This window comes from Nuphar pumila, chromosome 6, assembly GCF_984573655.1.
Source record: "Nuphar pumila chromosome 6, dmNupPumi1.hap1.1, whole genome shotgun sequence".
Taxonomy (NCBI): domain Eukaryota; kingdom Viridiplantae; phylum Streptophyta; class Magnoliopsida; order Nymphaeales; family Nymphaeaceae; genus Nuphar; species Nuphar pumila.
In genome coordinates, this window is record NC_143254.1 from 114682062 (window position 1) to 114826240 (window position 144179).

Here is a 144179-nt window from a genome sequence, read left to right on the forward strand (position 1 = left end):
CTCACGTGATATTTTCACTTCAATTTTTCACTCAAATCAATTTGAGAGATAGTGAATTCGTGAGTAGAGTGTTTCAACAACCTCAATAGTCAATTGCATCTCATTTGCATTCAAAAGGAAGGCTCATAGGTTGTATTGTAAGTTGTTATTTCTTTTGTGTAAAAAGAAGGACTCCTTGGTGTAAAGGAGTTGTTTGCTTTCAGTAGGATTGTTACTGAAAGTGGGACCGGTTATGGTCTGTATGATCTTGTAGTTTACAAGGTTGATAGTGGAAAATCTCAAGCGGGTTTTGCTTGGGGACTAGATGTAGGTCGGGTTTGACCGAACCAGGATAAAATCTTGTGTTCTTTGTGTGTTTGCTTTGAGATTTGCAAAATCATTCAATATTCCGCAGAAATTTTTAAAAGCACTATTCACTCCCCCTCTAGTGCTCGTTGCCTCTATCCTAGTGCACTTTCATAGGTAGCGTTAATATTTTCATGCCCAAAGTTACAGGGACGGTGTTGAAGCATTTCACATCTTGTTCAAGCTCATTGTTTCTAAGATCGTCTACAAATAATTTATACTATTCCATGAAGCGAAACATTGTTAAACATAAATACAAGGCTTTTTTCAATGTGGCATGCATAGATTCAGCTCTTTGTGTGCTTATCATACCTGCATAAAAGTATTGTCTTACATATGCTAATGCTCACTTCTCTTTGTCTGCATATAAATTTTGTAACTGCACACAGTCTTCAAGGTCGTACATCTGAATCATTTGCTCCCAATCAGACAGAAAAGTGACCTCATCCATGCTCTCAAGTGCACACTTTCTAAACATTTTATCAAACCTTGTCTTTTGATTAAAAATGTGTCTTATATTCTTTGCTACATTTTGAAAGATATGCCACAAACATAGGCGATGATGTGCATATAGTCATACATGAGACACTGTAGCCATAATTGCATGATCATCATCTGTAAGTACAGCTCCAGGATGCGTCTCATTCATTGTTTGTGTAAATACTCTGAACAACCACTCAAAGGTTTTCTTGGTCTGGTCATATAAAAAAGTGTCGCATAATACGCAACTCCATGTGTAATGGTTCATTTTGACAAACTGCGCAAATGACCACTATTCTGTATTAATCTTCACTGACGTATAAAAAACAAGCACAACATTGAAGCATTCATAATCTACTCTTGACTTTGAATCTGCCTAAAACATATTCACAGCATACCCATCTTCATCCAATTGCATTGCACTAAAGAAACCAGGGTCATTGCTTAAATTCTTTTGTAGATAATCAACCAAAGAACATATTCCTCCATTCTTCATGTTGTCTAACCTCTTCCTTCTCAAATGGTTTCTTAGATTCATAGGTTTGAATGGTACATTCTCGCGACCACCATCTATGTGCGCACACAAATTATATGTCTTTTTTGGTGTAATGTCAGCGCTATCAGCAATTGCAGCATGCACTTCAGTTACTTTACGATATGACCTTAACATAGGAGTCATAAATGAAGAGGCTAATTCATGGTTATGATCATTGATTAAAGTACGAACTATATATTTCTCATTCAGAAGTCTTCTTAACATCATTCTCGTTGAACAACCACATCTTGAATCTGGCTTGCTCCTTATTGGATTTTCACTTGACTTCTTTCAACCTTGCTTAGAACAAACATATGCCTTTCTCACCACGACACCCTGTGCATTTTTTACCCAAGAATACCTTTTAACACTGAATTCAAGTTTTAAGGCATAATCATTATAAAATTTGTATGCAACTTCCTCATTATTAAACTGTATTCCCTCTACGGGAACAGAGTCAAGTGTACTATCATATAGACTTGAGGTGCTTGCACCTTTGTCAAGTGCACTGTCATGATCGTCTACCTCATTATCGAATTGCATTTTGTCTGATGGAATATTATTATTGAATTGCATTTCATCTGCTGGAATATTCAAGTCAAGAGTGAATTCAATGCATGCACCCTTCTTATCATGTGCATCATTAGTGCACATATTCACTTCTTAAGGTGCATCGATAGTACGAATGTTCATTGCTCATGACTTTCCAATGATTGAGACACATCATCTTCACTGCAACTAGTTGATACGCTCAACACTGTCATGAGAAAAATATCAATTTGTGTTAGCCAGCGCATACGTTTACTACGATTTATTCAATATGCATATAACAACGGCTACCGATTAGTTAAGCAAGTCAAAGAAACAATTGAATGAATCACAGTATCAAAGCAACAACATAATAGCTTACAATTAGATAATAACAAACAAAACCATATCTCACAAATCGACACTAGAAAATACATAATATCTTACAAATCGATATACGCCAATTTAACATAATATATTATAAATCAGTATACAGCAATTCAACACAATATCCTATAAATCGATATACGAGAATTTAGCATAATATATTACGAATCGATATTAACAACTGTTTGCCATATCTCACAAATCGACACTAGAAAACACATAATATCTTACAAATCGATATACGGCAATTCAACATAATATATTACAAATCGATATTAGCAAACAAAATAATATCTTATAAATCGACACTAGAAAATAAATACCATCTTATAAATCGATATATGGAAATTTAACATAATATATTACAAATCGAGATTAACAACCAAAACAATATCTTATGAATCGACACTAGAAAATACATAATATCATACAAATTTATATACGACAATTCAACAAAATATATTTTAAATCAATATTAACAAACAAAATAATATATCACAAATTGACACTAGAAAATACATAATATCTTATAAATCGATATACAGCAATTCAGCATAATATATTACAAATCGATATTAACAAACAAAACAATATCTCATAAATCGATACTAGAAAATACATAATATCTTAGAGATCAATATACGGCAATTCAACATAATATATTACAAATCGATATTAACAAACAAAATAATATCTCACAAATCGACACTGGAAAACACATAACATCTTACAAATCGATATACGGAAATTCAACATAATATATTACAAATTGAGATTAACAACTGAAACAATATCTCATAAATCGACACTAGAAAATACATAATATCTTACAAATCGATATACGACAATTCAGCATAATATATTACAAATCGATATTAACAAACAAAATAATATCTTACAAATCGACACTAAAAAACACATAATATCTTCCAAATCGATATATGACAATTCAGCATAATATATTACAAATCGATATTAACAATCAAAATAATATCTCATAAATTTATACTAGAAAACACATAATATCTTACAAATCGATATACGATAATTCGCCATAATATATTACAAATCGATATTAAAAAACAAAATAGTATCTTATAAATCGACACTAGAAAACACATAATATCTTACAGAATGATATACGGTAATTCAGTATAATATATTACAAATCGATATTAACAAACAAAACAATATCTCAAAAATCGATATATGTGTTACTACAATCGCAATTTTCGTTACATTATATATATTGAGTGAATGGATGATACCGGATGGGGTAGAAGCCCTTGCTCGCATCTGTAACCAAGCATTCTTGTCAATAGATCCCAGCGTCTTACAAATATCTTCAAGTTTTCAACCGTTGAAATGATAAAATCTACCTGCAACAATAACAAAACAACGCCTTAATGACACTCACGACGACATACGTTCTTCAACAATATCATGATGACATGAAAAAGTACTCACCATGCTTTAATGGCACTTGTTGGAATGTTTGTGTGTCATTGCTTTTTTCCATACTACTTTACAAAAACGAAGAAGAAGAGATGACTGTAAAAAGAGATGGCCGACAAATCCCTCTATGACGCCCACCAATGATCGAACCAGTCGTTCGATTTATAGTTATCTCGATGAGGTAGGAACGAACCCGAGAATGTTTTCTATCTAACACAAGGCAGGAATGAGAAGGCAGTCATGTGTTGTAACACAAGCTAAAAACAAAGGTGGAACATGCAAATCTATATACGGGGAGCGGGAGGACATTTTCGTCCAATGCATATCTATCTTATTGAAGGACATTTCCGTCAAAAGCATATCTACCTTTTTTATATGTTATTTTATTATAAAGTCATCGTGGGCAATATTGGCATATGAATTATCGTGGGTCCCAAGATATTCCTCCATGCACACCAGAACACGCGAAATTGTGTTCCGGGGAGAACACAACACCCTCTCCGAAGAAAAGGAAGTGAGAAGCAAAAGTCAGAAGGGTAAATATGTTAGAAGTATATATGGCAGTTCTGAAGAAGGAGATCTTGAGTCGTACAGCTTATAAACTCTATGCTCGAAGAGAATTCTCTCTGCCTACTTTTAGGATTTTTACAAAAAATAGAGTTTCTTTTGTGCAAAGATTTTTCAAGTCGTTTAAAGTTTTCATCTTTGTGGCTGCTCGTTCGTTGTTTCATAACTGTTGCCCAACTTCCAAGCTGAGCTGAGTCTAGGCGAGAAAGTTTGGGATATGGTTTTGTTGCTTCTAAGTTGGCATAAGTACAGCTCTGTGGCACAATCAGTCCCTGGGTACTAGGGCAGAACACATTGCTCGTGGAGCTATGCCGGATGGGCAGCATGTGTCAATTTGCTGCCCTGCTCAACACACTCTCCAATGTTTACGTCTGTTGAGAGGCTATTGTTGTAAACTATGATGGCAAGCATGCAATCGATCTCATCGCTGCTACAGGGTTGCGCCTTTGGGTGACTATCAGGATGCACTAACAACAAGGGACCGACCGCAGCCAATTGGCAACAGTTGCGCCCTTTGCAGTGGCCCCACTGGTCCATCGCCTCAGGTGGGAACTCTTTCCCATCATTGGCCCAATTTTTCTGTTTTGGCCTGACGATGATTTTCTGCACTATAGATCGAGGAGGGTCTGCAACCACTTCCCTCGTGCCATCCACTTCGATTTGTTGCATCTCAGATTATGCAGTGTGTGACCCAGTTTGGGTTTCCTCCACATCACTGGCCTGACTGGAGGTCAATTCAGCAAGCACAGGACATGGAGTGATGCACTGAATTTCTTATGGGCCCAAGCTCGCATTCTGACATATTTTGGCTTGAGCACTCATGACTCGGACTACAGTCATTTTCGTTAAATAATTAGTTGTGTTTGATTGTTGGTCAGGCTGAGCCATGGGTGGTTCAATTTGAGGATCCAACACACCTGGGTGCACACCTATTTTACCAGGCTAACAGGTCTAATCCCCTACTCTGCACAAGGGTATTTTCCTGCCGCCCATGCTTTCTGCAGGTTGAGGCTTCTAGTTCCCTGTTGTGCACTGGGGCGCGTCCCTGTGCATGGTGTGGTTGACACCATTACTACTATCACCACGGCTATAGCAGGATACTGCGAGCTGGTTGAGCTGCCAACCTAGCTGGACATGCTCAAAGCCCGTACGTTGTTGTGGCTCCCCATGGGAGGAATCATTGTCGGTGGCAAATCTGTCGATGGGGTATTTAACTCCGTTAAACTACTATGCATGGGTGGGGGGCTCCAAAGGCCGCTGCTGCAAGTGGCCTGCGGTTGTGTCGTGCTCACGGACAGGGTGTTTTCTCTTTTTCTGTATGTGAGTTGAGCACGAACTCCTTGTGTGCTTGGTTGCCATAACTGGGGTAGTTGGGCTATCAACGTGCATCGCTTGCTCCAATCTTCTTGGAGTCTTGCATGCATTCCCTATGGTATTCAGTCTTTCAGTTGAAAAAACATCACTCACGGGTGATCGATATTCTTCAATCATCCTTCTCTGTTCAGAATTACTTTGTTCAAATAGACGTAGTAAGGATTCGAAGTGCATTACGGGCACCCTATTGTGGAGTGTCCACAATAAGTTTTTTAGAGAAAGATCTATGCTTCACACATGTATTCCTTCTGTCAAATCAACTTTGCCCGCAATATAGTCTTCTATATAGTGTTTGAGCTTCTCAACTGTTTTAAGCAATGCATATCTCATCCTTTTATTTGGACCGAAATCCATATTATACATATGTTTCACGATTGTGATTATATCTACATGTAATCATTTGAAGCAAGTTGGAGAGTTCGTACATGCCCTTTATCTGAGTCTCGCGGCTTGACGAGAACCATGATCTATGTCACTCAAATTCTATCATGACACTGTAGAGAGGCTGTGAACGCAGGTTTGGGGACACTTGGCTAGGTTCACACGAGTTTAAGGGGTCATATGTGGAAACTGATCATGTCTAAGTTTTGGCCATCGGACAGATCTTGGAAAATTGTAAGGTTTTTAAGAAAACACATCATTTTACCATACAATACGGTTATTTGTTGTTTCTGCTGTATAAGTCGGGATGAGACTAGCTGCTCAGGGCTCACCTTGTATTTGGCTGGTAAAGAACTCATTTGAACTCGTGAAATATGCTCTTCAAGCTGAACTGGCTGAGCACGGCTCATATAGGCCTGTTAATTACTCATAAATAGTATTTTATATACATTTTATATCATAGTGTATAGATGGTTGAACTGTTTAGCTTGCAAGCAATAGGTTTAGAGTTCAAATCCTATTGTTTTCAGCTTTGAAACAATGTTTTTATTTTGTAAAGAGCCAGTTTGAGCTTCGCTCAGCCGGTTTGGAGTCCAAATTCTATTATTTTCAATTTTCAAAAATATATTTAATTTTCTGTAAATGAGTCAACTCAAGCTGGGCTCATTTAACTCAGGTTCACCATGAGCTCAAGCTCGGCTCAGCTCGCTACAAGAACAAGTTGTGCTTGAACAGCCTCCCTTAGGTTCCATCGATTACATTATGTTAAGTTGTTAACATGTAGGACCTGTTCTGGACCCTGGTCCCACTTTGGTGTGTTAATATGGGCATGGGTTCATGTCCAATGGAATCTGCCTTGCGACACCAAATCCAGGTCTGATTACAGGTTAATTAAACCAGACGCAATCAAATCTCAATTTTTTTATATATATTTTACATTAGAAAGTAATGGATCTTAATCCCGAGCATGGACTACATTTAAAAAAAAGGGTAGGTCCCATGAAAGTGTTGGTCAACACCGTCAAAGGGGCGTCCCTGAGCTTATCCGATCTATGAAGTGGACCCATATCAGGGCTGAGAGGGACATATATTACGCCAGATACATGTGTACCCGTACCACACATTCATAGATCTGCACTAAACCCAGGTCTGACTTTGAAGTGTTAGTACCGGGCTCAATCCAAGTCTATCTGATTACAGGTAGCATCAACAATCTTAATTTATTTTTCTATAGATTTTACATTGAAAAATAATGGATGCTAACCGCGATTGGACCACATTGAAAGAAAAAAATGTGGGGTCCCTTCCAAGTGACGGTCAAAGGGGCACCCCTGATCTGATCCGGACCCATATGAGTGCTGAAAGGGACATATATTATTAACACTTCCATCATGTTTAAAATGAAAGTTTCCAACTATAATTTTGCATTAATCTTGTCCTTAATTTAATTATTACTTCACATCATTAACTACCAAAAAGTCCAAGGCATGGACAGTTAAAAGCTTTCAATTGCTCATATTTATCATGTGTAAAATTCAAATTCAAATTCAGGTTAACAGCTTAAGGTCGTAGCATGTCGTTAATTTTTAATTTAATTATTTCTTATTTCAGATCAATCATAGAGAAAAAGAGTTTAAAGGCCAAAACAATGAGAAGGGATCACGTCATCTGAGCACTTCTGGATGCCATTGATCTCAGGATAGATGTCATCCAAAACCTATACCAATGAGATGGCCATCACTTGGATGTGTCTCACTCTTTTGTGTTTGGGATGGACGGCATCGGAATGGCTTAAAATGAACGGATGACGATAAGCCTGTTCACTGTTTTGATGGGTGTCGTTCATTTTTAAGATGAACGACATCTAAGGGGACTATAACAGTGTTACAATCACGTGATCCTCTCTCCAAAGCAATCACATGATCCTAATCATAGCTTTGAAGTCCAAAAGGCAAAATAATCACTATGAATATGACGTTCCACGGACGCATACAAAAAGAAAGGCATTCTTTGACCTGCATGCTTGTCATTCCTGACGCTAATACCATCAAGTGTCCAACGGATCCGGTAATCAACGGATTATGGCAAATATTAGGATTATGGCATCCAAACTATCATGGGTGGGATGTCTTTCATAGTAACAAATATTGTTGCGATTTTTAATATCTCTCGAAAAAAAAAACACTAAAGATTAAGTTCACGTCTCTTTCTCGTTTTACGCACGACATTTTAAAAAATCTCGCTTGTTTTTAATTTCTCGCATTTATTTTGCGTCTCTTTAAATAAAGCTTAAAACACACACTTCACTACAGAGGGGCAAACCTGGAAACCAAGTATCTGACTCTTTAACCTGCGGGATACGTAGCAAAGTGCTCCTTTGAGGCTTGTTTTATTTTGGTGTTTGTGCAAGAATTTCGTGCACAGGAAATCTGATTTTATCAAATATGTTTGTACACGGATTCTGTGCACAGGAAGTCCGAACTTATCAATATGTTCGTAAAGGGATTTTGTGCATAGAAAATATGATTTTAGCAATGTGTTTGTGATGGGTTTTTACCAATGTGTTTGTGATGAGTTTTTGCTATGATGTTATGATGTGTAGCATGATATAATATGCAGCATAATGAGATGTGCATCATAGTGATAATGTGCAGCAAGATTATATATGCAGTATAATGATATGTGCATCATAATGATATGTTCAGCATAGTGATAACGTGCAGCATGATGACACATGCAGCATGAGAACAATATGCAACATAATGATAATGTGATATGACATGTGATTTCAATAATAATAAGAGTATGTTTGTCAGTGTGATTTTGCATAAGATTATAAAAATCGTATATATGTATATGCATGCTCATAAGTACATGCTTGAGCAACGACTCAAAAAAGGAACCACAAACATACTCAATTGAATGGGTTATCTATATGAATATATTATATAACTGCCAGGAATGAGCATTTGTTGCTCTTGCCAAGAGAACCAAATGTTGGAGAGTTACCCTAGAAGGGGGTACTTGGGCTATATGGCCATGAAGGGCTGATTGGCAAATGACATATGAAAAAAAAAATGCTTTGACCTATTACCTTTAATAAAGATAACCCCAATTTATAGATTCTAGATTTACCTTATAAGGGTACCTATTACCGGCTTCTTGGTCTATCTTGGAGATGGTAGGTAGTACAACACTCTGAGGGACAATGATGTTTTTTTAAGAACGAGGTCTCACTTGGTCCATAGTTCTCGTTGTTAGGGGGCAGGACTACCGCATGGCCTATGTAGTATGTCCCTGACTCTGCAAAGTAATATGATCTCTCCTAGTTTTTTGTGCCGCCATTGGAGGAGTTTCTCTCGATCGTGGATCGCCCTCAATGGGACCCAATTCAATAAGTCACTCAGAAAATTAAAATACATGGCATATTAAACCCCTGAGTAGTCTCCTCTATTTTGATGTCATATCCTGCAAGTACTAGACAGGATTGGTAAGCAAGAGAAATAATACTTACAATTGTGTGTAGCATGACACTAATGAAAAATATGAAATTATTGAGAAAGGCATATGTTAGATTGTAGATTTTTAGTTAAAAGTTGTCACAGTATGCATCTATGTAGAACTTATGTGTTGAAAGCATGTAACTGATGATTTGTATGCTCAATCACGGATATGTATTTATTTTGCAAACTGATGCATTATGATTATTATGTTAAGATGCATATGTTCTTAATGAATATAGGATTATGTGTATTCTTAGTTTTGTAAAAGCATGCAATGTTATTGTATTCCTACTAAGACTTGTGAAGACCCATGTATATAATAAACATTTAGGAAATGAGTGAACGAGTTGTAGTGGTGGTAGGATGCTATGGGTGGTGCCAAGAACTAAATCTTTAAGTCTAGGATTAGTCTTAAATGGCAAGACTCGTTAAATGGTTTTGGACAATTGTTTACAAGCAATTTTATTACTTGATGAATGTTTAAATTTATTCATAAATTATTGTGTATCTTTTATATTTCAAATTCCTAGTTTGAAACTGATTTATATGTTAGACCTGGACCCAAGTCCAATACAGGAATTAGATCTGGTCACATGTTGGATTTAAATACCTATAACTCACTCTAAATTTTTAACCAAAACAAAAAATGAATGTTTTCATTGTATTTTTGTTTTCTTGATAATGGGTTCTTGTATTTCGTTGTCTCATTCTCGAACTTAATTCTAGTGAGCTATTAAATGCTAGCACTTGCACACAAACGGACCTCTTAGAGCTTAGTCTGGTTGGAGAAATGTCATCGATAATGTTTTGCATCAAAATAAAATAAATGAGATGTAATTTTGGGGCATTACATTTTTTTCTGACTCAAAACAGGAATGTTATAGGCCTATGTCTCAGCTTTTCAACAACTGTAAAAATGTAGGTTTTTAACATCGGATCATAGAGATACAAATTTGAGAATAAAGAATGTTATACAAAAAATATAAGAATTTTCTCCTAAATATATGCAAATTTCCTCCTAATATATGTGAATCTTCTCCTAAATTCACATATTTAAGAAAAAATTTGCATATTTAAAAGAAAAATTGCATGTTTAGAAGAAAATTCATATATATTTAGGAGTAAATTTACATGTTTAGGAGGAAATTCTCATATTTAGGAAAAAAAATCATTAGTAGGAAGTATGATATTTATGAGAAAATATGTGAATATACGAATTTCCTCCTAAACATGCAAATTTTTTCCTAAATATATGCAAATTTTCTCTTAAATTTGCTTATGTGGGAGAAAAATCTCATATTTAGGAAAAAATTCACATATATTTAGTAGGAAATTTGCATGTTTAGAAAAAAATCACATATATTTATAAGGAAATTTGTATATTCACATATTTTTTGTAGAACAATCTTTGTTCTCATATATGTATCTCTGACATCGAAAACCTACATTTTTGTAGTCATTGGAAAGTTGAGACATAAGCATGTAACTTTCTTGTTAAAACACCTTTAGGTCACATTTTTTAGTTCCAAAACCGGAATAAAAACATGTTCTGCATGTTGTAACAATCGAACAAAATATCTTTCAAATAATTTTTCTTCTCAACCTATAATCAAATCAAGGTGATCATGATAGCGTTGGAAGCTAACACTCTAATTTGTCACTATCCTTTTTAGTATTTTTTTCATATTTTTGGCACAGGTAGTCAAAAAATATCACATAATAACCAGGATTGTCATAACCATGACGGTTTTTCTTCTATTTTTAAGAATATTGTTGGGATTGTATCTTATCGCATGTTCATCATTTTTTAGCAAATAAAGTATCATTGGTAAAGTATTTCTATGTAGTTTTTTTAGAATCCTTCATTTTATGGGTTGAAAATCAATAACAAAGTCTGTCATGTATCTTGAATGCAATATTTGGGCACATATTTGGGCAGAATTTTGCATATCTAGAGTAAATTCACTATGTAAAGATTAAAATGGTTATTTTAATACCAAACATTTACGGATTTAGATACCGAGTATATTTTAAAAAAGTACAAGGTTTTCAAGAAACACATCATTTTTGTGTTATTTTTCGTTTATAAAAAGTCACTTTTATGCTTTTGATAGACAAAATTTCATTTTCAAGATGAACTACATCCAAGGCACCCATGGTAATGTCTTCTCTCTCTCTCTCTCTCTCTCTCTCTCTCTCTCTCTATATATATATATATATATATATATATATATATATATATATATATATATATGGGGAGGGTGTTGTGTGTTCTCCCTTGAAGATGCATTGTTTGCTACAGTGCGTGTTTGAGGGGTCCAAATGAGCGCCACGTATATAAGCATGTGAGGGCTTGTATCCCCATGTGTGTCGGCATCACTTAGCATCAGAGTCCGGTGCGGTTGCAAAGACTTAAGTACTCTTTCCCGCCATTCTCACCATGAAACGATGGTTCAAGAAAAGGACAAAATGTCCGCTATCCAAAAAAGGGAAACGACGGTTTGAGAAAAGGACAAAAATATCCTCAATCCAGAAAGTCAAGGATGATGTTAACTCTTCAAAGTCCAAGCATTTTGTTTGCACCATCTGTTGTAACAGGATCTCCCTTTGACGACGCACTCTTTATTGTCGTCTGCTGTCGTCGAAGCACCCTTTGTCGTCATCTCGAGTCTAGGTTCTCGCCTTGGTTTTCAGCTTGTGTTACAACACATTGCCACCTTCTCGTTCCTGCCTTGTGTTACAAAACATTCCTGGGTTTGTTTCTACCTCATGGAGATAACTATAAATTGATCGACTGGTTCGATCATTGGTGGGCATTATAGGGGCATTTTTCGGCCATCTCTTTTTACAGTCTTCTCTTCTTCTTCATTTTCGTTAGGCAGTATGAAAAAAAGCAAGGACGCACAAACATTCCAACAAGTGCCAATAAGGCATCGTGAGTACCTTTTCATATCATCATGATATTGTTGAAGAACGTATGTCATCATGAGTGTCATTAAGGCATTGTTTTGTTATTGCAGGTGGATCTTGTCTTTTCGACGGTTTAAAAATTAAAGATATTTGTAAGATGCTCAGATCTGTTGACAAGAATGCTTGTTTACAGATGTGAAGAAGGGTCTCTACCCCATACGGTATCGTCCATTCACTCAGTATATGCAATGTATCACAAATGGCGGTTGTAGTAACATGCTACTGATTTGTGAGAAATTATTTTGTTTGTTAACATCAATTTGTAAGCTATTATGGTGAATTTTTGTATCGATTTGTAATATATTTTGTCATATGTATATCGATTTGTAAGATATTATGTGTTTTGTAGTGTCGATTTATAAGCTATTATGCTTAATTGTTGTATCAATTTGTAATATATTATGCGATATGTATATCGATTTGTAAAATATTGTGTGTTTTCTAGTATCGATTTATAAGATATTTGTAGTATGATTTTAAAATGTGTGTGTGCGGAAATACATTGTTGCGTGCTTGCGATGACAAGTTGTGTATTCAAATCGTTGCTCATTTAGTGATTTCTATTGAAATGGCTTCACAACATCGTAGATATAATTAAATCAGTCACGTGAATCGCTATCGTCAATACACATATACAATAAATCATTTCTTTTATTGGCATGGTAAATAACAACTCGATGCATAGTATAAGCAAATAACAAATCATTGTTGTTTTTATATTGTGATTCATTCAATCGTTTCTTTAACTTGCTTAACTAATCGGTATTTGTTGCTATATGCATCTTGAATAAATCATAGTAAACGTATGCGCTGACTAACACAAATTGATATCTTGCTTATGCAGTGGTGAGCTTATCATCTGGTTGCAGTGAAGATGGTGTATCTCAATCATTGGAAAGTTATAGAGAAGTGAACATATGTACTAATGATGCAACTGAAAAAGTGAACATGTGCACTAATGATGCACATGATAAGAAGGGTGTAGGAATTGGATTCACTCTTGACTTGAATGTTGTAGCAGAAGAAATGCAATTTGATATTGAGGTTGATGATCATGACAGTACACTTGATAAAGGTGCAGGCATTGGGAATCTACATGATAGTACACTTTACTATGTTCCTGTAGAAGGAATGCAGTTTAATAATGAAGTTGCATATAAATTTTACAATGATTATGCCTTAAAACTTAGCTTCAGTGTTAGAAGGTATTCTTGGTCAAAAAATGCATAGGGTGTCATGGTGAGAAAGACATATGTTTGTTCTAAGGAAGGTTGGAAGAAGTCAAGTGAAAATCCAACAAGGAGCAAGCCAGATTCAAGATGTGGATGTCCAGCAAGAATGGTGTTAATAAGACTTTTGAATGAGAAATATGTAGTTCGTACTTTAATCAATGATCATAACCATGATTTAGCAGCTTCATTTATGACTCCTATGTTAAGGTCACATCGTAAAGTAACTGAAGTGCATGTTGCAATTGCTGAAATAGCTGATAGTGTCGGAATTGCACCAAGGAAGACATACAATTTATGCGCGCACATAGATGGTGGTCGCAAGAATGTGTCATTCACACCTATGGATCTAAGAAACCACTTGAGAAGGAAGATGACCGATAACATGAAGAACGGAGAAATATGTTCTTTGGTTGATTACTTATAGAAGAAATCAAACATTGACCCTGGTTTCTTTAGTGCAATGCAACTCAATGAAGATGGATATGCTGTGAATATGATTTGGACAGATTCAAAATCAAAAATTGATTATGAATGCTTCAATGATGTGTTTGTTTTTATACAACAGTGAAGATTAATACTGAACAGTGGCCATTTGCGTAGTTTGTCGGAGTGAACCATCACTCACAGAGTTGTATATTAGGCGGTGCTTTTTTGTATGACCAGACCAAGGAAAGCTTTGAGTGGTTGTTCAGAGTATTTACACAGGCAATGAATGGGAAGCAACCTGGCGCTATACTTATAGATGGTGATCACGCAATTACGGCTGCAGTGTCTCATGTATGGCCAGATGAACAACATTGCCTATGTTTGTGGCATATCTTTCAAAATGCAACAAAGAACATAGGACACATATTCAATAAGAAGACAAGGTTTGACAAAAAGTTTATAAAGTATATACTTGAGAGCATAGACGAGATCACATTTATGTCTGATTGGGAGAAAATGATTCAGATATACGACCTTGAAGACTGTATATGGTTGCAAAATTTATATGCAGAAAAAGAGAAGTGGGCATTGGCATATGGAAGATAATACTTTTGTGCATGTATGATATGCACACAAAAAAATGAATCTATGCATGCCACACTGAAGAAAACCTTATATTCATGTTTAACAATGTTTCGCTTCATGGAACAATATAAATTATTTATAGACGGTTTTAGACAGAATGAGCTTGAACAAGATGTGAAATGCTTCAATACAAGCCCTGTAACTTTAGGCATGCAAATATTGATGTGATCTGTAGATCTATATACACTAACTGTATTTAAATTGATTAAAAAAAAGGTTATACAAGTCATAAATTGCAACATAGAAGGATGTGTGCAAACCGAGAATATGCAAAAATATCATATTATATGGGTGGACAAAGAGCATCTGAAAAGGCAAGAAGCATATGTTACGTACAATATTGACAACAAAACAGTTGAATGTACTTGCAAATGTATGAATTCAAAGGTATTTTATGTCGTCATGCATTAAAGGCACTTAATCAAGAGAATATATAAGAAATACCTTAGTCATATTTAATGTGAAGATGAACGAGACAAGCAAAGATTGAACTGCTGGATGCAGATAATGTCAGTCAATCTGGTGTTGATGAGAAGTGCCACATAGCCTCTCGTTACCAACAACTATGTAGGTCACTTATGCATGTTGCAGATTTGACATCGAAATACCTTAGTCTTTTTGTGAGCGGTGTTCGCTCCTTATCGTGTGTTGCAACTGAGAAAATTATTATTGTAGCTGGAGGTACATGATGGACGTGTTTTCTATGCTGGGAGACGACCTGATGGGAGACAAAAGGGACGCATGGGTTCTCAACATTTTCACGTTGCTTATTCCCAATCTCCATATTTTGACGCATGGGTTCCTAATATTTTTTGAAATAGTTGGGGTCATATTGTCATTCTTTATAATCATACACTATGGCACAAACATCTCCTTTGTTCTAGCTATTCAATTGTTCTTTGAAGCGATCGTGCCAAATCACGTTCCTAACCCCGCCACTTTTCATCTTCCTTCTCACTTCCACAGGCTGCTTTGGGGTAGACTGTCCCAAGATAGCTTGTAGGAGAACTTGACTACCATATTGTAACTCGGCTTCATAATTGCTAAATAGTCAAATATCGCAGTCAGACAGTCTCGCAGCCTCAGCAACAACCTCTTGGTCCTTATCCTCTTCATCTCCATACTGTCTCCACACAACCTGTACATTGGAGATTATGGTTTAGGTATAAACATAATTATTCATGCTAATAAATGCTAAATATTAAAATGATTTATAATAACGAGTGCTAAATATATTACAATGACTATTACTAATGGGAGATTTGTATTAAAATGATTTACACTAATGAATGCTACATATTACAACAATTTACAATAACGAATGCTAAATCCTAAAACGATAACGCTTTGTACTAACGAAGAAAAAATCCCGCAACGATCATTACTTAAGAAAGCTAACAATTACAATGATTTACAATAACGATTTATACTAAGGAATACAAAATCCTGCAACGATCGTTACTTAAGAATGCTAACGATTACAATGATTTACACTAATGAAAGTTAAATGTTAAAGCGATAACGATTTGTACTAAGGAATATAAAATCTTGCAATGATGATTACTTAAAAATGTTAAACATTAGAATATTTTGTACTAAGGAATACAAAATCATGTAATGATCATTACTTAAGAATGCTAATAATTATGATGATTTACACTAATGAAAGTTAAATGCTAAAGCGATAACGATTTGTACTAAGGAATACAAAATTTTGCAATGATCATTACTTAAGAATGTTAAACATTAAAACGATTCTAACAAAGACAAAATCCTGCAGCGATGATTACTTAATAATGTTAAACATAATAAACGATTTATACTATTGAATGATAAATGCTGAAACGGTTGTAAACGATTTTAAACCATTTACCTCATTTAATTACAGACCATCTAAAATAAACTTAGCATCATCTTGCTTTATATTTATTCTAGCCCATCGACCGATCTTTAAAAAACCATAAATCGCAGAGCCACACTGAGAACGCAAGGCGGCAATACGCTCCCACAACCAAGCCTACAAAATTAATATATTAGTAAGACTATAACCTTTAATGATCTTAGTCTACAACTATAAAATATGTAATAAACAATTACCTGGATAAATGGCCAAAACCCTGCGGCGTTTTTTGTACCATTACTCACACGGTAAAGTTGATTGTATAAGTGTGCGAGCATAGTAGCACCCCATGCATAGTTGTCGACTTCATCTAAGTCTTCCAAGAATTGCAGTCACAGGTAACTTATCCTTGAACCAGACAAATCAGAAAATAAAGTAAAACCAAAAAAATAAAGAAGTCGCGCAACTCTTGGTCAGCTCTTTCAGATGCACATATAGCGAACCGGCCTTCCTATTTATTACAGAAAGAATAAACTTTTATCGATGTGGAATTGCTTTCACCATAAATACATTGCCTCTAGTCCTTCATCGACATTCTTAGAAGGGTCGTGCACTTGTCCCTTGCGGTATAGTTTGAATCCCGTAATAGGACATCACTTTCATGGCACTTAAGACCCATAATCTGTGCCACATCTTCTAAGGTCATGGTGATCTCAAAAGAATCAAGTTGGAATATGTTTGTCTTATTATTCCACTTATTTACCAAATGGGTCATGGTGTTTCAGCACGTTTCAAAAGAATGTTGGTCCAGAAGGCCGCTGAAGTACATATTTCATAATTGATTTTTCTGATATTCACTCAGTTGTCCATTCCACGACAGAACTATAGGTCACTGACACCACCCCTTGAGCTTTTCACCTGATGCTTTACTTCTCTTGTGACTTTCATGTAATACAAAATAACATATTATTCATATCAAATCAAAATTAGTTACATTTATACTTCTACATGTCATTGTACACAGTAATCGCTATAAATAATAATAATTGCACACTTGTTATACATGATAATCACTATCACAGTAATCGTTATACATAATCATACATATAACAATAAATCATTCACAATAATCGCTATCACAGTAAATCGTTCACAATAATCGTTTTCACAATATTCGTTATACATAGTAATCGCTATCACATTAATCGCTATACATAGTAATAACTATCACAGTAAATCATGACAGACATGATCAATTTATGTACCTTGGTCACACTTTTCTCCTCTTTATCCTCTTCCTCCATCCTCTTCCTTTCTTTTCTCCTTTGGCTTCCTCCTCTGCTTTTCAATTTCTTCCTTCTTTTCCATTTTCTTTTTTTTCTCCTCTTGTTTTTTTCTTCCCATTTCCTTATCTTTCTCCTCTTGTTTTTTCCTTTCCCTTTTCTTCTCTTCCTCCTCCCGCTTCTTCCTTTCTCTTTCCTTATCTTCCTCGTCCTCCTTTTCCTTCATTTATCTTTCATTCTCTTCCTCGTCCTCCTTCTCCTTCCTTTTCATTTCCTTCTCTTCCTTATCCTCCTCCTTCTCCTCATTCGCTTTTCCTTCTCTTCCTCATTCTGATGCTTCTTCCTTTGCCTTTCCTCTTTCATCTTCTTCAATTGCCTTTCCTTCTCTTTCTCCTTCTTCTTCAATTGTCTTTCCTTCTCTTCCTCCTTCTGCTTATTCTTTCTTTGCCTTTCCTTCTCCTCCCCCTCCTCATTCTTCATTTGCCTTTGTTTTTCATTCTCTAGCTCCTTCTTCATTTGTCTTTCTCTCTCCTCCTCCTTCTTTCTTTGCTTTTCCCTCTCCTCCTCCTCCTCTTTCTTCTTTTGCCTTTCTCTCTTCTCCTCCTTCTTCCTTTGTCTTTCCCTCTTCTCCTCCTCCTCCTTTTTCATTTACCTTTTCTTCTTTTTCTTTTCATTCTCCTTCTCCTTCATTTACTTTTCTTTCTCTTCGTTATCCTTCTTCTTCTTTTTCATCTTTAGTTCTTCCCCATACTTTCTTTGCTCTCCAGCCTCAATATCTGATGGATAATGCTCTGCATAATATAATTTCAACACTTTGTCCATTTCTTTATCATTCTCAATCTTCATTATATTTTGGTACCTTTCATAACGCTCATATAGATGGGACTGGCGGATCATTTCAAAAATAGTCATGAAATTGAATGGCGAGAGATTTCTTATCTGACGAGCTTTAGACATTGCTAACCTCCACAACACATAAATTTAACCTCGTCATTATATGTTACAACCACCCCCCTAAGTATATATTATTACAAATTATCTCATTCGTTAAACAATCACCAACATTACAAATCATCACAATATTTGGCTTCATAAGTAAACATCGTTGTAAGATTTAGCAAACTTAAGTGCAAATCGAGATAACTTCATAAATACACATTGCTACTGCTTTAAATGTATAAATTGTTGTTGCTTCAAACTTACAAATCATTGTAGAAATCGCAACCTTCATAAGTACATATTGTTGTAACGTTTGGGCTTCATACGTAAACATTGTTGTATGATTTATCAAACTTAAGTATAAATCATGGTAATTTCATTAAATCGTTACTGCTTTAAACGTATAAATCATTGTTGCTTTATAAGAACAAATCGTGCTAACTATTTTTTGATGCCTAGAAGGTGGATAGGTATAAATTGATTTGTTTCAGTGTGAAAATAGGTGTTATTTAGCATGAATAGTATAACCAGATGTAAGATTTAGCATTTAGATTTACAAATTGATTTGTTTGCATAACGAAACGTTACACAAAACTCACCAAAACGATACGAGTTTTGGTAATCCGACAGTGGATGAGAAACACCAAGAAGGTAGACATAGCCAATGGTGGCAACGATCTTGTCACTGCGCAGATGACGGCAAAGGGTGCTCCGGTGACAACAGACGACGACGACGACAAAGAGTGTTCCGACTATAGCAGACGATGGCAAATGGTGCTCCGATGGAAGCAGACGACGGCAAAGGAGGGTCTGGTGGCAGCAGACGTCGGCAAAAGGTGCATCATCAAAGGGAGCTCATGTTCCAGCAGATGGTGCAAAAGTTTACTGCTTAAGGAAAAAATGGAACGTTTGGACTTTGAAGAGTTAACATCCTCGACTTTATGGATGGAAATCATTTTTGTCTTTTTCTTGAACCGTTGTTTCGCTTTTCTAGATAGAAGACATTTTTATCCTTTTCTCGAACCGTCGTTTCATGGCGAGAATGGTAAAGGGTAGTTAAGTCTTTGTAACCATACCAGACTCCGATGCTAAGTGATGCAGACATGCACGGGGATACGAGCCCCACATGCTTATATAGTGACGTTCATTCAGACCCCCAAACATGCTCGGACCCCCAAACACGCACTGTAGCAACCGGTGCATCTTCGGGGGGGGGAGAACATATAACCTATATAACCTGCTTGGATATATATGGAGAGGGGAGAGGGCAGGTAATTGTCATGTCCAAACTTCATCAATTGCAGAATCAGTAGGGCCCATTATAAATGTCATCTGAGTCATGTCATCAGCCCTAGACCGCTGATTATTGCGATGGATGGTGGTGATGCCTTGTCATCGGTCGGTGGTGATAAGTTTATTATTTAATCCATCTTTTTACCGACATTTGTGTATGTGCGTGCGCGTCCGTGCATGCATAAGTGTGTGACTGCATGCCGGCGTGGACTGGTAATAGGATAAGCTCTCCTAATTGAGAGCAAATGCACCCAAGTAGGACCCACTGCGTGTCCTACTTATCCAAATCCCATGACTCCATGTGGACATCCACTGAGTGGAGCAATCCAAAATAAAGGAGGATAGACCGTTGAACATTAACAAGTCGCCATCTTCAAGTCACTGTCGATTGGCTGCAGTTGGCACTGTCCCATGGTGTTTCCTTTGAACCTTATGAATTAGTCAACTCCTCCAAAGCCGTTCACCTATCCTATTTCTTTAAAGAAAAGGGACCAGGTGATCTTGGTGATCAATCCCGATCACATATTCAAGTTTGGCCGTTTAATTTGAACATGGCACCGGCAACATCACCTAGGTAGTAGATGTTGACACGTAGGACGCCCCTGCACTAGCCCCACCATGTGTATCGAGTGCAGTACAAACATTTCCCACCAAAATTGGATGCAAGCAGTGTGGTAAAAAGATCAGGTGCAATTGCACAAATATTTGTGTGCCCAAGGCCTGAAGGACAGAAACCAGGTGTTTAATGCACAAATTTTGTGCCGTGTGATTGCACCCGGTCCAGACTAGTGTAAGACATCGAGACCGTGCAAACTCTTTCCTTTAGGACACTCGCACTAGGAAAACTGTGCTCCATCCACCCGTCCAACGTGCAGAGTCCTAACCAGAGAAGGGCGATTGCTAAGCAATACCTGTCCCGACTTTAACCGTCTCGGTGAACCATATAATCCATGCACATGGATTTATTGTGACCATTAGAAGTCTAATTTGGAGAACAGCATTGCATGGAGCAATTAATGATACGCAATGCTATCAAAATCGAAACCAATTCAGTAGAATCAGCCTGATTCAAGCAGAATCCGGCTTAAATTGGCCTCCTTTTTCCATTCTTTTGCATTTTTATTTTTTATGTTTTATTTATTTATTTTAAAAAGATAAAATTGACTGAGTTAGCATGATTGAATGAACCATTTTAAAAATCTAAACTTTCATAAATCAATTCTGGCAACATTGCCCCCAAGGGGGGTTGGGTAGTGGGATGGGGCCTTGGCTGTTAGACGGGCAATGCAACGACCTCAACTCATACCCCTTGAAAAAATGCAAGAAAATTTTTTTTTTAACCATTGCGGAAAACTTTCAAGAGACTCGGGGTCCTCATAGTTCCAATTCTAATTAGATAGTCAAACACCACAAAGAGACTTACATTTATCATCCACAAGAACCAAAGCAAACCTCTTTATTTATGAATCAAAATTTAACTCCAGAAACAATGTTCTACTCAACTGAAAATAAAGTAACAACTAACTGAAACAACAAAACTAAAGGAGCGAAAAGAAGAGTCACTATGTCATCAAGTGAAGCCATCAAAAACCAAATGTGACTCTTGTGCCCTCCTAAAAGCTGTCAACTTCACTGATCATCTGTCCCTGCGAAAAATGAATAAAGTAGGGTATCAAAATCGAAATCCTGAGCACAACTACTTCTTTGTGAAATATGTGAGACAAAAGGTTAAGATAAATTATCATGCAATAATTTCAGAGAAATGAAAATATAACAATTTATAGCATTTAAAGAATTTTTCCTGCAACAATTATAAGTGCTAAACATGTAGAAATATTAAAGCAGTAGCAAGTAACAAACCTTCAACATGCAATAGGAAGTAAACATCAAACACTCACCATCATGTAATGATTGAGGAAACAATTAAAACATGCATGATCTAATGCATGGCAGAAAAATGCATGACGTATGTGCAATACACAAATCATTTTATTATCTTTCATTTAAGTTTCTCTTTTTCATATGCATGCCCTATTAAATGCATACAACTTTAAGTTCCTCTTTTTAATTATCATTATCCGCGGATACACCAAACAGGTACAATCTCTGAGGTTAAATTAGGTTTTCAGGGTAGCTTAGCATACAAGTTTTATTTTATTTATTGGGTTTCAAACTCAGCCCTCGACCGAATCACCTTCAGAACATTAAACCTCCACAGCTAATGTCAGGAACACAGGGGACACCCCACGCCTACAAGTGTTATTTTCTTGGTATAACAAAATAACAATTGTGTCAAACACACCACCTCCAGGTCAAGTGACAAACTCTCCCTAAAACCGTGACCAGAAGAAGACACATCAATATCGGGTTCAGGGGACAAAAATAAAACCCACAGAGTTTTTGTATTCTCACAGTCTCCCCAAGACCGGATCTCTAAGAACGTCATTATTCATATGGGAGATCCAAGAACGTATATTACACTGTTCTTAATTATTATCTTTTATTAACAGTCATTTATTGACATTTGCAATACCAGATGCATAAGTACCACCAAGTGTGATTCAAGTGATGCAATTAAGTATATAAGAAAAATCAACTCAGCCCATGGCTCTCCAGGACGGTGACAGTTCATTTAGGCCATCGATGCATCACATCTCAAAAGCCAAAGTAATGTGTTATTTATAACACCAAACTCATGTGCCCCAATTGCACATGGACTCATGCAAAACAAGGCTATTCATAAGCATGAAATTTTTTAAATCATATGCATCCTTGTCATGCGTATTTCTTGCATAAATATATGTGTCTCTGTGCCAATGCATACTATCTTGACTGCGGATGCACCTGAATATACATAAACCCACCAAATGTGCATGTTCATGTTACATAAGACATTAATAATCTGGCAAATGCATGATAACACAATTTCATATGTATTATTGCATAACCACAAGAATGCGCATTATAATAAAAGTCTGCATATATTAAAATTCACATTTCCTACTGTCAAAACACACAATTAAACATATGTCTCGACTGCTAGTCAAGTATGTTAACCCGGGACCGAACATCCTCCAGGTTGATCCGATGAAACAGTCCAGTCGACCTTGTCGGCTGGCTTTATCAACACATACACAAGCGTAGTTATATATGTACACAAACAACCAACACTTGCAAAAATTCTGGTTTGCATAGTTGTATACAAGCTACCATTTTTTTTGTATTAACTATTTCATAGGCCAGCACCCAGCCGACTGGGTCGGCTGGGCCTGCCTCGGCCCTGCTAAAACTCTCCCAACACCCAGCCGACCCTGTCGGCTGGGCCTACTGTGGCCCTGCCAACGGCTGGCCAGCACCGAGCCGATTGAGTCGGCTGGGCCTGCTATGGCCCTGCCAGCTACTAGGTATTCAATGGGGTAATTACCCCTTGTTTCTTCCACATGCCAGAGATGCAATTAATTACCAGTAGTGCTCACCCCTAAGATCAGTTTTATATCTCCAATAAGATAAAACAAATGCATAAGCTAAATCTGGATGAGTCTACAATGTCAAATATGTAATAGTGCCCATCATAGCTAACAACTTGGTGCCCTTACCCATACAAGCAAATGATTCAACCATCCTAACATCTATCAAAGTTGTTGTATGTAACATTCTTGAGAAAGATTAACTTTCTGTAATTTCAAATCTTGTTAACTGAGTGTAACACTTAGCCACCTGATTTTAAACATTGTGATACGGTACAAACTGGATTTATCAACCAACTGAAATCTTCCAGACATGCCCAGTTGATCGCTCGACTAGGCCTACTATCATGGGTACGGCCTAACAGGCCGTCACCCACATAATCTCGATGGTCATATATAAATTGTTTTTCTTGAGAAACAATGAAAAACATCGAAAATACATATATGCAATAATAGAAATCGTGGATCCACTATTCCATCATGGATTTCCATAAAAAAGATGCATGGAATCCATCTCCACCCTATTCCTCAACTGATTCACAAAGAGGTACCCGTACCTTAGAACTGACGCTTAAAGGGAAAAGCTCAAGGATGCTGATGGCGAGGAACGACTCAATCAGGCATTGTCTTAGTGTTTGTCGAACATAGAAAAGAGGTCACAACAAGGAAAAGATTTGACGAAAGGAACAAGGGAGAACAACTTTCCAGAACGCAGACTTATGTCCATTGACCGGTGCCTAAAGTCGATGTCTTCACAGCGTACGCAGGCTTATCCCCTAGCTCCAAGGCATCCCCACACTTCGGTCTAAGGGGTGCCCATGAGATTTGAACCTAGATTGTCTGCCTAGGAGCGTAAATTCCATCCCACTATGCCAAGTCCCTTTGGGCCTATGCTACACATTGGCTTGCGCAGAGGAGCGGCACCCATGGGGATTGAGCATTGACTGCTCTGCCTAGTAGCCAAGGCCCAACCCCACTACGCCAACCCTTTCTTTGGGTTTTGAACCTGCAACATCCCACTACAAGGAGACTTGCACTGCCAGCTCTTATCAACCACGCAGAGCCCCGTTGGTCTCCCCGAAAAGAGGGATCAGGCAGGGGCATCATCCTTGCTTGTTGGCCAAAACAAAAAAGAAAGGGGCGGCAAGGGCCTCTGCCTCCCTGCCAACCCTCGGTAGAGCCCCACGATAGAAGTGGCAAGGGCAGCAGAGGCACCGCCAGCCACCTGTCTATTCCCTGACGGGCACAAGGGGGGGGGGGGGCAATGGCGGCAAGGGTGCCACAGGCCACCTGTTGTCTCTCGACAAGCCTCAAAAAGGGGAAAGCAAATGGGGGAGACACGGTAGGGGCCTCCTGTCGTCCTCCCGACGAACACAAAGACAGAGAAGGGGAGAGAAGCGAGGGAGAAGAACGAAGGCATACCTGGATCGGGCCACTGCGTCGACCGACGTTGTTGGTTGCCGTAACCAGGGAGGAAAAATGAGAGAGGGGAAAGAGAGGCTGCATGTGGGGGCCTCCCCTCCCTCGGCGTTGCTTTAAAGGGTGAAAATAGGGGAGATGATTATGTGTTTCCCCTTTTTGTTTATTTTAAAAAGAAACCCCTATCAGGTTACGGATCCGGGTCGAGTTTGACCCGGGTCCGAGTGTTAAAAAAAAAGTCTTTTTCTTTAAAAAAAATACGGGTTTTACATCTTACCTCTCCTAAAAGAATTTCGTCCACGAAATTAGAACGTATCAAACAAGTGTAGGTAGTGTTGACGCATATCTGCTTCAGGTTCCCAAGTGCACTCATCCAGCCCATGATGCTACCAACGCACCTTCACTAACGAAATCGTCCTACTGTGTAGCACCTTTTCCTGGCATTCCACAATCTCTATTGGCATTTCTTCAGTAGTTAAGTCAGGTTGTACCTCAATCGCCTCATAGTGAATCGCATGTGAAGGGTCAGGTACATTCTTTCTCAATATCGAGATATGGAACACATCATGGATTTGTGAAAACTAGGGAGGGAGTGCTACTCGATAAGCACTTTCTCTAATGTGTTCAAGAACCTCGAAGGGTCCAACATACCGAGGACTCAGCTTTCCCTTCTTTCCAAACCGGTAAACACTCTTTGTAGGCGAGATTCGAACAAACAAGCAGTCACCTACCTCAAAATTGAGCTCCCTACGTCGTTGATCGACATAGCTTTTCTGCCTACTTTATGTTGTAATCAACCTCTGTCGAACCAAACACACCTGGTCTGCATAATGCTGGATGATCTCTAAACACTCAACTGCTCTCACTCCAACCTCATCCCAGCACACTGGGGATCTACATGGTCGGCCATACAATGCTTCATACAGAACCATACCAATACTGGCATGAAAGCTATTGTTATATAAAAAATTTGCAAGCTTCACATGCTTGTCCCAATCACTTGCCAAATCCAACGCACATGCTCTCAACATATCCTTGAGTGTTTGGATCGTACGTTCTGACTATTCGTCCGTTTGTGAATGGAAAGCAGTGTTGAACTTCAATGTAGTGCCCAAGGCCATCTGCAACTGGCACCAAAATTAAGACATAAAACACGAATCTCGATCTGACACTATCGAACGTGGCATCCCATGAAGTCTAACGATCTCATCCATATAGAGATCAGCTAGGCTCTCCAAACTCTGATTGATCCTCATTGGAAGAAAATGGGCACTCTTCGTCAAACGATCCACTATTACTCAAATGGCATCTCGTTATCGTCGGGTCTTAGGCAACCCTACTATGAAATCCATCGAGATGTCATCACACTTCCACTCTAGAATCTCGAGTGGCTACAGGAGTCCACCAGATCTCTAGTGTTTAATCTTCACCTGCTGACAGATGAGACACCGAGACATGAACTTCGCGATATCCCGCTTCATCCCATTCCACCAGTAAGTCCTCTAAAGATCTTTAAACGTCTTGGTGGAACCAGGGTGAACGGAATATCTAGACCTATGAGCTTCACTTATCAACTATTCTCGCAACGCCTTCAAAAATCACCATCTGTCTCCGAACATGATGGTTCCATCCTTAGAAAAACTGCGCTTCTGGCTTCTGGGCACTTTCGCATAACTTTTCAAAATTCAGATCTTCTTACTGAAGTCCCTCAATTCGGTCTATGATCTCGTGTCGTGCCTGCATCCCGGCACAAAGGATGCATCCGGAGTCGTCCGAAAAAGGCTACCATTTGACAAACTCCTTGACCAGATCTCAACTGCACCCAACCAAGCTAGCTGTTGTGATTGTCGCCTTTCTGCTCAGTGCATCCGCCACCACATTTGCCTTACCCGAATGGTAAGCGATAGAGAAGTCATAGTCCTTCAAGAACTCCAACCACCTACGCTGCCTTGAATTCAAGTCTCGCTGAGTGAAGATATACTTGAGGCTCTTATGATTGGACATGACCTAAAATTGTTCTCCATAAAGGTAGTGGCACCAAATATTCAGCACGAAAACTATTGCTCCTAATTCCAAGTCATGCATGGGATAATTCTTCTCATGCACCTTGAGTTGTTGGGAAGAATACGCTATGACCTTTTCGTGCTACATAAGAACACAACCTAGTCCAGTTCCCGACGCATCACTATATACCACAAAACCACCTATCCCGGAAGGCAATGTCAAAACTGGTGTCGTGGTCAACCTCTTCTTTAGCTCTTGAAAACTATCTTTGCATCGAGAAGACCACTCGAACTTCACTCTTTTGTGCAACGACCGAGTCATCGAGGCTGCTATACGAGAGAAGTCCTAGATAAATCAGTGGTAATATCCCACCAATCCCAAGAAGCTTCTAATGTTTGTCACTGTCTTCGGTTATTCCCATGACAGAATGACCTCCGCCTTGGCTGGATCAACCTCAACACCTCTCTCGAATATTATGTGACCAAGAAACATCACCCTATCAATCCAAAACTCGCACTTTGAGAACTTAGTGTAAGGCTAATGTTCTCTCAGTGTCTGCAGCACAATCCGCAGATGCTCTTAGTGATCTTCCACACTCTCTGAGTATATCAAAATGTCATCTATGAACACGATGAAAAAAGAATCCAGCCACAACTTGAAAACTCGATTCATCAGGTCCATAAATGTCGCAGGGGCATTGGTAAGTCCAAAGGATATTACCAAAAACTCATAATGCCCATATCTAGACCTGAAAGTTGTCTTAAGAATATCCTCAGTTTTAATCCTCAGCTAATGATACCCCGAACGAAGGTCGATTTTTGAGAATACATCTGCCTCCCTCAACTGATCGAACAAATCATCAATCCTAGGCAAAGGGTATTTGTTCTTTACCGTCACTTGATTTAACATACGGTAGTCAATACACAACCGCATCGATCTATCATTCTTCTTAATAAAGAGGACCGATGCACCCCAGGGGGATACACTCGGTCTGATAAAACTTTTGTCAAGAAGCTTCTGCAACTACTTTTTCAGCTCTACGATCTCAATAGGTGCCATGCAATACGGATCTCGAGAGACTGGTGTCGTACCAGACACTAGCTCAATTGAGAACTCAATTTCTCGATGTGGTGGCAAACTCGACAAATTATCGGGAAAGACATCGAGGAATTCACAAACGATGTCTAACTTCTCCAAGGGTGTCACCTGGCTATCCTGAGCGGACACACTGGCCAAGAACACCACACAACTCTGCTTGTGGTACTTGGAGATATTTAAAGCTGGGATGATTTTTACCCCACTTATCGAATGATATAACAATGCAGACAAGTCGGGACGCTCCAAGATAACTTTCTTGCCCTGACACTGGAGGATAGCATTATGTCTAGACAACCAGTCCATACCCAGAATGACATCATAAAATGTCATATCTAGTATGATCAAGCTGACAGACAACTCATGTCTCTCGATCACAATGCAAATTGCTGGGAGATACTTCCCGTAGGAAGAGAATGCACTCATAAGTGACATCACATCAAGAGCCCTTTCGAGGCTAGATGAAACCAAATCGAGCAACTTTGCAAATGAAGAAGAAATAAAGTTGTGGGTTGCAACTGAGTCAAACATCACACGTGCAAAGTGTTCAGTAACTAAGAAGATACCTTCGATCAGATCAGTCTGCTTGCTCTAAGAAGTTGTTATCACTGCGTAAACCCGCCCATTGGTCTTGCGCTGACCCTATTGTTGTTGAGGCCTTTGTTGTTGTTGTTGTTGTTGTTGTTGTTGTTGTCCTCCCAGAGCCGCATGCTTGTTCGAACAGAAGGGAGCAATGTGCCCTGGTTGCTGGCACTTTTAGCAGCCCCCCTTGAATGATGGGCAAAAACCTAGTGGATGGTTCTTTTCGCACATGCGACATGCCGGTTGGGCCTTCCCCTGTTGTCTCTGCGGCTGAGGTCAACTCTGTTGTGCCCCCTGCTGCCGCCCATCACAGGTTCGCTTTTTTTTTCACTTTACACCTTCCTTTCTGCCGGTGGTTTCTTCCTCGTCTCACCCGAAGAATTCCCTTTGTTGCCGCCTCCCTTCTTGAAACCGCCCCTAGATCTCTCCCAATCCTCGGTCAGAATGGTAGCAGACTTGATTGCATCGGCCAAAGTAGTAGGATGACTCATTAGGACGTGAGTCTGCAACCTGTTTTTCAATCCATGCATGAACTTGGCCGCCCTTGCCTTCTCACTGGTGAATAAGTTCAGGCAATATCTTTCCAGACTCCTGAACTTTGTGGCATAATCCACCAACCTCATGCTCCCCTGAGCAAGATCCAAGAATCGTTGTTGCATCTGCTCCTATACATAAGAAGGGAAGTAGGTGTCTAGGAACTCCTCTCTAAACACATCCCAAGGAACCATCTTCATATTTGCATACTTCACCCTCCGCAGGGTGTCCCACCACTTCTTGGCATCGCCCTTCAGTCAGTACGTGCCAAACGAAGTCTTCCTGTCCTTGGGGACAGGTAGGACTTCGAACGCCCTCTCAATCTCCTTGACCCAGCTCTCGGCAACCTCTGGGTTGGCCTTGCCTGTGAAAGTCGACGTGTCCATCTTTAGGAATCTCTCAAAAGTCACTCCCCCAGAGTTCAGAACCATCTCAACCTGAGATTCTTGGGCTGCTGCCTGCGCAGCCTGTGCCTCCTGTAAGACCTGGGCCACATGCATCGCCTGCATCGTCTGCTCTGCCTGCGCCGTCATAGCCTCAGTCGGGGTGTGGATAACACCCATCTTGAAGTCCCTTTGCTCCTGCCAATTCGCAGAAGCATTGGCGGAAGACAAAGCACCACGATGTGCATACATCTACAACATACAAAATTTACGCAAAATTTAGCCTTTTTTTATTTTTCGATCCTACCCCCTTGGGGTTGATCCCATACAAATACTTTTAGAAGATCACATAAGATTACTAGTGTATTCTATAATAAAGTTTACCCATGGATACAGGCAAGCATACAAAATGTTAATGCTTAAATGAAAGTATTTAAATAACCTTACTAGTGAAGAAGACTGCTCTGGAGGACAAGGCACGACTTGTTGACGCTTCAGGAAAGGGCTCACATACCAAAAATAAAATTTAGCACTAAAAGATGATAAAGAAGTAAGTTTTTGTGGTGACTTTGATACCAAACCTATAACGACCCCAACTCATACCCCTTGAGTAATGCAGATTTTTTTTAACCATAACGAAAAACTTTCAAGAGACTTGGGGTCCTCATAGTTTCAATTCTAATTGGATAACCAAACACCACAAAGAGACTTACATTTATCATCTAAAAGAACCAAAGCAAACCTCTTTATTTATGAATCAAAATCCAACTCTAGAGACAATGTTCTACTCAATAGAAAATAAAGTAGCAACTAACTGAAACAAAAGAACTGAAAGAAACAACAAAATTAAAAGAACGAAAAGAAGAGTCACTCTGTCCGCAAGTGAAGTCATCAAAAACCAAGTGTGACTATCGTGCCCTCCCAGGAGCTGCCAACTTCACTGATCACCTGTCTCTGCGAAAAATCAATAAAGTAGGGTGTCAGAATCAAAATCCTGAGCATAGCTACTTTTTTGTGAAACATGTGAGACAAAGAGTTAAGATAAGATATCATGCAATAATTTGAAGGAAATAGAAATATGACAATTTATAGCATTTAAGGAATTTTCCCTGCAACAATTATAAGTGCTAAGTATGTAGAAACATTAAAGTAGTAGCGAGTAACAAACCTTCAACATGCAATAGGAAGTAAACATCACACACTCACCATCATGTAATGATTGAGGGAACAATTAAAATATGCATAATCTAATGCATAACAGGAAAATGCATGACGTATGTGCAATGCACAAATCCTTTTATTATCTTTCATTTAAGTTTTTCTTTTTCATATGCATGTCCTATTAAATGCATACAACTTTAAGTTCCTCTTTTTAATTATCATTGTCCGCGGATACACCAAACATGTATAATCTCCAAGGTTAAGTTAGGTTATCAGGGTAGCTTAGTACACAAGTTGTATTTTATTTACTGGATTCTAAACTCAACCCTCGATCAAATTACCTTCAGATTATTAGACCTCCACAGTTAATGTCAGAGACACAAGGGACACCCCACGCCCACAAATGCCACTTTCTTGGTATACCAAAACAACAACTGTATCAAACACACCACCCCCAGGTCAAGTGGAGAACTCTCCCTAAAACCGTGGCAAGAAAAATGAACATCAATATCGAATTCAGGGAGCAAAAATAAAGCCCATGAAGTTTTTGTATCCTCACAGTCTCCTCAAGACCGAATCTTTAAGAACCCCATTCTCCATATGGGAGATCTCAAAACGTATATTACACTGTTTTTAATTATTATATTTTATTAACAGTCATTTATTGACATTTGCAATACCAGATGCATAAGTAAAGGCAAGAGCTCGCATCCACCCCTACGATGACCCTTACGGGACTCCGACCCATGAGGAAAACAAGAACAATGTAGTAGAGTGCAGTACCATTAAGTGTGATTCAAGTGATACAATTAAGTATATAAGAAAAAGCAACCCAGCCCACGGCTCTCCAGGCCGGTGATGGTCCATTTAGGCCATCAATGCATCACATCTCAAAAGCCAAAGTAACATGTTATTTACAACACCAAACTCATGCGCCCTAAATGCACATGCACTCATGCAAAACAAGGCTATTTATAAGCATGAAATTTTCCAAATCATATGCATCATTGTCATGTGTATTTCTTGCATAAATATATGTGTCTCCGTGCCAATGCATACTCCCTTGGGTGTGGGTGCGCGTGAATATACATAAACCCACCAAATGCGCATGTTCATGTTACATAAGACATTAATAATCTGGCAAATGCATGACAATGCAATTTCACATATATTATTGCATAACCACAAGAATGCTCATTACAATAAAAGTCTGCATATATTAAAATTCACATTTCCTACTGTCAAAACACACAATTAAACATATGTCTGGGTTGCTAGTTGGGTTTGTCAACCTCGAACTGAACAACCTGCGGTTCAATCCGATGAAACAGTCCAACCAACCTTGTCAGCTGGCCCTATCAACACATACACAATCGTAGTTATATGTGTACACAAACAACCAACACTTGCAAAAATTCTGGTTTGCATAGTTGTATACAAGCTGCCATTTTTTTTTGTATTAACTATTTCACAGGCCAACACCCAGCTGACTGGGTCGGCTGGGCCTGCATCGGCCCTGCTAAAACTCTCCCAACACCCAGCCAACCCTATCGGCTGGGCCTGCTGTGGCCCTACCAATGGTTGGCCAACACCTAGCCGACTAAGTCGGCTGGGCCTGCTATGGCCCTGCCAGCCACTGGGTATTCAATAGGGTAATTACCCATTGTTTCTTCCATATGCCAGGGATGCAATTAATTACTATTAGTGCTCACCCCTAAGATCAGTTTTATATTTTCAATCAGATAAAACAAATGCACAAGCTAAGTCTGGATGAGTCTACAATGTTAGATACTTAATAACGCTCATTGTAGCTAACAAATTGGTGCCCTTACCCATACAAGCAAATGATTCAACCATCCTAACATCTATCAAAGTTGTTGTATGTAACATTCTTGAGAAAGATTAATGTTCTGTAACTTCAAATCTTGCTAACAGAGTGTAACGCTTAGCCACCTGATTTTAAACATTGTGATACAGTACAAACTGGATTTACCAACCAACCGAAATCTTCCAAACATGCCCAGTCGATCGCTCGGTTGGGCCTACTGTCATGGGTACGGCCTAACAGGCCAACTGAACTGGGTTCAGTTGGGCTGTCATCCGTCACCCACATAATCTCGATGGTCATATATAAATTATTTTTCTTGAGAAACAATGAAAAACACCAAAAATACATATATGCAATAGTAGAAATCGTGGATCCACTATTCCACCATGGATTTCCATAAAAAAGATGCATGAAATCCATTTCCACCTTATTCCTCAACTGATTCACAGAGAGGTACCTGTACCTTAGAACCGACACTTGAAGGGAAAAGCTCAGAGATGCCGATGGCGTGGAACGACTCAATCATGCATCATCTTAGTGTCTGCCGAACACAGGAAAGAGGTCACATCATGGAAAATATTTAACGAAAGGAACAAGGGAGAACAACTTCCCAGAACACAGACTTATGTCCATTGCCCGATGCCTAAAGTCGTTGTCTTCACAGCGTACGCAGGCTTATCCCCTAGCCCCAAGGCATCCCCACACTTCGGTCTAAGGGATGCCCATGAGATTTGAACCTAGATTGCCTGCCTAGGAGCGTAAACCCCATCCCACTACGCCAAGTCCCTTTGGGCCTATGCTACACATCGGCTTGCGTAGAGGGGCCACCCCCATGGTGATTGAGCATTGACCGCCCTCCTAGTAGCCAAGGCCCAACCCCACTACGCCAACCCTTTCTTTGGGTTTTGAACCTGCAACATTCCACTACAAGGAGACTTGCACTGCCAGCTCTTACCAACCACGCAGAGCCCCATTGGTCTCCCCGAAAAGAGGGATCAGGCAGGGGCATCACCCCTGCCTGTTGGCCAGAACAAAGGAGAAAGAGGCGGCAGGGGCCTCCGCCCCCTGTCGACCCTCGGTAGAGCCCCACGATAGAGGTGGCAAGGGCTACAGAGGCACTGCCAGCCACCTGCCTATTCCCTGACGGGTACAGGGTGGGGGGGGGGGGGCAAGGGCGGCACAGACCACCTGTCGTCCCTCGGCAAGCCCCAAAAAGGGGAAAGAAAAAAGGGGGAGGCACGGTAGGGGCCTCCTGCCGTCTTCCCGACGAACACAAAGATAGAGAAGGGGAGAGAAGCGAGGAGAAGAACGAAGGCATACCTGGATCGGCTGGCGGCGTCGACCAACATTGTTGGTTGCCGCAACCAGGGAGGAAAAATGAGAGAGGGGAAAGAGAGGCTGCATGTGAGGGCCTCCCCTCCCTCGGCGTTGCTTTTAAGGGTGAAAATGGGAGAGACAGTTACACATTTTCTCCTTTTGTTTATTTTAAAAAGAAAATCTTATCAGGTTACAGATCCGGGTCGAGTTCGAACCGGGTCCGAATATAAAAAAAAAAACTCTTTTTCTTTAAAAAAAAACAAGGGTTTTACAATCAAGGTTCGATTCTCATGGGCGTCCCCCTCTCTTATGTCAATGCATAGCATAGGCTCCAGGGGTAGGGGTAGGTGTCCTAGCCTTGAAGTTTTACGCTGCCAGCACGACGATCGTAGGTATGACAGGCTGAGCCAGTGCAACCCGAACAATCAGGTCTTCATGCTGGGTGCAGTTTCTTCAGGTTATAAATTGAAAATAAATTATGGCAACATTGACGAGATGTCCTCGAGTTGCACCTAAGGATGCAAACCATCAGAGCTGACAGTATACCATCAGAGCGCTTTGACCTGATCCCAACTCAATGTAAGGATGCAAACGTTTAGGATTAGGATAGGATAAGGCCAATACCACATTCGATTAATTGAATGTTGGCTAAACGGATTCAAATTCAAATTTAGACGGTCAAAAGCTTGTCAGATCGACCTTTATACTTATTAACAAATATTTGTTGGATTCAACAACAAAAAATCAAAACCCTATTAGCATCTCAATGTAGGGATGCAAACGGTTAGGATCCTCCCGATCGGATGAGGCCAATACCATATTCGACTAATTGCATGTTGGCTTCAAATTTAGATTCAGATTCAGACGGTGAAAAACTGGTCAGATCAACTTTTTAAAATGAAAACATATATTTGTTGGATTCAACAACAAAAAATCAAAACCATTTTCACATCTGATTATAATCGGATATGGTTTGGGCTTACCAAGTGCAAGATATCAGATAAAATCCGATTTATTGACATCCCTAAATGAAAGGTTATGACCCACCTCAGAATGAGTATCCCCAGCACCCTAGATCACGGGACCACCACCACTTTAAAGAATTCAAAGGGATAAGGTTTTAAATTGGTGGTGTCCGGTTGCTCAACCTCATCCTCCTCACCTGCCATCGCGGCGCCTATTCGCCACCAAAATCCCTCACCCATTGACCCGCTCTTTAAAGGTTGCAACTTGCAAATGGATCGGGATTGGGCAGAATCGCTAACTTGAATCCGACGCTTTATTTCTGAATGCAGATTCTTAAAGAAATATCCAAAAAGTGCTTGGGTCGGATCATCAAAGTTCTAATTTTGACCTAATCCAATCAGCTCACTGCACATTTTACATGTAAATCTAGACCTTGTTTTCAGTCTTATTTTACCGGATCCTGGTCAGAAAATTAGAAGCGAGCTAAAGATGAGTTGGTCCAGAAAGAACCTATCGGCTCCGGACCCGACCCAGATCCGTAGAACAGCCTTTATGGTCACAAAGTCAAATGCCAACATGGGCGTGGATCGTGCGCTGGCAGAGTTACTGCTATCAACGAAGAGAGAAAAGATCAAATTAAACACACCTGTCTTATTCTATTCTATTAGTTTTTTTTTTCTCTTTGGTTCTTATAATATCTGTATTGAAGAAAGAAAAGTTGAAGAGACTGAATGAAGCATATGCTAACGCTGATCCTTGAGCTGTTTTACCAAATTGGAAAAGCACGTCATGCACAAGAAACAGCAAGCGCGCGGTTCGTCTCAACCAACACCTCTATGTGCGGGGCGGTTGGTTTTCCAAGTGGTTGCCCCGGTGCTACAGCCTCCCTCCATTGACCAAAGATAACGATATCAAAGTAAAATTTTCATCACCACCGTCCATCTTTAGAGAGAGAGTTGATCAAGGATGTGCGGTATCATAGCTTTGGCGTGTCTAAGGACAAGGAGGAAATAGAAGCAAAATGCTGTCAAATTTTCAACCTTGCTAAGCTAGCTAGTTTGTTATGTTTTTATGGGAAGTCAGAACCAGTGAAGTGATGGGCCGGTAGTTTGCTACTCCATTTGGTTGTGTTGTGCCACTATTTTAGAGTCTAATCCCTCCAAACAAACGCTTGCATATTTTTTACATTTCCTACGTCTTCAACGAGAGAGAGAGAGAAAGAAGTGGGTGCCCGCACTCGTACAATTATTACGCTGCACGCGCGAGAATAAGCGCACTTATCGTACAGTGGTGCTCCGAAAACTCACATCACCAACTGTACTGGCCAAAAAAATTCACATCACCAACTGTACTGGATAGCAATCCGACAACGAGAAATACCACAAAGAGAAACGTGATATTTTCAAAATGTCAAAATATTAATATTTAAACAAAAAACATATTTGATTTTTTATCGTGATATTTGCCTTTGCATATCATAACATCGTTAAAAAATCATGTTTTTTTTTTTTTGTTCTTTGCTGACAAAAATACGAGAGACAGCAAACAATTTAAAACACCGCGCGTAATATGTCATTCAGAGACCCCTTAATTTTCTGTTTGAAAAGTTTCTCACTATGTTGGTTAGTTGGTGCTGCGCCGGAGAACTGAGAGGGTAAGCCAAAGGCAACGACTTTTTCCTCACTTTCGTGACACGGTGATCCCGTTGGAGGACTTAGCCATGCTTGGCTCTCAACTCCTCTTGGTTTCTCCGGACAACACCCACATGCAACTTTAAAAAAAAATGGAATGGATAAGGTTTTAAAATCCATTCGTCCCCCCTTCTTTAGCGGACAACGCGCGGCGCCCCATTAGCCTCTTTTAAAGTAGCCTCACCTGTTTGACCCTTCTCTCTCAAAAAGACTTCATCCCCAAGTGGGATCCCCACTCCTCTACCACGTGGAGGCCCCAACTTGGCATCCCCTTCTCATGTTTCCCACGTGTTCATCCACATCTAAGACATTATGCCTGCCTCTTACGCTCTCCGGTCAGACACTTGTGCAGCAGGCGTGGCGCTTTGGCTGCTAGACGGAGCATCACCTCTCTGCGCAAGCCAATGTGTACCATAGGCCCTGAGGGTAGGTGTTCGAATTTCAGAGTTTTATACTGCCAGCACGACAGTCGTAAGTATGGCAAGCTGAGCCAGTGCGATCAGGTCTTTGTGCCGAGTGTGGTTTCATCGGGTTATAAATTAAAAAAACAAGCATAGTGGGTCGGTAGTCAGTAGACCAAGTACTAACCCCAGCTAATATTCCCACTGACATGCGCATCTCCTCCTGCTGTATTGCCTGCTCGGTTTAGCGATGGCGCCCATTGGATGAACCTGGCTGTGGGACCCATGGAAATACAATACCCCCGTTCTAATGTGGCTATCACGAAGATTTCACCACTTGTTTTTGGGGAAACTAATTTTCTAATCTGTCTTAAAGATTTCTCCACGTGAAAAAAATTCATCAGACTGAGATTTGATATTAAAGTACAAATATAAGATTTCAACTGCCTAACTTAGCGAGATTATCTTCACATAATCAAATTATTTTGGGTGGGCAACAAATGTGTGTAATGGGTGGTGATTACATAGCTCGACCAATTGCGAATTCAACTCAAACAAAAATATGTATCCATAAATCCCACGATTACCGAAAAACATATAAATCAAAATTCGATCAAAAGTTAGTATGTTTCATGTGAGAGAAATAGTAATCAAAATTTTAAGTTCTACGGCTTTTTGGGAATAAATATATAAAAATAAAATAATATATATATATATATATATATATATATAATATTTATACCCAAAAGATTTATGAGTCCGGTGCTGGGATACGATCCTTAGCTTTTGAGCCAACTTGCTCAACCCAAAGAAGCCCAACCCAGCCCAGCCCAGCGGTATAGGAGGAACTACAATAACCAAAGCAGAGTATCAGCTAGGGATGGCATTGAATCGGGAGAAAATGGGGCTCTACTCTGCCTAGCTCCGTTTAAACAGGGGATGAAAAACATGAAACAGAGAATGAACGGGGACAGAGGTTAAAATAAAAACCCGTGCAAGGATTGAGGCGGACGAGATGGACATACTCTTGCCCTTGTTACTGTCTCCTATCTCCTTTAAAAAAATTATTATTATATCTTTATATATATATATATATATTCTTAATACTAATATAAAACCCTCTCTCTAATCTTTACTCTCTCTCTAACTAGCTGAATGAGCTCTCATTTATCTCTTTCTTCTAAGGGTGGAAGGCAAGAACGACAAAAAAAAATCGGCGAAATAGGCTTCACCTAGCCTCGTCCCATTTGAACCGAAATGAAAGATATGAAACGGAAAATGAACTGGGGAAGAAGGTTAAAATCAAAACCCGTGCAAGAATGAAGGCAGGGATGAACAGCAAAATTTTGAAATGAGATGCGGGTTGAGACCTTGTCCCCGCCTCCGCCCTGGTCCACTTCATGTTTTCATCAACCATCAACATTGGGATTGGACCACATGTCCACGATCACCAAGCTCTTCAAGTTTTGACGGTCCAGATGAAGGACATGTTCAAGTAAAGACGAGCACGGGGCCCATGTAATCAGCCCTCGTCAACTAAAATGCCTTGGGCAACAAGAAAAGAGAGGCTTTCCATTTCTATTCAAAACATTTTCAAAGAGTGGCCGCTTATAATAACAACAATAATAGGCAGCCAGGTAAACTTTTTATTTAGGGCGTGCCACAGCCATGGGCCCACAATCATAGATATCGCGTTTAAACAATAATGTTGTTATCTTGGCTCACATGGGCCATCCAGACCGAACCCGATTATAACAGGGCTAAGCTTTTGTGGGCCTGGGTTCGGTCAGGTTTGCTGGACTCCTATAGGCTTGTAATCAATTCCTTCGCGGTCTTACAAACTAAATTGGAGTTTTATCTCCTAAATAATAAGAAAAAATTATGGTTCACGATAGAGGAAGGCGTATTTTTTATTTATGACAAATTGTATCAGTATAAAAAGGTAAAATACAGGTAGTTATACGTACACGAAGCAAGTATATACGGTGATGATGATGATGATGATGATGATGATGATGATGATAATGAGAAGGACTGGGTGTTACTTGAAAAGGGGTTGAATCCACGCAAACCAGAACGATAATCGAATCCACATCGGCTGGCACACCGTTGCACATAATTGCGCCACACGGAGAGGGAAGGTGGACACCCCTCCTGCTTATATTTATCTGAAAGACACGGAGCAAGATAAAGAAAACGAGAAAAAAAGAAGCAGAAAGAGACAGAAGGAAAGCTGGGCAGAAGACACCTCAGGCTTGGCTTCCTCATTTCTCCTTTTTCCCGTTTACGCCAACTTCACGTGAAGTTCGAGATGAAGGAAGACGATGGCGCGTGACCACCGATCGCCCTACCTCAGCTTCTAGAGAGAGAGAGAGAGAGAGAGAGAGAGAGAGATTCTTTGGCGCTTCGTTTGTTGTTTGTTGGGAAGAATCGTGTCAAATGGCAATGGAGGACACGGAGAGTTGCAGCAGCAGGGCCGTGGACTCGTCGCCGACTCACCCGAGGCAGCAGCGGCACAAGCTCGAGGTCTACACCGAGGTTATCCGGCGACTCAAGGAGTCCGGCAACGACGCCGCCAATCTCCCCGGCTTCGAAGACGAGCTCTGGAACCATTTCAATCGCCTCCCTCCCCGGTAATTCCCCGATCTCTCTTCCTTCCCTTTTTATTTCCGCGTTTTCTTCCGAATCATTACTACGTTTCGCGTATCGGAATCGTCTTCATCGTTGATCGCTGCTTATCATCGTTGTCGTCGGCTACGGTTTATATGATTTAGGCTTCCTTCGGTTAACTTTTTGTTTGGAGGATCAGAGGAGGGTTAGGGTTTGGGTTTGGATTTTGAATTTAATATAGAAGATCAAATGTTTTCTATTGCTCTTGCTTTTCTTTTCCATGGACAATCGGATCGCCCTTTCGTGTTTGATTTCATGCTCATTTTGGTGTTTGGATCGCCAGCTACAGAGATTTGTTGTAAAGGAGCCTGCTTTTCTTAGTCTTTTATGTAAAGGATCGTTTACCTTTTTTAGTCGGTCTTGTTTCTGTGCAGCATTCAATGAGATTCTTGCTTTTCCCTCTCTCAGAAGTTTCCGTTATTGGATTGCCTGATTAGTGTGCGAAACTTTTCTGCGTGGGAATCATATATTCATATGCGTCTTGATTGCATGTGAACTTGAAGCCGAAACTTATGGGATCACTCTCGTGTGCGGTCGCAGGTACGCATTGGATGTCAACGTGGAGAGGGCGGAAGATGTTCTTAACCACAAGAAGTTGCTCCATTTGGCAAGGGATCCTTCTAGGAGGCCGGTATTCGATGTTCGCCTCGTTCAGGTAAATCCATCTCGAAGCTTTGTGGGGTCTGGTTCACGCATAGCTGCGCTGTGAGCATCGTTGATTGCTGTTGGGTACTCTGTGCGTGCTTTTATAATTTGTTAAACATCGTAGTGGTTTTAAGTTTATTGCGGAGCGTCCAACTTACTACCCGTGCTGCTCTAATTTTTTACTTGCAGAGCTGCCTGCCAGCACTCTTTATTAATGGGTTCTATCCGTTTTAGCTGAAAGTAGTTCTAACATCTTAGTGAAGTTGACCCGGACGGACAGGAATTTTGATTTCTCCTTCATGTCTAAACTAGCATAAAAAATAGAGAAATACAAGTTGTCTGGCTCAGTTCTTCTGGATAATGGCGATCTCTCTTTATATCATTTCATCATTTCAATGAATGCTTTCAGAAATGAATAAAATTTGCAAGTTATAGTTAAATGCGTTCTGGAAATTCTACCTATTTTGATTGTCTAATGATGCAACATTTCTGTGGCAACTTCCCGTTTCTATGTTGATCATCTGAACTTGTGGAACTGTCTGCTTTCACGAGGTTTACAAGAGAGTCGGGTTACATCTCTTTTGTGTTCTTAAGATAGTTCTCTGTTGCGTATGACAACAGGTACACTTATAGGCGATACAAAAAGTTACCCTGTTGGAACCTATAAATGTGCAAACAGAAACCAATGCCTAAAAATTTCATTTTTTCTGTTCATATGGACGACAGACTGGAATAGTATTTTGAGAACAATGTAACAAAAAACAAAAAATGGACACCTTTAGATTATATTTAAACAAGCTCTGTTAGAACAATTCATCCTTTGTTTTACGTGGATCATATTGGAAGAAGGAAATGCTTATGGATGCGAAGGATGTAGAAGTTGCTTGGTGCAGTTAGCCAAAGAGTTCTCCACATCTATGCAAAATAAAATCAGGCGTTGTGAAAGAATGGTCCTTGTTAGAATTTTCTTTTTGGGGAAAGAGAAAAAAGTCCTCATAAAACTACCACCCTTCTTTCTCATAGACATAACAATATGGGACCCAGAAAAGTTGCTTAACACTAGGTTTACTGTGTTCTAAGTTACTAATTTACTGTGAGTTCTTTGTATATTTGATTGTTTAAGCACAAAACAGTAATATGTGTTCAGCAAACAAATATCAGTCATAGATTGGATGTGTTTTATATTGATGTACAAAAAGTATGACCATGAATAGGTGTTTGCGTATGCCACTGATCATCCTCTGGTTTCTAACAAGAATTAGGAGAGGGAAGAGCCAGTTTCCTTCTCATACACTGTAACTAGTCTACAGATGAGCTCGATAACATAATAGTTGGTTTAAGGTGCTCTGCTTCATTTTCCCATAACTATTACATAAGGAAAAGGTGGAAGATGAAACAAAAACTCTAATTGTTATATAGTGTCATCAGATATCACTCAAGACATCCTCTTTTTTTTTTCTTTTGAGAAAAGGCCAGGACATATTTTTCAGACCTATAACAGGATCAAAATATCATTTGTACTGGTAGTATATGATATCCTTGGAAGTCAATTTGACTTGTCAATGTATGTGAAGGAATGTATCAATGTAATTACTAATTAGTGTAGTGGGTTTGTAGTTCATTGAAAACTGTTATTGGTTTCATGATTTCATCATTTAATTTTGCTCTTGGGTTTGTACATCCAACTTATCACTTAGTAAGTTGGATTTGGTCTCAATATACGCTTGAGGAAATCATTTTAGGGGAAGTTCCCTGCATGTGTAGGAACAATTAAGTTTTAAGAGTTCACCATCTATTCTCTTAAGTCATTCTCTTAGCTATCCTAATGTTGGTCATGATGATGGTGTTAAATTATGTAAATCAAACTTGTAATTTCGTATATATATTTTATATATATAAGGTAATACATATACATATACATAATATATGTATATGTATTTACCTATTATATATATATATAAATATATATATATATATATATATATTCCTATCTTTAGTCTTAGGGGTAGTTTAGGCATTTTACACATTCTTTTTCGAGAATATGTTTTGTATTTTCCTTTTTTCTTTATTTCTTTTCTTTTAATTAAATGCATTGTACCCACCTTGGGAGGGGCCCAACACACTAGTCGTTGGACCCCTCCAACGGTCACATTTGTGACCGTTGGAGGGGTCCAACGACTATGTGGAGCCCCTTCCAAGGTCTCCTAATGCCCCATAAATTGGGGCACTCCCTCTTGTATTCTCTCAAGGGTGTTGGGGATTATTGCCCAACCTTTTTATTGTTTATGAATCTTATGAGTGCATTTGCACATTTGTCATTTCGTGTTTTGTGCTTTTGTGCACAAGTGTTCTTGGTGTGTGTATTTTCATACATTTATATCGTTCCATCGATTATAGTATCTTGCTTAAGATACTTTTACGTTGTATGTTACATGTAATAAAATATGCGAAAATACAAAATGACGGCCTATAAGGCCTTACAAGGTCATAAACACAAAGCGCACATGCATATACATAAATCCAACTAAGGGACAATACAAGAGTACAAGGCACAACACAAGCACTAAGTGCATTCAGGACATTAAAGAACTAAAGAGAAGAACACAAAACATAAAAAAATATTCATCTTATTGAGCATGAATGCTTAAGAGAAGCATTAAGAAATGAAAGGGGATAAAAGTGTTAACGTAAACATATATGTTTACATATGTTTTTTTTGTACATATGTTAGTTAGGGTTATTTTAGTCTTTTTACATGTAAATCTGAAAATAGTGTATTTTTTACTTTCTTTATTTTTATTTTTTTATTTCAAATAATTAAATATTCTCAGCTACATAGGCTTTTTGGGAATTAAGGATAGAGTCGTTGGGACCCTATACGACGGCTAGATTTCTAGCCATTGGGTAGGTCCCAAGGACTCTAAAGCCTCTCTCTTTTGTATATAAAGAGGTGAGACCCCTCTCTCTTGTTATGTATTCTCAAAGGGATTATTCCTCAATAATATCAATTATTTTTATGTGTGTTCTTAGCTCTTAGCAGCTCATTCTTGTGTTTTCATGTATTGACCCATAAGAGGTCATATTCTCTAAGTGTTCTCTAGCCCATAACTGGCACACAAGGCATATACTTCAGTTTGTGACAAAAAGGCCTTATTTATACACATATAAGAGAGAAGGAGACTTCAATAGAGTTGTTGGACTGTTTCAAAAACACTATTGACTAGTCAAAAAAGAACTCAACCACTTTATTTGGTATTTGACCAAATAGTCCTTATAAAAAGAAAATAAATAAATAAAGTAAAAGTACTAATGTGCCCCTAATGGACACAACCTATTATAAGGACTCATAATAACCAAAATACCCCTAATGGGTATTTACCTATTACATCATTATATATATATATATATATATATATATATATATATATATATATATATATATATATATATATATATATATATACAACTTAACACTCTCCCTCAAACTTACGGTGATATACCGAAAGTTTGAAAATACAAAAAGAATCAACGGGAAGGATCAAAGTCTTCAAGTGTTTTTATTGGAAGCCTCCATCTTTATGTCACATCAGAAAATTTTGCAAATACAAGTCTTCGAATGTCTTCATTGGTGATCGTCCCCAAATGCGTTCTTCAAATATCTCCATCTTCACGATATGATGCATCAAAGATATTCCTTTCTCAATTCATCACATCTTTAAGAACCTACAAAGCGAACAAAAAAAAAAGGTTTCAACTACACAAAGGAAAATATCCTAGCCGAATAGTTATAAAGTTTTTAAAACAAATATATTTTTGAACAAGAGAAACATTATATAATTATTAAGAAAGATGAAGAGGAGCATGCCTCAATAATAAATTTCTATGAAATCAAATCATAAACCTAAAATCAATATATTTTTTTTTTCAAGAAAAACATAAATATTGATCATAAGAGAATTTGATCACTAAAGGACATAAATTATCTAGAAGAGATAAACAATTATGCATAAATAATATCCCAAGGATTTTTAGGAAAGCATTTCAAATGAAATAACAAATCATCACCGACAATAAGCATATAAAATATAACAATTCAAAAGTGTCCTCAAGAAAAGAGGAGATAATTAAATTCATGCATACAACAATGTGAACAAGATAATTAATATGAAACACACACACACATATATATAAATATCCAACATGCAATTAAAGCATATTTACTGCACATAATAACGAAAGAGAGCAATCTCACAAATCACAGCCCATTAGGATTCATTCACACAACGTAGAATGGGCTTAAACATAAATGACCAAATATCAATCTTAATATATATATATATATATTATTAATGAAATGCACATAAGATGCATAAATTTTTATCAATAAACATTTTTCCATTCAAGTATAAAAAGTTTAAAAATTTTATGGAGAGATTTTAAAATCCCACACAACAAAAGGAATGATATTTGCAAATCTCAATAATAGTTCGACCACCACAAGCAATCACCTCACTAGACTTCCAAACCTCAAAAATCAAGTGTATCTCTTACTAGAACAAGAGCATAATCACAATGCCACTAATAGGCTAAAAAATACACAAAAAGTCTGAATAACCAACATCTCTTGTTTACATAAAATGACACTTAAACACGTCTATCAATTACTAGAACAAGAGCATAATCACAATGCTACTAATGGGCTAAAAAACGCAAAAAAAGTGTGAATAACCAACATCTCTTGTTTACATAAAATGACACTTAAACACGTGTATCAACTACTAGAACAAGAATATAATCACAATGCCACGTATGGGCAAAACAAACACACAAAAAGTATGAATAACCAATGGGTGCACTTAACTCACCACATTTGAAAAACATCTCATGTCTACATAAAATGACACTTAAATAAAAGTTATAATAGGAGGAAACACATGAGGTAAGAGAGCTTGTAATGAAAACAAACTAATGCCACCAAGAAGGTAAGAAAAAAGATTTACAAATCAAGGCAGAAATATTAAATTTCATAACCTTTCGAAACACCATGGTTTAAAAAATAGATAGCCATCACAAATAAATATAATTATAAGTATCTATAATATAAATGGCAAAATATCCAAATGAGCGATATAATACATTCATAGAACCATATATCAAACAAACGTCAATTAGAGCCAAACTATAAGCCGATAATCTAAATTGACAAAACCGAGGTCTCGTCCAGTAGAGAGAAGAGAATAGAGAAAAAATCACGTACCGTGATAAGATTTTAGGTCTTACTTGATGTAGGAAACTTCCAAAATATTGAAGAAAGAGAAGCCCCCCACTCCAATCACCAAGAAGTCAAAAGCACGTTTTTTGAGGCACCCGAAAAATGAAGAAACACACGATCTTCAACTTTGACCAAGCTTTGATACCATGTAAAAATGTCTACGAAGAGACAATACGCATACAAGCACTAGTACTTTACAAAAGATGTGCACAAAGGCACTCAAAGCACACTTGAACAAATATGCAAAAAGCGTAAAATAAGGCAAACATGCACAAATGCATGTAAAATGAATATATTGAAAAAAGAGAAGCTTGAGACTCTCAAGCCATAGAGAAAATACAAGGGGGAACACCCCTATAAATACACCTCAAAAGGGAGCCACCTTGGGGGCTCCCAAACGAGTCGTTGGGAGCCCCCAACGACTCTTTTGGGGAGCCTCCCAATGTGGCACGAAAACCACAAAATGAAAAAATAAAAAATAAAAAATGAAAAGATAAAAAAAGAAAAAGAATTACAATCATATTCCTAAATGGAATATGCGTAAAATGGGTAATTACAAAAATACTGTTTTCGGGTATTAAGACAAAAATACATAAATACATATATTAGTATATATATAGATACATATACATATAAATATATAATATATGTATACGTATCTCTATATATATACTAATATATACTTACAAAAGGTTTACATTTTTAACAATATATATATATAATTTTTTATATTTTTGCCGCACCCCCGCACCCAAGTTTTTTGAAAGTGCCGCACCCGCACCCATGTGACATAGATTTGAAGTTCTTTAATGGAGATAGATATGGACTGCTATCTTCTCTTTGATGATTGTGTTGCTGTTTTGCATGAGAAGAAGCTCAATGCATGGAGATTGAATCTCATACCTTCCTTTCGAACTATGAGGAAGGTTTATTTTAGGGAGGTACTAATGCAATTGGTTTAGTATCTGGACCAAAAAAAATCAACATTGCTACTTTATGGGGATGATGATTTTACCTAGCTATCACCAAGACATCTACACATAAGAGAATCTAATTCTGGATAACTAACTGGCTTTTATGGGATAATTTCTTTTATGAAGCATGTGCTGTCTAGTATTCCTATATATTGCCTTTATTCAATGCTTTTGAGAGCAATTGGATATTGGATTTGGACAAAAGTGAAATTCGTTTGTTTGGAAGGGCTCTAGGGATTTCTAATGTCTTTCACTTGGTGAACCAGTGGCTGGTTACAATGGCTGCTCAAGTTGGCCTACTAAGATCTTATCATGAAATGCTAGTGATTGTCAATGCAAGGGATGATCACTGCTGGTGGACTCTGGTCTCAAAAGCAAAATATGAGCTTCTGGATCAACCTTGTGAATACTCTGCTAAATGGAAATCATACTCTAATGCATGGAAAAGGTGGGTAAAGGACTGGCTCTTCTCCTTGAGCATATTGTGACCAAAATAAGGAGGGTGATGCTATTATAGTTCGAAAATTACATTGACATCTTGTCTCAGTTGCATGTTCTATTTCAGCAGCTAGATTGACTGCTCTCAAAATATACATGGGTCGTTGCCCATAAGGTCCAGGAGGACATTGAAGGATGATGAGGTTCAAAGAGCCACTAGTGCTTAGGAGTGTTCCACATAACTTTTTGAGTGTGGTATGACTTGATATGTGGAGCTGTTGGAAGGGGGATTTGTCAAAGTCAAATCCTTCTTTAACCTTACTGGTGCACCTGCTTTTTTGATATGTGATTTAGGTGGTGGGCCTCTTTATTTATTTATTTCCAAACACTGATAGAGAAAAAAAAAAAACAAAGTGTTGCTATTGGAATTTTCTACGAAGAGGGCTTATGCATATGCAACTTGCCTCTGCTTACTGGATCCATTCTGTAGATTGCGTGAGAGTCTAAATCTTTGTTTAGAGCACACCCATATGAAGTGCCTATGCATTTTTGGAATGAATCCAGCTAAATTATCATTTTTTATTGTGTGTTTGATGAAACAATGGCGTATGCATGCATGCATTGATGCAGTCGAGTCAGAAATCCTTCAGTGCTTTTCTCTTGTATTACTGTAGACATTTAATGCTGATTTCTTTGCTTACATCTCTTTTGAGTTAATAAGGGTTGCTTTTCATTTGATAGAACAGTATTTGTTATTAAAAACTTTACTATCCATGTGTTAACTATCATGTTGAATGCTTAAACGTGTATCTATAATTTTAAATTATTCTTTTTTATTGTTCTTCCATGCTCATGTGAGGCGAACAATTTTTGTTCAAATATCAAGGAAGCCATCCAAGTATCTCCCAGATATTTGGGAAGAATGCATAAAAGGATATGCGGATGGCCTTGTTTTCTGGGCCAAGTCTTATGTCCCACTGAGTTCTGTGTGATTCAAATTTTACACCTCTCCCTTCTTTTGCTTCTCCTTCATTCCTCTAACAAACAAGACCTATCCCTGCAAATAAGCCTGTTACTTTTCCTCCTATACTTCTATAAGGTATTTGGTCAGTGTATTTATAGTTTTGTACTGCATTTTTTTGTCATGAAATATTGTCAGGGTCGTTCCAAAACTTATGCTGCACTTTATACTTGATGGTATTACCTTTTTCTTGTGTTAAAAGTTTTCTCAATGGGATCACACATTCATTTTGAACTGTGTGATAGACAGTTTGAAAAAACTTTAACTGGGTTCTTTCCTGGAAAGGTTCCATTGGAAATGCCAGTTATTACTGCTTCTTTACTCCCTAGTCAATTTCCATTCAGTTGTTTAGGCTAAAAAATCATCTAAACTCTCTGATACAGGTTCCACCTGTGAATGATGGAAGAGCTGGTTCATTATCACCAAGCTCTGAAGGGAAAGAAGATGGTCAAGGTTCCTCAAGTTATACGAGTAGACAGAGGTGCAGTAAGTTTCCACGTATTTTTGTTTTTAATCTCTTATGGTCTTCTGCTTGATGCTTGTTGGTGTTAGGTTTTATAGAAAACGTCAGAGTGTATTTGGTAGTGAACATTTTAGTTGGAGTTTTCATTCTCTTCCACTTTGCGTCTTTAGATTTTTTTTTTTTTTGAGTTCCTGATTTCTCTTTTCCTCCAGTACAGCTTTGGTGTTTTTGTTTCTCACTTGTTTGCCATGTCTTGGTCAATGCTTATGTGCATTTGTTTGTTTCTGGATATTCTCTTCAGCGTCCATCCACCACCTGCCTTTGGCTCATCACCTAACCTTGAGGCCCTTGCTCTTGAAGGCAACAAATCCACCAAGGGGGATTCTGATAGTACTGTGAACGGAAACTGTCTTTATTTTAGGTATTTTCTTTTTTTTTTGCTCTTTTGTGTTGGAAGTTCATAATTCCACAAAGTGTAGGGCTTTTGGGTATTACTTCATGCTCATACTTTGCTATGGATTAGTGTTATTGTTATCAACTAACTATGTAACATGGACACTTCTAAAAGGGCAACACATCCATGTTGGTGTGGGTGCGATGCTTGGCCACAACTTTTGCAATGTAAGATGCAATCAAATGCACCAGGGTCCATCTCTGTCTAACATATATGTGTATATATATATTAATGAGCTCGTTCTTCCCCGTTAGGCCCATTCAAAAATCGTAGTTTTTTGTATTTTTTCTCACATCTAACACCATAGATGTGATCTATAGGTTTTGTTTAGTGGGAACCGGATTTTGGATCACCGGAATCTGACCTGTATACAGTTTTTTCCGGTGATCTAAAATCAATGGCTATGAAGACGTCAATTTTTCCCGGCTCATAAAAATACATTTTTTCGTCTAAAAAACATGATCCAAGAGTTGATTCCCACTAAATCGGGCATGCTAAACACATCTAACGGTTCAGATTTATCATAAAACACTTCAAACTATGGGGCCTAACGGGGCAGGAGAAAAGAGGGCCTAATATGTTCCGTTTTCTCTCTCTCTCTCTCTCTCTCTCTATATATATATATATATATATACACCCCTGCCCCCAAGTTTTTTGAAATTGCGCTGTTGCACCCTTCTCACCTGCACCTATGTGACATAGTTTACTAATATCCTCAATGCCATGTATCTTTTTCGTGTCCTGGCCTACATGGTTTGTTCTCCTTGTACCTACTTCTCTGTATTTTAACTTCTATGATAATTTTTTCTGACTGGCATGAAAAATTGTGCATCTAATTGGTAATTTCAGAGATACAGTTGCTTTGGAGCTCTATTCAGTTGGAGAGCTTGATGTTTTCAAGTAAAGTGAACCTGTTGATTGGGATTTTCTAGTAGCTCTTTTCTTATTGAAATGTCAGTACTACTGATCATTGTTATTATTCTAAAACTCTTGTAATTGTACTTGAACGCTGGAGTTTGGTGGGGGCAAACCTTACGGACCATTCACCAAGTTTTGGCTAAGACCAGTCTTTGGGATCTCTAATTCTTGTTGAAGTTTTAGATGTTCCAAAACCTATAGAGGAGAAAACAGTTCATTAATTGATTTGCAGCCCTCCTGAATCCGACAAAGATACCAGTTGCAGACTAGAACATAATAAATTCTAGATATTGAATTCCAACATGTTTTTCACCATAGACCCCTTGGACAAGCTGGTTGAGTTCTATATGCAAGAATGCGAATAACAAAACGAAGAAAAAAAATTACACTTGCACATGGTAATAGAATCCAGACTTGCTTTTGGAAGGATATTTGGTTGAGACTCCTGTTATGGAAGAATTCAGTATAGAAGACTGCAGTCACTAGATTCTCTTAGTTTTGTAATTTATGTCTGTTCTTCTATGCATTTTTTGTGACCTCCTTATCCAGAATGACAACCTAGATGCTTTAGGTGGCTCCACCTTTTTTTGGGCTGGTTGCCTACACCCTCATCTTCAAGACTTCAAGTTATAGGGGGTAGTTAGGTGGGAATTTCTATTTCTCCCTATGTCAGATGGATGTGGGTATGTGCATGGCACAGCAAGTATGGCTGTTGTGTCTTCCTAGTTCCCAACTGTTCTCATGCTTTCCGTAGGTTTTCTTCAAAATTCTTTTCAGTAAAAAAATTTCATATGAAGACAATGATATGAGAAAACAAGTATCAATGGTAAAATAGTGGGCCTCATAACACATAAGATAAAAGAAAAATAGCATACAAATTGATAAAAAGTAATTAAACAAGAACATGAATCTGAACAGGTAAGAAAAATTTTCCACTAGGAGGCAGGAATGCAAAAACTTTTTCTCTTAATACTGATGGTCAATGAGAAAACTTTTCTCATTGAGAAAAGTATGTGAAAATCATGTGATCTTTATGCTCATATTTGCCTGTGAAAACTATTTTCATGATCTTGCTGAGATTCTGCCACATGTTTTGATTAAGAACAATTCCTCCGAAGCAACCAACCCTGCCGTCCATGCCCTCCCCACCCTCGGCCCCACCTCAAGACCCAACATCCAAATGAATTTTGTGCTTCTCCCCTGGTGTTAGAGTTTGGAGTCCTCTACTGATACATGAAAGTTGTCCCTTTTTATGGGGATTTCCCCATCACAGAGATGCACAGAAGAGCAGAACGAACTTCATATATCTCTTTTCCACTCAATCCAGAAACAAGATCAGATGCTATTCTGGTTTGTCTCCATTTTCGTGAAACTATTCCTCAAGCAAGCCAGCCGATAAGTCATTGAAGGGTTTGTGTGAATAATGGAATGGTAATCTTTGTTTTAAAGTTTACCACGGTGACAAAATCTCTTTTCAATCAAATGACACAGAAACAAGGGGGGAAAAAATAAGGAGATATTTATATATCGAACATAAACAGAATGGTTCTGCCTACTCAAAACAAAGAGGGGGTGCCGCCTCCTACTAAAATCCCGGTGCAACAAACTTGTGAAATTTTCCGGTGATTGTGTTCTTAGCTACAGTGGAATTGTCTCATGAGATATTCAATAGCTGCTTGTATGAAGTTGTATGGGCATATGTTAATTAGCTTATTTGTTTGAATGGCCATATTTCTTGCCTTTCTTTCTTTTGTTTTTTCTTTTTTTCGTAGATATTGTTAAAAAAATGTAAGGCGTTGATCACTCCAGATTGTTGATTCAGTTTCTAAAATCTGTCATCTTGTTGGCTATCCATCTGTGAGTTCACTTGTTTTCAGTGCTGAGTTTAGTCTTCTTCTGTTTCTCCATTAATTTTGTTAGCAAAAAAAAATTTCTATTGATTTAAATGCCTGAAAATTTGTAAGTATTAGATGCACTTCTTGTGCCATTAAGTGATACTGTAATTTTATTTTATTTGTTGTCCTCTAATGCTTTATGGCTTCTTTGCTGAATTCAAATTAGGTTACTGTTCCATATTTTTTTTCTTTGTGTCTCACTTTTTCACAAGAAAGAAAGCTGCAGGTTGTACTGTTTTGAAATTTGAATGTTACTCAGTAGGATACCATGTAGCAGAAGTTTTTGTTTTAGTTTTTCCTAACAATCATTGACCTTTATACTGATACTCTTGTAGGCCAATGCATGAGCTTACATTTTCAACGGATGACAAGCCAAAGCTACTTAGTCAGGTAGTTCAAGGATGCGTGATCCTGAAAATTTTCTTTGCTGTCATTAATTAGGCCATTCTTCTTTTCAATTTTTTTCTCTCATGAGTTGGATAACCAGATTTTTTTGAGTGTTTTTATCTGAATTAGAACTACATTTTCTTATTGGTAGAGGTTGCTTCTGGTAGACTAACTGTGGTGGATATTGATTAGGACCACATGGAAGGTCTGCTTGAGTCTTTTAGAAACTCATTTACAGTTATGGTTGAGGAACAAAAAACTGAAAATTTGTAGTGATTGGTGGATACCTAATATTTATGTTTCTAGCCATATTATATGGATAAAAATGCGAGAATGGGACATGATGCACATATGCTTTCTACAATACGATAGTTGTAAAAAATTAGGACAATCTGACATGGCCGTACATGCACACCGATATATGTACATATATATATATATATGTGTGTGTGTGTGTGTGTATGTATGTGTATGTATATGTATGTATATACGGTCTTAAGTTTTAACATAAAATAATAAAACATGAATATCATCTCAAGTGTAGACCAGAGTTACCAGTCGAGGAAGCGGGAGCGGGAGCGGGAAGCGATACGGGACGCGGGAGCGGGAAGCGAGGCACTTTCAAAAATTTAGGAAGCGGGGAAGCGTGGGACTACTTAGAAGAAAATTCCGAACCGTCTCGGAAGCGACCTAGAAAGCGAACCGGAAGCGAGGGGGAAGCGAAAAATAGAAAAAATGGGGAAGTGTGGGGGAAGCGCGCTTCCCATAAAAGGGAAGCGCTCTTCCCCAAAAAAGGGGACGCTTCCCCTCACGTTTCGGAAGCGCGACATTTCGCGCTTTCGAAGCGCGCTTCCCCTTTTACCTAGGTGCTTCCAGTAACTTTGGTATAGACTCTTGAATAGGGGTGTCAATGGGTCGGGTTTGACCTGGACCCGACCCGTACCAAACCCTATAGTTAAGGTTTAGTAATAAATGAGAAGGTCTGATTAGAATCCGGGTCGGACCCGGGTCCGATTAATATATGGATCCAGGTATGGTTTGTGAAATTTCATACCAGATATGGTTTCAACTAAGGTCTGCAATTTTTCAATGTAAAAAAGATAAAAAAATATTATTTTACCAGGTATGGTTCGGGTTTGGTTCATGTAATCCTTTTGGTTCTGGGTATGGTTTCTCTTATGGTGGGTCCGATTGGACCCGGGTCCAGACCCAATACCATAATCTCAAATCAGGCCTGGGTCTGGTTCCACCTGGGTCCGAACCAAACCTGACACAGGAACACCCCTACTCTTGAACAACAATTTTGGATCACTATAATTGAAAAGAATAGAAATAACTAAGTTGAAAGTGAAATATAATGTAATTGATGACAAATTAAAAGAAAAAAGGAATGCAAGTGAATACAAAAAGTAATCAAGATCATAGAAAGAAATAGATAAACTTTAGTGACGCAATGATGATCGTGTCTGACACTAGTTTTGGCTGTGTCCATGAAGTGTCTTGGTGTGTCTGAGTGTCATGTCATGTCATGTCATGTCATGTCCACAGGGGTTACACATGCTAAGCGCAGTGTCCTTGTGATGTAGGTTTCTAGGCTATAGATATGGGAAGAGAAATGAGGTTATAAAGCTTTAAATTTCCAAATAATGATGCGTGAAGATATGGACACACTGCCCCAGCCCCCGCCTCCCCTGTTCTACATGCATGTTTTCGTGCACAGACGGGCATGGGGAGATCATATCCATCGCTTCCATTGAAAGAAGTTCAAAAATTCTACCCTGATAGATTTTGAATTTCCATGGTGCTTTTATTAATTACTAGTATCAGCCATTTCAGTGTAAAAAAAACCCTTTAAAAATTTAGCGTGTTCTTTATGCATTTAGGTTGTGATGACAACTAAGCTAAAGTTTCATCATCTCCAAATTTTTCTAGGGGAAGAAGGGAATTCGGTGAATATACGTCCACAGATGCATGCACTAATGTGTACTAATAAGGTGAACAGTTTGATAGTGGTGACTTCTTAGGGTAGTAAGACTCAAGGAAAGGCCACTTCCATCTTAAGAAAGCTGAAAACTCAACAGGTTTCCATCCAGAAGTGTACAGATAAGATCTAATGGTGTGTGTATTTGTGTGTTGTGCCCATGTATCTAATTCTGTAAGTCTCTCTGCATCTAATGCTCTATAACCATGTCTGACGTAGACAACTATCAGTATTAAGGTAAACTATTCTAAAAGTCAAGCAAAATATGGTGGTAGCACAATGCCCACATTGTTAGAAGGGACTTAACTAAGAGTTTGTTAAGGAAAACCTTTGACACTTTCAGACATGGAAGCAGGAGAATATCCTAACCTTTTTTCAAACATGACATTCCAGTAGCCTCTCTATGAGATACATGCAAGTGTGTGTGTGTTGCTTGGTTGCTGGCTGTCAAGATCTCTTTGATGAAGCAACCATGCATCATGCAGGTGATTAATCCATGTCCATCTGGGCATATACGGCACCCTTTGTTTGAAGGGCAGAATCACCTGAAAAAGTTGTACAAACATGGAAAAACCAGAAAATGGTGAACAGGATCATAGAGATCCATGGATTAGAGGTAAGTTTTTTATATAGGTAAGAATTTTTTTATATATTTTCTATCATAATCAATGTTGAGTAAGGATATCATCAAAGTTGACTCCCTCCCCCTCCGTCTGTATATTTTTTGTGTGGAAAGGAAGAATGAGTTAAAGCAACAAACCAACAACTTTGTTAGGCTGTTCAGGAGAGGTAATGGAATGTGTAAAATTTTGAAGTCAAAGTGGAAAGAAAAATATTCATACCTAATGATTTTCCACAAAATGGTGACGAATGTATAACTTTAATTATATATGGAGATGCTTTACAGATTGTTAATATGATTCAATTGGAGTAGAAATTAGTTGAAGAGAATTTATTGATACTTTAATCTGATTAAGCATATTTGATTTGTTTTTCTTGCTACTACTACTACGTGGAAAAGCAATGGCAATGAGATATAAATTGAAATGCTTTTATAAGTTAAAATCGTGCTCATAAAAATGTTACCCTTTGTCTTCCCTTTATTTTTTTGATATTTCAGGCATGTTAACCATTTTAAATGCAAAAGATGAAAAAGAAGACTAAATTGACATGCAAATGACACAATCTATTTAGTGCAATGCAATAATTAGACTGCTCACATTGCACAGTCCTTCCAGATGGAAGATGTAAATGATGAATACATATTGTTCTTCATGTATTGCAATATACTTGGAAGTCTTTTGTTGCAAGGATGCTCTCTCGTGGAAGAATAAATAATAGAAGAGAGTCTGATACTCTTTTTTAGTGATGTCCGACTGAAGTGGATTTTAAATCTTTTTTTTTGCATTAAATTATATGGTGCTTTGTTTGTATTAGAGTTGTCAGTCGAGGAAGCAGAAGCGGGAAGCGAGGTACTTTTAAAATTTTAGGAAGCGGAAAGTGCATGAAGCGAACTGGGAATCGTCTCGAAAGCGAGAAGGAAAGTGAACCGGAAGAAACTTAGGAAGTGAACTGGAAGCGAAGAGGGAAACGACCTAGGATTCAAGTGGGAAGTGAATAGGAATCGGGTTTTCCCAATATTGGGCAAAAAAAATTTGTTAAAGTTTCTAAGCCCCCATAAAAAAGAAAATTCACTTCCCGATATTGGGAAGCGAGTGGGAAGCAAAATGGGAAGTGCACTTCCCCATAATAGAAAGCGTGCTTCCCATTTAAAAGGGTCACTTCCCCGTGTGTTTTGGAAGTGACACATTTCGAGGAAGCGTGTTTCTCCGGGTCCTATAGTGTTTCTGGTAACCTTGGTCTGTATCCTCTTTCCTCCTTGTACATGATAATCTAAATGTAGGTGCATGAACACAAGTTAGGTTGGTCTTTAAGATTTAGAGTATTCATTTGGATAGTGAGATCACATTTGGATGTTATTGTTTGAATGGTGAATCTGTTAAATTATATTGATCTTATATATATATATATATATATATATATATATATATATAGAGAGAGAGAGAGAGAGAGAGAGAGAGAGAGAGAGAGAGAGAGAGAGAGAGAGAGAGAGAGAGAGAGAGACATATATATTTTATATATATGTCTGTGTCTATCTATATATATATATATATTTTGTAATAGCCACTAGGGGTAAAATAGTCTTTTCATATATATATATATATATACACACACGCATATCCATTATAGATATGCTTTTTTACTTTTTTTATTTTCTTTTTTCTTTATTTTTCCTTTTATAAAGAGGGATCCACCATAGAGTCGTTGGACCCCTCCAAAGGTCATAAATTTGACCATTGGAGGGGCTCTCAACGACTCTATGGGAGCCCTTCTTTGGTTCCTTTTTTGTGTATAAATAAAGGGCTTTGCCCCACCATATTGAAGCTTGTTAAAGCTTTTCTCAATAAGAGTTTACATATTTTTTAGCTCTCTCTCTCATATTGTGAGTGTTAATTACCACTTTGTGGCGTATTGTATTTTTACCCATTAGTGGCTTATTGCTTGTATGCTTGTGCATGTTTTAGTCACTTAGAGACATTATCTCTTTTCATTAGTAGTTCGTTACATGGTATCAAATCTTGGTTGTGAAAGCATCATTGGGGTACTCTTACGTGTGAGAAGCTTTAAGTATCATACAATTGTTCTCCTTCAACTCCTTCCATGATGGCCGACAAAGATACAAAGATCGATCTTTCATTCAAATTGAATAGAACCAATTATAGAATACGGGCGGCCGCCATGGAAAACAACCTCAAAGGTAAAAGATTTTGGGGATAAGTATGTGGAACCATTTCGGAATCACAATTGAAGCTTACCAAAATAGAGGGAAATGAAGAAAAAGCCTTGAATGAAGAAGAAAATGTCAAAGCTATTCAAGAATACCAATCTAAAGTTGAAGATTGGGAAAGTGAGCATGCCAAAATATTGGCATGGTTCATGAATAATGTGGAGCTTAAAATTTGCGTCAATCTTGCCAAATTAAAGAAAGCGAATGAAGCATGATTCTTTATGAAAGGTATGTACACTAAAAAAGACCTTCCTAGACATTTCTTTTTGCAAGAAAAAATAAGAGGAACCAAGCAAGGGGATATGAGCATTAGAGACTACTATAGTACTCTATCTCCGTTGTGGGATGAACTTGCTCTTTTCGAACTACAATGGGAAGGAAGTGTTATTGCCATGAGGCATGAGCAAATGGAGAGAGAGAGAGAGGTTTTTTCAATTTATTCATGGGCTTCATCCCGAATTTGAACAACTAAGAGGTTCCCTTCTTCTTAGGGCTTCTACCCCTCTTAGTGAAATTTTAACCGATTTATGTCAAAAAGAAACTCGCTTGGCCCTTAAGAAAAATATTGATGAGGTCCATGCGGTATCTAGACCGGGAAACAACATGAGGACATATAAACCTCCTCATTTTTTAAAAAATCACAATGGTAGAGAAAGAAAAATTATTTGTCACCATTGTAATGAACCAGGTCATCTTCGATCGAATTATCCAAAGCTCAAAAGAAAGGTGGATTCTGTTGGAGATTGTCCAAGCAATTCAAGTGAAGATTCAAAGAGAGATGGAGACATACAAAACTCCATTGCCCAACTTACCGAAACTCTCAAAAAATTTATAAGGATCAATTCTTCCACATCTTCTACCTCCGATAGCTCGATCTCATCCACTCTCAGTATGTTTTCTTCGATCCTTGATTCGGGTGCCTCTTTCCACATGACTTTGAATGCATCTCTTTTATCCAAACCAAGTCTCAATTCTTTTAAATCATTCATTTACACGACCGATGGAACATCATTAGATGTTGAAGGAATGAGAAGTTTTTAAAAAGTTTTTGGTCAAAACAAAGAATTTCATGTTCCAAAAATTAGAATCATTCTAAAACTTAATTTAAATATTTTGTCCGTCTCTCAAGTTACCGATTTTGGATGTATCATCTCTTTTTCACCAACCAATTGTTATATGCAGGATCTGCGGTCCGAGAAGCAGATTAGGCAAGGCCATAGACGAAGAGACCTATATTACATGAATTTTTTATATTTACCATCTAAATCTTTTTGTAATCACGTTCAATCTAAAGATCTTGAGACTTGGCACAAAAGGCTTGGTCACCCTAGTATTTCCAAATTGTATTTTTTTTCTTTTTTGGAATTTTTTATAATGAAAAAACATTTACTTGCAATGATTGTATCCTTAGAAAAATACATTCTCTTTCGTATCTACATAGTAATTTTATTTTCAAAAGACCATTTAAACTAGTGCATTCAGATGTATGGGGACCGACACCCGTTATGTTTAAAGGAGGATATTCATATTTTGTTGTCTTTATTGATGATTTTACTAGATACACATGAGTTTACTTTATCAAAAACAAATCCGATGTCTTTTCCATCTTTAAAGAATTTCATGTTCTTATTCAAAATCAATTTCAACACAACATAGCCATTTTTAGATCTGATTCCGTAAGAGAATACATGTCAAAAGAATTTCAAAACTATCTTAAACTAAATGGCATTATACATCAAAGATCTTGCCCAAAAGCTCCCCAACAAAATGGTCTTGCCGAGAGAAAACATAGGCATCTCATTGAAACAACAAAGACTCTTCTTGTTTCTAAAAATGTTTCAAAGAACTTTTGGGCCGAAGCCACTCTTATCGTAACTTATCTCATAAATCGAATGCCTTTCTTTTCCTTAAAAAATGTTTCTCCCTTTGAAAAATTGTTCAAAATATCTCTGGATTTTAAAAGATTGAGGATTTTTTTTGTAAGTGCTTTGTTCTTTTTCAAGGACAAGATAAACTTTCACCAAAAGCTCTTGAATGTGTTTTTATTGGATGCGGTGAAAATAAAAAAGGTTATAGATGTTATGATATTCAAAATAACAAACTTTATGTTTCAAGAAATATAACCTTTCTTGGAGAGCAAAATGGTTTTGAAATTCAAATATCTAAAGAAGAAATTGATTATTCTTTCCTTTTTGACTTATTACCTATAAATAAGTCTAAAAGTGATTTAATTTGTAATAATATTTGTGATAACAATTCTTATCAAAACGATGCTTTGTTACATCAAAATGATGATTCTCGCAATGTGAATCCTAATAATATGCATGTGTATACTCGGCGTGATCCTAATTATAAAGTACTTTGTTACATCAAAGTACTTTCGATATATACTCTCAAAACATCTCTTTAAAAGATCAAGTTGAAGAAACCCATCCTAGGTGATCTTCTAGGAATAATAGACCTCTTCAAAAATTTGTGTCGTATGATTCCTTTTCTCCAAATTATAGAACTTGTCTAACGATGATACATTCTTATCATGATCCTTCCAATTTTAAAGAAGCTAAGCAACATCCACGTTGGGTTGATGCTATGAGACTTGAACTAGAAGCACTCAACAAGGCTAACACTTGGACCATTGTAAGTCAACTATTAGAAAAAAAAGCTATTGAACGTAGATGGGTTTATAAAGTCAAAACAAAGAGTGTGTAAAAGTATCTTCAACAAAATACTAGGATCAAGATAACAATATTCTTGATAATGAACATGTGCGCACACGCACAATCAAGAACACTTGAAACACTTGTGCATAAAGGCACAGTACAAAACTCACAAATGCACAAAGGCATACAAATGAATCATAAACATTAATAAAAACTAGCTTGGGCTTAGACCCAAAGCAATGCATTTTACAAAGGGGAGAGCCCCTATTTATACACATCAAGAGGCCTTGGAGGGGCCAACATGTAGACGTTGGAGCCCCTCCAACGGTTGTGACCGTTGGAAGGGCCCAACGTCTATATGGTTGACCCCCAAGGTTGGTCAAAAAGTCAAAAAGAAAATGAAAGGAAAAAGGAAAAAATAAAAAGAATAAAAGTGTAAAAATTACATGCATATTCGTAATGTGAATATGCCCAAAAATACAGGAAATACCTAAACTACCCCTATAACTAATAATGAGGAAATACATATTTTATATATATAAAAAGTATATACATATATATAATATATGTATATGTAGTACCTTTTATATATATAAAATATTTATCGGATTACAAGATTGAGATACATATTTTAACACCCCCTCTCAAACTTAGGGCAGGATGACCGAAAGTTTGCCAAGAAGAAAGTTGAAGCATGGAGCACACAATGCTTTGGTGAAGAAATCTGCCAACTGATATTTTGAAGTTACATATAGAATATCTATGACTCCTTTTAGATAAGCTTCTCGAACATAGTGACAGTCCATCTCAATGTGCTTGGTCCGCTTTTGTTATCACAACATAACTTGGTGGGCCCTTCTATGACAATTCCCATATCTTCCATCAAGCCTTAGGAGCTTGTTTTAAACTATAAAGTGCTTTTCTAAGATGAAGCACTTTCCCTTTGGGAGTCTCCATTCCAGGTGGAGCATCCATATATACCTCTTCATTTAAATCACCATTCAGGAAGGCATTCTTAACATCCATTTGATAGATGTTCCATTTGTTGATTGATGCAACAATGATGAGACATCGGACAATGACCATTTGGGCCACAGGCGCAAAAATTTCTTCATAGTCAATCCCATATTCTTGACTATATCCCTTTGGCAACTAATCAAGCCTTATATTTCTCAAGAGATCTATCGCTCTTAGTTTTTACCTTAAACACTCATCTACACGCTATTGTTTTCTTACCCTTAGGAAGGTCTTGAAATTCCCACGTCTTGGCTCTTTTCAGAGCATCGAGTTCATTTTTCATCGCAACAATCCATTCAAGACATTTTCTTGCTTCCTCAAAGTTTCTAGGTTCTACGTAAGAATGGATGACACTAAGAGAGACTCTATATTTGGGTGAAAAAGAGTCATATGAGATGAACCTAGAGGGAGCTTTCCTATGTCTTTCGGTCCTACAAAGGTTCTCCTCACTTTGAGTAACAGTCTGACTAGCATCATCATATCTTTCAAGAGCACTTCTGAAGGTGTTTCTATCTCTATGAACATAGGTGATAGGGTCTCTAGATGGTCCCTCATCGATATGTTGATGAGAAGAGGAGAGCAGAGGAATGGTTTCCTCAAATTCATTATCACTTGAGTCATTCTGATTTGACTCATCGTCACTAGTATCATCATCTTTGGCTAATAGTTCAAATAGAAAATAATAGTCTACATTCTCATTATGTGATTATGGGTTTTCAAAACCACTAAGATTTTCTAAAAAACTCACATTTCCGGAGACATACAATTTGTCATTTTTAATATCATAACATCGAAAACCCTTTTGGGTTTCTGAATAACCAAGAAAGGCACAATGAATGGTCTTTGGGGAAAGTTTATCATTTTTATCTGTAAGGACAAAACATTTACATCCAAAAACCCTTAACCTGCTATAATTAGGTTGTTTTTCGTATAACTTTTCAAAGAAAGAAATTTTATTCAAATTTTTTAATGGAAGTCTATTTATGAGATAGACTGAAGTAAGAGCTGCTTCAGCACAAAGTTTCTTTGGAATGTTTTGCGAAATGAGCAAGGTTCTAGTTGTTTCAATAATATGCCTATGCTTTCGTTCTGCTAACCCATTCTGTTGTGGGGGTTTTTGGACAAGATTTTTAATGGAGAATACCATAACTTTCAAGATAACTTTTGAATTCATTTGAAAGGTATTCACTTCCAGAGTCAGATCTAAGAATTTTTAAACTTCCGTTGAATTGATTTAAAATCATCATATGAAACATTTTAAATGTTGAAAAAATTTCATGTTTATGTTTAAGAAAGCATATCCAACAAAATCTAGTATAATCATCCACGAAAATCACATAATATGAAAATCCTCCTTTAGATATCACAGGAGCTAGACCCCATACATCTTAATGAACAATTTCAAAAGGTTTTGTCGAAAACATGGATCTTTGAGAAAAAGGTAGACTTTTCATCTTCCCAAGGATGCATTCATTACATATAAAATCTCCTTTATAAAGATGTTTAATAAAAGGCAGATAAGAGATTTTAACAATGTTGGGATGTCCCAGTCTCTTATGCCATACATGAATATCTTTGTTTTGAACAACATTACAAAATTGATTCTTGGGAACTTGGAGAAAATCAACGTAGTAGAGGTCTCCATTCCTAGAGTCTTCCCCTATCAACCTCCCGGACCGGCGATCCTATATCCAACATTTATTAGAAGAGAATTTTATATCGCAACCATGGTCCGAGAGTTGAGAGATCGAAAGTAAATTTAGATTTAGTTTTGGTATAAGACAAATTTTTGGAATAAAAAAATCGTCTTTCAAAATTGCCTATTTCTTTAATTTCAAGAGGTGTTTCATTTGCCGTTGAGACAAAAGATGGAAGAGAGTTTTCAGAAAATTCGGAAAGGGAACAAGCACTTGGGGTCATATGAAAAGATGCGCCGGAATCTAAAAGCCAAGATGTGTTACCTGGAGGAGAAGAAGTTGACATAGCGGCTTCGGAAATGCCTCCTTTGAGAAGAGGTTGTAAAACTTCTAAGATTTGTTGAAGAGAAAGAGACCCATTTGATGAAGATGGTCGTTCCTCCGGTTGAGATGTCATAGCCATTGCAAGTAATTTCTTTTATTTTGGGTAGATGGGCTTGATATGCCTCGGTTCCTTACAAAAATGACAATTTAACTTGCTATAGTCTCTTTTTTCATATCGATCATTTCCTCCTTGACCTTGATTCTTAAAATGTGGAGGCTTGTAGGTCTTCACATTATTCCCCGGTCTTGACACGACATTCACCCCTTCACAATCTTCTTGAGTAGAAGAGGTAGCAAGTACGCTAGGATTACTCTTACTAATTCCCGTACGAGTTTCCTCCCTACTTAGTTAAGTAATAACATCTTCAATTGAGGGAGACATGAAAGCGGAGAGAAGAGAGGACCAAATTTGTTCAAATTCGGGTCTAAGCCCATTTAGGAAATTGAAGAAACGATCTTCCTCCAGTTGTTTATGTCTTAATTCAATCGCTTCACCACTCTACTTTGGTTCAAGCATAGCTAGCTCGTTCCAAATGGAAGATAATTCGGCAAAGTATTCCCGAATAGTCATCTCATTTTGTTGGAGGGTCAATGCCCGCTTTTGGAGATAATATTTGTGTGACAAATCTCTTTAAGTATACATTTTTTCAAGATATGCCCAAGCTTCGAAAGCTTTTTTTAACTTGATAATGTTGGCGTTGATCTTGGTTTCAACGGATGAAAAAATCTAAGATAAGATCTTGAAATTTCTCATCTCCCATTCGTCATGCTTTCTTGAATAATCTTCAAGAGCTTTTTGTCTTTCTTTCCCTTCAAGAATCTTAATATCCCCCTTTTCAATGATTGTAATTTTTGGTTTGGGTTCCGGTATCGAACCTTGAACATACCCCAAAATCTCCTTTCCTTTAATATGGGCTTCCATATTACCGGCCCAAACATGATAGTTTGAACCATTGAGTTTAAATCCAAGGGAGAAGTGGGAGTCCTTTTCTCCCATTAGAGAGGATTGAAGTTGAAAAATGACATGTACCTCAAAGGATTTTCAACTCATTCTTGACAAAGGAGATTTCTAAAATATTGGCCCAAAGAAGATGATCCACTACAAAATCCGCTAGCTTGAAGGCATGTTTTTTGAGGCACTAAAAAAAGTGAAGAAACACACAGTCCTCCTTCAACGAGGCTTTGATATCATGTAAAAGTATCTTCAACAAGATACTAGGATCAAGATAACAATATTCTTGATAATGAACACGTGCGCACACGCACAATCAATAACACTTGAAACACTTATGCACAAAAGCACAATACAAAACTCACAAACGCACAAAGGCATACAAATGAATCATAAACATTAATAAAAACTAGCTTGGGCTTAGACCCAAAGCAATGCATTTTACAAAGGGGAGAGCCCCTATTTATACACATCAAGAGGCTTTGGAGGGGCCAACATGTAGACGTTGGAGCCCCTCCAACGGTCACATTTGTGACCGTTGGAAGGGCCCAACGTCTATATGGTTGGGCCCCCAAGGTTGGTCAAAAAGTAAAAAAGAAAACGAAAGGAAAAAGGAAAACATAAAAAGAATAAAAGTGTAAAAATTACATGCATATTCGTAATGTGAATATGCGCAAAAATACAGGAAATACCTAAACTACCCCTACGACTAATAATGAGGAAATACATATTTTATATATATAAAAAGTATATACATATATATAATATATGTATATGTAGTACCTTTTGTATATATAAAATATGTATCGGATTACAAGATTGAGATACATATTTTAACAAAGTGATGAGACATTAGAAAGATACAAAGTTAGGTTAGTTGATAAAGGATATACACAAGAATATGGAATAGATTATGAGAAAACCTTTGTCTCAGTTACTAGGATGACCATCGTAAGAATCGTAATAGCTTTAGCATCTATTTAATACTGGCCTATCTATCAATTAGATGTTAAAAATGTGTTTTTAAATAAAAATCTTTGTGAAAAAGTATTTATGGATCCTCCACCGGGTCTTGAGATTAATAAAAAAAAATTCTTAAACTTAACAAAGCTCTTTATGGCCTCAAACAAGCTCCAAAAGCTTGGTATGATCTTTTTAGTAAAGTTGTTCTTGCTAATGGTTTTACCTCTTGTTATTACTGATACTGCTCTATTTGTTAAATCTGCAGGAAATCACATAACTATCTTTTTATTATATGTTGAAGACATGATCATCACTGGGAATGCTAAAAAGGGCATTGAGCTTATTAAAAATATTCTTAAAAATAATTTCAATATGTCTGACCTTGGTTTTCTAAGGTATTTTTTAGGGATCGAAGTTGCATATTCTCCTCGGGGGTATGTTCTATCTCAAATGAAGCTTGCATCAGACATTATTGCTAAGTCTGGATTAACTAACGAAAAGAAAGTGAAAACTCCAAAAGTAATCAACGCCAAGATGAGAGCATAGAACTCCTTTAGAAGATCTCACTTTTTATCGTCAACTAATTGGATCACTAACATATTTGTCTATTACCAGGTCAGATATTACTCATGTTGTTCACAGTGCAAGCCAATTTCAGAATGCTCCTACTTCTATTCACATGGCTACTGTCACGAGAATTATCAGATATTTAAAGGAAACTATAACCAAAGGACTATTCTTATCTTCCTCTTCATCTCCTACTTTAATTGCTTATATTGACTCTGATTGGGGGGTAACCTCAATGATCGTATTTCTACAAAGGGATATTGTGTTTTTCTTGGAGAATCATTAATCTCTTGGAGAAACAACAAGTGTCTCTTTTCTCCGCAGAGGCTGAGTATCGGGTGATGGCCTGAACTTGTTTGGTTGAGAAGTCTACTCAAAGATATGAGCGTCTTTCTTATTAGAATGTGGAATATGGATTGGATATGGATCCGATAAAGGATCCATATCCATTCACGAGTTTTACTTTAGTTGTATTATAATGTAACATGTGTTACTAACAAGGGGCACTTTTGTCCTTGTAAAAAGATCATTGTAACCCTATTAAGACTAATGAAACACTAGTGCAGCAATAAGATAGATTGACTGCCGATTTTTGAAACCTCTTCTCTTCCCTTCCTTTTCTCACACTTTCTGCAGATCACGTCAGTTTATTAGCAGATTTATCATGGTATCAAAGCAGGGTTAATCCTGTGGGTGATGAATACATAAAGCTCGTGCCTGGTCAGCGTGAAAAAGTTGGCAGTTCGCAGATCTGAAAGCAGGCAGATCACGTGCCTGGTCAGCGTGAACAACTCCCTGACAGATCTGAAAATCGCAGATCTGAAACCTCCTCTCTTCTATTTCACAGAGCCCTTTTTCAGCGTGAACAGTCTTCCAAATCACGTGCCTGCCTGGTCATTCCTTTTAGCGTGAAAGTTGGTAGGTCACGCAACCTTGGTTTTCCTCCTTTTTTTTTCTCTGTTATTTACATTTCTTTAAATGTCAATCTGTTTCTTTTCTTCCATTGTCTTGCAAATCCGAAATACTTTCAGAAAATATCCCTTTTAGCGTGAAAGTTGGTAGGTCACGCAACCTTTATTTTTCCTCCTTTTCTCTATGTTATTTATATTTCTTGAAATGTCAATCTGTTTCTTTTCTTCCATTACCTTGTAAATCTGAAATACTTTCAGATTTATAATCTTTGCTTGTCCTTCTTTTCTCACTGCCACAAATCTGAAAGTGGCGACAGATCTGTCATCAGTTCTTTTCCTATTTCTAAAGATCATTGTCTGATTTAAACCTCTTCTATTCCTCGCAGATCTGAAATCCCTTCAGATCTGCTATTCTATCTTTGTCCTTCGGCACTTTCAGCCCCATAAAGTCAAGTTCAATACTGCTGCCATTCTCAAATCCATTTGCTTCGATCTACTTATTTTCATTTATCTTAATTCTTTGTTAGCCTTTTATTCTATCAATGGATTCTTCAGGGAATTCAGGTCTCTCTTCCAGTTTCTTAGGGCAGTTAGTGTCAGAAAAGTTAACTACCAACAACTATTTGACTTGGAAGAGACAAATTGTCCCTTTCATTCGGAGTCTAGATCTTTCAAGTCACTTGGATGGATCAACTCCAATGCCTCCAGAATTTATCACAATCGAAGCCAAAGAGGATGGAGGATTGCCAAATATTACTCGCAACCCTGCTTTTGTTGCTTGGATGAAGCTTGATCAGGCACTTGTCGCATACATCACCTCCACATTGTCACAAGAAGTCTAGATTTCCATTCCTGATGATTGCACCTCTAAGGTTTTGTGGGATGCTTTAGCTCAGACCTACTCTCAAATATCAGAGGCTAAAGTGTTGTTTCTTAAACGTGAATTTCAAATGTTAAAAAAGGGTGCAATGAGCATTATTGAATTCTTAAATCAAGTCAAAAGCATCACAGATCAATTAGCTATGGTTGGATATCCAGTCTCAGATAAAGAAAATGTGCAACAAACACTGAATGCCCTAGGATCAGAATATCATGTTCTTGTTACATCCTTATTATGCTTGCCTACGTTGCTCTCCTTTGAGGAATTACGCGTCAAACTTTTTCAGTATGAGATGACACTGAAAAGCATGTCAGAAGCTTCAACAGGACAACCATCTACGCATGAGGTTCTTGCCACAGGGGTGATAGTTGATCGTGCACGAGGAGGACGTGGCAGAGGCAAGGGAAATCCAATCCAGGGTGGACGTGGGATTCTACCTACACCAAATTCTAATGTCAATTTTTCAAAGAATGTTCCCACATGCTTTCAGTGCAACAAGCGAGGTCATATCAAGGCCAACTGCTGGTTCAACCCACAAAATCGGAATAGAATGCAAAACGCGAGAAATGTTGGTATATCAAAAACTGCAGGTACATTTCGAGTCAGTGAAGATGCTAAGGATCTCCTTCTCTCTGCTATGGCCAATTTGAATCTGAAGCAAAATGATGATGGAATATGGTATGTTGACTCTGCGGCAGCAACCCATGTCACTGGTAATGCAGGTAAGTTCCTTACTCTGACTCCCTATTTTGGAAAATCTAATATTGTAACCGGAGATGGGACTCACCACCCTATTTCAAACATAGGCAATGTCGTCATTCCTTTGTCTAAGTCATCTATTCCTTTATCTGATGTTGTTCATGCACCAAATATAAAGAAAAATATTGTATCTGTTTCCAAGCTTGTTGATTCTACCAATTCTTCTGTGGAATTTACTCCTACTTCTGTCTTTGTCAAGGATCTTCAAACGAAGGAGATGTTCGCTAAAGAAAAGCGACGTGGAGACATGTATGTCTTTAATGAAGATCCTGCCTCCAGTGTCCTGAAGCCCCAGTCTGATCTAGTCTCCAAAAGTGTCCTAAGTACATCCAAATGTAATAAGTCAGATCTCTGGCATTCTCGTCTTGGTCATTGTAGTCAAGTCTTTGTTGAAAAGTTAGTGTCCAATGGTCTTCTTTCGGAGTCTATTTCACCTTCATTGAGGAATAAAATATGTCCCAGTTGTCAGGTCTGCAAAAGTCATGTACTTCCTTTTCATCAAATAAATAAAAGAGCTTCTATACCCTTTGAGATAATATGTTCAGATGTTTGGGGCCCAACTCCTAATCCTTCCTCTTCTGGAAGTAAATATTATGTATCCTTTATTGACAGTTTCTCTCGTTTTACCTGGATATTCTTTATGAAACACAAATCAGAGGTCTTTTCCATTTTCCGTCACTTTCATGCCTATGTTAAAAATCAATTTTCTCAAAATATCCAAATTCTCCAATGTGATGGAGGTGGTGAGTATTCCTCCAAAGAATTTTTAGATTTTCTCCAAGATAATGGGATGCATCGTAGAGTTTCTTGCCCGTACACTCCACAACAAAATGGAATTGCTGAACGTAAACACAGACATATTGTGGAAAGTGCAATGAGTATGATGCATGGGAGTAACTTACCCATTAGTCTTTGGACTGAAGCTTTTCATACTACCACTCATGTGATAAACCGTCTTCCTATGCCTATTCTTGAAAATCAATCTCCCTATTATGTTCTCTTTGGTGCACATCCCGATTATAATAAGTTACGAGTTTTTTGATGCACATGTTATGTTCATATTGACAAATCCATGAGGACTAAATTCCAGGACAAAGCCTCTATATGCCAATTTGTAGGTTATGCAGATGAACACAAGGGTTACAAATGCTATGATCCTGCCAGTAAGAAGATTAGAATTTCCAGAAATGTTGTTTTTGATGAAAATAATTTTCTGAGAAAAGAAGCGGAGGTCAATCGTGAACCTACTGGTGCAATTGATAATTGGTATGATCCATGGCTTAGCGCTGAACTTATTTCACATGCTGTCGAGCATACTATTCTGTCTCCTGAAAGCATATATGGTGAGACAGTTTCAGATGATACATCACAAGCAGAGTGTCTGAGATACAAAGGAAATGTGTATACCAGGAGATCTAGAGAGCAAACGAATGTACCTGCTGAAGAACACATTGCATTGTCTAATGACAGAGAAACACCAAGAAGATCAGGCAGGATAAGGCATCCTATTGAAAAATGGGTTACAACTTTTCTATGGACTTTCAAATTTTTCTATTTCAGATTGAAAAACATGATGAACCACTTGGTTTTCATCAAGCTATCCAATCCAACAAATGGATTGAAGCGATGAATGAGGAGATCGAAGCACTTCATGAGTGTCGAACATGGGAGATAGTTGGCCGTCCTCCAGACAAAAATGTTGTTGGTTCCAAATGGGTTTATAAAATTAAATATAAACCGAATGGTAGCATTGAACGGTACAATGCGCGTCTTGTGGCCAAGGGTTTCACTCAAGAATATGGTCAGGATTATGATAAGACATTCAGCCCAGTGGTGAAAATGGGAACTATTCGCATTATACTTGGCCTGGCAATTGAACATGGGTGGATCCTCAGTCAGCATGATGTTAAGAATGCATTCCTTCATGGGGACTTAAAGGAAGAGGTCTATATGGAGCAACCTCAAGGTTATGCAGAGGGAAGCCCAAAAGAATATGTATGCAAGTTAACTAGAGCTTTGTATGGATTGAAGCAAGCTTCTAGGTCATGGTTTGAAAGTTTTTCCTTAGAAATCCATAAACATGGTTTCTTTCGTTCCCAACTTGACCATTCTCTGTTTATATATAGGAACGGTACCACTATGGTTTTCTTACTCATATATGTTGATGATATTGTTATCACTGGTAATGCTCCAGACCACATTCAGCAAATTAAAGTTCTATTGAGTATGCAGTTCAAAATGAAAGACCTTGGGGAGCTGAGATATTTTCTTGGAGTAGAGGTAGACAGACAAGGTGATAAAATGTCATTAACTCAACATAAATACACTCTTGATCTTCTGGCTAAAGCAGAAATGACAGATTGTAAACCAAACACCCAGTGTTGTTAACCAAAGGCTCAGTATTTGTGATGGTGAGTTATATCCTGATGCAGTCAAGTATCAGAGTTTAGTAGGTATGCTACAATACCTTACCTTCACTAGACCAGGCATTGTGTATTCTGTCAATCAAGTATCTCAATTCATGCATGAACCAAAGACTGGTCACATGGATGCTGTCAAACACATCCTTCGCTATCTAAAAGGAACGGTGGGTGATGGACTCACATATACTCAATGTTCATGGAAATCACCAAAACATGACATACTGGCCTATACAGATGCAGACTGGGCAAGGGATCCAAATGAGAGGAGGTCTATTTCAGGATACTGTGTTTTCATTGGGGGAAATCTTGTCTCATGGAGTAGCAGAAAACAGAAGACTGTGGCAAGATCTAGTACAGAGGCAGAGTATAGATCTATGGCAGCTACCACAACAGAAGTGACCTGGATTAGGCATCTTCTTACAGAGATGGGAGAAGATATCTCAAATTCGACACTTATGTGTGATAATAGAAGTGCTATACAAATTGCATTCAATCCTGTTCATCACAGTCGGACTAAACATATTGAAATCTATGTCACACGGACTCGGCTAAGGAGGTGCCGCACCCGAGTCGACACGCCCCGACACGGGTGCGGACTCGGGTGCGGCTTCGGACTCGGCCCGGACTCGGTCAACGCCGAGTCGGACTCGGTCAACGAGTCCAGGCCGAGTCCGTCCACATTTTGGACTCGGTCAACTTTGACCGAGTCAAAAAATGTCCCTAAAAACCATTTTTTATATTTTTATTTATATATATATATATATAAAGAGGCACAATGCTGTGACAGTGCTGCAGTCACAGACTGTGACTGTGCACAGTCTGTGATTGTGTGACTGTGCACAGTGCACAGTCACAGACTGTGCACAGTCACACAGACTATGCTGTGGCATTTTAAAAATAAAATAAAATTATATATATATTTTGCCGAGTCCCCGTGTCCAAAAATTTTAAAATTGTGCCGCACCCATGTCGCACCCGCACCCGCACCCGCACCCATATGACATAGATTGAAATCGATCAACATTTCATCAGACAAAAGATAGCCGACAAAGAGATTGAACCAGTTTATGTGCCTTCAAAAGACCAAGTTGCCGATATGTTTACAAAAGGTCTTACAAGTCACCGCTTCTGGTATCTGAAGAACAAGTTGCACATGGTTCAACCCCATGCATAACTTTTGGGAGGGTATTAGAATGTGGAATATGGATTGGATATGGATCCGATAAAGGATCCATATCCATTCACGAGTTTTGCTTTGGTTGTATTATAATGTAACATGTGTTACTAACAAGGGGCACTTTTGTCCTTGTAAAAAGATCATTGTAACCCTATTAAGACTAATGAAACACTAGTGCAGCAATAAGATAGATTGACTGCCGATTTCTGAAACCTCTTCTCTTCCCTTCCTTTTCTCACACTTTCTGCAGATCACGTCAGTTTATTAGCAGATTTATCATTTCTCTCTGCTCCTTCGAAGTTATGTTGCGACAATAAGAGTGCTATCTACATTGCTAGCAACCACACCTTCTATGAACGAACAACGCATATAGAGATGGATTGCCGCTATGTTCGAGATGAATTTTTATGAGGGACCATTCAACTACCTTATGTTACTTCAGAGTATCAGCTAGCGGACTTCTTCACCAAAGCCTTGCCATCGCCTCATTTCTACTTGCTCTTCAGCAAACTCTTAGTGATCTCACCGTGTGTTTGAGCGGGGGTGTTAAATTATATTGACCTTATATATATATATATTGAGACATATATACATATATATTTTATATATATGTCTATGTCTCTCTCTCTCTATATATATATATTATAATACCCGTTAGGGGTAAAATAGTCTTTTCACATGTATACACACATATCCATTATGGATATGCTTTTTTACTTTCTTTATTTTTTTTTCTTTTTTTTTTTCCTTTTATAAAGAGGGATCCACCGTAGAGTCGTTGGATCCCTCCAACGGTCATAAATTTGACCATTGGAGGGGCTTCCAACGACTCTATGGGAGCCCCTCTTTGGTTCTTTTTTTGTGTATAAATAAAGGGCTTTGCCCCACCATATTGTAAGCTTGTTAAAGCTTTTCTCAATAAGAGTTTACATATTTTTTAGCTCTCTCTCTCTTTCTCATATTGTGGGTGTTTGTCAATTGCCACTTTGTGGCCTATTGTATTTTTGCCCATTAGTAGCCTATTGCATGTATGCTTGTGCATCTCTTGGTCACTTAAAGACATTATCTCTTTTCATTAGTATTTCGTTACAGAATCATCCTAAGGTGTTGTCCGATGACCTGAATTTTCTTCATAGATTAATACTAATGACATGCTATACTTTGAATATTGATTTGCAGATATAAATATAAATATATCATAACCACAGGCTTTAGATGCTCCTTACCTGATATACATCTTTAGATACCCTGTTCTCAATAGATGTATACATGTGTTTATAAATGTTATTTTCATCTAAATAATTGATGCAATTTTGATTGCTGCATATTTAGTAGAGAGTTTTAAGTTGATACACATTTGAGTATTTGGGTCTATTTCCTTTGTTGAATGATTCAGCTCCATGAGAATGATTCCATAGAACTGTAAATGTTCTTGTCTGGATTTTGTTAACACTTATGCTTCGGTTTTGCCTCAGTTAACTGCATTGCTTGCTGAACTTGGATTGAACATACAAGAGGCACATGTTTTCTCTACTACAGATGGCTACTCTCTGGATGTTTTTGTTGTGGATGGGTGGTCGTATGAGGTGTGCGTTTCAGTCTGCAATTTCTGTTTTTTCTAGTGGTTATATACTGGGTTAATGTCAATTTTTGATATTTTTGCGTCTCCAATCAACATTGAGATATGATTTTGAGCTCCTTGGCAATCTACATTTTACTATACTTTTCGTCTGTCTTATTTCCTTATTCCTTGTTGGCACTGCAGTTCGATACTTAGCTTTAATTGGCTAATCGAGGCTTGAAATAGGACTGTGGAGAGATGCTTAAAATTTTTCATTCTCTCAAGATGTGATGTTATTTAAGTCAATTATTTATGGTTATGGGAAAGTTCCCATTTTCGTTTGTCAAGCTTGCCATCTTTTATCTTCCCTTTTTGTTGTGTAGCTGTCTACCTTGTTTGTTGGTTAGTGTTGTTTTGTGTTGTCTTGATTAGAAGCATAACAAATTATAACGTTGCTTGTGTCTTTTGTCAGTTTTACAACATACTTTAAATTGTTTTTCTTGGTCATAAATATTCCATATTGTGTGCACAAGTGTGAGAGCTAATACTGACTAATTGATTTTGGACTAGTTTCTGATTGCTTTTTTTTACGTAAGAAGTTTCACTACCGCTCATAATCAACTGCTTTCTGTACAGACTTTGTTATTGAATCTCTGCCATTGGCAGGATGACTGGAAGTAGTTTTTTTTTGTGTGTGCTGTTTTTGCATAACCGGCCACAGTAATTTTTCCTTGCTTTTCACTACCCGTCGCATTTCATGATGATAAGTAGTGACCGGCATGAATTTATACTGCCCTTTAAGTCATATTGAAAGATACCTAGTTTTATGGAAGTAGTGGCTATTTAACATCAAGATAGAACAACAGAGTTTGGAATCAGAGTGCTAATTTTTGTGAGGTAAAGTAGTTTATGTAAACCATATTGGGATACAAAACAAAAGGAAAAATAAAAGTTCAACCTGGTATACATAAATGGTGTTTTCTTATATAATAATTTCATTTATTGTTTTTTTAACATAATATTTTTATAAAGATCCTTTTTAATGGGTTTTGTTCAGTAGAGTTGTTAGTAACTGATCAATTACGAAGAAAGCAACATGCTTGAAAATCATGTCTGTTGATGTGATAATTTTGAAGCATAGGAGTACAAGTTTTTTGCATGTATACTTTACATGACCTGAGGGCTGGTCATGAAACATAATAGGCTTAATACAACATATGTTGAGAGGAAATGAGAAGGAGCTTGACAAGAGTGGAGGAAAGAAGAATTGTTTAAAGATTGCACTTAAGCTTTCTGGACCTTGTCATAGACTTTATCAGTTTGTTGGCTCACTGCACTTTTTGAGAACCTCGATTCATCTAGTTGACAGTGGAAATGTTCATCCGGGTTCTTAAAAACGTGTGGTAAGAAAACCAGCTAAGTCTTTCCTACAGGTTGTCTCACTACATTTTAACCTGGTCTTTTGGTCTTTGCTACATAAACTAATTCATGGATGTGTTGGATAGGATTCTAGGGGAAACACCATTTGGCCCTTGTTGAAAATAATTAGGGTTTTGCGCAGTTCAGAGAGAGAGAGAGAGAGAGTGAGAGAGAGAGAGAGAGAGAGAGAGAGAGTCATTGTTTCATATTAGCGTTAATCTCTTCTTAAATAGAGATTAACCATGAGCACCAAATTACAGAAAGACCCATACCAAATAGAAATTAATACGAAAGCCCACAAGACCCTTATAAACACGTCTCAACACTCCCCCTCAAGCTGGAGCATAGATATCAATCATGCTCAGCTTGTCACAACAATGAGAGAAAGTAGGCCTCGCGAGAGCCTTGGTGAAGACATCAGCTGCTTGATCTTCGGAAGATACATGATCTCCGCAAATATAACTAGACCGAACCAAGTCACGTACGTAGTGACAATCAACTTCAATATGTTTAGTCCTTTCATGAAAAACTGGGTTGTTGGCAATATATGTAGCAGCCCTATTGTCACACACCATCAACATAGGTAGGGATACTTTCACCTGAAGGTCCGTCAAAACTGATTTTGCCCACATAATCTCAGCTGCGGTCTGAGCCATAGCTCGGTATTCCGATTCAGCACTCGACCTGGCTACAACAGTTTGTTTCTTACTCCTTCAGGCAACGAGATTTCCTCCCACAAAAACACATAATCCAGTTGTTGACTTTCTATCTTCAATAGACCTGCATAATCTGCGTCAGTGTAAGCAACAACGTCCAAGGAGGAATTTTGTTTAAACAACAGTCCTTTACCACGAGATGACTTTAAGTACCTGAGAACCATCATAGCTGCATCCCAGTGAATTTTGGTAGGCTTATCCATGAATTGATTGATTTTACTCACGGCTAATGAAATATCAGGTCTAGTAACAATCACATATAACAACTTACCCACCAAGGATCTAAAACTAGCACTATTTATATATTCGGACTTCTCATCAAACATATGAGTTTTGGGATCCATCGGAATGTTAGTTGGCTTCGATCCTAGCATTCCAGTCTCTTTTAATAAATCCAACACATACATTCTTTGTGACAAAACTAAGCCCTCTTTGTTTCTTGCAACCTCGATACCCAGAAAATATCGGAGGGAACCAAGATCTTTAGTAACAAAATGTTTTTGAAGATGATCCTTTGTTGCAAAAATATCTTGAGCACTACTCCCTGTCAATATGATGTCATCGACATATACCACCATAACAACAATTCCAGCACTAATTTTCTTAATAAACAAGGAATGGTCTGAAGTTGACTTGACAAATCCAAAACCCGACATTACCTCAAATAATTTGTGAAACCATGCCCGAGGGCTCTGCTTCAGGCCATAAATAGCCTTCTTCAACTTGCTGTTAAAAATAAAATTGTATCCAAATACCCGATAAGGGTATTTTTGTCTTTTATCATATAGTACAGTCCACTAGGGACTGAAATGTAATTTAACATTATAATAAATAAAATGTACAACTTAGGCACAACAGTAAAAAATATGACTGTTGTGCACAACAGTCATAATAATGACGGTTGGAAGGGCCTCACTCCCTTGTTATTCCTCAATGCTTTTAGAAGCATTTGAGGGTTTTCTCTAGAGTTTTTTTCCCATCTTATAGGCTTGTATGCCTCTTGTGCTGTTTGGTATTTTTATCTCTTTTGAGATTGTATTTGGTCTATTAGTGACCAACTTTAAGTGAGTTTATTAAAGCCCTTTGTTGGCATTGTGTTTGTTTTCCTATTGTTCAATTGTACCTTGTTTCATTACATGGTATCAGAGCGAGGTTCATGAAAGAAGGAGAATCTCGTGAAGGAAGTGTTCTTCGATCATTGATCATTCCCTATCTCCTCTAGTCTAAACTCAAGTATTCATTATGGGAGAAAGAGAGTTCGCCACCGTCATCACCTACAAACTCAATGAAAACAACTACTTGATGTGGGCGACGGCTATGGAGAATCATATCAAAGGAAAAAAATTGTGGGATTTTGTTAGTGGTTCTACTAGTGAACCATAACTCAAATTGACTAGAAGAGAAGAAGATCAAGTCAAAGCCTTGTCCGAAGAAGAAAAAGAAAAAGCCTTAGAAGAATTCCAAAATAAATTGAAAGATTGGGAGGCAAGCAATGCACAAATACTCTCATGGTTTATGAATACCATGGAGTTCAAGATCGCCACCAATATCATCAAATTCAAGAAGGCATGTGACGCATGGAGCTTTCTAAGAAGTACTTTTATCCAAAAGGATATGGCTAGACTTTATTATCTCCAAGATAAGGTACGTAATTCAAAACAAGGAGATAAAAGTGTAAGAGATTTTTATGGTATTTTATCTCCTATTTGGGATGAATTAGCCATGTTGGAACCAAAATGGAAAGGTTCGGCTATTGATATGAGAAGGACCCAAATCGAAAGAGAATCTTTTCTCCTTTTTTTATGGTCTTCGACCGGAATTTGAGCAAGTAAGATCTTCCTTACTTTATAGGACCACTTCTCCTTCTATAAATGAGGCCCTTGCTCAAATTTGTCAAGAAGAGACAAGACTTGGAATGCACAAGTCTAATGATGAGGTCCTTGCCATGGCAAGGCCCGGAAATTTTGTGAAAACATATAAACCACCTCACTTTGAGAAGAAGTTCAATGGAGAAGGACACAATGGAGGAGGATACAAAGGAAAAATTATTTGTCATCATTGTAAGGAACCCGGACATATAAGACCGGAATGTCCCAAATTTAAAAAGGTGGCCGCCTTAAGTGAAGAACCTCAAGAATCAAGAAAAGGGGGGCAGCTTCAATGAATTAAATCTTGCTCAAATAGCAGAAGCCGTCTCATAACTTCTTAAGGCTGCACCTTCTACATCCGGAGCTGCCATCTCTTCCTCGTCTCCTCCAGGTAAGACCTCTTTGATTCTAGACTCAGGTGCTTCTTTCCACATGACTCATAATGAGTCTATTATCTGATTGCACTAAATCATATTTTTCATGTGTGTCAACTGCCGATGGTACCTCTTTAAAAGTCAAAAGCTTAGGAAACCTTGATGATATTTCAAAAAAATTCTTTGTTCCAAAAGTGAGAGTCATTCCCATACTGGATTTGAATCTTTTTTCGGTCTCTCAAATTGTTGACTATGGTTGTAAAGTATTCTTCTCATCTAAGGCGTGTTGGGTGCAGGATCTCCAGTCAGAGAAGCTGATTGGGCAAGGCCATAGACGAGGAGACCTTTACTATATGGATTTCTTGTGTTTACCAAAATACTCGTTTTGTAATCATGTCAAAAACATTAATATAGATCTTTGGCATAAAAGATTAGGACACCCAAGTATATCCAAATGATCTCTTTTTCCATTTTTGGAAAAATTTTGTAAAGATAAAAATTTTGTATGTGAAGATTGTATACTTGGAAAAATGCAAATGATACCTTTTGGGTCTAGAACCTCTGTGACACATAAAATTTTTGAATTAGTGCATTCGGATGTGTGGGGTCCCACCCCTGTTATGTCAAAAGGTGGTTATTCGTACTATGTTACATTTATAGATGATTTTAGTAGACATACTTGAATTTACTTTCTAAAACTCAAATCCGAAGTCTTTTCATGTTTTAAAAACTTTCATAATTTAGTTAAAAATCAATTTAAAACAAATATTAAAGTCTTCCGCTCCGACTCTGGGGGAGAGTTTCTTTCAAATGAATTTCAATTATATCTAAAAAATCATGGAATTGTGCATCAAAAATCATACCCTAGGACACCTCAACAAAATGGGATTTCTGAAAGAAAACATCGTCATATCATTGAAACTACTAGAACCCTACTTATTTCAAAAGAAATTCCAAAGCAATTTTGGGCTGAAGCTGCCCTAACCGCAGTCTATCTGATAAATAGAATGCCTTCTCAAACTTTGGAAAACAAGTCTCCTATTGAAAAACTCTTTAAAATTTCTCCTGATTTAAAAAGGCTAAGGGTATTTGGTTGTAAATGCTTCGTGCTTCTTGAAAAATATAGCAAACTCTCTCCTAAAGCCATAAAATGTGTCTTTCTTAGTTATGCTGATAATAAAAAAGGATATCGATGTTATGATAAAACAAATGATGAACTCTATGTTTCTAGAAATGTTACCTTTCTAGAAAATGACAGTGGATTTGATTTTGAAGTTCCTAAGAAAGAATCCAAGTATGCTTTCTTATTTGATTTGTTACCCAATAAAGGTATTAGTAATGATATTGAAACCTTCGAGTCTATTAATGACTCAAGTAGTGAACCATCTCAAGATCTTCTTCAATACTCTAGACGAAATACTGGAGAGCATCCATGTGCCCTTGACAGATATAATCAATTAACAAATACTGAAGAAACTAGTGTTAGAAGGTCAGAACGAACACATAGGCCTCCGAGTAGGTTTGTCTCATATGAATCCTTCTTACCAAACTACAAGGCATGTCTTCTAGCCATTCATTCCTATCATGAACCATACTTTTGCAGCTCGTACGACGGACCCTGCTCGCGCTTCGCGACCTGAGCCGCCAATCGCGTAGATCCGCGGACGACAGCAAGTTTGCAACTCTCAAAGGTAGGGGAAGATTGCACAGAAGACTTGGACAATTGAATTGAGTTCAATTAACTAAAAAAGCTAATTAAATAAATATATATTTATATGAGTATGCATTTAACTCAAGGATGCGGTTTCGCGATCCTTGTCCTTTACTTTGCCGTCGTGCATTACGCAAAGGTTCTGCGTTGCACTCCTGCTTACGGTCTTTACTTTGCCGTTGCGCGTTGTGCCGAGGGTTTGTGTTGCACTTCTGCTTACTGCCTTTACTTTGCCGTCGCGCTTTGCGCCTAGGCTCTTGCCTTTGCACATTGTTGGTATTGCCTTGCTATTGCAGATGACGTGCATGTTCTTGATCTTTGCGTATGCCTTAAAGGCATCTTCGTGGAGGATGCAAGGGGCATTTACCCCTCTCCCTCTTGCGACAAGAGTTTAGTCGGGAGCGAGCGGCACATCCTCGTCTAAGGAGGGATACCTCGCAAGGATCCTGGCTCTTCGTGTGTGCAGTCCTGCAGAGTCAACTTGAGATTTCAGGGAGCTGCGCAAAAGCATCGAAGACTGCTCCAAATCGAAGCATTTGGAAGGATGTGACTGGTTGTTTCTGCTCGCCTTTTTGGCATATCTCGGGTGATCCCGAATTGGGGGTTCGAGCGAACTTCTTAGCGGGTGTTTTGTTGAGAAACTCGTGTCTCGTCTATCGAGGCCGGTATCGAGTCATGCGAGACATGTAGATACCCCGATAGCGGATGTGATTCGAGATAATCACATGCATAATGTTGGCACAAGGTACTGCTGTTTCAAAAGATAGAGTAAAGTTGATAAACTTTACATCTTTGTGAAACACTCCTGTTGAGGCTTCTATTGACGAGCTATACCCCCTTCATCCTAGAGTACTTGTAGTCGTGCACGACATGTTTAGTACTGCGATGATCGGATGAGACGGTCGTGCGACCTCGAACAACGCTAAATGCAAAATGTTGTAATCACATAAATGGCCTCACATTCGCCTTCACAGGGAAGATGCTCGAGTGGTTTAAATACCACAACATAGAATGGGTCGTTAGTTAAGCAACCTCTAACGTACCTATTCGCTTCTTTATGTCTGTCAAGGGAGAGGACAGAGCAGTACAAACTCCAATGGACAGGTTGTTAACAACCACCCTACGGGCAACGATCCGGCCTCCCCAGTCATTGGAGTTAGGGGAAAAAGGCTACATTAGTTAGCTCAACACTTCTGCAGAAGTTAGATGCGTCCGTGGCACGGCCTCCTTTGGGGAATCCTCTCTCGGCTAAAGCCGTCCCTTTGGAGCGAACTCAACTAGCTATTCGGGTTATTGAAAATACATAGAATAACAGACGCCCGAACTAGTCTTAGTTGGTTCTACGTTTTGCCTGCGCGTACCCGCAGGTTCGTAATTATCGAAACATAAGGTCTCTTTACACTGGTCGTTGAGTCGTGAGCTTCGCTTGCACTACTGCTTTGCTTGCACTACGGATTCGCTTGCACTACTGATTCACTTGCACTACTGCTTCGCTTGCACTACTGATTCACTTGCACTACTGCTTCGCTTGCACTACTAATTCGCTTGCTTGCTCGATAGTTCAGTATGCTACTCGTTGAACTGTGCACGTCTGTTAAGGCGTTACTCTAGTTGGTTAAACTGCTTACGCAGTTCTTTGCAGAGTAATAAGAAGTTTCTCATACTAGTTAAATGCTTATAATAATAGCATTATACCAGTTGCTACATGTTAGCATGTGACTTGCTTTATCCCTTGGTCGAACTGTTTGGTGCTTATTGTAGCGTAGCACTTATTGGCTTGCATCTCTTATGATTTATGTGATTGCATACAGCTCGTAATCTACGAACTGGTGGCAACTAGGATTGATGTGGCTGCTTGTCTTATAAGCTGCTTACATATTGTGATATAACTGTTGCCGTATGATTGCTTATGAATGGCTTGTGATGTAATGGTTTATGCCTTACGATTAATTTAATTACTTGTTGATGGACTGTGCCATTTTATGGTAATTATATGTTTTACGAGCATTGTTATGAGTGCTTGTCTTATTCAGTTGTTTTGTTTGGCTGACGGGTAGAGTTAGTTACCCTTCGCCCATAGAATCAACTGAATTGCCATATTTGCGCGTTCTCATGTGTCGTTTACACATGCTTTGAGGGCCTATTTGAGGATTGCAGTATTCGTTGCGTAGGATTATATGCTTTTAGATGAAGTGATACGATGCATATTGTGATATGCATGCTTGTGCCCATATTGTGGCTACCGACCCCGAGGCGGTCAACTGTTCAGAGCAGTCAATTATTGATGCATGTATCACTAAGTGGGGTGTCTGTCGAGCACGTGATCTCCAAAGGATTATCTGCAAGGGCGTGTATGATCAAGACCAGGTACCCGACTAGAGTGGTAGATTTCCTGTGAGGATATACACTGTCCACGAACGGGTAGCCGCGAAGACGGTGAACTCCTGTGAGGAAGTGTATGGTCCAAGACCAGGTATACTAGGGCGGAATTCCTTGTGAGGTTATACATTTCCAAGACCAGGTGATCCAGCGTTGATCTTGTTGTTTGTATTAGTGACTATCGACCCTGAGAGCGGTCATTTGTGTTGATGCGTGTATCGCAATGATTTTCATTGGATATGGCATTTGTTGGGGACCGACTTCCCAAAGGTTTCGCTGTGGGGGTATGTATGATCAATAATTGGGTGACCCGGCTAGAGTGGGAGATCTCTGTGAGGATGTACACTGTCCACGAACGGGTAGCTGCAAAGACGGTGAACTCCTGTGAGGAAGTGTAGGGTCCAAGATCAGGTATACCCTCTAAGGTGGTAATTCCTTGTCCGGTCGTATATCTCTCGTACCGAACGATCCGACGTGGATCTTGTGGTTTTGCTTACCATAAAAAGTTATGGTGAGCTGTGACGATCTTTTGAGATTGTTTGTGATAGCTAACTATGAATTTATAGTTTCGGCTTTCTGTTTTAGCATGATTACATGCATGACTCAGATGTGAGAATCAGATCGTTAACAATTTGAGTTAGTGATCATGTTTTGGACCTTCTACGGAAGGGTGAGCTTTTCTGAGAAGGTATGACGCCTTAGTGCGTCATAACCGGTGACGGTTAGCCGCGTAAGACTTTGAGAGATGAGGATAGATTAAGGTCGTTCAGGACAAAGCGTTGGTTAGAAGTAGTGAGTGACAAACTATGTCCTGGTAGTGATTAAATGCAGAGACCTCGTTCTAGGAACAAGGACAAGCTTGTTGCGTAGTAGTTCACAGCTTACGATCAAATGGATCGTATGCTGCGTTGGTCAGTTGCACTGCTTATTTGCTTTGAACTGCTTACTGTCTGCACTACTTACGCATTTGCACTGCTTACGCGCTTGCATGCTGACTCGCTTGCACTACTTACTCGCTCGCACTGCTGATTCGCTTGTACTACTTACGTGTTTGCACTATTCACCTGCTTGCATTGCTTACCTGTTTAACTACCTATCTGCTTTAAATTGCGTAGCCTACTGAATTAAATGTACTTAATTCAGTTTCCTGTTAGTCTCTCTTGTGCACCTACTAGTTTTTCGCGAAACTAACCCATTCTATGGGTACATGTGATGATTAGGTACACTATGGGCGATGGCGCGATTGCAAGATGACTTCAAGACTTCTTCTTCCTGCTCTTAGCTCGCGTCCTGGACGCTATGGGTTTGTATCAGATTTTCCTTGGGATATCCGAATCTTACGAGTTTTGGTTCTTTTAGCTAACGTGCCCAAAGTTGTGAGCTTGCCTTCTGATTTATCAAAGAAAAATCTTCCGCTGATTTCATAAACAAACTCTGAAGGAAAGAGATATTTCTAGTCTCTTGCCTGTTTTTCTGAAAAGGTTCGCAAGTTTGAAATTTGGGGCGTTACACGTCTACCTGGATACAACCATGGCATTATCCTCAGATGAAAAAGATCCAAAAGACTTTATCTTAGTCTCTTCCGCAATCAACTGAGCAATGACTTGGGTCACGGATGGTAAGTGAGAACGATGCAAGATGGCACTCCTTGTCTCATCAAATTTGAGTCTAAGAGCCATGAGAAACTCATTGACCTTGTATGTCTCCCTGTGCTGATGAAGAAGCCCCAAACAAGTTTGACATGAATTGCAAGACACATATTTTGTACACTTCTCATATTTCTTCTGTCCCTCCATCAGTGCAAGAGCATCCTAGATCCTTTGCATATCAGAATAAAATTCTTCTATTGACTCGCTTCTTTGGCAGATACTTTTCAACTCTTAAGAGAGTTGATAATGCCTTGCCCAGTTCTCTTGCTTATAGACTTGCCTGAGATAAGTCCAAGCTTCTTTTGTCTTATGAAATTTTGAAATGTTCATGGCAATTCTCGGTTCCACGGACCCAAGAATCCAAGGCTTGACTCTTGCATTGTTCATGACTCATTCCTCTATAGACTTGTCAAAACCCTCTTCGGAGACTTTGGATTTTGTTTTTAAACCATCAAAATAGCTCCTCAATCCTTTTGCAACAACCATCACTTCCAAAAAATCAGCCCAATATGCATAGTTTGTCCCATTTAACTTGATCGGGATAATTTGAATCCCTTCCATATTCATGATACTACCCACAATGAATATCACAAAAAAAAATAGAGGGGATTAAGCTTACCAAAATCCAACAAGAGTCACTTCAAGAGTCAAGTGGAAGGCACAAGGCACAAATGAGAACCACAAAATACTTTTTATACCTATGAAATGTTGAATCCACACAAGGCACAACCCAAACACACCAACTAAGAGTAGTCGACACTTCAAAAATGTTGAAAATGGCTTATCGCAAGCTGTGTATGCCCCAACCTTTGTTCAAAACAACTGACCCAACCTCTTTTTCTAAGCTTCTATGTCAAAAACGACCTGAATAGAGTTGATTTGAGCTTCCAAAAACCGAAAATTGAGCCCGGTTTAGTGTTTTTCTCAAATCTGGACTGAAACTTTCAAGAAATCCAGAGAATCTTGGAAAAATCACAAAAACTCAAAAAAAAAAAACAAATCCAATGGGGTTTGATTTGTAGAACTCCTAAAATCAAACCCTAGCAAGTGGAGAAACCAAACTAACCAAAGCTAGTCTGAACAGACTAGTCGTTCCTCCAAGAATGACGTTAGTTGACGTCAGACAGTACCAACCTCTCCTCTTTCCCGATTCAAAGCTTCCTCTCCCGTGCGCATTCTAGCTCTAATACCATGTTATAAATCCAAGGAAATAGGAGCAAGAGGGGTTAGGGTTAGAGGAGATTTAACAAAAATTATAGAGCACAAGTTAAACTCTTTAAAATATCGTGAATGAGGAACATTACACACTAAAGGGTCGACCTGCTTGAGTACATAAAAAAAGAAAAGGCTGAAAAGACTAGTATACCCCCTTCTTTATAGGGTATGTACATAATAGTCAAATAAGGCTATTTTACACAACTCTATCCTATACTATATTACATAGACTTTCAATAATTTCTACCTTGATATAAATCCTTAATTTTCATGGATCCAACTTTGCGGTAAGTTGGCAAGGGATTGCAGGGGAGCAACACTCCCTGAGGTGAATTGTTTTTGTAGGATAGTTTTATAATTTTATTCATAATATATATTTTTACCTTAATCCACTTACTTGAGTGGAAAAGTGGTAGAAATGCACTCTTACTTTAGCAAACTGCAAAAGTCTTCTCCCTTGTCCACGGATCGGGCCCTAAATTGCTCTCACGACTCCTAGGGCACGCAGATACCCCTCTAATGGCGTCTACATAAATGAGGGAGTCGGCTTCAAGAGGTCTTTAAAACCTAAAAAGGCAAAATGAACATTCAACCCTTTTTTAAGTGTGTTGATATTGTATTGTACGATACACACCATATCCTATGATATGGCTCTGTATCATACAATACAGATACAATATGCACTCTTATTGCAATACGAGTGTGTATCGTATCGATAATCTTCATAGTAACAATACGCATCGTACCGTATCATACGATACGATATGATACGATATGTACAACATTGATTTCTAGAGACAAAGTTTATCATTTTTCAAGTCATAACACCGATATCCTTTTTGGTTATCAACATATCTAAAAAATGCACATTCAATGGTTTTGGGGGAGAGTTTATCATGTTTTTCAAGAAGAACAAAGCACTTGCATTAAAAAACCCTTAATCTTTTCAAATTTAGACTAATCTTGAAAAGTTTTTTATTGGAGACTTGTTTTCTTCTATTTAAATAAACCGTTGTGAGAGCGGCTTCGGCCCAAAAACTTTTTGGAACTTCTTTTTAAATAAGTAATGCCCTAGTGGTCTCAACAATATGGCAATGCTTTATTTTGCCAACTCCATTTTGTTGGGGAGTTTTATGACAAGATTTTTGGTGTACAATACTATGGGTTTTTAGATAAGTTTGAAATTCATTTGAAGGAAATTCTCCCCCCTAAATCGAAGCGGAAGATACTTAATATTTGTCTTAAATTGTTTTTTCACAAGATTATGAAAATCTCTAAAACATGCAAACACATCATCTTTGAATCTAAGGAAGTAGATCTATGCATACTAAAATCATCTATAAATATAACATAATATAAGAATCCACCTTTTGATATAACGGGAGTGGGACCCCATACATCCGAATGCACCAATTCAAAAGGTTTATTAGGCCAAAGGTTCTAGATCCAAAAGGTAGCATTTTCATTTTTTCAAGTATACAATTATTAAAAACAAAGTCTCTTTTTTATAATATTTTTTAAAAACTGGAAAAAAAGATAATTTAGATATACTTAGGTGCCCTAATCTTCTCTGCCAAAGATCAAAGTAAATATATTGGGGATAGTTACAAAATGATTCTTTAGGAAGGCACACAAAATCCATATAATAGATGTTTCATTTTCTATGTCTTTGCCCAATCAGTTTCCTTGAAGATCTTGCACCCCACAAGCCTTAGATAAGAACAATACCTTACACCCATAATAAAAAATTTGAGAAACTGAAAAAAGGTTTAAGTTGAGGTTTAGAATGACTAACTTTTGGAACCATTTTTTTTTTGAATCTTTTGAAAAGTTTTTCAAATTTTCTACACTTCACATTTAGAGAAGTTTCATTGGCGGTTGACACATGAAAAATATGAATTGGTGCAATAGGAAAGTAAGGACTCGTTAAGTCACATATGAAATGAAGTTCCCGAATCTAAAATCCAAGAGGACTTACCTGGAGGGGAAGAGGTAGACACAGCTGCACCTCATGTAGATGGGGTGGCTTTTAGATATTGTGAAACGGCTCCCGCTAGTTAAGCGATTGTCAAGTCATTGATGTTGCTTCTTTTGCTTGTTTTTTTCTCGTTTGGGAGCCGCTTTACTCACCGCATCCACTTTTCTTTTGAGTTTTGGGGTTTTATGTGACTCAGTTCATTATAAAAATGAGAAATTATCTTTCTTCCTCCATTGTATTTTTTATCAAAGTGAGGAAGCTTATATGTTCTCACATGGTTTTCGGGTTTTAATACGACAAGAACCTCATCACTAGTCTTGTGCATCCCAAGCCTAGTTTTCTCTTGTCAAATTTCGACAAGAGTCTTACTTATAAGAGGTGCAGAAGTTCTTTTATCTCTCAACTTGTTTTTGCCTCATTTTTATTGTCGGACCTTTCCACTTAGGTTCTAGCATAACTAATTCATCCTATATAGGTGATAAAAGACCATAATAGTCTCTAACACTTCTATCTCCTTGTTTGGTATTACATACAATTTTTTTGGAGATAGTATAAACGAGCCATGTCTCTTTGAATAAACGTGTTTTTTAGGAATACCCATGCATCACATGCCTTATTGAATCTATGATATTGGTGGCAATCTTGAACTCCATGGTATTCATAAACCATAAGAGTATTTGGGCATTGATCACCTCCAAATCCTCTAACTTGTCTTGATATTCCTTTAGAGCTTGTTCTTTCTTTTCATCTGAGAGGGATTTCACTTGATCTTCTTTCCTTATTAGTTTTAATTGCAGTTCGGTAGTGGTTCCACTAACAAAACCCCATAATTTTTTTCCTTTGATATGTTTTTTCATAGTGGTTGATCACATCAAGTAGTTCTCATTGTGCTTGAAGGAGATGATAGAAACAGATTCCTTCTCGACCATGATAGTGATGAAAGTGAAGAGGATGACTTGAAGTTGATAATCACCAAAAAGAGTGCTCAATCAAGATAATTCTTGAATTACAAGAGCATGTGGCTCTGGTACCATGAAATGAAGTGACAACAAAAACAATAGAATGCCACCAAGGGCTACAAGAGAATACGATCTCACAATGGAGACAATCACCACATACAACTCACACAAGAAACACAATGTAAAACTAGAAACTTTATATAATCACAAATATGCTTGTTAAAAGCGTACATTACAACATAGAGGATGGTCCTTTATATAGAGCCAAGAGAGCAAAGGGAGGCAGTACCAGTACCATGAAATGAAGTGACAACAAAAACAATAGAATGCCACCAAAGGGCTACAAGAGAATACAATCTCACAATTAAGACAATCACAACATACAAATCACACAAGAAGCACAATGTAAAAATATAAACTTTATAGAATCACAAATATGCTTGTTAAAAGCGTACATTACAACATAGAGGATGGCCTTTTATATAGAGCCAACAATCATAAATATGATCGTTGGGAGCAATCCAGCCCAAGGATGCCAAACTAGGAAGTGGAAGCAGGAAACGATACGGGAAGCAAAAGTGAGAAGCGAGGCATTTTAAAATTTATAGGAAGCGAGAAGCGAAGTATCAATTTAAAAGAGAAATATTAAAAAAAATGAAGCAATATGGTAATTGAATAGGAATCGAACAAGAAACAAATAAAAACTAAAATAAAATTGATCATTCTTATATTTCATGATTTTTCAGTAAAATAGTTAAATTTTTGTTAAAATCTAGCAATAATGGTTACTAATTTAAAGAAAGTACATGGAAAGTGAGTGAAAGCGTGAAAGAAAATACATGAAAAACATGAAAAGAAACATGAGAAAAGCATATAGGAAGCATAGACCATGTGTGTGGAAAACATAGAAGCGTCGGGGAATCGAGATTCCCATGAAGTTTCGGAAGTGAGAAGTATCGCGCTTCCGAAGCAAATTTCTGGGAAGCGAGCTTCCCACCTACCTAAGAAGCTTCCGGTAACTCTGATCCAGCCTCTAACAATCATATATATGATCGTTGGGTGCAGTCCAACGACTAGTTGGACTGCCCCAACAGTCATATTGACTGAAACAGTAAAAAATAAAATAAGAACAGAAAATAAAATAAGAACAAAAATAAAAAAACAGCCTCTACTAGGCTGTCCCTATTACAACAGGGGAAATGACCAAAATACTCTTGATATATATACACATAATCATATTTGAACAGAAAGAGGGTGCATTAGAATGAGTGTGTGTTGGGAAAGAGGGCAAGAGAGAGAGAGAGAGAGAGAGAGAGAGAGAGAGAGAGAGAGAGAGGATTTTTTTAATGGTTAGAACATGAGGTTTCTTACTGGTTTATAAAAGGGGGTTTCCTCGCTGAAGCATATTCATGGATCAGCACACCTCACTTTACTGAGCATAAGCGAAGTCCAAGGTTCAAACTTTTTTTTATTAAGAGTAAGCAAGCTGCCTTCATTCAACAGATGGTTGAGTCAATAACATGTTGTAGGTCGGGGATCATATATATATGGGTCAATATTTGGTGCTATTGAAGGCACAGGACTATTGAGCTGGAAATCATAAGTTCAAGCGTTATCAGCATAATCTGACCACATAGATGTGGCTTGTTTGCTAAGGATCAAAACTTGGATCGTGTTATTTCAATCTAAAAATTGATTTTTTTTTGTCATGAAATTTAGTGCATTGTGGGCCATTGATTTTTGAAGCCCTTAAAAAACCCGCTTATATATCATAATCACATGATTCAAAACTCATTTTCTACTAGACAAACCTTGTAGATCACATCCATAAAGTATAGTATGAAAAAATTCTAAATGATATGAAAGAAGGTGATTTATACTCATATAGTTCCGTGCCTTCAATAACACCAAATACTAACCCTATATATATATATATATATATATATATATATATATATATATATATATATATATAGCATGTGAGGTATATGTTTAATCCCTATGTTCCTAACTAAAAAGCTCCACCTCAAGTTCTATCCTCCATGATCCATATGACCCGAGGAAATTATTATCACACCCAGTGTTTTAAGAAGATTTTTCAGAGACCAAGAAATCACTTCTCAATTAGGAGGCTTTGGGTTTGAAAAGTGGAAACTTCTGAAAGGGAAATTTTGCATTGGGACTGTCAGTTTCTCCAACTCTACCTTTTTGTTGCTTCTTACACTGTTCTTCGTTATGCTTGGTTGGTTTGCATGATTTCATATTTATATTATCTCGTGAAGTAAATAAATAAAAGTATCCAAGGAAAGCCACCGTTGTACTTTGTTGAGGAGAAAGAATAGTGGTTGGAAATGTAGAGGATAGAGAAATAGAAGACAGGAGAGTAATAACTTTGATCTCAACCATCTGATATTTTCTTTATGCTTATTTTGTTTGTCTATTAAATGACCATATCACATCCTTGAAAGGCAGAAATTTACAAATATGTTTGAAGTAGTTGGCAATGCATAGTTATGTGGCAGATATTTATGATGATAAAGTTTAAAGGGTTTCTCTTTAACTTTAGTGCTGCTCAGTTCAATTTCAGCAGATTATCACAGTAATGGTCTCCTAAGAAGCAAATTTTGTATCATTATGTTATATTCCTCAATTTTGTCACAGTTCTTGCCTTTTTTTATCACTTTCTGCTTATAGTTCTTTGTTATTGAAACCTTCCAGGAAACTGAACAGTTAAGGGATGCTATAAAGAATGAAATTGCAAAGACTGAGGTGATTCTCCCATCTGAATGCTATTACATGCTGCCATGATGTTTTATTCTGTGTAAATAATGCAAATAACAAGGAAGTTCATTAGTAATGAGTCCAGGCAGATTGATTTTTCTAAGGTCCTATTTATCGGTTTCCTTTTTTTTGTTTTTTAAAACTTTATATTCTCAGTCCATGATCAATCTATGTAATACAGGTGCAAGCAATCGTGACAAACGTTTTTTTTTCCTTGTTTTAGTTTTTATTCTCTATTCATTTCATAAGAATTGCCATTATCACTCTTTGAAGCTTTTTTCTTTTCCTCGGCATATTCGGATCAGTATGTGATTTTTTTAGATTTATTATTTTAAGTCTGATGTTTACCAATATTTTTTTGTCAAGTTTGAGTTATTGCTAATGGTATTAACCTAAAACTGACCCACTCATGAAGGTAATAGCTTTATACTTATAAAGTCCTTGGGTGTCAATTGTTGCCCAAATTTGTCAGATGATGTTTATTTCACTGCATTCTTTGTATCAACTGTTGCATAAATTTTCCTTATTATTTTCAATAACTTTACAACGTGACATGCTATTCCTAAATGTCATTCTTCTCTGAAATATTTCATATACAGCTGTTGTTTTTAATGTTGTATGTATGCTTAGTATACCTTACTCTGTTTTTTTTTCAATTGTTCTTACTGGGCCATGTTGCCAGTTTTATCACTTGTACTATGCATGGTTTGTATCAGAGTTACTGGAAGCTTCTTAGGTAGGTGGGAAGCTCGCTTTGGAAGCGCGATACTCCTCGCTTCCGAAACTTCATGGGAATCTCGATTCCCCCACGCTTCTTCTATGCTTCCCATACACATGGTCTATGCTTCCTATATGCTTTTCTCACGTTTTTTTCATGTTTTTCTTGTATTTTCTCTCACTTCCCATGTACTTTCTCTAAATTGGTAACCTTCATTGTTAGATTAACAAAAATTTAACTCTTTTAATGAAAAATCATGAAATATAAGAATGATCAATTTTATTTTAGTTTTTATTTGTTTCTTGTTCGATTCCTATTCAGTTACCATATTGCTTCATTTTTTATTCATATTTCTCTTTCAAATTGATACTTTGCTTCCCTCTTCCTATAAATTTTAAAATGCCTCGCTTCTCGCTTTCGCTTCCCGTATCGTTTCCTGCTTCTGCTTCCTAGTTTGGCAACCTTGGTTTGTATCAAGTTTGCATTGATTTTTTGAGCTCAAGATTGTCCTAACCATTAGCATTTTACTTGATGTACAAGTTGGTTTTTAACTTGAGGCACAAATAATAATTAAAAATGTGTGGTTAAAATTTATTAAAAACATTTGTATCATAGCAAGTATTCGATTGTGTGTGCGTGTATGTGGTTTGAGGCTTCAAACATGATGCCTCGAAGAGGCTCTCTGGCAATGTAATTATCATATCGGAACCTGTATCGCATGTGCTTGACATACAAGTGTATAGTACCGGTATTGTAAGATAAGGGAAAATTTTGAATTAAAAAACACAAAAAATCTGAAAAATTATAAAAAATACAGAAAATCTTCAAAAAATCAAAAAATTCAGAAAAAAAATCATAGAATACATTAGAAAAAAAGGACATGAATATATGCATTGTGAGTAATTAAACATAAATATGCACTAGTAAAACGAATGTTATACGTATTGTATCGTAACATACAATACACTACGATAAGAAACATATTGTTACTATAAGAAATATCGATATGATACACACTCACATCGCGATACAAGTGCGTATCGTATGCATCGCACGATATAGGCCCATATTGTACGATATAATACAGGTTTGACACATAAAAAAAGGGTTGTATCGTAATTTTTCAGTTTTGAGTTTTAAAGACCTCTTGATGGTCGAATCCCTCATTTGTGTAGAAGCCATTAGAGATGTTTTCACGCACCCTATGACTCGTAAGAGCGATTTGAGGGTCGATCCGTCCACAAGGGAGAGGGCTTTTGCGGTTTGCCAAATTTAAAGTGCATTTCTACAATTTTTTCACTCAAGTGGGTTAAGGTAAAAAAATCTTTATCATGAATAAAATTACAATGCTACCCTCCAAAAAATTTCTATCTCGGGGGTGCTGGCCTCTGCAACCCTCCGCCAACTTACTGCGAAGTTGGATATGCGAAAGTTAGAGATTTATGTCAAGGTAGCTCCACACTCCAACAAAGATGACATCAGATGATCCGGCATGGCAATGGGGCACTCAAGTAATGAGTAGAAACCGATTAAAAAACGAGTGCAACTATTGCCATAATATTTTTGTTTATGTAATATGAAAGTATGAGTGTTGTGGCATGTTCTTAATTGCAAGATATTTAATATTTTGCATTGTTCTTGTGAGACAATTGATGTTTGATGATGTCTTATGCAGCTTATAGAGACATAAATGCTTCATATGTGATTTAATAGTTGTATTTTGTGCAATTCATCATTGTTTCATGTGTTATGATTTTTTTTTAGAATTTTTTTTAGTCTTTTCTGATTTTTCATGTTTTTTTGGATTTTTTTGAAAATTTTTATTAAAAAATTCTGATTTTTTACGATACGATATGTATCCTATTTTGGTTTTGACTGATTTGGGTAACGATACTATACTTACAACCTTGGTTCAACTACCTCCTTTCCTATGGCAGAGAGAGTTGTAAGAAAGGAAAACAAAGAAAGAATCAGAGGGTGGTCGGGGTTGGAAGATGTTGTATTTTGGACCAAAGGAATGGGTCTACTAGTTAACCCCTTGTTTCTTTTATTGAAGAGTTGCAAAAAAATGATATAACTGACAATAATGTCCTTAAAATACAAAATCCATTTCAGTCAGTGCTTTACATCACTCACTCAACCCGGTTATCAGTGCCTATATGGATATTAATAACCATCAATTACAAGTTTACAATGTTACCCTTCAATTTGGAGTGAAGGTATCCATCCTCCCCAACATGCCTAAGAGCTCTACTTGCCCTGAACTATCCAAATATAAGGGGTCGTTTGTTTCACCCAATTTACACATGAATATGGGGGTTTACTACATATGGAACCCCCCATTTATATATGGTGGAAATGCACTCTTACTAAAGCAAACCACAAAAGCACTCTCCCTTACCCATGGATTGGCCCATAAATCGCTGTCACGACTCATAGGTCACGTAGATACCCCTCTAATGGCCTCTACACAAATGAGAGAATCGGCCATCAAGAGGTCTTTAAAAAAAAAAAAAAACGATTCTACTCTTTTTAAAGTGCGCCGAAAGTGTATCATACGATACACCATGTATTGTAAATACGATATAGGGTCTATATTGTATGATACATATGATACAGATATAATACACACTCATATCGCGATATGAGTGTGTATTGTATCGATTTTCTTCATAGTAACGATATGTATCATACGATACATGCAACCTTGAGTTGAACAATTAAAGACAGAACTGGATGATGCAGATTGCACCAAAATGCAACTGTTAAAAATATAACTTTTTCCATCCAAATTTTTAGGTGTAAACATTATTTATAATAAGTATATCATTCTGAATCTATCTGTATGGTTTGATCTACTTGAAAATCCCCAAGTGGTTGGATTCTACTCATTGATGTGGGTTACACGTCCTCACCAGAGTTGTATGTATGTATATCTGCCATGTCTGGGATGTCGCCTATGTTTTGGTGTATCTAGGTGACAGACACACAGTGTACTAACTTTTTGTCTGTGTTTTGATGTTTGTCCATTCTAGAAGCAAGCCTGGTCAAAGCCTCAAGCACTGCCCATATTGACTGACCAAGTTAAAACAGAATCAGACTCTGTACTTGAACATGTAAAAATACCAACTGATGGGACTGATGTTTGGGAAATTGATGTTAAACTGCTGAAATTTGAGAGTAAAGTGGCATCTGGATCATATGGTGATCTGTAAGTTATATGTGTTTTTCTTTCTATTCATGGTTAATTGTTTGATATTTACTCATGCTAAGTTTATCCCGCAACTTTCAGCTATCGGGGAAGCTACTGTAGTCAGGATGTTGCTATTAAGGTCCTTAAGCCTGAACGTGTTGATGTTGATATGCAACGCGAGTTTGCTCAGGAAGTTTTTATCATGAGGTGTGCTCTTTATTGACAAACAGATTTTCACTTTTATTTTAATATATCTGGACGAAAAAATTTACTTATCTCCTCAATGGACTATATGCTTGAGCATTCCTCTCTTTTTTAGTTCATGATAAGTTCTCCTATATATATATATATATATATATATATATATATATATATATATATATATATATATATATATATATATATATATATATCTGTGTGTGTGTGTGCACGTGCTAGTCTTTCACGTTTTTCCATTTTTTGGTAGATTTAACCTTATAAACATGATCGATATATGTTCTTTAGTAGAAAACAGGTTTTGAATCATGTTTTTGCAACATGTAACTTGGTTTTCCAAGGGCTTCAATAATGAAAGGTCCACAATATACCAAAAAATCATGACTAAAAAAGTCACACTTTTAGATAAAAAAATGATCCAAAGTGTGATCCTCAGAAAACAAAACCATGCTGAACATATCTATGAGGTCAGATTGAGTGGATACAACTTCCATCTATGATTTTCCAATAAGAGTGTAGACAATAACAAATATATATATTTATCCTATGTTTACGTGTGTGTCTGGGTGTGTCTATATATATTATTATATATATCATAGTCATAGATATCAACAATAATTTCAAAATATTGAGATATTATCTCTGTATTTTCTGTGAAATATATTAAAAATAAAATATCATGATATTTTGAAAATATCACAATATTATCACAAGAATGTTGTGATATTCTTGTGCTAATATCGCAGTATTATCAATTATTTTTACTGTTTTATTTATTTTATACATCTTAAATATGTTTTTCTTCTTTATTTTACATTTTTTTATTTATTTCTTTTATTATATATGTATTTTATTGTCTAAACATGATATTTTTTTTATTTTTAATATTTTTTAAGCCCAGAGAATTTCTCAAGATTTATCACCAAACCTATAATATCGCGAGATATAGCCAGTATATACATATATATTTTATAAGGGTACTCTCGGAGGTTATATGTGTATCTTTGTTCACTTGTGGTTTGTCTCTTTTGCCAGTATGATTACCAACTCTTAGGAACAAGCAGAATAGAAGGAAGCTTGAGGCAAAATAATACCAGGTGGAGTCTAACCTATAGGGACCATAGAGTTAGTTTTTGAGGGATAGTCACATGGAATGAGCACTAAATCTCAGCCTTTGCTCTTCGACCTAAATGATGATGGTGAATTACAAATAATTACTATAAGTACCACACAATGAAGGTTTCTGGTGAACAAAGTCATGCAATATATGAAAATTTCATTGTCCAATTAATGTATTGGGGATGATGTGGATAGAAGCAACTAAGCTGCTGATGGAAGCAGTGAAGCTCCTGGAATGGTATTTGTCAGTTTACCTCAATCTCAGGTTAGTGGACAAATAACCCAACCTGAAACAAGGGTCTTGGTTTCAGTCTTATGGGGGATGGCACCCGGTTGGTTATAATTAGACACCAAGGAAAAGAAAAGTTCTCTTTTTGGTTTTGCTTAACTTTTAGTTACTGCTTCAGTATTGTGTTAGTTTAATCTATTTCCAGCTTGAAAGCTTCATTGAATAAATGGAGATAGTTCTGTTATTGTTCACTTTTTCATGCTCCCTTTTAATTGGGGAAACTTTGAGTGCTTCAGCAAGGATGATATGTAGATTATAGTTACCAAAAGTTGGAGCAAGGGTGAGTGTGTATGGAGAACTCTCTGGTATTATCTTGTGTGGGTGCAAAGCTGCACATGCGGTATAAATGAGTGGAATCACATTTTATGCATTTTCAAGTAGATCAGGCAGCAGGAATGCATTACTATGATTTAGTTGCTGGAAATCATGTTTCACATCTATCAATTCAAATGTGAAAGTTTACTTTGTTAATAGTTGCATTTTATATAATGTAAGCCTTCCATTTTGTCCTTATTTAAAATGTAATTTGCTTTTTGAATTTTGTTGATCCACACATGCATATTATGCATGCTTGTTGTGTGTGTGTGTGTGTGTCAAGGATATTGAATTATTTTCGATATATGTCTACATATCATGTAATTTTTATATTTGTTCACCTGTGGAGGATGCATACATTTCACCTGTGGAGGATGCATACATTTCACTTGTATAAGTATGCATGACTCTTACTCTGGGAAGTCTAAACCAGAGTTTGTTCATGCTGTTATATCTGCCAATTAGATATAGAGAAAGTTAATTATTTGTTGGTTTTAAGTTCGTAGGAGCATGCCTACTCTAATTCCCAAGCTTCCATTTAGCTGGGATGATGCTGGAACATGAATTTCCTGTCCAGTTTGTTGGTGTGTGAATCTAAAGTCAGAATGTGACCATATAAAAGAGTGGTGATTATTGCATTTTTATGATTGCAGTTGTTTCTGTGCTTATTTATTTGGTGAAATATTGATCCTTTGGTTTTCTTGGCTAAGTTTCCATCTGGATTGGCCATGCAAGAACCATGACTGTTATTATTCACTTTAGATGTACTGGTCCATGTTTATCTTGTGACTAAATGATCTGGGCACTAAACCACAGACTTGTTGAAATATAACTTTCATTGTGTATTTGTTTGCAACTAAGATATGGGGAACATTTTCTCAATAGAAGACGTTTTACTAGCACAAGTTTTGCTGTGATCTTGTGGATTCGTCTGGACTTAAACTCTGTAGACAGAATATGTCTCACTTTTACATTATTTGCTAACTTTTTCTCATGTTTTAGAAAGGTGCGACACAAAAATGTTGTGCAGTTTATTGGTGCTTGCACCAAGCCTCCAAGCTTGTGCATTGTGACAGGTACAATTTTTCATAATTTCCACAAAGGACTTAGCTTAGTTCCTTCTATTTCTAATCTTTGTCACAAAGTTGAAGCTTTTCCATATTCTTTCGTCTTCAGAATTTATGTCTGGTGGAAGTGTCTATGATGTTCTGCATAAGCAAAAAGGTGTTTTTAAATTGCCTGCATTGCTTAAAGTGGCAATTGATGTTTCCAAGGGAATGAATTACTTGCACCAGAATAATATAATCCATAGAGACCTAAAGGCTGCCAATCTTCTGATGGATGAGAATGAGGTGAGATTGTATTCTGCAAATTATGAGTATATCGACGCTATTGGATAGATAATCTCTAGTTGAAATTTTATCTATGGCTTGCATGCTCGTGTTGGTAGTCCATTGTTTCTTTGTCAGAAATGCAGTTGTTTTCCTCTTGATATTGGCACTCATGATTTCTCATTTAATCTGTGGTTTATTATCTGGAACATTGGTGCTTTCTTTTGCTTCTGCATCATGGATAATGGTTTAGCACTTTTCTGTGTAGTGTTTCACCTTCTATTTTGTTTCTTTTCTTCTTTTGTGCTATCTACGACTCTGTTGTATCAGAAAGAGTAATTTTCTTCCAAATGAAAGTAATTTGAAAGTTAAAACACTCTAATATTTCTTCTGGATTACATCATATGGATTCAGAACTTTTCTGTCAAGATCTCCACCGAGTATGATATATAAAGGTTGCATTGCAGGAGTAAAAGTAGAGTATCCTTGTGATGCAGCATTTGGAGTCTGCTTTTTCATACCATGATTTTGAAACATCTAAATCTAAAAGTCTTCTAGGTACAAACAGAATGTGCGAGATTTTCAGAAAGGCAAAAGAACTTATGCAGGATTTAAGAGAACTTGTGCAGGTTTTCCAATCCTTTCATCCCTGATTGTATGAAAAAGTTGCACATCCATATTGTTAAGTTTGAAAAAAGGAAAAGACTCGCAATTTCTATCTTGGACCTTGAAGAGAGTGCTGGATTTTCTTGATACCTTGCCTTTTTCTACCTTTCTGCTTAATTTATGGGTCCTTGATCTTTTTGTCATACTTTGAAAATTTGGTGTGAGAACTCAGCTTTCCATTGGATTGGGTCTTTGTAGGGTTGTGCTTAATGGCTCAGATCCAATTAAAATATTTCCTTTCTCCAGTTTTACATGGTATCAGGGGTGTCAACGGGTCGGTTTTACCCGGACCCGATGCGGATCAAACCCTATAGGGTCCGGGTATGGTGACAAATAAGAAGACCCAATTAAGACCCGGGTCCAGACCCGAAGGTCCGATTATTACATGGACCTGGGCATAGTTTGTGAAATTTTATACCAGACCCGGGCCCGACCCGAGTTCCGATTAAGACCTGCAAATTTTCAATGTAAAAATGACAAAAAATATTATTTTACCGGTTTTGGTCTGGGTCTGGTTCATGTAGTTCTTATCGGGTCCAGGTATGAATTCTCTTATAGTAGACCTGATTAGACATGGGTACAAACCCGATACCATACCCGAAAATCTGGTCCAAGTCTGGTTCCACCTGGGTCCAAACCAAACCTGACCCGTTGACACCCCTACATTTACTAGTGTTTGCTATGTCAAAATTAGTGTCCACCAACATTACTGTAATGATTGTTGATGCAGATATTGACATGTGTATTCTATGTTAGATAGAGAGCGAGGGCAAATATAATTTTTTAATACCGTAAAGGGAAATTTTTTTCTGCAAAATAGTGTATAAACTTGAGAATGCAAGTGCAAACTTGTTTCCTATATATATATATATATATGTTATCCAGGCGGCTGAAGTCCAGGTGAGTAATTGAGATTCAGTGATTGAGACATACAGTTTTGTACCCCACACCCGCGGTCCAGCATAGCTTATTTGTTTTTTTAGGATCTAGCGACTTCTTGTCAAGTAGTTATCTCTTCAATAATTATTGACTGCATTTTTTCTAATATGAAAATCCTAATTTTCCCAGTCTTCGAATCTGAAATTTAGGTGTAATCTGCTCTAATTTGAGTTATGTAATAACTTGAAAATTGCATTAAAAAGAAGTAAATTGAAGATTAGAGTCAGTGAAAGTTTTGTATGAGGAGGGAAAATGTTGTGGTGATGATTGTCTGTGATCTGCATCAAGTGGATTTGGTCTGTCTTGAGCATAGCAAAGAAACCGTCAATGACTTGGTTGAATTAGATAGCTGGACCATGAAAGTGGCTTTGGCACTTAAGGGGATTGAAACTTAATGGGGAATATCCCAAGATTCCAATAAAAAAATGGTGAATAATTTCTATGTTGTTAAAACAAGGGGGGATAATGGAAAAGTCTTGTGAAATTTGTGAAGAACAAACGGTGATAAAAATTTTAGAATTTTATTCTCTTGCAAAATTGATAAGTAGAGTTGCATTGAGACCTTATGATGATGACTTCAAAAAAAATGATAACTTAATTGCATGTTTTGTTTTTTTGTGTGTGTTTTCTGTAAATTAAGGAAAGCCAAATGTCATTGATTAAAGTCTTGATGACTCATAATAGAATGGGCATCCGACCAAGTTTGAGGTCTGATTGCTTATGGAAGTCACTCCTTAAACTGTTTGAAATTAACATAGAAAAAATCAAGTTTGTCATCTGATTTTTATAAGAACATAATAACCAACATAATGATACAACAACAACAACTACGCCTTCATCCCAAAACAATTGGGGTCGGCGATATGAACCAACAAAGAAAATCATTATGGGTCTTCCACATGAATCCTTCTCCTCCATTCATTTCTATCCAATGCCATGTCCTCGGTGAGGTTCAAAGCATTCATATCCTTTCTTATCACCTCCATCCATGTCTTCCTAGGCCTACCCCGACCTCTTTTAACTAATATATTCTCCCATTTCTCCATCCTTCTAACTGGAGCATCATTAGGCCTTCGTCGAATATGTCCAAACCATCGTAAACGATTCTCTCTCATCTTATTTTCAATGGGTGCAACGCCTACCTTCTTACGTATCTCCTCGTTCCGAATCTTATCTTTTATTGTATTTCCACACATCCATCTCAGCATACGCATCTCAGCTACATTCATTTTTTGAATATGATGTCTCTTGGCAGCCCAACATTCCGTACTATATAGTAAAGCGGGCCTAATAGTCGTCCTATAAAACTTTCCCTTCAACCGCAATGGCATTCTACGATCGCACAACACTCCAGTTGCACTCTTCCATTTCATCCACCCAACCTTTATCCTATGATTTACATCTTCATCAATTTCTCCATACTTTTGAATGATAGATCCCAAATATTTGAAAGAATCATCCACCGGTATTTCGTGCTCACCAAGCTTCACTACACTCCCATCACTACTTCGTTGCTTACTAAATCGACATTCCATGTATTCTGTCTTACTCTTACTCAACTGAAAACCTCTTGCTTCCAATGTCTGTCTCCATAATTCTAACTTAGCATTAACTCCAGCTCTAGACTCATCAATCAAAACAATATCATCAGCAAACAACATACACCACGACACATTTTCTTGAATTGATCTCGTAAGCTCATCCATCACTATAGCAAATAGGAAAGTGCTTAAAGCAGATCCTTGATGTAACCCAACCGTTATAGGAAAATTGGTTGTCACCCCTCCACAAGTGCGGACATTGGTTACTACTCCTTCATACATATCTTTAATTATACGAATGTACTTGAGAGAAACACCTTTCTTCATCATTGTCCACCAGAGAACGTCCCTAGGTACTCTATCGTAAGCCTTCTCCAAATCAATAAAAACCATATGCAAATCTTTGTTTCTCTCTCTATTTCTCTCAATAAGTTGTCTAAGAAGATGTATAACTTCCATAGTTGATCTTCCAGGTATAAAACCAAATTGATTCTCCGATATCATGACAATCTTCTTTAACCTAGACTCAATCACCCTCTCCCAAAGTTTCATAGTAAGACTCATGAGTTTTATACCACGATAGTTTGTGCAATCTTGTATATCACCCTTATTCTTATATAGAGGCACCAAAGTACTCTTCCTCCACTCATTAGCATCTTATTTGTCCGCCAAATCTTGTTAAAAAGATTTGTCAACCATTCTAAACCTTTCTCTCCCAAACATTTCCAAGCCTCGATAGGTATACCATCTGGGCCAACTGCCCTTCTTGATTTCATTTTCTTCAAAGCCTCTGCAATGATAAAGAGAAAAAATAAAGCAAAAGCTTTTTTTAAAGTTTCATTTGACATTTGTTTTTATTTTCTTGTGGTTTCATTTATCTCAAGCTTTTAGTTGTTTGTAATGTGGAAAGTGAAAGGGCTACTTGAACTACTTGCTATAAAATCCAAGATCAGAAGTTACAGTTTGGACCTGTTATCATTAGGATTCAGCAAAATGAATGAAAATATGAGTTCGATTGTCCATTGGACCCATCTTATCCTTCAAAAATTTAAATAGAATTTTATTTTCATTTTGATCCCATAATCAACCGAATTCTGTTTGTTTACCCTTGGGCTGCAATGTTGCCCTGACAAAAACAGGAAGTTGCTCATGTAAAAAATTATGTGAAACCCGAAGTTTGTTATTTGGTTTCGTGGTTGTTTATTTAATGCTCTCCCCTTTGTCTGTCACTCATATATGCTTGAAGCCCATAAATTTCCTGATATAAATGGAACTAAATTGAATAGTAAAATCAAAGGCAGAAGCCTATGGATAGCTTTTCCACCAAAAGTCACCCTCGTTTGAAACTGTGGTGCCTTTTAACGGGAATAACTTAGGTTTTTATGTAAGAAGCGTTGTTTTTTTGTCTGAATCTTTACAGGGTTATTGCATGAAATGATTGCTTCATACCCCATATTGATTCAGTAGTTAGATTACATAGCTTGCTCAGGCAATTGCCTGTGTCTCTTTTTACATGTATCGTTTTCTCATATTCCTTCAATATCTCCCCATTCTGTTGTTTTATTTATTTGAAGAAGAACCTAGATACATTTCTTTTATGGCTTAATGTGTAAATCATAGTTTCTAATATTGGTTTCGGCTATATCTTGGCAAGGAAAATCTTACCATGATGTAGGTTTAGTTGATAAAATCTCAGAAAAATCTTGGCACTTAAAAATTTTAAAAGTGTATAAAAATAGCAGAAATAAGAAAATAATGTTATATAATAAAATACACATGTCTAAATTATAATAAAAGAAAGCAGTAAAACAGTATAAAATAAAGAAGAAAAACATATTTAAAATATAAAAAAATAATAAAGTAAAAGTAACCAAAATATCATGATATTTTTGTTATACTATTGTGATAATGTCTCTATAAAATTATTTTTGAAAATATTTCGATAAATTTTAAATCATTTTTCCAAAAAAAAATATTTATATAGTTGATATTTTCATTTTGCCGGTGATACCTATGACTATGGTGTAAATGCCTCCAATGCATCTTATGTTGCTGATTTATGTCAACTCATGCTACCTATTTCCTAAACTAGTTGAAGTGGCCCATGACTACCAAGTATAACAAGAGGAAAACTAAGGTTGTTATGCTCTTTTCACTTTTTCTTCACATCTCTAAAGCTGCTGTCAAATTATGTACCTGAAAAGTCTGAAGCTTCATTTGCAGGTTGTCAAGGTTGCTGATTTTGGAGTTGCTAGGGTGCAAACTCAATCTGGAGTTATGACTGCAGAGACTGGAACATACCGGTGGATGGCACCTGAGGTTTGATCCTTTTTATTTTATTCTGCACACATGCACTACGCTACAGATGTTTGCTTGGGTATACTTTTTGTTGAAATCCAAAATATGTTGCACAAATTCCTTATTAGAAATGTCTTTTTGCTTTTTTCTCTTTTTCTATAACAGCTTATTGTTTTCTTTATCTTCAGTTTCTTGTGGCATTTCCTTTACTTAGATTTTGAGCATTCCCATACAATTGTTCTTAGGTAGTTTGTTTACTTGCACTCTTCTATTTTGCAAAGTTTATTCAAATCTTTGACATGGGGCAATCGAGACAGCGTATTCTTTTTTGGTACAATATTTGCATTCATTTTTCAAAATGAAAACTAAAAATTATCCTCTGTTACATTTTGGAAAAATGTGTTTGATGTTTTCTTTTTCCTCCTAACAAAAGACCCAATGTACCCTTAAAAGTGACTACATATTTTTAAAAATGTCATGATCTTTTAGGGTGTTTTCATCATTTCAATCAGTTGAATGTTGCTTAACATTAATGTGAATGCTTTAAAGTTAGATTTAACATATATCCAAAACCCATTTCCAACAAACTATGCAAAAAGGCCCCCTAATTCTACATAATATGATGAAGATAACATATACCTATATGATTACCAGCTTGATTTACTTTCATCATAGGAATGTTGCTTTTGCTAATTCAGATAAGATCAGGTCATCTGTTTCAGATATCCTTACTCTTTCTTTGTTCTTTTCTTGGCTTCCCTAAGGTTATAGAGCATAATCCTTATGACCGCAAGGCAGATGTTTTCAGTTTTGGGATTGTGCTATGGGAGCTATTGACAGGAAAGGTAAAATCATTTTGAAAAGTAATTAATTTACATGCTTGCTTTGGAATGCCTCTTTGCAATTTGTATAGGCCTTCTATTAGATATTTACATGAAGCTTTCCAGAATTGGATGCTTAGCAAATTGTGATATGGTTTTCAGCTTCCATATGAGTACTTAACCCCATTGCAAGCGGCTGTAGGTGTAGTGCAAAAGGTATTTCTGTTCTAACCGTTTTCACATGCTTGTCATTTATTGAGCTTTTAGATGAATGCATAATCATGCCTTCTTGCACCTGTTTTAATTGCCTAAGGCTGATCTTTTGATTTCTTTCTTTTGTTCATCAGGGTCATAAGATGCCTGACATGTGTGCACGCCCCACTAACATGCACAGATGCACACACACAAGTACATGTGCGTGCACACACACACACACACAAGTTATATCAGATATTTTTGTTTATACTCAAAACCTGTGTATCTAGAAAATTGTATTCTGTGTTGCTGATTATAAGTTCTCTCAGTGTGTCAGTAGCTATCATTTTCTGCATGGCTACGAACTCAGATTTTGTACATAGATCTGACTGAATTGGAGAACTTCAGATAGAATTTTGATGCCTTCTGTGCATAGATGATTGTATCAATGAGTGAGAGCATAGTAAATTAAAAGCCATGTTGGTGTGCACCTGTCTTGCGTAACAGGCTTGTAGGAACGTTTTTTGTACTTTGACATCCTTCCACTTTTGTAAATTATGACGATGGCTCTTGTTATTTCCCTCTCTTTTTCCCTGAACGTAGTGTATGCTGTGCTTTTATTACACGAGGATGTACTGAATAGGGTGGAGAATGTTGGCCATCTGTTCAAAATTGCATCCATATACTCCTAAAAGATCCAGAAAACTAGTCTTCAGAGTCGATGTTTCCCAAGTCCTTTAGACTGAAAAGCAAAAAAAATGCATATCAGGTGTAAATTTGTGTTGGTAGGATGCAACAACCACTGCATTTTATGTGGTCTCTACTGGTTTGCTGGGTCAATCTATATAATGTCAAAAGTTATTGTCGAACATGTAATGGTAACAACACCAATATGCCTCAATTCTTCACTCTCTGATTTGTGTGTTGGATTTTGAATGGAACAATTACTTCTGTGGTTTAAATTTTCATCATGTTGCTACACCATTGCTGTTTGAAGCTCTCTCTCTCTCATGATAATGTGCCTTAGAATTATTGGCTAAAAATTAAATTAATGAAAACTGAATTAACAGGTGATCAATAAATTAGTATGTCACATGATGGTTTTGAAAAGTAGAAAGCTGAATGTAGCATGGGGCATGTATCTGTGATACTGATTTTATCTTCCTGCTTTTATATCTTTCCTTTTTGTTATGATTGCACCACATGCATGTTAATTAGCAGCCATTCTTTTTTCTTTTGTGGGTTACCTAATAGTGTACAAATGAATTCTTCTAACCCTGGTTGGATTTTAGGGACTAAGACCAACTATTCCAAAGAATACTCATCCAAAGCTTGCAGAACTGCTTGAAAGATGCTGGCAGCAGGACCCGACATTGAGGCCTGACTTCTCTGAAATCATTGTGATTCTGCAGCGAATAGCCAAAGAGGTTTAACTGCAACTGTAAGCTCACATTTCATTATTGTATAGTGCGGTACTAAATGCTATACTTTTTACTTTAATAGGTTAGAGATGATGGCGAAGATCGACGCAAGGAGAAGTCAACAGGTGGTGGGTTTCTATCTGCTCTCAGACGGACAGCTGCTGGGGGGCACTGAGAAAGCAAAGCATGGCATATTATATGTTGCGCTTGTGTTTGCCTTCATCATAGGCTACTTTATTCAAAGTGTACAGTGCTTCTCACTTCCGATGGTTTTATCCATTTATTTCGAGATTTCATTTGTTAGATATGGCATTTTCTTGTCATGTAACGTAGTGTCTAGGCTGATGCATTCTTACATAATAGTGAAATTACTTAATTGTTTCTGAACATGTTGAATAATGAGTTTTTGAGAAATAGTTGCAAACTTGTTTTTGTTTTGAGGTGATTTTGTCTCATAATGTGTGTGGCGCACGTGTGAGGGATGGGTGGGGGAGATCAGGTCAGGGTCCATTTCTTGGCCGCCTCTTTTAGACAATAGAAAGTTAACAGTGGATGGAAAGCTAAATGTAAGTTGCAGGTTGCTGCACTTTCTCTTTCTCAATTTTGTTAGTGTTCAGTCCTAGAAGCCATTTTACCAATGGATTGATATATTTTTCGTGTTTTTAAAATTTTGTCGTGTGATATCTCGATTGCGTGAACTTCGTATCATGTACCATGTCTTGTTTTGGGGTTTGGGGATGGGATGCCAAAGTGATTTGTCCAAATAAGGGTTGGTAAACAAGTTGAATGAGCCAAGCTTGTCCTGTTAAGGTTCAGTCGGACTTGTTTAAGGTGAATCTCAGCTCGAGCTTGGGTTGAAATGCCGGGCTTGTGACAAGCGGAGCCAAGTGAAGTTATCTCGTTTGGATGTTGATAAAAACCAAGAATTGGAACACCTGACCACCTCTTCTCAAAGCCAGGTGCCTCAACCAATTGCTTTACACCATTGTGTGATCATTTTTTTTTTCAAACAAACGGTATTCACCAAGATGAGCCAGGTGCCATGCATCCTTTATTCGTGTTAAGGTCGTGTGGCATTAGTGAGCAGCTTGTGGTTCTGTTGGCGGAGCTCCAAACTGGTCAGGGTAAGGAGCTGCTCGTCTCATTTCCTCACCTTAGTGTCCCTGAAGGCCATATGATTCGTTAGGGCGTTGTTTCACTTTCTTGGAACATAACGATTTTTTTTCCAGGCTGTGTATCAAACACCGGACAAACGCCGGTTTGGCAGAACAAGCGGCATTTGTCTGTTTCTCACTGGGGGTGTGACTGGTGCGTCCCATGTTGACGTGCTGTGCGTGGGATGCCATTTATGCTTGTCCAAAACAGTTCTGTTGCAGCGTGCAAACGTGGGACAGCGCCCGGTCTGTCCCTGCGTGTCAAACAACCCCTCAATGGTGAAAATTGATCAAGGCAAAGCCATTAGACTTGAAACGGGGCGTATGTTTCAAACCTCCTGAGGTTCACTGTCCAAAAAAATAATTAAAAATAAAAATACGAAAATAGTAATAGTTAGGAAAACTATTGTAAAAACTATTGTCTAAGTTAATACAACGATCAAATTAGGCATAATATGAAAGAATTAAGAATTGAATCAATAAATTATGAATTTTGGTGATCCTTAAAAGCAGAGAGGAATGAATGCTTATGCACGAAAAGTTCTTATTTTATCCACAGACCATTTGAGAAACAGAAAATAATCGTACAACACGGTAAAAATGATGCTCACAATTTGCTAAAATCCGTTCGATGACCAAAACCGCAAATAGCCAACTTTGTTAAATCCTTCGTATGTGTGAAACTCACAAAGTTCGCACGATATATCGCTTTGCTCGTTGGGTATCGCAAATTTTCACTTAAAATGAGGTTCACACATTTTTTTTGTGGACCTCAAGAAGCGCACATAATAATATTTGTAAACATCCTTTTAAACCCAAACCTCGAAAATTCACAAAGACTTAACTAATTGGGCATATATATATGCTCCTACTATGCGAAGTTTCTTCCAAATATGCGAATTTTCAAAAAGATCCACAAATACATATTGATCTATGCAAATTTTTGGCATGAGAACTTGCGTAACTTCACATGCTTTGTTGAATCATATATAAAGTCATTTTTTGTTCATTTATTTTTCTTTTTTGTTTGTTTCTGAAAATAATTGTAGCCCTTTTTCTAATTGTAGCCCTTTTTCTTCAAGTACCCTAAGCATTTTTTCTCTTTTTTTGCGGCAAGTCTTGTGATTTATTTTTTGCTACATTGTGATGAGGTTGCGGTATCATCCTTCTTATTGACTTCCCCAATTAGGTCGAAAGTTGAGTTCCATACGAACAATATATATATTGTTATATTTTATTTCAAGCTTTTTTTAGATATAAGCATTTAATAACCTCATATGTATTTGTGTTTGGTTGTTGTTATGGATGTTTTTTATATTTTATTTAATCTTTGCCACCAGATTTACTGTTTAAGGTTTACTATATATATTGTTTGTATTGTAGCTGATTTATGTTTGTTTGCTTGTACTTTAATTAGTATTCAATATTTTTGTGTTGGTGTATGGGGTTAGGGTTTACTGTGCACAACCATTGAATATGGGTTAAGGGGTTGCTATGGATAGTTGGTTTTCAGAGTGGTTGTTGTAGGTAGTTATGTTAATTGAATGTATGAAGTGTATATGGATGATTTCTTCTCATATGCTATTTTCATTAGATGAATGATATGTTGTGTGGTTGGTGTAGACAGTTAATGATGAACTCTGAAATGGTTAGAGTACACTACCATAGCACCAATCACCCTACTTGAAGATCTAAAATCATCTCTAAAAATAGTAACTATAAAAAGTTTATAGCTTTGATGGCTCATAAAACCATTATGTGAAAGAGTCAATGATCCTCTGATATAGTTTTTCTCTGAACCAAGATAGCCAACATATATGGCTAAATGTATTAAACGATGATGATGCAAAATCAATGTTATTTCTTGGTGATGTTTACTTAGTTGCTCGCAAAGCTAAAGAAGTGGAGAGTGTGCATCTATTTGAGGCATCATCTATCGAGCTCAATCATTTAACGATCATCCAATTGTCTTAAACAATGAATGATATTGATGTTTCAAACATTCAACTCTGGCATGCAGACGGCATGTCATTGCCCAAACAGATTAAGGATATAGAAGTTCGATGTGCAGGAAATGAAGAATGAACAATTGATGTTGTACATGATGAAAGGATTTGTTACGACCTAAATTTTAGGAGATGGTGCTGATTCAAGCTCCAAGATTCACATGCCTTTTCTGCAGGCAGTGAGGGCCATTCAGGCTTAAGTGAAACCCATAAGGGTGATGTGGCAGTTGAGACATCCTCTTCACATGTGAAAAAATCAATGAATGCATTTCCATACCAGAAGAAAAAAGTGCATGATACTTATCCATGCCAGAAGTAAGGAAAGCCAGCAGATGGGGCCCATATGGGAGGGAGTTGATTAATACATTCATGGTAGGACATCCCCACCTCTCTAGAGGATTCTTTCACCTTCTAGAAAGGTTACTAGGGAGAGTCTAATTAGGTCTTCTTAAGTTGTTTTCAATTAGGACTTTTAATTAAGGTATGAGTCATGATAGAAGTAGGACTCTAGAATCCTATATCTAGTCTAGCTCTTGTTTCACAGTAAGATTCATTATGACGTGATTAAGTTTGGACTCTATCACAGGCCTCCCATCTATAAATAGAGGTCTGTGATTTTTTTTAATTCATGAGAATAATATTAAAGTTTTCTTAGAACCTCTCTTTCTCTCTCTAGACGTCTCTCTCTTCCCTTCTTCCTCTCTCTCTCTCTCTCTCTTCTCACATTTCTCCCTCTTCTTTGTGATTTATGTGAGGTAAGAACTCCCTAGGATGGTCCTTCATCGCTTCCAAGGGCCCAAGTCCTTGTACCTTTGTCTTGAAATAGAGTTCCTCATTACTTGTGGAAGTTAACATTGGAGCCCTGTCAATCGTGATTCTCTTAATCAGTCATCTTCTCAGCTTTGTCCCAGGTATTTATCCACTTCCTGGACTCCTATCATACTTTAGGATCAGTCTCAAACCTTTCACAAAGTCGTCAAAGCTATTTAAACCAAGACTGCACCTTAAGGAGCAGTATAATCCCATTCTGCCTTTTCTAATCTCCTACATATATCCTGAGCACACCTGAACATTTAGACCCCTTTAGGACCTATCTAAACCTTCTACACAACCCTTGGAACTGGTCCCAGCCTTAGCTAAGACTCTACTTACGTCCGGGACCTGAAATACCAAAACGACACCCTGCTAATTTGATAAAGCGTATAATTTTTTATGTTTAACCTCATCAACCTCCTAAATGACCTAGCCTAATCTCTCTAAAGCTATATCAGACCCCAACACATGTCCTTGGGTCCCTCTAGAAGCCCTAAACCAGGTCCTTTCATATATGGATCATAATCTCTTTTTAATTTGTGTACAAGACTCAGATTTGACCTATCTGATTTAGCCGTTTGACGCTATTTTTTCTGTAACTCCCAAACCATTGAGATATACCATAACATAGATCCTGGGATTTCTGATAGCGACCACAACAAGATCACTGCAGAAGATATGAAACCATGTGAACAAACTAGTTCCAGTGATCTTCATCATAGTAATTTGAATGACATCCAGCCTTCTTAGGCAGATGACAAAGCTAGGTATAAGTTGTTGAACTTTGTAATTATGATGAATGTGAATTTTTTATGGTTAATCTTGAATGTTGAAAATACAATAATGTTGAATGCATAAAAGCAATATAAGCAATAGATATGATGAATTTTGATTTAGTTTATGCAATGAAACAATCAATTAGTGATAGCAACTATCACGTCGATAGTAGAGAATCATATGATATCGATGATGATGACTATACCACGTCGATGGGAGAGGACAAAGACAATGATGATATGGGCTTTGATTGACTTGGTTTCAAAAGCCATCAATAGTGGCAGTGTGGCAGCAGATGACATTTGAGAAGTCGAACCCATGTTATGTTGTATAACTTGTATGAACATTTGTTGGATAATATAACTATTTTTTGTTATTACATGAACGAGACGTGGTTGAATAGGTTCTCATTCGATGAATTCTCCTACAATGAAGATCAATTGAAACTCATTAAAATAGAGGCATCTTGTTTGTATGATGACTTACATAACGAACAACTTAATGATTGTGAACAATTTTAGTGGCTGACAACATGCTCAAACGATCAAAAAATTGTTTTTAGCAAAAGGTTTAATAATCTCAACAGTGTCGCCAAGGATTCTACTAAAGAAACACTAGCCAAAAAATGGTTCACACCCCTTTTCAATATAATACTGAGCCATCAGGGCTGAAATCATCTTCCCATTTTCAATGTTTTATTGGCTATGTACTCCAAAATTAGTTGGTCAACGCGAATGAAACGTATCTGCCTCTCATGACAATGCACACAAGCGTAGTGCTCGTATAGCCAATCCATACTCACAATTACGTCATACCCAATCATGTCAAGAATAGTCAAGTTCGCAGAAAAATTATAACCCACAATGAAGACTTCTACCTCAGGCAAATATTTACAAGCGATGGTCTTATCACTTGAAGGTGTAACAATCTCAAGTACATATCCTAAGTTAATAGGAGATAAATTTATCAAGCTAAAAAAGTGAGTAGACACAAAAGAATGGGTACCACCCATGTCAAAAAATATTCTAGCATCACAGCCTCTGATATAGACAAAGAAAATGCAATCACGGGAAAGAAACAACTTTTCTAATCTAACTTATTTCGAGGCTTCAGACTTCTAACTAGTGTGCTGGACTTTGGCAACAACTATGACTTGGCTTAGTTTGGCTTGTCTCTGTTTAGTTTAGCTTGGCTCTAATACCTAAACCTGTAACACCCCTTATTTATAACTAGATTTTTAGAGTAAATTTTTTTTATGCAAGGCCTTATCTATGACATTGCTCCAACTAGACTAAGCATTAGGGAGCCAGCTTGTGTACAAGCACTAGCATTTAATAGCTCTCTAGAACCAAGTTCAAAAAAGAGACATCCAAGGACAAGAACCCTATAAAAAAAATAAAAATAGCGTAGAAAACATGAAACCAAGAATACTACATACACAATATCAAACCAACAAGTAATCTAATAAATTTTATAAATTTAAAAATCATCATTCACACTGAATTGATTTAAATTATTCATGACAGGCAATTTCAAAACCAATGAGTCAATCTCAATATCCAGTGCCAGGCAGTTTCAAAACCAATGAGTCAATCACAGTGTCCCGGACCAAACCCTCATAACATCTAAAAATAAAGTCGAACCACAGTCCAATTGTCAAGTCTGAAGGAAAACTATTAAATCAAGCCTCATCACCTAAAATATTTAAAATTATATGGGTGAGAACAACGTACCTAAATATAGAAAAATCATACAAACAATGTACAGACTACAATAACATAAAATAATTTTAGTGATTTAATAACTTGAATACAACATGCATAAAGCAGAACTAGATACAAGTGTAACAATTAACACATGTACATCTAAAGAATAACATTTACAAAGCCCTCAACAATTCACACATTTATATTACCTTTTATGCATGAAGAATTAATCAATGCATGAGCTTACTAGAATAATTAAACCTTTCTTTAATGTATGAGTAACTTCTCATCTTTTCTTACTTAGATGATGCATGCAATGCTCTATATACATGTACAACACAAAATTATTTCTCTATCACAAACACCTATGTGTACTACACAGTTCTCACCAGAAAAGAAGGCAGCATCCCAGTGTGTATTTTCAATGAATTTATGACTTATTAACTTGGCTTTGCCCATCTTTTCAGGCCCCGAGGTGGTGTGATCCAATGTTGAGAGAGTCCCCAACCCTTCAATCTGATATGTCAGTATTCGTTTAGCTAAAGTACATATATACCACCCTGCAGTTGCAGTGGTAGCCTAATCCCCTCTCTCAGTGGTTGGAGAAAGCAACATTTCATGCTATAAACGAATCTCACAGAGCCTAAAGTACAACTTACACTCTCCTTGTAATCCACAAGAGAATTTAGTGCACATTTCATTTTTATTAGTTAATTCTCTTGCCAAACATGCCTAATCACAATTAATCACTTATAGGGTTAACAACCACCAATTTGGGCACATGCATAGCCACCTTTCGGACACAAACATAGCCACCTTTCGAGCATAAGCATAGCCACTTTCCAGGATCAAACATGCATAAGTTCAATTATGCCTCATTCAACTATAAATTTTGTCCAACTGAATTCTCATAAATGCAATTCACACATACATTCCCATGCTCAGATAGGCCAAACAATAATTTCTTACACATGCAATAATTCAAGCTTAGCACCATGTAAGTCACCTTGTGTATGCACTACAACATTCATTCATTCATGCATTTAGTGCACATAAGCATATTATCATGCTGCAAATAAGCATCTCATAACATTATATTGCACATGATTAATTCACATGCATCACTATACGATTTAAATAACATTGAAGTGGCATGTATCACTTTTACAAGGAAAATTTAATTCACATGCAAAATAATTTACATACATCGTTTTATGGTTAAAATAATGTTTAAAGTTCACGTGTTATTTTGAGCATGCCTAAATATTTACGATGATTGTTGTAGCTCAATAATAGAGCTAGGGTTTTCAAAACCCTGTAGGAAGTAAATTGTCAAGCCTAAGAATAGGTGTTATGCATAAAATAAATTATTGTGGCTCGATAGAGGCCCAAGGTTCAAGGAACCTGTTGGTGCTATAGACACATAGTGGTGTGTGTATGACATAAAAATTATACTGAGTTTGGCTCATATGCGAGCTCAAGGTGACTCAAACCCATGGAGTGCAAAATAGAGCACTAGCTGATCAATGAAACATGCCTACACACACACCTAAAGTGGCATCCACCTTCACAGGTGCAGACTTGTATATATAGAGCTATCACTAAATAGGTTGGGTATATAGAACTATAGTTGTTACCCTACATGGGTCCTCGGGTTACTGAACCCTAGTATGGCTATGAGAGTGAGGCATATCCCTGTAATAAAGATAAACCTTCAGACCCATTCAGGAACAATATTTACCTTGGAGAGGGTAGGTGGTATAAACTCCAATGGATGCAATAATAGGCCCCTCGAGTGGCAATGACTCGATGTCCCCGACCATTAGAGATACGAAACATGATGTACTGTATATGTATCCTAGGTTGGTAGTTTCCATACTTCTGCAGAAGGTTAGAATGCATCCTTGTTTATGGCCCAGGGTGGACTTCTCTCATAGTCATTGGACTGTTCCCTATGGAGTTACAGAATCACTTAGTCATGTGGGGTTTTAAAATAGATGGCATAATAAACCCCTATACAGACTCAGTTGCAACTCGAAGTTACCCCTGTGAGTACCCATAGTGGGGGATAATTATTGAAACAAAACCTTTTAAATAATAGTTTGAAATGAAAATATGTCATGACAATACAAAAGAATTAAGTATGTTTCTTTCTGTGTTTTGTCATACTTTTATCTGAAATAGCTCTAGTCCTAGCTTTGGATGAACTGCGACATCTGAATTACACAAACAGAGCTAGATTATGACACTTGCATATGTTTTAACATTCTAAATTACTTAAAATTGATATGGACTTGCCAGACTGTTATAAGTCTAACCCTTTAATGGGGTTTTGTTCAAGTTTAGGTCAGGATAAGCAATGTAAGCAGTGAAGCAGAAGCGACATTGAGAACCTGCACTCTCTAGAGGATCTAGGGCCCAACTTGGGATGTTGTTTATCATATTTTGTTCCCAAGCTTTGTTTTGAACAATATATTTTGACATTGGATTTGTAAATAAAATTTTGGTTTTGTGTTTACTCTGATATGCTTGATGTTGATTCACCCTTGTGGCTCGCTCAGAATTAGGAAACCTCAGTAGAAACAACAAAAACATCATTTTTTGTTGTTGATATTCAAAGAAAAATTATTTTCAAAATTCTCGATAATTTTTTGGGTTTTAAATTTTGGGACGTTACAATACTGGTTTCAGAGCCCTGGTTTGGAAAGTTTGGGTCGAGATCTGTCCTACTGCTTATGTGTCAAACTTGAGCTTATCAGGAGTCCAAGTGGTCCAGTTTCAGTTCAAATTTGTTTCCCATACTGTTCGAGTTCACTTTAGCCCATTTCAGCTCATTTCAGCATTTTTCATCTTTTGGTCCAGCTCAGTTCAAATTTCTTTCCCATATTCTGTATCCATGCAAAATATTTTATCTTTTGCATTTCAACATTTTTGGTCATTTTGAAAATGGTTTTAAAATAAAACTCGCCTCCATTTTTTAAATATGCGGGAAATTTCAGAGATACAGCTCACTCATCGGTACGAGATTCAATCGTTCTTGACACCTTTACTAGGGGTAATTGAACCAGCTTGGAAAATGATAGAATTGATGTTTTGAATAAAATGACCTGAGAAATGATTTTTCCCATGCAGGGCAAAGAGTGATACTGGAAAAATGAGGTTTGAACTAGGTTCTAGGGTTTATGAACTCAAATGAACTAAAAAGACACTCACTCAACTAAATTCCTAGACTGGATGATCGAGAAACGACATCATTCTCAAGAAAATGGTAAGAAATAAACACCATAATGAAGTGGATCACGAAAATATACTAGGTTTGAGCTGAAATGAAGGTCAATTATACTAAGATGAACTAAATCTGGAGCTTAGACACTAGCTGGGTTGACTGGACTTAGCTCAATTTCAGCTGAAATGGGCTAAAGTGAACTTCAACAGTATGAAAAACAAATTTAGTTTGAAACTGGACCACTTAGACTTCTGATGAGCTCAAGTTTAACACGTGGAAATAGGATCGACAGGAAATTATGGACTTAGGAATGATTGACTGGGATTTGAGCTGGATATGAGCTCATTTCGCCAAAAATGAACCAGATTCAGCTGAAATGAACAATGTTTGTTCATCGTGAGCTCAGAGGAGCTAGAAATGACTGACATTCTAATTGTTTTGAATCTAAAATGAGCTTGGTTGGGTCTAACTGGCGAGGGTCTAAGGTGACCTAGGGGTAGAATGGCAATTTTACTGACAAAAAGGGGGTGAAATGACACCTAAACTGAAATGGACTTAGGGTTAGACTCTTACATTGATCTACAGGGTTGGCTGACATCTGTGAGGGGGGTGTCTATAATGGACCTGAAAATTTTGGGGTGTTTACACTGTTGACATTGCACTGTAAGTTTTGATTAAGTTTTTATGCATATAGAATACTAAGTAAGTTGTGTACTACTAAGTATATTTTCTTTGATAGATGTCTAAGAGAGACATATTTGAGGCTATCAAACAAAGAAAGTGGGTCTATAATGGACTGTTGTTCGCAATCCAAAAGCACAAGTTGAGAGGTTGGTTCTCATGAACACCAAACTCCAATTTAGTGAAAGCTATAGGCGCCAATTATGTCCTCAGGAATATGTTACTTTGTATCTGCTTTACTCATATCGTAACCTAGGAAAACATCATTCACCTGATCCTCGATCAAGGTAATAAATCTATAGTAAGGACATATATTTAATATATTTTGATAGATGGCATGGGAAGTAAGGTGCAATAACCTTATGAGTGCTTTGATCAACCTAACAAAGGTTATAACACATGTTGCCAATGCAAGGCTGGCCATAGAAAATAATAGTGTAAACACCCCAAATTTTCCACCTTCACTCACAAACCCTTTCCTCTTGCCACTGGGACCCATTCTCTAAATCCTTCAGGAAACCAGCTGATCGACATCCAAGCCAGGGCCATCCAGAGCCCAAATTTTGCCCCAAATTCAAATATTTCAAAAATCAATCTCCATTTTGGCTCAATTTCAGTTATCAATTCTCATCCTCAGATGAGAATTTTCAATTCTTTGTCTCTGCCAGGGGTCTGGGACTTCAAATCCCTTATCCAGGGTTTTGCATTTTGCATATCAATGCATGTAATTTCACGTCATTGCATGCCATTTCATCGCATAGAATATCATTTTGAGATCCATCATTCTAGTTTTTCAAAATCTTTCAATCCAAATTTGAGATTTAAAATTTTTCTTTCGAAATCAATTATAAAAACCTGGGTTTTAGATCGATATTTGTCATTTGTCAACCCCCAGGATCTTATATTTCTTTATTTCAAAATATTTTCCTTAGAAAAGCAATCTGGATTCATTTTAAACTTAAATTTTAACTCATTTCAACTCTCACATGAGACCCATCTAGGTGGATTCGCTTCTGGATCCCTTCTTTCTTAAAAATTTCTCAAATTTTAGAGTTTTAGTTGGATTAGGACTCTGTCTTTTCACCTTTTTGAACCTATTTAAAATTCTATTTTGGTTTTAAACTAGAAGAAGTCCTATCTCTTGTCCATTTCTTTCATTTTGGCCAAAATCTCAGAGTTTCAGTCGGATTAGGACTCTATCTTTCGTTTCTATTTTTAACTATTTTCCAGAAAATCCTTTAAAAAATTTCAAAACAAACTAAAATTTTAGAGTTTCAGTCGGACTAGGACTTTATCACAGAGTTTCAATCAGATTAAGACTCTGTCTTTCATTTTCATTTTTACCTATCTTCAAGAAAATCTTTTAAAACCTTTCATTTTGGTCAAAATCTTAGAGTTTTAGTCAAACTAAGACTCTATCACAAAGTTTCAGTCGGATTAGGACTCTACATTTCACTTTTATTTTTTCGTGTTTTAAAGAAAATCTTTCAAAAGAAGTCAAAATTTTAGAGTTTTAGTCGGATTAGGACTCTGTCCTAGAGTTTCAATTGGATTAGGACTCTAACTCTGACTTCATTTTTTTGAAGATCTTTCAAAAATTCCTTTATTTATCTTTTAAAATATCAAATTTTAAAATTTCAGGACTTTATTGTACAGTTTTAAAATTTTAATTCTCTGCCCAAGAGTTACAATCAGTTCAAAACTCTACTCTGATTTCATCCTTTTACTTTTATTTCACTTATTTTTTGAAAACAGATTCAATTCTAAGAGTTTTAAAATTCTGAGACTCTATCCTAGAATCCCAGTTGATTAGGACTCTAATCCTGATTTCATATTTTGTTCATTTTTACGAATATCTGAGAAGATCTTTCAAAATCTCTTCGTTTGTCTTTCAAAAACTAAAATTTAAGAGTTTCAAAATTTTAGGACTCTGTTCCAGAGTTTCAGTTGGTTTAGGACTCTAATTTTCTCAAATTTGTTCTTCGCTTTTATTCTCATCTGTTTTTAAACTCTTTTTTAACGTTTATTTTAACCTATTCAAAAATTCAAATACGGGGCCCACATATCTGGCACCACATTAGAGAGATTTTCAATTCATTTAGGACTCTAGAGGATTTAGAATTTTGATTTTTACCCTTTTGTTTTAAACCCTCTTTGAAAATCTTGTTTTTAACCCCTTTATTTTAAGGTTTTTAAAATCATTTTCTAAAAACTCAAATGGGGCCCACAGTAGGTGGCGCCACATTTGAAGAAGTCTATTTAGTTCAAGTCTGGTTAGTGTCCTAATTGAATTAGAATTTTAAAAAGATTAAAATCGATTTTAAAACCTAACCTTTATTTTCAATTTTTAAAGCCTTGTTTTTTAAAACTTGTAATTAGGACTTTTAAAAACCAAATGTGGGCCCACATGGGGGCGCCATATTTGAGGTTTCTTAATACTAATTAGGAGTCTTAATTAGGTTAATTAGAGTTGACTAATTAGAGTTTAGTTAGTATAGGATTCCCAAGAAAAATTGCTCCCCCCCTTTAATTGGATTAATTAGAAAAGTTCTGAAAAAAATAAAACTCTTTAACCCTAATCAAAAGAATTTTGGAAAACTATAAATAGGGGACCTCTTGGTCGACCCCCACATATTCTCTCACCCTCTTTCTCTCTCTCCAATTCATGGTTCCCTTCTCCTCCATTGAAGCTCCAAGGGACATTCAAGAGTGTATTTTCTTTTCCTTTATTTCAATTTATTATTAATATAAATTGTAAACTTTGGAATAAGAATTTAATTTTATGCTTAGAATAGGGTTGCATTGCATATAGTTTATTTTTAATAATAATGTTAATGTGTGATGAATGATGATTCATGCATATTCAAACCCACCATGGTCTATACGAATGGCACGTGCACTAGCTTCTAAGGAGTTAATAAACCCGCTTGAGTTCGTATTTGTGGCCATAGTCAGAATATAAACAATATCTAAATTTATCATCTTCTTTTAAGCCACAAATGACCTACACTCTTAGTCATTTTCGGAAATCATGACATATTTTCCAAACTTTTCTAAGTATTTTTCTCCTTCTAGAATAAAAAAACTATATTCAATACATATTTGTGGCCATAGTCAGGAATATGTGCTGAATTTATTTCATCTAAATTCTATAAGGCACATAAATTCTTTTACAAAAGGTTTTTCATAAATTCTTCAAAAAATATTTTTCTCAAATTGCATTCATACATCATCTAGGTTAGATTGCATCATGAATAGCTTTTCACAGGGTTACACACCCATCCTTTTGATCAATTCAAGAGTTCAAAACTCAAAAAATTTGATTTTCTCAAAAATCTCTAAAGTTTCTTCATAATTCGATTTTCTCAAAAATATCTCTTTTTTTCAGAAATCAATTTTCCTTTCTCCAAAAATACTTCTCAGATGTAATTCACTATTTTCAAAGTGTTCTTTTTCCAAGTATTTTCTAAGTATTTCAAGCAAACATCATGGTTTTCAATCTGCATTTTCAAAAATTCATAGCACATGCCTGATTATTTGTGCATTTAAGAATATAATATCAATTTAGACAAGTTGAGCAAAGCAAAGCACTAGATTGATCCTTGGTTTGATTACCCCTGATTATGGCACCAGAAACGGTTGAACCTCGTACCAACAGGCGAGTCTCATTCTTCAGAATTATCCAGTATTTTAAAACAGAGGTGAGTTATTTTCAAAATCGTTTTTAAAGATCAGTTTGACTTGTAAAAGTAAAATTTTGCAATGATAATAGGTTTGGCGACCGAGATGGGACCTGTCTTTGCCTGATCAATCTTGTGCTTTGCTCTATTCAACTTATCAAAATTGTGTTCTATAATGTCAGCTCTATTTTCATGTGAACCTAGGAGCCTAAAATCAAACTCAACTGACATGGATTGCATGTAGGCTTAGGCATAGTTTGGTAGGACCAATTGAAGAGGCATTATTCATGCTCACTTAGACTTAGGTCAAATACAATCCTCCTCAATTTAGGATTTGATTGAAAACAATGTTTGCTTTTCATAAATTTTTCAAAATTCTACTTCTTTAGGTCATTAGAGCCTTCTATTTTCTTCCATGTTGATCATATTTTAAAAACAACCCCACCTACTTTTACCTTGCCACCACGTTTCAAAGATTTCTTCCAGAATCATAGTTTGAGACAAAGCCTCACAACTGGGCCACCTATTTGGGTTGATCCCCCCTCTGCCACGTACCGAGAGCCATAGTTCAAAGTATATCGACAGGCGCTCAAGGATGTTGGAAAACATGAGAATAGAGCCAGAGAAATTCTTTTATGCCACCTACATCGGGCCTCGACTTGAGTATATCGGCATAGCATGATTGGACACAAATGATCTGAGCTTTAGAGTTAGGGTTAGGGTCCTACAGCTATTTCAAAATTTTGTACATCTAGAGTCAGCTTTTTAGGGAATGTTGTATGTGCATACTTGTTTGTACAAGATGTGATTGAATATACTTTGGTTATTTTCCTTTATTCTTTTTATTTTTCTTATACTTTTTATCATTTTATGAAAACCTTGGACGATTTTCAAAACTCTTACTTTCTATTTATTCTCTTTATTTCTGCAAAGATTTTATCAAAACCCTGAACGATTTTTCAGAAAACTCCTCTATTTTTTTCTCAAAACACCAGGCGAATTTTCATCTATTCTTTCCTCTAGATCTCAAATTTCCAGCCTTGTTTTTATCCTGCCTACAATTTCTTCAAAAATCATGTACATTCCTCAAGTTTTGTTTTGATCACATCTTTATTTCCAGTCTATCCCGATGGCATCCAGTCAGCTTGATTCAGTCTTTCCCGATGGCCACATCTTTTATGAGGTGCGGCAAGGTCTTCTTGATCATCAGACTCTTAACACCAGACCCTTCATTCCCCGGTGGTACTATTTTTGGCTCAAGAACTTCTCCCGTATGTTCTTAGACCATCTGAGCGACTGCGGATTGGAACTGACATCAGTGGGAGAGCAGATCATCAATGGCAATTTGATTCAAGCATTGGCAGAGCGGTGGAACCCGTGCACCTGCACCTTTTGGTTCCCGTGGAGAGAGATGACCACTGTTGGATGAATTTTCAGAGATTATCGGTCTACCTGAGCCAGCTGGTCAGCCAGAAGATCCATTAGAGCAACAATTTCTTATCAATGTCAAGGGACTTGACCCCCGAAATGCTTTAGCTCGTATGACTGGACACAGATCCTGGCCACTGATAGAAGTATATGAGACTCAGTGTGTCAACTTATTTGTGCTATACCAACAGTATAGAGCTTTTGAAGAAGTCGACTCCCTATCCCGAGCAGCGTGAGAAAGGATTCAGCATGCAATGGTTTTATGCACAATAGGGCTAGTCTTCTTCCAAGATAGACAGAACTATGTCAATATCAGAATAGTATAGCTATTGCGAAGATGGAGAAGTCGGTAGATCAACCGTCTCTCGATTGCCATGGTCGTACACGCCTTCTTATATCGTAGATTAACCCGCTTTATACTCAAAGATTCAATCTTAGTAGAATGGTGCATCTACGCATTACAGTCTTGGTTTTTTCAGCATGTGCCAACTCGAGCCAGCTCATTCAGATACAACAGCAAAAAGCAACTACCTACTTCTCGGTACAGATTCTTGATCAAGAACCTCCATGAAGAAGAAATTGTGTGGGTTACTTCGACCGTCAGGAGTCACCCCCTCGATACACTTATGCGTAAAGGAAGCGATTCAAGTTACTTGAACCTTTCTTCTCCGTCTATTACCAGCCAGAGTGATGTGTCAGATAGTTCTCGCAGAGGCAGAAGCACATTGAAGCTCGATTATTATCAGACATTATGCCAGAGTTTGATCTAAGGTCTGATCAGTGGTCCGAAACATACTATTCTGCTAAGCATAGCTGGGATTCTTTTGTCACCCTCACTATTTTTTCTGGTCCTCAAGTATCTTCTTATTACCATGAGTGGTGACAGATTGTTTGTCTGCCCCCTCTTTGTCAAGTGTATAAAATCATTTTCCTTCAATAATTCTCATTTTTATCATGGTTTAACAACCTTGCCTAGGTAACACGACATATTTTAGTTGTTTATTTTCTTTACAAGAATAGCAATGCAATTGTCGCAATTCTAGTGATAACTTAATCCCTGATAACGAGATATTCTTCAAATTGTCAACCTGATCATCATCGAATATTCTCCCTCAATTCACTTTATCTAAAATCACCATTCTCATATTCTAATCATTCATCTCATTCTGCAAAGAGCACTTGTGATTTCATATGGTTCAGACAAGGTCCTATAAGAAAACCACACTCATCCAACAGATCAGCTACGTGTTTGCATTTGAACAAGAAATGGCTTCTCTCTGATCTGCTAGGAACCAAAGTCAGCAGTGTTGTGATGACATTGATCCCGCCATGTATGATCTATTTCAGAAGATGATGATCAAGATGCAATCAGAGCAAGCTAAGGCTAGCTCGGCAAAGGTGTCATCCAGAAAGAAAGTCAAGGTAAAATCAGTAAAGAAGCACATCAAAATTGCCTAGAAGACAGTTCAGCATAACAATGAGTCTAAAGGGGTGGATTCAACGGAGGAAAATTCTAAAGAAGAACATGAGTTGTTCATTCAAGAGCCTGAATCCCTTAACCAGTTGAAGAAGCAGGCCCTAGCAATCGACGATCCAATCCAGCTTCAGATAAAGGAAATGACCAGGATGGTCAAGGACCTACAGGCCCGCGATAAGGGCAAGAAAGTCCACACTAGTGAAGACTTCTACGATGGCCTTGAAGAGGATGATAGTCTAGAAGTTCTCCCCCATAAATTTGTCAAATTCGATGGGTCTGGTGATCCCAAGGCTCACCTGGCCATGTTCTTTGCAAAGTGCAATCGATTCAAGAGAGATAATCGGGCTTTGTTCAGATGCTTTCCACACAACCTAAAAAGGCGCAGTAGCCAAATGGTGATCCGAGCATATCAATCCAATCAAGCTGCGAGAATTTGATAAGGTGGTCAACCTGTTCATCGAATGATTCCTTTTCAATTATGAAGCATTGTCAATGCTCAATCATCTCTGCAATATGAAGCAGAGGGATAATGAAAAAGCCAGAAACTTCATTCGCAGATGGAGAGGCACTTGCAATAAAATGAGAAATCTCATTTCAGAGGAGCACGCACTCTAGATTATCCTGAACAACTTCTCACAGCCTCTGAAAAGTCTTATTTCCACTTCACCCTCCAAGTCTTTCATTAAGCTCACTGAACAAGCCGAATGGCTCGAGATAGGGATGAAGAACGGGGTCTATGAGGGCATTACCATTGCAAGAAGCAGTCAAGATGCCAAGAAGAAGACTCACTTCACTCTTTTTGCCAATTCCTTCAACAATAACAAGGCAACAAGAATAATCGCGATAATAATTCGGAGGGATTCAAAGGCCAAAAAGGAAAGTTCTTCAACAATGATAAGCCTCTCCAATCTAGTACCCAGCATTAAGAGAAAGATCAGAAAAAACCAAAGCGCAAGAACTGGAGTATTGATCGAAAGTTCACCCCTCTAGACCAGACACTTGACAGTGTTCTGGAATACATGCTCGCAAGAGATATGATCCGTTTGCCTAAAGTCGCTGATCCTCCAGCAATTATGGGCAGATTTAAATAACAGTTATGCAAATTTCATTGGGCAGTAGGGCACGACACCGACTACTGTTTTGTCTTCAAGAACATCGTTCAAGACTGCATTGACAAAAATCTCCTTGTTGAAGATAAAGAAGACACCAGTCAGCCATCCTGATCGAGCTTCTCCTTGAAACTGACAATGCCAATGTTTTCTCCTTCCTTTCATTTTGATTTTGAAGGAAAAATTTAGTCTCATTTTTTTCCTCAATTTATCAAATGCATCAATAAAAGCATCAATTTTTTTCACTTTCTTCTTCTTTGCAAAATGTCTTCTTGCGAGGAGTGACCCTTTTTAGAGTGCCTCCTGAATCAATCAAGAAGTCGGTTACCTTCAAAGAGCGCTCTTCAAATATCAATTATATATCATGTCGTCCAACATCTTACTCCCTAGTTACACTGGGGCATTTTTTAAAAACTTGTATTTACTTCAAAATGTCCTCTATGTAGGCAAGATCAAACAAAATCTTTCACCATTCATTTGCATCTATTTGCATTCATTTGCATTCATTTGCATCCATTTGCATTAATTTGCTCAAATTTATTACCCATTCAGGATAAGGCATAATCCTGAGACATCGACAGTTGTCCAAGTCATCGTGAGGATGAAGATTGAAAATCTCCCATCATAATCATCGAGCACTTTTAAAATACCAGTCTTTTCCAAATCCGACCTTCAGGTTGAGTAGGGTGAGGTTATTAATAAAGTTGTTTCACCAGTCATGCCAAAATTAACCTTCGGGTTAAGCCTATTTCCAAAATCCAGTTTCACACTGGTCAAACCATTTCAAAATTTAATCTTTGCACTGATCGAGCTTTCAAAATTCAGCTTTCAAGCCAATTTTCAAATCCAACTTCTAATTGGTCTAGAAAATCTGAGTTTCGACTCGAATTTTCTTCTAAGTCCAATTCGTCTAGTTTTCCTTCAAAAATTTGAGTTCTGACTCAAATTTTCTTTCCTTCAAATTCAAGAATTGGTCTAGAAGATTCGAACTCTGACTCAAATTTTCTTTCAAATCCAATTTGTCTAGTTTTTCTTTGAAGATTTGAGTTTTGACTCAAACTTTCCTGCCAAACCTAATTTTTACACTGGTCCAGTCAAATCTAATTTTTGAATTGGTTCTTTCACCAAAATCCAGCTTCACGTTGATTCTATTACCGAATCCAATTATTGTATTGGTCGCTCTTTCAAATTCAAGTATTATACTGATTCCTTTTCTCAAAATCGTTGTTCCAAATGAACCGATGTTGTTTTTAAGTGAACTGATGTTGTTCTTAAGTGAACTGATGTTGTTTTTAAGTGAACTGATGTTGTTCTTAGTTGAACCGATGTTGTTTTTAGTTGAACCTATGTTGTTCTTAAGTGAACCGATGTTGTTCTTAGTTGAACCTATGTTCTTAATTGAACTGATGTTGTTCTTAAGTGAACTGATGTTGTTCTTAAGTGAATCGATGTTGTTCTTAAGTGAACCGATGTTGTTCTTAATTAAACCGATATTGTTTTTAAGTGAATCGATGTTGTTTCTAGTTGAATCGATGTTGTTCTTAATTGAGTCGATATTGTTCTTAAGTGAACCGATGTTGTTCTTAGTTGAACCTATGTTGTTCTTAAGTGAACCGATGTTGTTCTTAAGTGAACCGATGTTGTTCTTAGTTGAACCTATGTTGTTTTTAATTGAACTGATGTTGTTCTTAAGTAAAACAATGTTGCTCTTAAGTGAACCAATGTTGTTTCTACGGAACTGATGTTGTTTTTCATGAAATGGATGTTGTACCTATGGAACCAATGAGAATCCTCTTTTGAGCCATCCCTTATGATCCAGTCTTTCATTAATATCCTAGCTCAAACAATCAATCAAGCCTTCAGGTTATCAATTCTATTAAAATCATTATTTTCCAACCTTTGGGTTGCATCTGCCAATCATGGTCATCCAAGATTTGACCCTTGTGTCGAACTCGATCTCAATATCAATTATCAATCATTTTTCTTGAGAGAGACTCTTTCTTACAAGAAGAGTTCGAAGGAGCTCATTCTTTTCACATGCAACTATTGTTTTTTCATTGAACCCCTTTTTAGGGAGAGTTTGAAGAGACTCATGTCTTTGCGAGCAGTTTATAAAATAATTTTTTATTATCACACAAAGAACCCCTTTTCTAGGGAGAGTTTTGACGGAAGCTCATTCTCCTTGTAGCCCCTCCCAATTTTTTTTGTTAGGTCATCCCGTCATCGAGGACCCTTTTCATGGGAGAGTATGATAGACTCGCTCCTCTATGACAATTCATTGACCTTACCCAATCGACCACCTTTTCATAAGAGAAGCCTAGAGTTAGGGAGTTTTGACGAAAACCTAATTTATCTTCAAAAGTTCATTTTGCAAGCACCTCCTCTTCAAGAAAGAGAGGAGTACTTTTTATTACCCATTCAGGTAAGGTTCAAGCCTGAGTCTCTCTTTTGGAGAAAGGAGAGGAAAATTTAGTCACAGATATGTCGATTGGATGTCAAATGATTTCTTTCACCAAGGATTTCAAGAATATTTTGTCAATTTGCTATCAAAAATAGTTATTGATCTCAAAACTTTTATTGAACAAAGAATTACCTTATATTACCTTCAGTATTCCTTTCAAAAGGACAAAGCTCTTGCGAAGAAAGGAGAAAATTTAATCTTTTCTGTTGGTCGACCAAAAGGATGAAGAAAAATCCTCGATATGACTGGTAAAGGAAAATTCAATGATATTGAAAAGCCATAAATGAATCAATATTGATCATAGCTATGGCACATTTTTAAAGACCATTCTTCTGGTAATAAGGCAATGGAAGTATCCTGAGCGATAAAAAGAATTCACTCAATCTCAATCTCTTCAATTATTCAAGCTGCAATTAATTATTCGCTAAAGGGATCTCTCAATCATCGTCAAGTTGAAGACTGATGAATGAGTTAGATCCCCAGGGCCAAAGGAGACTCGAATCATCTCCAAGTTGAAGGAGTTTGTGATGTGTCCTTCCAGGAAAAGGTCAAATCATCATCAAGTTGAAGGTTGATGCGATGAACCTCCCGCCAAACCCTAAAAGATATTTGATTATTGTTATCATCTAGAGATTTTAATCCAAAGAGATCATACAATCAATTCAATTATTAGGACCAAAGAAGACTCGAATCATCTCCAAGTTGAAGGAGCATGTGACGTGTCCTTCTAGGGAAAATCAGAATAACACCAAGTTGAAGGTTGATGTGATGAAATTCTTGCCCAATCCCAAGAGAGCTTACTTTTCATGTCTCAAAAGAATGCAAAAGACCATCAAGAGATTTCAATCAAAGAGACAATAATATCAATATAATTTCTGGGGCTAAAGAAGACTCAGATCATCTCCAAATTGAAGGAGTGTGTGATGTGCCCTTTTAGGGAAAATCAGAACATTGCCGAGTTGAAGGCTGATGTGATGAAATTCTCTCCAAACCCCAAGAAAGCTTAATCTCTAGGTTTCAAAAGAGTGCAAAAAGGTCATCATGGGTAACCTCAGATATCAAACTTCCAAAACTACCAAGAATCCTCTTTATTTATATGAAATCCTTTTATCAATATCCTTTCATAAATCGCTTTTATGATACTGAGAGCAAGTTTCCTTTCTTTTCATATCAAGGAAATGAATAGCTTCCTTGAAGAAGCCCAACAACACTAATTTGATTTTGATTCTTGATTCTACAGAGTTAACCCAGTTGGAGGTAATACTCTAGGTAGAAGAGAAAATATTTTTCACACAGATGTGCTTATTTTCCAATCATTTTTTAATCAACTATAATTTTTTATCTTATTGACAATATTTTCAAGCTATTCCGACATGAATTGAGAGCTTGATGTCCATTTTGATATATCCTGGCGTTGTTATCATCCCTCTTTAGGACTTGAAGCATGAGTTTTCAAGATCCTTCCCTTCTGTTTTAATCTAAGTGTCTGGGCTCTCAGATTCGTACACTTCTCTGTGTTCTCCATTGTCCCACCATAGACAGTTTCCATTCAGGGTAAGGGTTAAACCTAAATTATTTTTGCAAAAGGTTATTGTTTTAAAAGTCATTCAGTCCTAGCAATGAGACACCCAAGATCAACCCATTTTCAAGCTTTAGGGAACCCCATTTTCTTCCTTTTGCAAACCCCTCTCAGATTTATTGTGCAAAATCTAAAGGTTCCATCATGGTTTCTTCATTCGAGGATTTTGTTGTCCATACCCATTCAGGTTAAGGGTTACACTTGAGCCTCACTTCGTGAGGTATTTTATCCATACCCGTTCAGATTAAGGGTTACACTTGAGCCTCACTTCATGAGGTATTTTATCCATACCCGTATAGGTTAAGGGTTATATCTGAGCCTCACTTTGTGAGGTGCTTTATCCATGCCCGTTCAGGTTAAGAGTTACACCTGAGTCTCCTCCGTGAGGTATCTTTCATTCCATCCAGGTTAAGGACTAAGCCTGAGCCTCATTCCGATGAGGTGAATTTTCTTCTCCATTCTCCATGTCATATCTACCACTATCATCCAAATCAATTCTTTCATACCCGATTAGATTCTTCTAACTAGGGCATTTTATAGCCCAAATTTGGTGTGTTTTTCTTTGCTACTAAGCTCGGCTTTCAACCTGCTTAGTAGCAAAGAGGGGCATTTGTAAACACTCCAAATTTTCCACCTTCGCTCACAAACCCTTTTCTCTTGCCACTGGGACCCATTCTCTAAATCTTTCAGGAAACCAGCTGGTCGATATCCGAGCCAGGGCCATCCAGAGCCCAAATTTTGCCCCAAATTCAAATATTTCAAAATTCAATATCCATTTTGGCTCATATTCAGTTATCAATTTCCATCCTCAGATGAGAACTTTTAATTCCTTATCTCTGCCAGGGGTCTCAGACTTCAAATCTTTTATCCAGGGTTTTGCATTTTGCATATCATTGCATGTCATTGCACGTCATTTTATTGCATTGCATGGCATTGCATATTATTTTGAGATCCAGCACTATAGTTTTTCAAAATCTTTCAATTCCGATTCGAGATTTAAAACTTTTTTTTCGAAATCAATTTCAAAAACCAGAGTTTTAGATCGATATTTGTCATTTGTCAACCCCCAGGATCTTATATTTCTTTATTTTAAAATATTTTCCTTAGAAAAGTGATCTGGATTCATTTTAAACTCAATTTTTAACTGATCTCAACTCTCACGTGAGACCCATCTAGGTGGTGTCGCTTCTGGATCCATTCTTTCATCCAAATTTCTCAAATTTTAGAGTTTTAGTCGGATTAGGACTGTCTTTCACCTTTTTAAACCTGTTTAAAACTTCATTTTGGTTTTAAACTAAAAGAAGCCCTATCCCTTGTCCATTTCTTTCATTTTGGCCAAAATCTCAGAGTTTCAGTCAAACTAGGACTCTATTACAGAGTTTCAGTCGGATTAGTATTCTATCTTTTGTTTCTATTTTTACCTATTTTCCAGAAAATCCTTTAAAATTTTTCAAAAGAAACCAAAATTTTAGAGTTTCAGTCAGACTAGGACTCTATCACAGAGTTTCAGTTAGATTAGAACTCTATCTTTCATTTCCATACTTACCTATTTTCAAGAAAATCTTTCAAAACCTTTCATTTTGGCCAAAATCTTAGAGTTTCGGTCGGACTAGGACTCTGTCATAGAGTTTCAATCAGATTAGGACTCTACCTTTCACTTCTATTTTCACCTGTTTTTAAAAAAATCTTTCAAAAGAAGTCAACATTTTAGAGTTTTAGTAAGATCAGGACTCTGACCCAGAGTTTCAGTTGGATTAGGACTCTAACCCTGACTTCATTTTTTAGAAGATCTTTCAAAATTTCCTTCATTTATCTTTCAAAAAATCAAATTTCAAAATTTCAGGTCTTTATTGTAGAGTTTTAAATTTTTAGGACTTTGCCCCATGGTTTTAATCAGTTCAGAATTATACTCTGATTTCATCCTTTTACTTTTATTTCACTTGTTTTTTGAATACATATTCAATTCTAAGAGTTTCAAATTCTTAGGACTCTAACCCTAATTTTGTATTTTGTTCATTTTTACTAATCTCTGAGAAGATCTTTCAAAATATCTTTGTTTATCTTTCAAAAACCAAAATTTAAGAGTTTCAAAATTTCAGAACTCTGTTCTAGAGTTTCAGTTGGTTTAGAATTCTAATTTCCTCAAATTTGTTCTTCACTTTTATTATCATCTGTTTTAAAAACTCTTTTTTAACCTTTATTTTAACCTATTCAAAAATTCAAATACGAGGCCAACATACCTGGCACCATATTCGAGAGATTTTTAATTCATCTAGGACTCTAGAGGATTTAGAATTTTGATTTTTACCCTTTTGTTTTAAACCCTCTTTGAAAATCTTGTTTTTAACCCCTTTATTTTCAGGTTTTTAAAATCATTTTCTGAAAACTCAAATGGAGCCCACAGTAGGTGGCACCACATTTGAAGAAGTCTAGGTTAGTTCAAGTTTGGTTAGTGTCCTAATTGAATTAGAATTTCAAAAAGATTAAAATCGATTTTAAAACCTAACCTTTATTTTCAATTTTTAAAGCCTTGTCTTTTAAAACTTGTAATTAGGACTTTTAAAAACCAAATGTGGGCCCACATGGGGGCGCCACATTTGAGGTTTCTTAATATTAATTAGGAGTCTTAATTAGGTTAATTAGGGTTGACTAATTAGAGTTTAGTTAGTATAGGATTCCCAAGAAAAATCGCCCCCCCCCCCCCCCCCTTTAATTGGACTAATTAGAAAAGTTCTGAAAAAAAATAAAACTCTTTAACCCTAATCAAAAGGGTTTTAAAAAACTATAAATAGGGGACCTCTTGGTCGACCCCCCACATGTTCTCTCACCCTCTCTCTCTCTCCAATTCATGGTTCCCTTCTCCTTTAGCCTCCTCCATTGAAGCTCCAAGGGATATTCAAGAGTGTATTTTCTTTATTTTCTTTTCCTTTATTTTAATTTATTATTAATATAAATTATAAACTTTGGAATAAGAATTTAATTTTTTGCTTAGAATAGGGTTGCATTGCATATATTTTATTTTTAATAATAATGTTAATCTGTGATGAATGATGATTCATGCATATTCAAACCTACCATGGTCTACACGAATGACACGTGCACTAGCTTCTAAGGAGTTAATAAACCCGATTGAGTTTGTATTTATGGCCATAGTCAGAATACGGATAATACCTAGATTTATCATCTTCTTTTAAGTAAAAAATGGCCTACAATCTTAGGCATTTTAAAAAATTATGGCATATTTTTCAAACTTTTCTAAGCATTTTTTCCCTTCTAGAATCAAATGAACTATATTCAATACATATTTGTGGTCATAGTCAAGAATATGTGTTGAATGTATTTCATCTAAATTCTATAAGGCATATAAATTCTTTTACAAAAGGTTTTCCATAAATTCTTCAGAAAATATTTTTATCAAATTGCATTCATACATCATCTAGGTTAGATTGTATCATGAATATCTTTTCACAGGGTTACACGCCCATCCTTTTAATCAATTCAAGAGTTCAAAACTCAGAAAAAATGATTTTCTCAAAAATCTCCAAAGTTTCTTCAGAATTCAATTTTCTCAAAAAGAACTCTTTTTTTTTCAGAAATCAATTTTCCTTTCTCCAAAAATACTTCTCAGATGTGATTCACTATTTTCAAAGTGTTTCTTTTCCAAGTATTCCTAACAAACATCATGATTTTCAATCTGCATTTTCAAAAATTCATAGCACATGCCTGATTCTTTGTGCATTTAGGAATAGAACATCGATTTAGACAAGTTGAGCAAGGCAAAGCACTAGATTGATCCTTGATTCGATTACCCCTGGTCATGGCGCCAGAAACGGTTGAACCTTGTATCGACAGGCGAGTCACATTCTTCGGAATTATCCTGCATTTTAAAACGGAGGCGAGTTATTTTCAAAATCTTTTTCAAAGGTCAGTTTGACTTTCAAAAGTAAAATTTTGCAATGATAACAAATAGCCAGAAACAAAAGCAGAACAAAGGACAACCAACCAAGAAGCAACATGAAGAAACCAGACCATTGTTAGAGTTGCATCAAAGGTGCCAAAAATGCCATCATTTTTATAATGGACATTTGTGCCCTCATGATACGAGCACTTGTTTTTACTGTAGAGAGTTGGGCCATCATGTTTAGTAGTGCTTAATAAAGGAGGTTGATTAGAAAAAGAAGAAGATTTAGGAGGTTCTGCCCCAACAACATCCACAAAAATCAGAGGGTCAGAAGAGCTGGCTTAAGAGAAAGTTTGAAGGAGAGAAGCTCAACCCACGGGCCAAGAGGCAGAAGCCATGAAAGTAAAAACTGCCTCGACAATCAGACACATAATGCTCTAAGTGCAACTACTATCATGTTGTACAACCTTGCCCCATATACAATAGAGGATGTCTCTATTGCGGTAAAATAGGCTATTATGCTCGTGAATGTCACAAGAAGGTAGCAAACTTGAAGAGAAAGAACATTGAAGAAATTCAACCCCCACAACAGTAGCCCCAACACCTACAACAACCCTAGATAGTGATAGACCAGGTTATCACCACCATATCTGAACCTATGAACAATAGCAAATAGGTATGGTATAACTTGTGAGTCGTAGGTCAAACCTTTTGGAATATAGTGTATACTTGATCGCATAAAGTTGTGATAGTTTTTGTCTAACCAACAACAAATCAATAGAATCATATTTTGCATAACCGAGTAGCTAGCTCAAAACTTCTTTCAAGGACTCATTATGAGTTGTCTTGATCAATATGCAATGCACTCGTTTATTTCTGAAAAGTTTGCTAGATAACTGCATGTCTATTAAACCACTGAATTATACATTTTTTTAAGTATACCAAACGTAGATATAGACATTGAGGGACATAACCTACTAGTTGATGCAATCTTACTTGATATAAAGGATTATGATGTCATATTGGGCATGGATTGGTTGTATCAATGCTATGTGTGGAACTTATGCCATGAAGGAAGAGTGGTATTGTCTCGACCTAGATTTTCCAGGTTAGAGTTTAGTTTGTCTAGACCCATCTTGAAAACACGAGTTATATCCTCGATGAAGGTGCAAAGATATTTGCCTAAAGGTTAAACATTTTTAGTTAATGTTGCTTTTGTAGATCCAACCACAATGTCTATCTAGAGCTCAGATGAGATATAAACATTATGAGTTCATAAGTCATGCCTTTTGGACTCACAAATGCACCAACAACTTTCATGGATCTGATGAATAGAATATTCAGACCGTTCATAAATTTCTTTGTGATCATTTCATAGATGATATTTTGATCTATTATGAAAGTAACGAGAAACACCATGAGTACTTGAGGATTATTCTGAGAATTCTGAGAGAAGAACGTCTATACGCCAAATTCTTAAAGTGCGGATTTTGGCTGAAGTTAGTCATGTTTTTGAAACATGTTATCTCGAAGGATGGAGTATATGTGGATCTCGCAAAGGTGAAAGTAGTTGAATGGAAGCAATCAAAAAAATGTTTCAGATATTCAAAGTTTTCTTGGTCTTGTTGGATATGATAGAAAGTTTATTCATGATTTCTCTCGTGTAGCATCACTGATAACCAAGTTATTAAGAAAGGGGTCAACACCAATGGGATGATAAATACGAAGAAAGTTTTTAGGTTTTGAAAGAGATTAGGTACTAAGAACAAAGATCATTCATCTTATTAAAGTAAGATGGCAACATCATGGGGTCGAGGAATACACATGAGAACCTGAGTATAGCATGAGAGAAAATTATCCCAAGTTGTTTGTATAGGGCTTAGGATCAGAATTTCGTGAACAAAATTCTTTTAAGAGGGGTAGGTTGTAACAATCGCAAATTTTCCAAAATTATAAATATACTATTAATAAAATTAATTATCACTAGCTGTTATTATCAAATGATTTATTGGTAATATTCTGGTATTTGTTAAATTTATTGGATCGTTGAATCTTGACCAATCATAATAATGAATTCAGTTCTCTAAAATCATGAACTCATAAATCCTAATAGATTATGAAGATGTACATACATATGGAAGTGATCCCAGTTTAAATCCCAAACTCAGATAAGTCATGAATTGAGAGATATGCTCTCTGCAAGTCAATAAAAAAATCTTATCTTGACAGGGAGTCTGTGGAGACAGCTTATTTTTGTAAAAATCATATCACCCAGAATACCTAGGATCTATGGATAAGATTTCAAGGTGTGTTAGTCTGGATATAGATAAAATCTTGAAGGTTGATTCATTATAGTTTGGAAATAAAAATTTAAGGAGGTTGCTTCAGAATCTGTGATTTTCTAGAACACATTATATTAAATAACAGAAACCACAAATGATTTTTAGCTCTCTGTTGAAATCAAATTTAATTATGCATTTTTGTAGGTATGAATAAGATATATCAATCCACCACATTAAAAATCACAACATTTAATTTGTTTTGTATGATTTATGGTTGATTTTCATTAGAAAGACAAAATTAGACAAGACTATTCTGCAAATAAAAAATAGTCTATGTTACAAAAAATTTATTCATGTTCTGTAATGAGTTAAGGTCTGAATTTTTGCCTGTATGAATATAATATATGTATACTGACAAAAATCTCAGAGCCTAAATCATTCTGAATGAATTATGGTAGAATTTACAATAAAGGGTAAATTTTGTGTTGTCAGTCTTAAATCAGAGAATTGTGTTTGAATGCATGACATAGTTATAGAAGTGAACCAGATGGACATGATATGGTTCTAGAAGTGAACCAAGTGGTCATGTGACATACTGATGTACAATATATGGGCCTACTAAGGCATGATGTGATCTTTTATATTTTTTTTAAATATAAAGATATAAATTCTGTCATGATGTTTTGATATGCAGCAACATGTTATAATGATAATATGTTATAAGTCATAAAAAGCATGCATGCATATGTGAATGCTCATGAGTGAGCAAGTGGTTTAAAAGAACCAATGTAGTACCATAAGGGCACGAATATGACTTTATGGCATGTTATTGAGCAACATGTGAGCCTATTGAGGTTGTGTGCTAGTGCAATATTTTGTAAAAAATTATATTGAATGGAGGTTTTAAATTCTGTCATGATGCATATGATGAATAACACATAGTTGCACATATTAGCACATGATGGGTATCCTGATGTGTCTGAGGTGAAAGATTAATCAATCAGATGTTGCTTGAGATGATATGCATATTTGAGTTGGATATAGAGCTCTTATGAGATTATTGCATGTTATGGATATTATGGATTCAAAACGTTCTAGGTGAAAAGAACGTCTGAAATTTTAAGATGTAAAAAGATACCCAAACATTGTGCTAATAATTTTCTCCTTGATTGCCCTCTAATGATGTTGGGATCCTTGGACGGTTGTCGTGGGGGACAATGTAGTACTAAACTCTATGAATTTGGATTTTGCTTTGGGCTTTGACTTGGACTCAGATTCAGTCCAATTCGGTCTGGCCTGCTCTGATCTTGGTCATGGTTTGACTTTGACTAATTTTTTTATCACCGTTTTTAACAAATTTGTACCTCATAATATCACTTAATAAGATTTATTTTTCTTAAACTTTTTTATGGTTGACTAAGGTTGTCAAAGGTCATTTGCAACCTTACTAGAGGGTGACACCTAGCTAGCCTCAACGTGTCCAAGAATGTTAGGATGTTAGTGGGCATCGACTGCTCGTTGGTGGGCACTAACAACCCATTGAGGGTTTCAATTTGCGCCATTATGGGTGCATGCTACCTATTTGGATCATAATGGTTGTATGCAGCCTATTTAGACCTTAATAAGCCTTTATGGACCATGCAAACTAGGTCTATATAAACTCCAACTATCATAGGTCAGACCATATGTGAACTTCCTCTTCATGTGCTCTATCTCCCTCTCTATTTTCTCTTGTAAAGATGTTTAATGGTTGTCATGTCGTGGTGACCTGTCTACTCAATTCAATGCACGTGAGGTGCAGTCTTGGTTGTATTCCATAAGCGAGGTTGATCACTACCTCTCTGCACCTGGGTTCAACCTCGGTGAGGCAACTATCTCTTTTAAGAAAGCGCCTTTGTTGCACACCTCCAAGCATTTGTCCCATCGATTCCTGTAGAAAAATTCCAATACTTCATCAACCCTAACATCTCTAAGGTGGTAGTTGATCCAAAAGGGGCTCTCTAGTTGGAAAGCTCGGCTGCTATCCTATTCAGGGAGACTTTGTCTTCTCAACCATGTTCTTTCAACTCTCCCATTATTTTGGCTATTAGTAATTCAAGATCCCAAAATCGATTGTAAGAAAAATTGAAAAATGTTTTAAAGATTTCCTGCGGTGTGGTAACGAGGAGGTCAACTTAAACCCCACATCATTGGTTGGGATACCCTATGTTTGCCACAGTCTGAAGGAAGGGTTGACTGTTATAGGTTGTCTGAATGAAGCAAGGGTACCCCAGGCCTACTTGGGATGGCTAGCTATTAAAAGATCATCTACCTGGGTTCAAATTGTTAGATGCAAATAACTCAGATATGGTCTGACTCTGACCTCTGGATGCTGAAAACTCAGATCAAAGCTTCTTGAGGATGGAAAAGTATCGTCTGGGTGTGGCATGATGCCAATTCTCATTTCAAGTGGTTTATAGAGGATGGAAATCAATGCAAATTCTAGTGGGATAGCTGGAGGGACTCCCCTCTTATCCAGTCAGTTAATGGTGCCACTTATGGCCAGGTATGTAATGACCATAGTCTAACAATAGCAGAAGCCACTATCTAGCATAAAGACAACCTTGTGTGAAGGAAGGTTGTACGACTATTTAAGAAGGTGGTGATATAGAGTTAGAAGGTGTTCAGGAAAGGTGTTGACATGGTGAAAGGTGTTCACGAAAGTGTTGACATGGAGCTGGACTTGAAGGGGTGTGTGATGGAAAGAAACCAAAAGAATCTAGCATCTAAGGTAAGTAGCCAAGCAGGCAATCAAGAGGGTCCAGAATATGAGGCAGCCAGCCAAGTAGGACAACAAAGAAAAGCAAGTGTTGACACCAAGCCCTACGTGAAAGAAAAAGCCATGTCACTATATGGTAACTATGAAGAAGTCCAGAGGCAATAGGGTGGCACGTCGAGCTCACAAAGGCAGTAGCTGAAGCACCTGCCAATATGGCACACCCCACCATGTTAGGCAATTCACCTCTAAGGAAAATATTCCCCCCATGAAGGATTTGGTAATGCTCACTCTGTGGAAGGAAACTCTCATTTGGGAATTCTTACCTGACTGCTTATTCTAAAACACTGCAAGTTATTTAACAAGGACTCTCTTTGTATTGGGGGCGTGTAGAGAGAGAGAGAAATTCAGAAATTAAATAAAAAAGAGAGTTTCATAGTGGACGTAGGCATCCATTGCTGAACCACTTTAATTCTTTGTTTTTGTGTGTATTGATTTCTGGATTCACCATCTTTATGTTGGAATAAATGGTAAACAAAAATAGGATTTAGGAAATTTGAGATCCCAAGCCTGGAGCTATGTTCTCAATATCACTATCTTTAGAATTTCAATCACCCCACTTCAGGATTTTCGAATATGAAAAAAGGAATTGTTTGTGATTGAGTTCTTAGGATATAACTAGGTTTGGACCTTAAGAGTGTCACTCTTCGCAAGATCCAGTGACCTCTCCCACACATGAACTTAGCAAGTTAAAAATGAATAGATTTATAGACTTTAGGAAGGCCAACATGTTTTTTGTGATAAATGAAATTAAAGGATATAAATTCAATAATTTAAAAATTGGACAAAAAAACCCTGAACAATCACCCACCTCAAGGACCTCCAAAACTGTCCAATAGTCACAACGCTTCATAAACACCATATAAAAGCCTTTTAAAGTCATTCAAATGGCCAAATCAACCGAGAAACGAAAAGTCAAAGATGATTTTGTCAAAAGTTAAGGTGTAGTCAAAATGGACATCGGCTCCTCACGTCACTGTGAGTGAAATGTAAAATGCACCATTAAAACACCACATTGTACCTCAAGTGCACATGCGCACATGAACAGCATATCCATTCCTGCGCGAAGCGGAACAACATCTACAAACCACCTAACACACATGGGTTACCAAAGTAAAGAATAAAGAACAAAAACTCTATTTAAACCACCAGAAAAATCTCTACTTCTTAAATATGGGATTAAACATTTCCAAAACACTTTTGGTGTAAAACAATAAAGTACAAAAACTTTACAAAATAATGTATAATTTTAAACTTTTTCCGACACTTTACACCTTATAGTCATTGCCCCAGTCAGGGACCTTGCACAGCTCGACACAATGACCATGTCCTAGTACTGGATAAGTTGGTATAGGCTAACAACCTGAACTCAGTGGTCACTCGTAGTTTGATCTAGGAGGGAATACTAAGGAGAGCTCCTAAGGGGAGCTGGCACAAGCCCATCTGGAGATCTATCTATATTTCCCTTGCAGTCTGGGTGGTATACTTGACCTGCATTGGGAGGATCTTGACCCAAGACAGAAGGCAGAAGTTTGGTATGGTTTTTCCTAACTAGTGACTTGCAGTCTGGGGGCAGAGGATGTGAGACACATGTTCATTCTATGTCCCTACGCTACCAATGTGTGGAAGTTCATACTCTGTTTGGGGTGCACTGGAGTCCTTTCCAAGGGATCCAAGAAGACTTGGCAGTCTGGTTTCAGCAGGAATTTTGGCAGAAGTAGAAGGCCTCGTGTTGGCGGCAAGTCTTCCATACTGTGTTATGGAAGCTCTGGAGTATTTGTAACACAGTGACTCATGACTGGCCCCATTACTCAATCTGTAAGGCTAAAGAAGAAATCTAGAGCACCTGCGAGCTAAGCTTTCAATGATTATTAAGTGGGAGCCAGAAGTTAGGCGTGTAGTAGGTGTATGTATTAAGTTGGGGTTTGAGCCATAGAATTGGGCCGCTCGGGGACTGCTGCATTTTGACTACCAGATTGTGACACTCAACAGCAGCAGAAACTCCAGGAAAATGGCTTTTAGGGTGAGAGACTAGTGGGGGCTGCTACCTGATAGCATGAGTGTTTCACCAGGCCAACGACTCTCTTATCCCAGTGTTAAAGATTCTAGAGTTTGTTTTTTCCAGTCTTGGTATTCCGGTTCAAGCTATAGCAGTTCGGTGTTCCAACAAAGCTGGTACTAGATGGCTGAAAGTACTAGATGGCTGAAATTGATTCAACTAGGGAGAAAAAGATTGGGGGAGGCCTATCCGAGCTTATCGCAGGCACTCCCATTTATCACCTTGCTGGATGTGCTCCAATCTATACAAATTTGTCAATTCTCACTTAGCCGAATGCAGCAATGAGAGACTGTTATGGAGGAACAAACTACCAGACTGGGACATCATGTTTGATTTCAATGTATCTTTGTAAGTGGATATTCAATGTGTTTTTGTTGTATATATGTAATAAGTGTAGGGGGCTCATCCCCCAGCACTTCTCTTTATGGAACAAAAATTTATGGATCTATTCATAATAATATGCTTAATAGAAACATGCTTTAGATGATGTATTTTTTCATGTTCACAAGTGTTCCATTATCATCATGTCACACTAAAACTTGATGATGAAAAAAATCAAATTTTCTGGTTGACTTTATCTAAAGCAAAACTTTTAATAAATAAACAATGATAGACATGCTTATGAGTTTAGATTAAGCAAAAAACTATCTTACTGTGCTTTTTCAAAGTGTTTAGAATGTTTAAAGAGTTAAAATTGTGTTGGAGCCACATGAACTATTGCACACCACTACAAAAAAATAGTTGATTAGCGACGGAATTTAGCGACGGAGTTATATCGTCGCTACTTAGCGACAGATTAACGAGAGAAATGAATCCATCGCTATATTTGTAGAATTTTACGAAACTAGCGACAGATTATATTCCCTCGCAAAATCCGTCGCTACTTAGCGACGGATTGTGCGAGAGAATATTTTGTCGCAATAAATACGACAGTTAGCGACGGAATTGCGACGGCTAAAATTCCGTCGCAACATAACGACAGCCTAGGCGACGAAATATTTTCTGTCGCCTTTTTTGTTTTTTGAATTACGATGGCTTAGCGACGGAATTAATCCGTCGCTAAATGTCGCATTACACCTAATCCCAGCCCTCTTTTTCCTTTCTCCTTTCGCTGCTCCCGCCCGCCGCCCTCTCCCTCCTGCCGCCCTCTTCCTTCGGCCGCCCTATACATCCCGTCGACCTCTCTGTCGGCCCCCACCGTTCGCCGGAAGTCGATCTCCGTCAACCTTCCGCTGCCGCCGTCGCTGCCCGGAGCAACCGCAGGTACGTATTTCACCTTAAATGGATTGGAGGTCGACCCCCTGCGTTTTTCGGCAGGGGGTCGACTCTGCCAGGCGTTCGACCCCGGTAGGTGGTCGACCCTCTGCCGTGTCCGGCCGGGGGTCGACCCCCTGCCGTGTCCGGCCGGGGGTCAACCCTGGTAGGGGGTCGACCCCCTGCCGTGTCCGGCCGAGGGGGGGGTCGACCCCCCGCCATGTCCGGCCGGGGGTCGACCCCCCGCCGTGTCCGGCAGGGGGTCAACCCCTTTTGATGTCCGGCAGGGGGTCAACCCCCTGCCTTGTCCGGCCGAGGTCGACCCCCTGTCGTGTCCGGCCGGGGTCGACCCCCTGCCGTGTCCGGCCAGGGGTCAACCCCCTGCCTTGTCCGGCAGGGGGTCAACCCCTTTTGATGTCCGGCCGGGGGTCGACCCCCTGCCGTGTCCGGCCGGGGGTCGACCCCCTGGTTTCTTGCTCTTTTTTTTCTTTTTTCAGAAATTAGGGTTTTTATTTTATTTTTATTGTTTAGTTTTCTTTGATTTTCATTGATTAGGATTTTTTATTTTGATTTTCATTTATTAAGCAATTGAATCAAATTTCTTAAATTAAGGCTATTTGTAGTTAATTTAATTAGGGTTTTTTATTTGATTTTGTTTTATTAGGGCTTTGAATCAAAATTTAAAAATTAGGGCATTTTATAGTTAATTTGATTAGGGTTTTCTTGGATTTGATTAGAGCTTTTATTTTTATTTTCTATGATTAGGGATTTGAATCATAATTTTTTTAATTAAGGATTTTTAGTTAATTTGGTTAGGACTTTAAATCAAAATTTTTTAATTAAGGCTTTTATAGTTAATTTGATTAGGTTTTTTTTATTTATTTAGAGTTTTTATTTTTATTTTCTATAATTAGGGATTTAAATCACATTTTTTTAATTAATACTTTTTAGTTAATTTGATTAAGGATTTTTTTGTATTTGATTTGGGCAGGTTTTTTCCTTGTTTGATTAAGGTTTAAATTGTGGCTTTTTTATTTAATTTTATGGTTTATTTTTCTTATAGTTTATGATGTTTTGGTTTATTTATAATTTATTTTCTTGTATTTTAAGGTTTTATGATTTAATATGGTCGAATAATTTCATGGTGACTTCATTTTAAAACATCATTTTTTTTTTGCAGATTTCTCAACAGAACTCGCTTGTGCCCCGCCACCCGTGGTAAGTAAGTGACAAAAACAATGCAAATCGGGTAAATACCCGTGGTGAGTAAGTGATGCAAGCGCATCACATGTTATTTAATTTATTGAATATAACACTTTATTGTTCACACACTCACTTAGTTGTTGATATCTAGGACTACTTTGTTGGAGTTCGGAGATCATGCTGAGCATGATTTTAATGTATGAATATGGAAGTGTTCTTATTTTTGGAGTACGGAGTCCATGCTATGCATGGTAGTAGTTAGTGGGATATTGAAGTGTGTTTGCTGCAGGTACATGTTTGATATTTGTTTGATATGAATTATTTCGATGTATTGCAATGTTTGATGTGATTGTATCCATGCTTACATGTAGTTACTTTCAATTTAATTATGTCTTCCATGTGAAATTGTATACTGAAAGCATGCTTCAAATGAATGTATCGTGTCATGAATAATTTGCACATGAAAATATTAAGTTATCAATGCATGCATCATAATTCTTGTGATTGTATGACATCATATATTGCATGATAAATTTGATATTTTCTTCATCATAGTATTCTGATGGTTCTCTTTTAACTGGTTAGGATACTATTCGTAACATCATACGACAGAATGACTGCAAACCGTGAATGGATGTACCGTAGGATAGTGGACAATGAGTTATCGCATGAATATATGGATGGTGTCGACAGTTTTATTGAATTTGCAACGGCAAGTGTCAGTACGGTAGATCCCACAGGTCGGATTAGGTGTCCCTGCAAGATTTGTAAGAATAATCGATTTGTAGAACCTCATGGCGTTAGACATCACCTATACAGGAAGGGTTTTGTGAGTGATTATCAGAACTGGACGTTTCATGGAGAAGAATTTAGAAACGATTTTGATGCACGGGTGAATGTGGTGTACGATAATCCATATACGAATTTGATATTTGATGCTGCAGGAACAGAACTGGGTTCTGCTATGAGTTCTAGTGATGTAAGAACTGTCGTAGATGAAGAATCACCAAACGATGCAGCTAGTAGATTTTATGATTTACTTAGAGATGCTGATGAGCCACTTTGGAACGGTTGTGAGAGTCACACTATCTTGTCTGCAGTTCTTCAACTAATGAATTTGAAGTCCGAGTATAATTTGAGTCAATCATGTTTTGACCGTTTGTGCATGATTGTGAAGAGTATGTTGCCTAAAGATGAGAAATTGCCACAAAATTTCTATCGTGCGAAAGTTATGGTCAACGCTCTAGGTATGGGTTACAAAAAGATTGATGCTTGTCCAAATCACTGCATGTTGTATTTCAAGGAGCAGGAAAACGACATATCATGTCCGTCATGTGGGCATCCTCGGTTCAAGCCAAAGACAAGAGGCAATGGTAGCACGAGATCAAAGGAAGTTTCATACAAGTCGCTCCGCTACTTTCCTATCACTCCTAGATTGCAGCGATTGTATATGTCTTCAAAGACAGCTAAACACATGAGATGGCATGCAAATAAAGTTCGACACGATGAAAACAAGATCACGCATCCTGTTGACGCTGAAGCTTGGAAGCACTTTGATCGTACTCATCAGAACTTCGCAATGGAAGTGCGAAATGTTAGACTCGGTCTATGTACAGATGGATTTAATCCATTTGGGGGTAGATCAACTCCATACTCATGCTGGCCAGTATTTGTAACTCCATACAACCTTCCACCAAGCTTGTGTATGAAACGTCCAAATCTTTTCTTGTCTCTGTTGATCCCTGGTCCGACCTCACCTGGCCAAAATCTTGATGTATATCTAAGGCCATTGATTGATGAATTAAAAGTACTGTGGGATGACGGTGTTACCACATATGATGCCCACAAAAAACAAAATTTCAACATGAAGGCCGTTGTTCTATGGACAATCAGTGACTTCCCTTCATATGGTATGTTATCTGGTTGGAGCACACATGGGAGGTTGGCTTGTCCGTACTGCATGGAGGATTCCAAAGATTTTAGATTGAGGCATGGAAGGAAGCCTTGCTGGTTTGATTGCCATCATCGATTTCTACCCAGCGATCATCCGTTCCGACGTCAAAAGAATGCATTTACAGCAGGCACAACTGAAATGGAAGGTCCATCCTCAAGATTGTCTGGCATAGAGATTTTAAGAAGATTGCGATACTTTCCAGATGTATTAACAGATGTCCGCAGTCCTACACCCTTCCGTGGATTTGGGAAGGAACACAATTGGACGAAAAAATCTATTTTTTGGGAACTACCGTATTGGCCGACCCTATTGATACGACATAATTTGGATGTGATGCATGTAGAGAAAAATATGTTTGATAATGTGTTCAATACAGTAATGAATATTAAAGGAAAAACGAAGGATAATCCGAAGGCCCGTATGGATTTAAAATTAATATGTAAAAGACCAGAATTGGAACTCAAAGAGTATAATGACAAAGTACTGAAACCAAAGGCGAAGTACGTGCTCGGACCTGATCAAATAAAACATGTATGTCAATGGTTGAGACAACTGAGATTTCCAGATGGATATGTCTCTAACATTGCTCGGGCTGTGAAGATTGACGATGGACAGTTATATGGGTTGAAGAGCCATGATTGTCATATCTTTATGCAACGATTGATACCCCTAGCATTCCATGATATGTTAGACAAACCTATATGGGGGGTATTGTCTGAGTTGAGCGGATTTTTCAGAACATTGTGTGCATCGGAGGTCATTGTATCAGATGTAAAGAATCTCGAGGACTCTGTCATCACCACTGTTTGTCTGTTAGAAAAGATATTTACGCCAGCATTTTTCGATGTTATGGAACATTTGATCATACATTTGCCATATGAACTAAGGGTTGGTGGCCCTGTGCAATATCGATGGATGTACCCATTTGAAAGGTATATATTTTTTTATATTTGTCTCTTTAATGACAGATATTTAAAATTTGAAATGTATATTCTTGTCAGATGCATGTTCGACCTAAAAAAAAAGGTTCGTAATAAAGCAAGAGTAGAAGGCTCTATTTGTGAGGCGTACACTTTAGAAGAGATTTCAAATTTCTCATCTATGTACTTCGAACCTCATATTTCAACACGTTACACATGCCCGCCCCGTAACGATGATGGAGAACAAGTAACTGTAGCTGACAAGCTGTCGATATTTCAACGACTTGGGCATGCATTTGGTAGTTGCCGATCAAGGCTATTGACAGATCGAGAGCAAGATGCAGCACACATCTATATTCTTTTTAATTGTTCAGCGATCGACCCATACATCGAGTAAGTATATGTATATGCAACTCAATTATAAATCCTTTTATGTTCTATATGTGGATACATGGCTCGGTAATATAAGTATTTGTGGTTTGCAGACGATTTGATCTGGAGTTGCAAAGCAAAGTTTCACATCTCACTAATGCAGAAGTACAAAAAGAACGTGAAACTAAGTTTGTGGAGTGGTTGAAACAGTTGGTAAAGAAGCTAACATAAATTTTGTACTTATAAACAACACTAAGTTACTTAATTGATCGTGATCACAATAATTGTTTATGTCTGTGCGTAGGTTCGCCATGGTGATGTTA

At 37.3% G+C, this 144179-nt stretch overlaps 2 protein-coding genes across 3 annotated transcripts; one reads left to right on the plus strand and one right to left on the minus strand.

Annotated features, from left to right (window-relative positions):
- Nucleotides 1-28096: 28096 nt before the first annotated feature.
- LOC149835795 (uncharacterized) lies at nucleotides 28097-28699 on the minus strand. Its single transcript, XM_090009655.1, has one exon. The coding sequence runs from the start codon at nucleotides 28697-28699 to the stop codon at nucleotides 28097-28099; it is 603 nt and encodes a 200-aa protein (XP_089865781.1).
- Nucleotides 28700-39082: 10383 nt separating this feature from the next.
- Nucleotides 39083-105423, plus strand: LOC149835796 (serine/threonine-protein kinase STY46-like). 2 transcript variants are annotated; one of them, XM_090008752.1, is made up of 16 exons: nucleotides 39083-39664; nucleotides 40242-40356; nucleotides 48435-48532; nucleotides 48816-48935; nucleotides 52117-52171; nucleotides 72803-72913; nucleotides 89875-89925; nucleotides 93691-93866; nucleotides 93948-94055; nucleotides 96790-96863; nucleotides 96964-97139; nucleotides 102488-102583; nucleotides 103327-103407; nucleotides 103546-103599; nucleotides 104871-105005; nucleotides 105082-105423. In XM_090008752.1, exons 1-16 carry the CDS (start codon nucleotides 39471-39473, stop codon nucleotides 105172-105174), a joined length of 1737 nt encoding a protein of 578 aa, XP_089864878.1. In that variant the 5' UTR covers nucleotides 39083-39470; the 3' UTR covers nucleotides 105175-105423. The 2 variants fall into 2 exon arrangements, with proteins under 2 accessions (XP_089864878.1, XP_089864879.1); XM_090008753.1 differs by lacking the exon at nucleotides 103546-103599 and having other exon boundaries at nucleotides 39090-39664.
- Nucleotides 105424-144179: the final 38756 nt, after the last annotated feature.

What these genes read in the sequence shown, in the direction of transcription:
- LOC149835795 (XM_090009655.1), bottom strand. Translation starts at nt 28,699, where the DNA reads ATGTTTGACTCAGTTGCAACCCACAACTTTATTTCTTCTTCATTTGCA.
- LOC149835796 (XM_090008752.1), top strand. Translation starts at nt 39,471, where the DNA reads ATGGCAATGGAGGACACGGAGAGTTGCAGCAGCAGGGCCGTGGACTCG. An exon ending in AAGCTTGTGCATTGTGACAG is followed by an intron (nt 96,864 to 96,963) that starts GTACAATTTTTC and finishes TTTCGTCTTCAG; the next exon opens with AATTTATGTCTGGTGGAAGT. An exon ending in GGGAGCTATTGACAGGAAAG is followed by an intron (nt 103,408 to 103,545) that starts GTAAAATCATTT and finishes TATGGTTTTCAG; the next exon opens with CTTCCATATGAGTACTTAAC.